The 140,307-nt window shown below is 42.4% G+C and overlaps 1 protein-coding gene across 1 annotated transcript; it reads left to right on the top strand.

The window, feature by feature from the left end:
• The first annotated feature begins 94,833 nt into the window (after positions 1-94,833).
• Positions 94,834-120,589, top strand: LY86 (lymphocyte antigen 86). The gene is made up of 5 exons (XM_035560371.1): positions 94,834-94,954; positions 109,267-109,353; positions 110,492-110,620; positions 117,270-117,322; positions 120,457-120,589. The coding sequence occupies exons 1-5, from the start codon at positions 94,834-94,836 to the stop codon at positions 120,550-120,552; spliced, it is 486 nt and encodes a 161-aa protein (XP_035416264.1). The 3' UTR covers positions 120,553-120,589.
• Positions 120,590-140,307: the final 19,718 nt, after the last annotated feature.

Here is a 140,307-nt window from a genome sequence, read left to right as displayed (position 1 = left end):
GTGAAAACACATGAATAAGAGAAGAAGGGGGTGGAAGGAGGAAAGGAAAGCCTAACACTGAAGTATTTGTCTAAGAGAAGCAAGGCATTAAAAACATTTGGGAAATTCAGGTAAAAATGTGGAAAATCATCAGTTTTCCCACCCTCCAAAACAACATTATTGTGTCCTAAATAGCGAATTATATTCCCAGGAAATACATCACACACCACCTCCCCCTAATAAAAATTACATTCTAAGTTATATTGCAATCATCCTAAACACTACAGCCCACAACAGTCTGTGGATGATTACTGGAATATTGTATTTTTGTCTCTATGCACATAAACACCCTAAAGGCTAACTTCTGCATACAGAGAATCCACTTTTGAGAAAGAGAGAGAAAAAAAAAAAAGAAAGAAAAAGAGCACTTATCCAGTTATTTCTCTCCTACTAACAACCTTAAGGGAAATCTCAGATGTAGGTTGATCAGAGACTTCTTTTTGAGCTAGTCAAAACTGCTTTCACATCTATTTCAGCGTAAGCATGTAGCAATGAAAGAGCCATGCCAGCCATCTAAGAAAATATTAATGGTTGAGAACGTAGCTTCTTCCCAAAGCTCCTGAAAACACCAATTCAAAATACAGCAATTATTTAATAGCAGTAAGCTCTTAAAGGAAGTTTCCTAGTTAGCACGGGTACCTTCTTTTCAGATAGTCTTTTTTTTTTTTTTTTGTCTTCTCCCTTGCAGATTTTCTGACGTGCAATAGAAGCCTGGAAAAAGCTGAGGGCTTTTAAGTAACCTCTGTATATCCTCCTCCCTCCTGTTGCAATAGGACAGTGCTGAAAGTGTTGCCAAGCCCTCCCCACACCACCTCCGAGGATCTGCCACCACTGCTGGCACATCTTTGCTTCCTGCCTCTCTCTCCCTGCCTATCTTACCCCAACCCCACTCATCAGGAGCATTTCAGAGCACTCGACTAAGGAAACAGCTTGGGCACTGAAGTTTCCGTTCTTAGAGAGACAGAGTAGATTTTCTCACGGCACAAGAGCATATGAAGTGTGAGACTGGAGGGGATTTTCTGAGGGACACAGACCAAGAAGCCATGCTCACCAAGTTGCCAGTCTTTAATGGTGTCTCTATCTTGGGGTGCCTGTACTGCAACTTTAGATCCTGGTTTTCAGAGTATTTCGAAGTAGACACAGTGATGGTTCCTCTGCCTGGTGCCTCACAGTAGTCCTCTCAGAGGACTCTGGGACATGGGCATGTAGAGCTCGTTGGTGGCTCAGCAGAAGGGACCTCTTCCTTGAATCCATGTGCAGCTCAGGAGAGTGAAGGCACTTGGCACCAAACAGCTCTGTCTGGGGCAGATGACCTCCTGCTCTTACACATGATAATATCACCTAACAAACTGTGTCTAGAGCAGTACCTGGTGTAAGCATTTTAGCTCTATGCCAACTTGGTTCAGTTCCACTGAACTCTAACATAACGGGGGACTGTCTGACATCCTCTGTCAGACGTAGCTCCACAAACCACTGGAATTGCATGGAATAAAAGAGGTCCACCAGGAAGAATTCAGGCCCACTGCTCTGTTAGCCATTGCTGCTTGGTAGCAGAGGCACAAGTCTACTAGGAACATGGAGGCAGAGGAGGGCCCCTCTTACACATTCATGAATAGCCATGGGCACTTATTTGCCTCAGTTACAGGTGAAGGAGTGAGGAGACGCAGCACAGGACTCCATCCTTTTTCAGCCAGCTATGGCTTCTAGACACTTAACATCAGTGAAGCCTCAAACCTCTGCTCACTTACTGCCACTGAAATCAAGCCAGGAGACAAGAGGTGAGAATTGAATGGCATTCCTGTAATGGGAAACAACAGATAAAAAAATCTGAAAGAAGACCCCATCCCAGCTCCCTGTGAATTTCCCAGCAGAGACCACAGCCACAGCAATGTAGTCCCACAAAAGCCAGCACAGCTGCATGGCACAGCACAGGGCAGAGATGTCCACAGGGGACCTGGAAGCAATGCTGCTGCACAAATACGCTGTTGCAGCCAGGCTAGTGAGCCTGCTAGGTCTGATTGCCAAGGCTCAGCACCAGACTGCAGTGGTTTTGGAGCCAGCTTTGCTATCTGCACATGAGCATTGAGCTATGCTGTCTCATAGCCAAAGGGCTCAATCTCTTCCCCCATTTCCTCCAGCAGGCTGTTAGGCACACAGCACAGAAAGCAACCTCGTCTGGAGACTCCACTTCTCCTGCTGTGCTCCTCCAAGGGTGCAGACACCCCATGGGGAGAGATCGGTCCTCTTGTCATCCTGAACTGCAGTTTCCATGGGCTCACTTCTACGCAGATGGTCCTTGCGGTAACCATCTGGTGGGCAAGCAATGCCCCCAGCACCCAGGAACAAAATGAGCTTTCTGTGGGAGAAGGCTGGTTGCTGAATTTCTTTTTTTCCAGTCTGATTTCTGTGTGGCGTGCTTGTGCCTCTCCTTCCACTTCCAGCCAGTGCTTCAGTTCCCAAAACTGCAGCTGCTGTGATGACATTACAGAAACTGATGTAAATATTGCCTTGGTGCCATGCCTGCTGGAGGTCTGGTCTGCAACACAAATAAGAAACACCATCTCCTGAGGCAGTCATGTGCTTCCCCAAGTGGCTGCAGTGCTGTCAGAGCCGGGAGGAAAACTTGCAGTCAGAGTGAGAAAGGCAGCAAGTGGATGCAGCCGAATAATCCCAGCCCAGCCGTTGTGCTTAAGCAGCCAGCAGTTGCAGATGTCTCCCTGAGCCCCTTCAGGTCTCTCTGGAGTTTTTGGAAGAAGCTGATGATCACTGGGAAAGCAGGGAGACCAAAAGTTTTGGCGGCAGCAGCAGGAGCAGGGCTCTGTGTCCAGGGAGAGTAATGTTCTATAGGCTGTAATTTATTTATTTTGTGGGGAGTGATGTAAATTCGTGCTTATGACAGCTCCAGATGGCAGGTATTTCTCATTAACTTGACTTCCTAGCATTTGCTCTCCCTTGCCTATTAGACTGCACTGGCCTTAGTTTAACTTCCATGGTTCGAAACTCCTGACATCAGGGCTGCTGCAAGAGGGGGAACGGAGAACACGAAGGCCTGTTTTTCCTGTAGGGCCTTATATTTAATGAATGATGCTCTGGAATGACCGGTGAAAGAGCACTCCTTCCTTATGAAGCTACTTCTGCACTGCAGAAGAGCTGAGTCCATGCCCATTTCTCAGAGACAGCCTTCAAACACTCGTGGCCTTTGCCAAAGACCTTTGCAGTTGTGGATGCTCTTCTCACTGACTGCAATGGACCCTGGATGATGGATGACAGAGCCCTTCTTCGTAATCACCACAGAAAAGCCCTTAAATGACTGGAAAGCTTGCACTGTGGAAGGTTATCCAAAATTCAGTTTCCTGTTATCATCAGAGTCAGCATTGCTGTTTCAAGTACCCCCATGCCAGACACAGGTTTTGGGGGAAAATCCCACAGAACAGAAGAGTCAATAAAGCTTTAGAGAAGCCAAACCAGAGAAGAGGACGTGCCAAGAACTGTCACAAGCAAACTGATCAGCCAGGTGCTCATGTAAACGGTTTGCTGTGCTGTGTGCCAATGGCTGGATAGTAGGGATATTTTGCCTACCACTATTTTAGCTACACTGAGCACTCCTCAGCAGCAGCTAAGCATTGTAATGCTCTGCAAGCGTCTTCCTTTTTTCCATTTTTGTTTTTGTTTTAATATTACCCTTGTGTCCATTTATAGTCTAGATGGGAATTCAGATGCATTGAGACATTAAACTACAGCATGTGCATAATCATCCCTGGAAAGACATCATCCTTATTTCAATAAACCAGACACTCTCTACTTTAATCTTCTACATGTAACATACCCTTACCTCTCTCCTGCCTTCTCAGAGCTTTATTTCTGATTGTGCACTTTCTTAGAAAATCAAGTCTGTCTTCCCCCTCCCTCCACATCATTACTTGTCTCCTAGAAACTGATGTCGTCCCTCTTCCTATGATGCTTTGCCTTACCAAGGCTGCAGGCAGAGTAGAGCAGACACTAGAAGAAAATATGAATAAAAATGATATTTTTAAACAGAAGCAAATGTCAGAAATGTTCATTTTGTGGTTTTGTTTGCATATTTTGCTTTCGATTTCTTAAAAACCAAAAACAGCTAATATATCTGTCTGTGTGTAACAGCTCTGGCTACCACTCACAGAGAAGTATATTTTGAGTTAATGCTGAAAAATTCAGAAGGCCCAGCTCTGAAACATGGCATGTGTATACATGACTGTATGTGTGAAAGAGGGGCAGAGGCAGGGAGAGAGAAAATGGCAGCTCTTCAGATGGTGGAACATTTGGAGCAGGGGATATAGGGCCAGTTTTCAAATGATATTGTTGCAAATGTTTCTGTTGCAGGAAAAAAATATATATATACATATATATATATTCATACACACATTCTGTTAGGAAAATTTGGCTTAGGAAATTTAACTCTACTCTGAAAAAAAAATTGTTCCAAACTGCAAGTCTAAATTCAAACTGTAGATCCATACAAGCATCTACATCTGAGCTGGCCATCTTAGGCTCCCTTTATCCTCCACAGAGATTTACTCTAGGCAATGATTCATCTCCTCCTACAGCAGACATGTAAATAGGTCAGATGAATCATGGCCTAAAAGTGCCTGTTCCTTGTATTGACTGCAAAGGGAGCCTGAGGTGATGGGTCCTACCATACGTGTCTATACTGACAGTGTCTACAGTGAGGTGAGATGAAACCTAGCCTTGACATGGAAAAAGAAAAGGATTTTATCTTGGTTTTGAGGCATGACTTTCAAGTGCTAAATTATCCTTTTGAGATACTGCTCAAAATCATTAACAGTGATACACGGTATACAGTTCAAAACACTTTTTTTTTCTCTCAGAATATGTGGTTGCCACTGCCAATTACGTAAAATATATTTCCTACAATAAGTATCAGATCACACTAAAGTACATACCAGCTCATGAGTTTAGTGTTGGGAAAAGACATTTATCTTTTTGTGCTCATCTGTGAAGGCGTCTGTCTTCCTCAGACAGAAACATAACTGTCCATGTAGTAACTGCAACAAAATAAGAAAAAGAATCACATAGTTTGTTAGGAACATGCAATACAGGTTCCAATTCCTATTCCTACTAACATCTGAATACAAAGCATTCAGTTGGTTTGGTACTAGGGCTTGCCTTAATTTCTTACAGAAAGAGCATGACAGAAGACAAGCTAGGGCAAAGAGGTCTTTCATAAGAGATGATCTTCATGGGCTCCAACTAAGTTGACTGTTTTATATTTTGCTGAAGCTGAGGCCCTAAAGGACGAAGGAACATCTCTCAAAAATGGGAGCAGACATCTTCTCTGCTGTGGCCAGTTGACACAGAAGCTAACAGAGGCACAAAGGCTGCAGCCCTTAGATTAATATTTCTGCTCCAAAGAAAAGGATAGGATATCAAAGCAAAGCCATGACTACCCATCGACTTATGGAGGGAAAGCTATTTCAGGTAAAACATCTCTGAATAAATTTCACCATACTCACCATATGTCAGGGGCAAACAAAGATACTCTTGTAAAACAACTGCCTCAGTATCACTTTGTCTTTTCAATCCCACGTTCCCAAAGAAAAGCTCTTGCACTAGGGACCAATCCTACTTGGTCTATCAGGCAATGAGACTAAGAAAAGGAACAAGAACTTGAAGACCAGGGGAAACTGATGATTTGTGTGATCCCCTTTCACAGACTGTTGGCAGGTATCTACTCTCTTTCAAACAGCTATCACATCTAGAGACAGGGAGAGCAAACAATATAATCACCAGACTTTGTCTCTCCTTTTTCTCTCAAGTCCCTGAACCTCAAGGCAGGGACTTGGGGAGCAAAGTCCCTCCCACTGTAAGTGAAGAGCAGGTTCAAGACCACCTGATGAAAGTGAACATGCATAAGTCTCTGGGGCCTAATGCCATGCATCCCAGGGGAATGAGAAAACTGGCTGATGGAGTTGCCAAGTCTCTCTCCAACACATTTGAAAAGTCATATGGCAGCCAGGTGAAGTCCCCGGTAACTGGAAAAAGAGAAACATCACTCCCATTTTCAAAAAGGGTGGAAAGGAGGATCTGTGGAACAGATCATGGAACAGATCCTCCTGGATGCAATGTCAAGGCACATGCAGGACAAGGAGGTGATTCAAGACGGCCAACTTGGCTTCTCCAAGGGCAAATCATGCTAGTTGCTTTCTATGATGATTACATCAGTGGACAAGGGAAGAGCAACCGATATCATCTACCTGGACTTTTCTAAGGCCTTTGACATGGTTCAACACAACATATTTGTTTCTAAATTGGAAAGAAATGGATTTGAGGGATGGACTCTTTGGTGGAGAAGGAACTGGCTGGACGACCACATCCAGAGAGTTGCATTCAACAGCTCAATGTCCAGGTGGAGGCTGGTGACAAGTGGCATCCCTCAAGGGTCTGTATTGGGACTGGCACTGTTTAATATCTTAACAATTTGGGATTGAGTGCACACTGAGCAAGTTTGCAGATGACACCAAGCTGAGTGGTGAAGCTGATACAATAGAAGGAAGGGATGTCATCCAGAGGGACCTGGACAGGCTTGAGAAATGGACTCGCATGAATCTCATGAAGTTCAACAAGGCCAAGTGCAAAGTCCTGGATTGGGGTAATTCCCAGTATCAGTACAGACTGGGGATGAATGGATTCAGAGCAGCCCTGCAGAGAAGGACTTGGGGTTACTGGTGGATGAAAAACTGGACATGAGCTCACAGTGTGCACTTCCAGCCCTGAAAGCCAACTGTAAACTGGACTGCATAAAAAGAAGCATAGCCAGCAGGTTGAGGAAGGTAGTTCTCCCCTTCCATTCTGCCATTGTGAGATCCCACCTAGAGTACTGCATTCAGGTCTGGAGACCCCAGCAAGAAAGACATGGACCTGTTAGAGTGGGTCCAGAGGAGAAACATGAAAATGACCAGAAGGCTGGAGCACCTCTCCTGCAAAGGAAGGCTGAGAGAGCAGGAGAAGAGAAGGCTCCAGGGAGACATTATTGCAGCCTTTCAGTACTTGAAGGGTGCTAATACAAAAGATGTAGAGAGACTCTTTACAATGGCCTGTAGTGATAGGACAAGGGGCAATGGTTTTTAAATTGAAAGAGGGTAGATTTAGATTATACGTAAGAAATACATTCTTTACTATGAGGGTAGTGAGACACTGGAACAGGTTGCCCAAAGAAATTTTGGATGCCCCATCCCTGAAAGTGTTGAAGGTCACATTGGACATGGGGCTTTGGGCAACCTGATCTAGTGAAAGATGTCTCCATCCATGGCAGGGGTGGTGGGCTAGATGATCTTTAATTGTCCCTTCCATCCTAAGTGAGTCAGTGATTCTATGATTTTCTGTGTACTACTAAAGCTGTTTGATTTTTTTCTAGCACAATAGTCTTCTTATACTAAATGCTGCTTTCACAACACTGAAATATTTAACGAAAAAATGATTATTGATTATGGAAAAACAGATTGTGAGAAATTACCAAAACCTGCTCAACTTTGATTTGGCTATTTTAATTTCTAAGTTTGCAGCCAGGCTGCAATCCCCCAGGTATTGGGTGCTATGATGTCAGGACAGGCTTGGGGAGCACAGGGAAGGGAACCTCAGAAGTCTCTGCAAAAAAACAGCTTGAGTCCAGTAGCTGCAACTCAGTTCTTTACTCATACTGGCTCCTACAGAGCTGCAGCCTCCACTCCAGAAGGGTTAATTTGTCACATACAGCACCAGATGCAAATGAAGGTCATCCATTTGTGCTATGCCCAAACTACCATGGCTCCTGGACTGCGTGGAGTCATCTTGGATACAGCCAGGCCAGAACTGAAAAGATAAAGACCCAAAGAAGCTACAGCACAAACACAGGGAATCTTGTGTCCTGTGTCCCTGGAGCACTCATGTCAAAGACCTGGTGCAAGACACTTGAAATGTCCCTACATGGAGCACTGGGGCAGAGCAGGGCTTAGCAGTTCCAGATCTGCATCATGCCTAGATGAATATCTTTGTTTGGGTACTAGCCTGAACTACAGTGTTAATGAAGCACTGCACCTCAACTAAAAAGCTAGAGCTCTTCCTGCATCCAGGGCGTGGGTTATACACAACCCAGACAATTCCGGCATGCTTGGTTGACAGTAGGTTCTCATTGATTTAGTACCACATGTGGTCATGTAATATTTCAATCTTAATGTCACAAAGCATTTCAATATTACTGAAACACAATGTTTCAAGTATGCTCAATTACAAGATTTCTAGAATTAAAGAGTTCCTAAATTTCATGTCAGGGTAAAACTTCCTGTTCCAGTTCAGAACAAAAATACATTTTAAAATGCCTGAATGTCTTGTAGAACAGCTTTTCATGTTAATACAAACACAGATGTAGTGTGTAGGCCCATACACAACAAAACACTTAAGCACATCTTAACTTCAAGCTTGTAAGTAATTCCATCTTCAGACATATGCCTAAATTCTGTGATGTGCTCAGCTCAGTCAAGGCTGTACAATATCTGTGTGTACAGAAACACTTAAGCTGCCTGTTGTTGCATTTCTGCCCACATCAGCAAGTCTCTAGTGCAACTGTTTCTTGATTTGTTTCAAAGATGGTTGCCAAACAGGGTTGTTGATTCATCTTTCAGTCCCAAGACTGACCATATCTTTGTGCAAATGAGCCGAGTAATTGCTTATTTAAGGAAGTGTGTAATGTTTTGGGAAGTACGTTCAAATGTGGATTGTAAAACATCACAACTGGTTGGTTTGTTTATGGCGGATGTTCTGGAGGGAGAAAGGAAATTGAAAGGATGAATCATTATCCAGATGAATTTCAAAAGCAATTTAAAAGTCATTTCATAATCACAGATGTGTGCCAAATATACCCGTCCAGCACAAGCTGTAGGCTTTGGTTTTTGTGAAGTCTGCAAGTTTTTTCTTTTGCTATTCCCACTGTAACCTTTTGCAGTGTGGTTTGAAAAGGAGAACGTAAGAAGAAATTAATACCTTCCAATCTCTCCACATACCTGTCTCTTTCTATAGTGCTGTGCTGCATCCACAAAATTACTGTCAACATGCACAGTGGAATACAAATAACTTTTCACTTTGTGTTCACAGTGAGCTCATGGTTGAATTTAAGATAAAAGCCTGAGTAGCTGAGAGACACTGCATCATGTAGGAAGCTCCAGCACTCACAGCAAGGTCCCTCACAGCTCAGCTGATGTTATAACACTGGAGCAAATGTGTAAGGAGTAGGTCTGTCCAGTATTTCTTTCATCTGTCCAGAAGCTCTGTAAATTCTGTCAAAGCAGTGCAAAGTCCAAGATAATAACCACAGTCAACAAGTGTGCTCTTCATTTGAGGTTTGTCCCTCCTCTCCCATGATTCCACTGCTGGTTGTGTGCCCCCACAAGATCAGCCTCCTCAAAGTTTTAAGCTGTAAGCCTGCAAGAAGGCATGCTAGGATGAAGCTCTGTAAACAGATTATCTTCTCCTTGACATTCCTTCTGTAGCTACAGAGCTTTCTCTGGCCCATCTCTCTCTCAGCTGTAATCTTCACAAACTTTTGAAGCTATCATAGCAATGGTATAATCTTTCACTCTTTACTTTTCAAGCCATTTACTTCAACTTTAGTTTTTTTTTCAACCCTTACTTTGTTTTTGATTTCCTTTCAAAACATCAATGGTTGATTGCATTTGGAGCATTTGCTTTACTAATAGATTGGAAAGTCATCTGGAAAAGAGCTGTGCAAACAAAATGGAAATTGATCTATCAGTTTTATATTAAACAATTATTTTCTCAGAAAGATACCCTAGAATTCTTAATCAACAGACCCATGAAAAATTTTACTTTGTTCAACTCACACAAGAAGATGTTGGGAAATTATGAGAAAAGTGGTGGCAATGTTAGGATGAAGCAGGAGCCAATGTATTTTCAAGAGCACAAACATGCTTCAAAGGAATCCACCAGAACACACAGATGGAAATGGATTTATTCAAAATTCTATCCCTTAAAATGGTCCGTGTCACCATTTTGTAGTCTGATTTCCCACCTCCTGTTTACAAGTGTCCTGGTTTCAGTTAGGACAGAGTTAATTTTCCTCCTAGTAGCTGGCAGGGTGCTATGTTTTGGATTAGGATGAGAAGAGCTCTGATAACATGCTGATGTTTTAATTGTTGTAGAGCAGTGCTTACACCAAGCCAAGGACTTTTCAGCTTCTCGCTCTGTCCTGCTAGCGAGCAGGCTAGGGATGCAGCAGGAGCTGGGAGGGGACAGACCCAGGACAGCTGACCCAAACTGGCCAAAGGGGTATTCCATACCATCTGACCTCATGCTGAACAATATATAGGGGTGGCTAGCCGGGGTGGGGGGGCCGGCTGCTCGGGGATAGGCTGGGCATTGGTCAACGGGTGGTGAGCAATTGCATTGTGCATCACTTATTTCGTACACATTATTACTATTAATACTATTATTATTATTATTATTATTATTATTATTATTTCCTGTCTTAATAAACTGTCTTTATCTCAACTCACAGGCTTCACTTTCCCGTTTCTCTCCCCCATCCCGGAGAGGGAGGGGGGAGGGTGAGCGAACAGCTGTGTGGTGTTTGGCTGCCAGCGGGGCTAAACCACAACAACAAGTCAGACAGCTAATCAATGAACAGAAACAATATCATGAAATCATAAAGACCAGTTACTAGTTAGGGATAGTGAGAAGCAAGTAAACTGTGTAAGTGGCTTTTGAGCAACCAATAAGCTGAATTTGTTTGCATCATTGAACAATAAATTTTAATCAAGACCATGCACTCATAAAAAAAAAAAAAGAAAAAAAAGAAAAGTTGATTTGTGGACCTTTGAAGGAAAAATTTGGGTCAAGTAGGCAAATTCTTATGAGCTGTTTGTTTAAGCTTTCCCATTGGTAGGGCCAGTGGCTGACTAATAATTCTGTTCTGTACCTGATGAGAGCTGGTGTTCAAACAGCGAATCTATGGCTCTCTGACAACACTGCTGCCAACATTTTCTGATGCATGTGATGGCAAATATAACTTTTAGTGTCTGTTACTTGAAATACCAATAGCACCTCTTTAAGAAATGTGGCCCAAAATAAAATATGTGATTGTGGGCATAAAAAATAGCAAACCCTTGGAACGTCTATAGAGACTATTGTTGCAAGTCTTATCTGATGAATACTACTTTAAGGTTTGTATTTATTCTCACAAAAGCACCGCCTTTCATGAAGAAGACTGAAATATACATGGAGACCTTCAGAAATAACGCAATTTATGATCTAAGCTCACTGTAGCTATGCTATCTTTCAGAATGAACACCCATCAGAACTCTTCATCTTCTTCACAGCTCTGAAGGCTGAAAACATTACACCTTTTCAAGACTTTAGCCATGCCAAAAAAAGAAGTGCAATCTCACTGTGATAATGTTGTCTTAATTATGTACAATACTTAGCACTAGTTTTACACCAGATGAGTCATAGTAGAAGCTTGTACTTTGCTATTTGACTAAATCCCACAGCACTTAGAACTCCTTGCAGCAAATGCTTACCAGCTTGTACTCAGTTTTCCTCCCAGACTAGATTCTTCAGAGAAGGATGGTTTGAAGGGCGCTGCAATAGGATGAGCAGACACTGTGGTTGAAAATAAGGGCACAGAGTCACTAAGAACATGCCAAAGAAATGTCTCAAAAGCTCATCAGGTGTTTATGCTTCTACCATCATGGTCATTTCAATTAATTTGGATCCTAGAAATTATAGATGTGTTTTCTTTCTTTCTTTTTAAAGGCAGTTTATCTCCTGAGCAGACAGGTGCTCATTTTTTGTAATCTTGTGCTGTTTATTGTAATTACTAAGACAATGCCAAACAAGCAATTAAAATACTTGTAGTCATTTAAGGAACACCTGTTTACTTGTCTAACACCACCTAATCTTGTCCTAATAAAATAATCCTATAGAAAGAAGAACTTTTTTTTTGTGTGGAGAATTTTTACTACTGGGATCTCTGAAGAGACAGCATGGTCTCATGGGCACTTCTTCATTTGTGCAGATTTCTCCTGCATCACATGTTTCAGTGCTTGTTGAGCTCAGAGAAATCACTGGAAAACACTGGATCTTCCCCCAGTTCCCTTCATATGCTCATCTCTCAGAGAAAACTGGCCATTCTCAAATTAAAAGTTGTTACCTTGATGATCCAGCTCTCTTATTGGCAGCATGTGATAAGAGCTACTTATCTACTGCTTTCAAACCTTCATAAATGTCATTGGAAACTCCAAGGGAAACACACTATTAGATAGATTTTTTTAAAGGCTCAAGAGCAGATGGACTTGCAGCAGAGAATACTGCAGTCTTCATTCACAGTCAGCAGGAGAAGTAGGCTCCAGCCACAACTTCTTTGATTCTCTGTCTGGAAGACCATATAAGAAATTTAAAGTTAGACACTGAAAAATGTTCCCACCTGCCTTTCTCCCTTCCATCCCTCAAATACAGAGTGCCTATGTAGCTGGCTATCACAGATCATTGAGAGGCAGTTGTTGAAGACTCTATATACACAAAAGATAAATATTCTATTCATTAAGCATCCCTGTAATGAATGCCCTATTATGACATCTTCCAAGAGACTCTAGATTAACTGAAAGAAATAAAGTACTTCATGTTGAATTAACAGCTGGTTATGATACTTACCAGTGTCAGCTGACAGTCTAGAGACATGCATTTCATCAAGAAGCTTTCACTCCTACACATCATTTAAACATAAGTTGGGTTCTGCAAACTTTTTGCCTGTAAACTAAAGTTCGTTACATTTGGATAGTACAGTCCTTTTAGGTAGCAATCAGTTTTTTCAAGCGCCATAGCTGTCCTATCAAAGCTTTACCCAGAAGAAACCACAAGGAATATTGTGCACACCACAGCATTGCACGTCTAAGTGAAAGGACAAACAAATCATTCTGCACATGGAGTAATTTCATTTCCATTTTAGCCAGGAATGCAGTAAATAATGCATCATTCCACAGCTTCCACAGGTCACCTTTTGGTCTATAAGCAGCTGCAGCAGCTGTGTTCACCCAAGTCCCTATGGCGAGCACAGAACAAAGTGTGAGAGATGAGGAGAAGCTCAGGGATGCAGGTATGGGACAGGCTTCCGGAGGCATCCCAGTAGTCCAGCTGTGAACCATTGTCAAATTGCCGCTCAATCCCAAATAGCCTCCTTCTTTTCCCTCCTCTTCCTAAGTAAATTAATGATATACAAAATATGAGAAAATAAACAGCCAACTCAGATTTTGACACCATGCAGAGAGAAGTATCCATGGAGATTAGGGACCTCCTATTCATTATTGATTTCTCATCATATTTTACAGGAAGGTACAACAGAGAGAATAAAATAGCCCCCATGAGGCTGCGTTCAGCTTAGTGGCTGCTGAGTCTCATTCCCAATCCATAATATGAGCAAGCTGACAAAAATACATACTCTGTAGAAACACCTTACCCACAGCTGGTCTAGATAAATCCCTAATATTTGAGTTTCATCTCTAGTGAAACTGGATGAAAGACACCAGTGGCTTCTTACATGTCATCTCACTATTAGGAACCCAGACATGAGGTTTGGAACTGGGAATCCATGCAGCTTTCTAGACCAGGGTGTTGGATATAATATGGTTGGACTTGGTAATCTTAAAGGTCTTTTCCAACCTAAATGATTCTATAATTCTATACAGACCTTAGTTCAGAAGGAAGGAGTTTCAAGGTGAAAGAAAATCAACATGGATTATTGTTTAGTGCAGAATCTACATTGTGAACGGGAAGTCAGGGTGGTACACAGAAGACACCCCGCCCAGACCTTGCTTCGATGGGGTGGTGGTTGAAGCAGTGTGCTATTCTTTTAAGATTTCCTCAGTGATCTTTTCCACAGACCTAATCCGGTTCCATTTTGTGAACACCTAAATCAAAATTTCCTACAACCACAATGGCTTTTGTTCCAAATTAAATCAAACAAACAAGGGGAGACATAACAACTACACAAGAGAGAAACAATCAAGTAACTCACTGTAAGGGCCATCTTGCACTGATGCATAGCAATCCCTCCTAGACACCAGCCTGGGGAGCACTTTACTTTTAAAGGTCCAGCACACAATAACAGAATCCTAGTAGACATTCATCTAAGCATCTGCACCACTCATATCTTTCCTTACTCAGAAAAACAAATGAACCTTAAAAAAAAAAAAAAAAGAAAAAAAGATAGGGAAAAATCCTAATGTGCAAGCAGCAAATTAAATATAATACAAAAAAAAAAAAATCCTTGTGCATATGTACTCCTCAGCCCATCCAGATGTGCTTTCATCTCATCCAGTCACTCACACATCAAGACTGCAGCAGGCCTCCATGAAAACACCCTGAGCTCAGGGATTCCCTTCCCTGTTCCAGGGTGATAGAGGATTCATTAACTCCAGCTGCTACTGTTAGCTTTCTCCCACTGCAAATAGTTCAGTGTCGCTGTGAGCCAGGACAAAATCCTACCCAAAAGCATGTGCCATGTGGCGAGGCTCCACAATTCAGCAGGCTGCCAGTGCTGGAGCCACAGTGGGAACAGCAAGGTGGCAGATAGCAAATGACACAGAAGAGACCAAACAGTAGATGTGTCCATAGGGTTCTTCAAATGAATTTGCAAGAAAATTTTTAAATTTGCATTTTAAAAAGAGAATATTACAGAGTAACCAACTTTGTCATAAATCACTCTTTACAACAAGCATCAGTTACAGTACCAACTGGACTCATCATTCATTAGATACTCCAAATGGTGCCAGAATACAGCTGGCATTGCTTAGCTCCTCTAGCCAAGCTCAAGTCTGCACCAGCCTGCACAAAACAGAATTAAGAAAATCAAGTCTGTTAACAGCAGGCTTAAATTTGTTCGGCAGCAGCACACACCTCCTTTGCAAAACATCTATGAGCCTGAACAGTATAAAAGGCTAAAGACAGAGACCATGCTTAGTTACACCTCATTTCTTTAAAATGTGTGGTCCTGGAAAAACTGAGGCACATTTTTAGCTAGGAACCCAAGCCAGAAAATGATGGCAGCTGCTGGCCTGTTGACAATCCAGGATTTAGTACAGGACCAGCACAGCAAAACAAATGTTCTTCCTAAGAGCAGGAGAAACAGGACATTGAAAAACCTAGCTAAACCCTTCTTGTCTGTGCTTGAAAGTCCCACACTTTCGGGTTCTCTAACATTATTTTGGAGTCTTTGATGCATCCTGAGATTGCCAAAGATCTTGGCATCACTATCATTACTCTAAGTCACATCCTTGCTCTGGCCTGACCCTGAAAAAGCCACCTGTCCTCCAGTGACCATACCTGCAGCCTGGTGAGAGGAAGCTTCCAGTTCAGCCTTCTGCACAAGGTGCTTCAAGTCTAGCAGTGACCACACTGCTCCTGCCCACCACCTTCCCATTCCTGTTCTTCCCTCCCTGGCTAATGAGATGATTTTCAGCAAACCAAACCATACCCAACACAGAAAAACAGCTGCTAGACTGGAGCAAAAATGTGTCCGTACTCCCAAATCTGTGTGAGCAAAGCAGCCTTTTCCTAGCTTCACACTGGATACAACCAAGGTAACTATTTTCTCTTGGGCTTATTTTTGGAGCTCTCCCCTTTCACAAGCATAGTTAACAGGCTGCAATCCAGTTAACACGTGCACACGCTCACAGACATACGCACACAAAGCTGATTATGTACAGCTTTCCTTAGAGTTCTGATAATCTGGATAATTTATTCAGGTTGGCAAAGTTTGAGTGTTGTTTTTTTTTTCACTTCCTCTGCAGAAGGGGAGCAATGTGATTGTTGCTGTGGTGATCCTTCCCTTATTATTTTTAGCCATGATCTGGCTTAAAGTCATGACTGGCTCCAGAAAGTGTTATTTAATTACAGCATAATATTAAAACATTGGTGAATAGCCTTTTATTTTTTGCACTGAATATATATATATATACCCCTTGAAATCCGCATTTCATTCTAAGAGCATTTACAAATGAAAACGTGCAGATATTCCTTTATTGTTAACAGAGCTGGGTCTAGCCTTTGTTCTAGAAGTGGAACCACCCCCAGCCCCATTGTCCTCCATCTCCTTGGGATCAATTTGCACAGTTGGAACTTCTGCTTGCCAGGGTTACGTTTTCAGGAAGGTGGACACTTGCACAGAAACATCGCTGCTAACATTAATAGTAGCTGTATATGTAATTCCCAAGGAACATAATTTAAAAAAGCTACCTCCTTCCCCCTTACAAAGGTTACTGACTGCCCTGCAGAATGGCAACAATGTGATTTCATCTATTTTTTTCATTTGTGAGGTTGCAGTGCCAGCATTCCTCTCTCTAAGGAGAGAACAGCAAATGTCAGCTCCCTACCTTCATTTATACCTTGACCAATGAAGCTGTTGACGGAGAAAACTGTTACACACAGTAAGAAAACAAGTACAAAACTTCTCCTACTGATGGAAATGGCTGAGGGCAAGCAATTCCCATTCGTAGCCCGAGCACATCTTTGCACAGCTCTACCAGAGTACGGGTGGCAGCACAACCATCACCGCCATCCCCAAACCTAAAGCTCTGCCATTGCATGGCAGCAGTGCACAGCACACAAGGAGGTGCTGATGGGGGGTGGAGGCCCAGCACTTGAGCATCCTGCGCTTGTCCCCTTCACTCTGTTTGAATAGCAAATGGTAGCATCCCGAGAATTGATGTGCTTTTAAGAGTTGCAAACTTACTTTCATTAGACTGCTTTCCCAAGACCTGCTTCATATTGGGTTCTCCTTTGGGATTAATCATGGTAAAAGATACCATGCAGTACAGATGAAAACAAAATAATCTGGGACAATGGACAGCTATCCTCTCATTTAGTCATGATTTTCTGAAAATGATTATGTTTGAAATGAGATTTTGTTTGTCTAGTTTAAAATCCAGGATTAATCATTCAGGAAAGCTGACAATTCCGTTTCTCCATTTTGCATATCCTACGTGTGTTTTCCAGCATTTAGAACAATTTCCAGGTTATTATTTTTTTGAGGTGGGAACAAACACGGGGCATGTTTATTTTACACTCAGACAAATAAAAAGTGACATTCCAAAGGTTTATAAATTCCATCATTGCAACCAAACGTGTTTGAAGCATCTGAATAAACCTGATTCAGATATCTGTTCTTCAGATGCACTAACAGCAGCTACCACAAAACTTCTTTTTTACAATGGGTTGCAAATACAGTGATATGAAACTATACATTCTATTCATGTTAATAAGAAAATCTCCTAAGAGCAGTAAGTAGAGAAAATGCTCAACAAACAGATGTGTATATATTTACATGTAGACTTACACACATTTACTAGGAACTGTGTCAAACATGATGACAGAATACCAATGCGTGAATGTGCCTACGTCTTCTGTTTCTGACTGCTTCTCTAGACATTTCAGGATTTTATGACTTCAAGTTTTCAGCAAGTGATAGAAACTCATGCATTCCAAAAAGCAAAAAAACAACCCTCTGTAGTCTTAGCACTCTCTGCATAGTCCCTGGTAGACCCTGCAGCCTGCTGTTGCAGCAAACTTCATTGAGGTGAGAAAAAAAAGCCAGTGACACACAGGTAGAATTAGGATACAGCTTCCTTCAACCCCTCCAATCCTTTCCCAGCATCAATAGCTTGGTGAGGGCACTCAGACTGTGTCTTCCCACTGGTCCCTACAGGCAATGGACCAAGATGATGCCAATATGTGCCTACGCCACCCTCTGCATTGCTTTTTGGGGATGCCTTGTATCTTACACTGTGGCTGAACAAAGACATGGTACTTGTGCTTGTGCAAACCTGAGGCCAGCCCCAAAAGAGCTGCATGTAGCCCTGTAACAGAAAGCAGGATCAGCAGCACTGAGGAAAGGGAAAACCATGCCACAGCTCCTTGCCATGCGATGCCAGCAGGTCTCCCACAGCTGCAGCCTCCACACCACCGCCTCATGGCAGGGCACAACCCAGCCCATTTCCTTAACCATGCCCTGGCATGCAGAGGGCAGGATTTTGCGGCAGGTTTACTTTCACCTTGGCCCTTTCCATGCCATATCCCGTAATGAGATACCACCACTACCCAGTAATCTGCAGGCATGTGTTTACGTGCATTGTGTGTATTTTTTGTATAAATAAGAGAATTCTGCAAGGAAACAAAGTGACAGCCCTGGGAGCTGAGAAAAAGCATGCTGGGTCTTCAGAAGCCCTTTCTGGGTTATGTTAAGAGTTGGATTTCACTGCCCATATTTACCCTAATTTAAAGCAAGTCCCATTGTAAGATAAACAACACCAAAGCAAGGCAGACTGTGCTGGATGGAACCCAGCCTTCCTGGAGCTACTTTGCCTTCCTCTCATTAGCTATAAATGCCAGGTCTTTCTTCTCACGCTCAGCTGAAGGTGTTGCGTTTTGGCTCACCTCCCCTTTGTGTGCACCAAGTCCAACCTAGCTGCAGCTTCACAGGACCAAACTGAGCCTTCAAATTCCCCCTCTGTCACACTCAGCTCCATTTCCAAGCAAATGCCCTACATTAAGGCAACCTTCTGACAGACTTTCCAAGCAGTTACAAGCTTCCTACCTGCTGTAATGCAGTCCTATTGTGAATATATATTATAGCATAGCTGTAGCGTGTTATTCCACACCTGCATTGCTGCCTCTGTTGCAGGGGGCTGAGCTACAGCCCCTGCAGGAGCCATGAACTGTGCATTTGCAAGCAGAATGTGGGTTTCTGTTCTACTTCTGAAGCTCTGCCATTCACTTCCTGCCTTGCACGTGGACTGGAGTTTTGCTTAGATGCAAAGCTCAGATTGAGCTGTCAGTCACAATATACTTCTCTTTTTCCCATTTTAGAAAAGGGATTTGTATCTGTAAAGGATACACTCAGTTCAAAATTGTGTAGCCTTAACTACATTGGCTCTGGAGCAAAATTTCAGAGAGAGATGAAGGTACGTGAGAGAACTAAGCCTGTACTATAAAGCAAGTGTAACTTATGTCCAAATCCCAGCCTTACTGAAGGAAGAACAGTGGTCTACTTTGGCTGTACTGGACTTTGAATCAAATCCCCACAGAGCTGGATAAGAAGCTGTCCAGGTAAAAACAAACAGAATTTTTAAACAGTGTATTTCTGAGCAATTTCAATGATTCCTGCTGACAGCTTTGTTTTAAGGACCAAATTCTCAGACACTAACTCATGACCCAGTTCTGAAGCCAAGACAACAGTTCACAGATAATTTTCCTCATACATCCCTCAGCAATTTTGGACAGAAAGGATGCTAAAAGAAGGCCATAGTAAGCACAAATGAGACAAAAACAGTTGGCCAGATATTAAAACCAGATAAACTTTAGTTAGTAATAAATATAGATTTTCAGCAGCAGTTTTTGCAAACCTGTAGACAGGAACATAGTGGCTCCTAAGTCACTGCAGGTAAGAAGTTGGAGAGACATCACTAGGTACATCTTACCACACACACATCACCTGCTCAACTCCACCCCATGTGAAATGAAAACAAAATGTAACTCACTGTTAACACTCCACTGACTGCCTTCCATTCTGATTGTTTTCCTCTCTCCTTCCCCACACTAAAAGGTATTAAGATGTTTACAGATGTTTAATCAAATCAGTATCAAAAAAGACATAGAGAGCTTAATTTTGCAAAAAAAGCACAACCAGGATATTTACCGCCTCACCTTTCCCCAGAGCTTACTTTTGAATTAGCTTTGCGACTTGGCTAATTAGCCTACACACCGATATTTTTAAATGATGATTAATTTTTCCAGCTCCTTAGAATACAGGCTTAATTCTAGTAATCACAGCTGCTCATTGCTCCAGCATGTTAATGCTTATTTAATCTTTGAGGCCCCAACTCAGAGCCTCCATCTCTGGATATCTTTAAGAAGGGGTTAGATACATCTGTCAGGGATGATGTTGATATAGTTGCACTTGCCTTCCAAAGGAAAGATGGTTCAATGCTCTCTAAAGATCCTGTTCAGGACTAATTTTCCATGGCAGAGTCCCACCATAACACAACCAAATTACCTTATTTCAAGAGAAACATACCCCATCCCAGTGCCTCCCCCTACCCTCCCACTTCTGTCATGTTTTAATAAATCAATTCTCTGCAGTGCAGTTTGGCCATAAGAGAAGCATGAAGTGTATCTTTCAGAAATTTCCCCTAGGCCAGATAAATAACTTTCAGGTGGCAGATGTGGACACATCGGCCCTATCTTCCTATTCTGTTGTCTGTTCTATGTGACATATAACTAGGATATTCAACACTGGGAGGGCTAGAATAGAGTCTCCCACCACAGCCACAGATTCCATGTCTCTCCACCACCAGACAGTACAAATTTGATCTGAATTGGATCTGGGCAGAAGACTGCATTTCTATCAAGTTTGTCATAGTACATGAGATATCTGCTCTGGCACAAAGTTTCTCATTGCCATTTTCAAACTTAGGCAGTCTTTGGACATTTGAACCGTACCTGGAGATACCTGAATGGCACCTGTGGCACCAGTGCTTTGCATTATGTGTCCACTATTTCTTTAAAACATTCCTACGGGCATTTCTATTGAGTTTCCTCTATTGCCAGATTCCAGTCTTAAAAAGAAATGAGTTTCTTGGGCCCCTGACATTTCAGGACATTTTGAGAAAGGTTCTCTAACAATTGTGAAGCAGTTCACAACCCAAGTGTGCATATTTTTAAGCGTAAAATATTGCAGGAATTCCTGGTGTATTCTCCACTATTTCTTACCTTCTATGCTGCTCCTTTTCCTTTTTTTTTTTATTTCCATTCTTTCACCACTTTCATAAAGATCAAAAGTCATTTTATTGTTCTATTTGATGGATGAAATCCCTCTAGACTCATCTCTGCAGTGGTACACAGATCTGCAGGCATATTTTTCTGGAAAAAGTTAAAAAACATTTGAGTATCATTCAGTATATTATAATATTTTGTCTGTTCATTTTTAATTGCCTCTGGAGTGAGGCTTTATGTTTTTCATTTGAAAACAAAGGGGTCTTTTATGCCTGAGATGTAAATTAGCAGTGGGCAAAGCATTCCAAAAAGAGAAAAGAGGGGCTGAACATTTCACCTCACAACAGGAAAGAATTAACCCATGCTGAGTTGTGGAGGACATATGCCCCCAGCTGAGGCCCTCTCTATCTTTTGTCTCCCTCCCGTGAATTGACGCAGACCTAAGCCTACCCACCCCACACAAAACTCCCATTCAAGTGCTCTGGCCCCAGAACATGAGAAACATACAACAATTTGGAGACCAGCACAGAAGCTTTAAAACTCTCATGCTCGAACCAAGTCTTCCCATTTACTTCTTTTCCAAAATCATCTGACAGGGTTTCAGTGGCAGTTGTCTACAGATGCTGTATTCCAAGTTGGGCTGTACGACATGGCAAGCCACACAAGCAAGCAACTGAAGGCATTTAACCTTCCGTGTTTGTCCATACAAAGGCATATGGCAGGGCAGCGGGATGGGGTGAGGAGAGACAAGATGGAGTTTGACAGCACTTAGCCTGAGAGGAATTACCAGAATTTTGGCAAAGACAGGATGAGTTGAAGGGGATGCTTAGAAAAGGCAGTTTGTAGTCTGTCAGCCAGCCCTGGGAGAGGGAGCAGTAGTTAAAGGAAGGAGGTTCCCTGGCTGCGGAGGAGAAAGAGAGCACTGGGTTATCAAAAGCATGTGGACATCAGGGAACCATCTGGATCTCTTTCTGCTGTTTTCAGCTAATTGCCAAATATTTAGTGGAACACTGCTCCCCATGGGTGCAAATGTTTGCTCATCCTTACAGTCGAAACAGTAACACATAATTAGAAGTATATTTTATAATACTGTATTGTTTACAAATGCGCTGACTAGGAAGGATGAAACTTTGTTCTAAGTGATTTTGGTATGTATTTTAGTTATATAAAATTAACCACGGTAAACTTGAGTGCATCTGACTGCCAGATATAATAAATTCCTCCACTGTCTTCAAATCCTTAATGTCTGTCTCTAAACCAAACCAAACCAAACCAAAAATAATCCTCTGAATCTGAATTTCAGTTCTCTCATTTAAAATCCTCTGGCTGCATTTGCCTCTGACTCCTTAGATTAAAAGAAAGGTCTGGTCCTCCACCATTGCCTGTATGCATCCAAGAGACACTACATTGCTGAAGACCACAGCATTTCTCCCAGTGTGTATGACCAGCCGCAAAATCTGACCAGGTGACCTCAGGAAGAGTTTTCTCAGTGGCATGTCTGTGCTGTATCTTGCTGTGGGAATCCACAAATCTCTCTACACACTTTTGGTACAGCACTCCCATAATACTGCCCCAGGCAGATGCATGTCATAATGCTGTGCTGAGACTACTTACTATAGACAAGGTGACAGAGGCAGGAAAGAGGTAGCAGACAATAACAATTTCCTTTTTTCTGATCCTCTGTCAGAGGTGCTGCCAGTACTGGGCTTTCCTTACTGAAGGAGGGGACCTGCAACTAGTATACTGCTCACCTCCCAGAAAGGTGTCCTTTGGAGAAGAGAATGGTGGGAGTCCACCCATCCCCAGCTTCCCTGCCACACTCCTGCCGATATAGTGTTTTAAACTGTAAAGTCTTATTCTTAATGTGCTTTGTAAGCAGTCCCCCCTGCAAAGGCTCAATGTTTTCTACAAGCATCATTTCACCAAGTTTTTTTTCCACATATGACACATTCCTTTAAGGAATCCCTCTGATGGGATGTATCAATACTGCTGCACTAATAAATAATCATCACAGTTTTGCATAAGATCCTTAATCTTGCCAGAACATTGTATGGTTTATGCTAAACCAATGACTTCTTCATTCATCTCTTGGGTACCACACCATTCTTCAGTTTTAAAATACTCCATGGTTTGTTTGGGTAGGGTTTTTATGCAAACATGTGCCCTTTCCTATTAGCTCTGTTCCAGCCTGAGGAGCTACATTTTTCCTGACATAGCACTGGTTGCACTACAAAAAGATCCTGCATATCCCACCCTAAAAGCTGCAGTATTTCAATGCAGTGTGAAACCATTGTTGTGTGCGTAACCCTCTCCCTCTGAGGACCTGAGGAATGGTGCTACTATATATTTTAGCTGTACACCAGCTGAAAAAATAAGACACTACAGGGGAAGTGTCATCACTGTGAACTGGATTTATAATACTGAAAGAACCAACAATTGGACTGGTGATGTGAGGTACCTACAGACCCAGATGCTTGCTTCTCATGAGATGGAGTACTTTCTCTGAGTGCTGAAAACTGAACTCAGTTATAGAAGAGCTCCTAGTTTTACTCAGGCCTGACCACATACACACTTTCATTAAACAAGAAGTTACTGGATTTGTCAAAGTTTTAAAGGAAACCAAATTCAGGAAGCTGGAGCAGATAACCTAGTGGTGAGTTTCACAGCCTAACAACTGATGAGGAATCTGCTCTACACTGTAAAAACAAGAGCAGTCTGGTCTGGTCAGACTACAGATGGTTGTCCTATTGGCCTACAGTAGAAACTGCCATTGGGGGATCTCAGTTACAACCCTCTACAAAACAAAAAGAAAGATTTAATCAAGCGCATTTGTACTGAGATGCTATGTATTTCAGTAGGGAACAAACTACAGTATGGTTCAGCTGCAAATAAAAGCTAACTGCTCTTAACAGCATTCTGCAAAGCTGCTAAGGACCTATACATGGACAGCAGGATCAATAGAAGGTAAACTTGCATTTCATAGATGGAATCAGAGCCACTTCATACTGACAAAATAATAAAACAGCAAAAGAACAATGAGACAGTCTGGCACATGTGTACATTCTCTAAAACCACACATAATGAAGGCTTTAGCAATGCAGAACTCTATCTTCCAGCTCAAAGTTTTATTGGCCATTATCTCGCTGGATTTAGAGCAACAGCTCTGAATGCAGTAAAAGGTATTCATTTTTCACAATGTTTCCCTACGTAACTGACAAATTTATTATTGTTATAAAAAAGGACACAATATTGAAATCCTCAGAGCCCCTAGAGTCCTGACTTGTAATGATGCCAAATATGTTTTTCTTTTCATTAGCATTCAGGGATCACTATATCCAAATCACCCTCATCTACTTTTTCCACTCACATAGATGCATCTGACGTTGGATCACCATCCATCTCAGTTCTGGTCTGAAGGAGTAGCTTTGGACCAGAGCAATCAGAGATACTGGGAAGCTCTTTCCAAATTAGGATGGAAACCACTAGATATCCAAAACACAGCCTTCCAATGGGCTATTTTAATATTGTATGAACTCTGAAAATCCAGTGGCTACTCCACCTCGCTGGTTGAGAATTACGGATACCTCTCCCTGTTCGTAGCATAACAAGGTAGATATATTCAGAAATAATAACAACAATAATAATAATAAATAATTAAAGGACACACAAGTGTTAGCTAACCTCTGGGATGTGTGTATTCAACAGACTTTGCACATCCTCCACCTCCAAGAAAATAAAGTGAATCAAATGGCAGCCCAGCATGTTCCAGATGACAGGTTCCAGATTTGGCATTGCCTACATCGGTTGTCTGTGCTTTCTCAGCAGTAAATGGAGACAGACAGCTCCAGAGAGCCCTTCATTCCACCATGTTCAGGGATGCCGGGGAAGTGGGAATGCATCACCTTTCAGAGAGCAGGAGACTAGACTACAAGTTCTAAGATGAGATGCCAAACGTTCAGATGACTACAGTTTGACAGAGTCACCCTTACAGCATGGGTAATAAAGAAAAACAGACCGGGACTGATCTCCAGTCCTCTAGAAGCCCGGATGTTCTCTTCTTTCCGCTATCACTTTCAAACTGAGGAGTGGCAGATGTTTTTTTCTGGTGTCAGCAGAAGGTTGTGAGGACTATAAGGGCATATTCAGCGCTGGTCTCTGGGGCTGACATCAGTTCTGTGCAGCATCATGCTCAGTGCAAGGTTATCATTTGGGTCAACAGCCCCAGATATTTTTTTTCAAACTTCTTTTCAGACTCTGCATCAAGGTTAAGCCTAGTTCTCCAGTATCCACATCAGTGTCCATTTAAGTCAAGGAAAACAAAGGAAACAGTTCCTTTGAAACTACTAATGATTGAAGCCTTTTAATTCTTTTCCTGTTTGCCATTATTTCTGTCCCCATGAGTCTCAGAGCTTGCTGCTTTATCTTCTAAGCCTTAGAAGCCTTATTTTCCTCAAGGACACCTTGGATTTATGAACATTTCTTCCTTTATTCACCATGCCCTTCCACTTTTTTTTTTTTTTTTTTTTTTTTCAAGATTCAGGAAGTCATTACAGCACCAGTTGATTCTCTCTCCCTGTCAAGTGAACCTTGAGTCTGGAAAGCCAGTGTTTTCTGTATGCAGGGAATACTTTCGTGATCATTTTCTAAGTAATATGGTATGTCTACTATAAGAAAGCAATCTCTATGCTTACAAAAACATAACATTAATAAAAAGAGATAAATCTAGACTGATCCTCAGTTTCTCCACCCCACTCTTCAAAACTGTATATTTATATATATAATCTTCATCCAGTGAAAAGATTGTCTCTTTCATAAGACAACAAATTCACCTTTTCTCAAGCTTGGTTCTTCTTAATTCTTCCTTATATTCTTCCCCCCACCCCCCTCACCCCCTTCCCTTGATTCTTCTCTCTATGCCCATTATCATTAGCAGTCCTATTTTTAACAAACATGTAAATGAGAGCCTTGAAGACTTTACTGATGCACACATCTTTAGCCTCATTTTTCCTTTATGTTCTTCCTTCTGAGTTCAACCTAAGCAACATACAGTTAAGTCAGGGACTCAATACCTTTATTGGCAGTGAGTCCTACTTACAGACACAAAAGAATTACAGCTGCTCTCATTACTTCACAAGTCTGAATAAAAGGATATTCCTTCAATTTAGGATATATCTGGATAACAAATTTAAAAGTCATTTCAGGTCTTTTAATTTCCCTTGCCAATTTTTGCAGCTTTTCAGGCAGACATTGTCCAAAACACTGTTCAAAATATTTTTCCCTGCTGTTGTGACAAACCCCATACAAATCAATAAATACCTAGCCAGCTGAGCAAACATGAAAAACAGTCAGTATGACAGACCACCAAAATATGTTGTCAGACTATCCATGCTGGCAGGGACAAAGTAAGTACTGAAATAATGAACCAATGCTAGGCTGACTTACCATACATGGTTGCTAGATAAATCATGCTTTCACTCAAAGTGAGCAAAAGGAAGGCCACCTTGTGCACCTCACCGATGTGCTGTGGAAGGCAACAGTAAAACAAAGGGCAGAACCTGGCCATATGCATAAGAATCATAGGACCAAGAACCTCTGAAAATTTTAACTGGGTATCAGTTTATGATTTCTGATTTTGTTGCACATTAGAAGTGCAATCCCTTAGGAAAGGTATCCAAAACAAAAATTTTTAAGCTGCCCCCCCCAATTTATATGCACATTCCAGATACGTAACTGGAAGAACTGTGCTAAGGAGGCTTTTCAGAGTATCATCTCTGTTTTACTGGGATGATTTCTGCAACATACTGTATATCTTACCTTCTCCACAGATCTTAGGAGCAAGAGGGCAATACACACACAAAAACAACAACAACAACAACAACAACAACAAAAAGAAAGCTAAAACAGTTCTTCATTTCAGAATCTTCTAGTGAGAAACAAAAGCTGTACAGGATGTTGTAATGTTGGTAATCTCTCCTTTTCAGCAGTATTACATTTCCATTCCTAGCTCATGCTCTGGATATTCATGGATTCTTCAGAGACTTAGCAGGTTTCAGACTGAGTAGAAATCAAGTATTTAATGGTGCAGGATAAGTGCATGTAATTACACAGCTCTGCATTTTAGTATTTCAGTATTATTAACACCTATAGAATACAAATATTTATGTATCACCATGTAGAATGACTCATTTTATCTAGAATTAAAATGCATTCAAGTCCAGGGCAAAACAACACTGCTGTTTAACTATGCATAATCTTAGGTCAAGAAGTCAAGAAAGATATCACATTCAATTAATACTTCTTACAGTCTGAAAAAGAAGGATGGAATTTTGTCACTTAGCTGGGGGGAGCACCATTATTCTAATTAAAAAAAAAAAAAGCCAGGAAATTTCCTCATTACAAGTATAGCAAATTAAAAGGTGAATTTTCCATCATGCAATAAATTCCAGGTTACCAATACTTAGATTTTGAATCAAGGAAAAATGAAACAAAAAAAACCAAAAACTTTGAAACCACTTTCAAAGTCAAAACTTAAAAATATTTCATGAAACAAAGTCCCCTGTAAATATTTCATGTGAATGATTTTCAGAAAGCCTAACTGGACTGTTTGGATAAAATCATTATCTTTTTGACTTCCACAAAATTGAATGAAATATAATAAATAGATCTGGAATGAAAATGTCAATGGAGCCGATACCTGATTCTGTGAAACATTTCAGTTTGTCAACTGACCGCTAAACAAAGTTTTCCACCAGAAAGATATACAAGCAGGCATCAGAAAAAAGAGATTTCCTGTAAGACACATGTTTGTGCCCTTCAAAAATTTCCTACTCTTGTTCCCCACCTGTGTCTCCTCCTGAGTTTTCTTTGAGGGGATGAGATGGTGCAGGAAGGTCTCAGCTTTCCTGACAAGCTAGCATCAAGCCCAAGTCCACATGGCTTATGAGAGCTGAGACTCACAGGCCAAAAAGGCTGCCCAGCAAATAACGGCCAGACACCTTGTTTTGCTCTCTCCTGGAGTTCTCATTCCAAGTCACAACATCAATATTAAGTCAAAAGTTGTGAGAGACAAATTCCGTCCTGTTTCAAAGACCTGTAGACAGAAAAGTTGTGGAAGAAAATGCTAACCCTGAAGAAGCAACAGCCTATTTGAAATTAAATTTTAGAAGGAGAGAGTGAAGCATATTGATCTGAGCTTTTCCAGAATAAAATATTAACTGTAAGACCCTTCCTTCACAACAATCACAAACATCATATTGATTTAAAAAAATAAAATAAAATAACAAAGTAATGTCGCAAAACAATAAAGAAAATAGTATTTGCCCCAAACATGTTTTCCTAAAATATTTTGCAACAGAAAAAAGGGCTTTACTTCCTTTTCTTGAGAAAACATTTGTAAATTCAAATAGGAATAAGGCCAGCAACAGTCCCTTGCAGATTTGCAGGAACCTTCCAGTTATACATTACGTGACCTGTGCTACCATGTGAAGGTGATGTCCATTGGGTTAGCTGTGATCACAACACAATAAATTGTAGGGATTCTAAATAATTGAGTCTCTCTTGCAGCTTCCTCTGTCCTCTATCTAGTCATCCATCTCTCTGCGATTTATAGGATAACACATCCCAATCCTACAGGTAATTCCAAATACCAGCAGTTTATAAATCAGCCTACCTGGTAACACTCCTCTCCTTCCTGCCCTAAATGAGCTGTCTACCCTCCAAACCAAGTCTCAGGACATTGTCATGGTTTTATCTTCTCCTGTTCTGCCAAAACCAAAATAGGAGCTCTGTAACAAAGGATATGGGGGATTACTGTTTTTTCCAGGGAACAGAAAGGACTTAGTTGAAGCCCCAGAAAGTTCCAAGACTTTGCATTTAGTGTCTTGAGGTTATTTAACTTTTTCTGTGATTTTATGGTCATCTTTTAAGTAAAAATAACCTGAGCTCTAACTAAAGCATCTGTCTTTATAAATAGATAAAAGCAGTTGCACTATATATTTCACAAATACGTCTAAAATATTTCTTGATTATTTCTACTGAGGTATGTTCTAGGAAGATTACAAGTATGATTAGCAAAGCTGCAGCCCAATTAATATGTATAAACCTATACCAACCACAGCACCATGCAGTTCCTGAGTGACTGTGAGCATGTTTTTTTGCACATACATGTGCAGGACAAAAGTACTGCAAGCATCAAAATTATTTCAATACAGATCACATGTCAACATGCTAGTGACTAACACACAGTGGCCACAACTCAGCTTCTCTTTCAGAGTCCTCCGAAGAAATGCCCATCTGATGGTGCTCAGTGTGTCTCAGGAGCGCAGGGTACACTCAACTGAGCACCCAAAGAGAGCAGACACCTTCCTACAAAAATTTCAGTTGCCTACAGCTCTTTAACCAGACCAAATCTTTTGGTTTACATTTTTACTGAACCCTCACTTATACACGTTCTCAACGACATTTCTGTGGGAGTTTTTTCCTAAACAAAAGCTGAATAAGAATCTGGCTTAGCCTAATTTGCAATTAAAAGAGCCATGAAACTACAACAGGAGAAACTGCTTTTGGAAGGATTGACAAGGAGCACTGATGCTGTTGCCAAGGTAAGAAAGATCATTCAAATATACTTGATGAAAATCAAATGTAACTCTAGCTGTTTGCATTTCAGTGTGATATGGTCCATTACTCTCAGAGGAGAAAAGTCCCTGTGAATTAATCCATGTGACTAACATCTCAAGGGTGGGACTTAGGACAAATACGTCGCATAAGCAACACACTTTCTCTATCCCCACACTGGAAACATAAATTACATTCTATTTAAAAGATGTTTTAAAAAATAAACATGAACCTGCCTCTAACTCTTAACATTAGACAGAACTTGTTCTAGAGTGCTAAGTAAGAAAAATGTTGTGGTAAGAGGAAGATTTCCTCACTGCTGAATTATTTAGGAGTTCTCCCTTCCTCTTCCCTGGGGTTCTTTGAGACACATCACAACTCTAGCACTGCAGGGCGCATGCAGAGCTCTGATTCTGATTTTGAGTATGGAAGGAGTTGAGTCACTTTATTCAGAGCAAATATCTGTGTCTCCAACACAGGACCAATAACAACAGTATCAAAAGAATAACTTCATTTAGATCATCAGTTAAGGGATTAATTTTATCCTCTGAGCTGTATGGCTACTCCTGGAGTAAAACTTTGGCTGGTGCTTTCTCTTAAAGCCATGAGGAAATCCATGGTTACCTGATCAGACCGTACAAAGTGCTGGATGCCATCAAATATGATGGAAGGAAATGGCAAGTGGGACTGTTGCTCAGATGAAATTTTCTAAGTGGAAATTCCATTAGAATTGTTCTGCTTTCTGCTTGTTTCTACTGCAAGGCTTCTTGCTCAAGGGATCAACAAATTCAGTGAGCAGACCCAGTCCAAACCTGGTTAGCCACAGCAATAACCATTATGAATCAGCTGAAATTTTCAGTGGAAATTTCTATCACATTTCCAAGATCTGTGGAAGAAGCCACAAACGTATTTATTATATTCAGATTTGCATTCAAATGATCCAGTTCACCTTGTGGATGTTCTATGTCTCCACAACTGGACTGGAGGTCATACTGATCACCTTCATTGAAGCCAGGTAGCCAGCCTGCCAGAATCAGAAATGAGAACAGGCTTCAATGATGACACAACACAACTGAATCTTGACCTCAGGGCAACAAATTTTTCTGGTACGGCTAGAGATTTGTGAAAGGAGCAATTACACAAGAGTTCTCAGAAGTCAGAGAGTTAGGAGAGTTCTCAGAAGTCAGGTTAAAGGAAAAACACAGACGCATCTTCCAGAAATACATCAACCCTGTACCCTTGCAGGGATGCCAAACAAGAACTTTGACATCAGTTAATATCCTCTCTTGTGTAGCTGGTCTGACTTTTTAATTTCTTAACCACTCACTGAGGGCTTTGCCCTTTAGGATTTGGGGGAAGGAGATCACAGGCATGTGTGAGTATGATGAAAGGGGCGGGGGAAAGATGGAGGGGATCATTTCCAAGAAAGTGTGAGATGCGTTTGTTGTTTTGAGTTTTTTTTTAACTTACAAGAAATGTCCTTTTCAACAATTACAGTTCTCTTTCCTTATTTTTGCTATATCAGTGGAGTACTGAAATATCACCGCTTTGGCACTGAAATTCTCTTTGGAATGGAAAGGTGGTAGTGAACGTCCTACCTGTGATTTCAGTTCATCCGTTTGAGTACTGGTTATTCCAAGCTCCATTGCCCATGTAGTTTTGAATATTTCTGCTTCATGCATCCCCTCCCAGCATGATTTTTTAAGTGTCTGTAAAGTAATCACCTTCAGCTGTGGCTCAGAAATGTCAAGAAAGTTGTATATAAAGCACAGGAAACTTCCTCAGGTTTTGGGGTGTCTAGATGGCAACTAAGAATAATAAAATCTGAAGTCACTTGCTGGTTTTGGAGACCAGACTCATGATTTTATCAATGTCTGTCATGGCACTAATGGGCTGAAGAGTCCAAATCTGTTTAGGTGCTGCTTGGACAGAAACGGTTTCATACCCTTGAACAGCTTGGTTTCTCTCTCCATACATTTCCTATTCCTCCCTAAATACCATTCTTGTGAGCTCTACAAGCTGCTACACAAATATTTCTCTCACTATTTCCATGAATTTTCTGGGGTAGTTTCTTGAGTCCTACATCAAAAGCACTAAGCAAATCAGAACAGCTACTGTTCAGGCAAGGACATATTCAAAGACTGTATCCCTTCAATTACACAATTTGAGAGCAGGCAGAGAAACAGTATCATACCATATAGATCCCCCATATGTAATATGATAGATTAACTGACCTGAGCTACTCTTTTTCTCAGTGTCTAGTCAAACTCTGGCTCTGCTCATTTCAACGGTCTTTTGAGCTGCAACTATCTCAAAGGATGGCACCAAAGTCCTCTCCAGTTTGTGCCTGAAGTCTGGTTCTCCACTTCCCATCATAATCTAAGAAGAGCCTTTGAATCACTTTCTCCTCTGGAGGGTTGCAGGCACATGTGAATTTCCAACTGCAAGACAATCTGAACAGAGAAATTTCAAAAGACAAACTGAAATAATAAAGTGGTGATTTACACATAGTCTACAGTAGGAAAAGCTGGAGTTTTTCTTTAGCACACTATTGAAACATCTCTTTTACTTTAGGATGAACATGTAATTTTAAATACCATCTTATGAGTCCATGTGTATGTGATAAATTCCTTCCTGATCTTCAGGGCTGAGGCCACCTGCTCACCCCTCCTCTACAAGCAACAGAATTTTCCCAGATGCTATTCATCTGTGAAAGGCCCTTTTTCTGTCTCTAATGACTGACATATAGTCCTAAACCAGCCCATGCTCTTTGTATAAAAATTCATCCTGAAAAAGTGCACTGGAGAACTGGGTACAGAGTTTTAATTTAACAAGCCTCTTTTAGGATACTCCATTAACATACATCTAATATTATGGATATCTTGCTAAAACATAACAGTAAATACATATACAACGAGCAAAACCACTGTTTTGTTTGTTTGTTTGTTTTTTAAAAAGGAACTCTTTGGTATTCACTAATCTAGATACTTTCACAGCCCTTTCTTAAAACCTGAGTAATTTTTGTTTTTCCAAGAAAGTTGAACAAATACATTTGAAATAATGGAGTTTCCCACAGAACCAACATTTCATTTCCTAAGAAACCAGGTCTTAAAGTTTTGGATATCTATTTTGCTTTTTTTTTTTTTTTTAATAAGATCAGGTAATATTTAGACGAGATATTGGATAGTAGCTAACTTGTGCCAAAATAAATAGTTAATATAACAATAGTTGAGGAATTGAAAATGATTATGAGGCCTACTGAAGGTAACTGAATTTTATACATTAATCTCCAAGAAAAGTAATAGTATAAACCCAAAGATACCACAACCCTAACTTTATCCCTTCAGCTATTCAATTTTCAGGAAATACTGTCAAATTGCTGCTACTGAATTCTATAGAATTTGCAAAAGCAAGCTTTTGCAAAGACCTCTAGACAATAAAAATATTTCCTTGCATGTTTTCATGTGCAAAAGTGGAATTAATAAAATTTCTGCCTATCCCTATCTTAATAAAAATCCTTTCAAATGGACATCATTCTGCCAAATGGGGGTGGGGGGGGGAAGGGGAATGTTGAGAAAAAATGATTTGTACTTATTTTTCTATTTATCATTTTCATATATATGTATATATATACATGTGTACGTATAAAGAGGAGTGAGCAGGAAAAAAAGGAAGAGAAAACAGGGATAGTATTTAATAGTTTTCAAATTCAAAATGAAGTTTTTAAAGAGAGACAATTTTTTAGACTGATCCTCAATGTAAATATGTGAAGATATCTAGAAAGTAAAACATTTTAAAATAACCTTTTTTCTTTTCTTTTAATCTATACTCCAACATGCTGCATGATATAGCATGAAATATTTTCAATTCACCCTGTCAAATGCTTTTTCAAATTCTCTGTAAGTCTGCCCATGTAGACCATCACTAGAAATAGCTCCTTAATATAAGGTAGGCCAACAAAAGTTCTGCCCTGTAACAGCATGTGTGTTAACGCACAAGTGCGTGGCACAACCTCAACTGGTACAAACACAGAGGCATGAGAGGGCTCTAACACGTGGCACAAAATTAGAGCCAAGGGTTTGTATTGACATGAAGGAAAGCAGTGACATATGTGAAGACGTATATGAAGCAGTGACTATATGAATAAGGATGTTCTAGGAAAAAGACCTAGAACCTGCTGACAATAAGAGCATGAGTCAAGGGAACAAATAGAGTCACCACGAACGCTAGCTTCCAGAAGCCAGATAGCACACAGTGTAGAGGGTAAAAGGAGGCAGGCATGGACATAAGGAGACTTAATTCCTGCACTAGCACTAGCCCCACATAATGTGGCTGAGGTTAAGCTTTTAACTGCTCCTGGAAGTACAGTGGCTTGTGAAAAAAGACCAGCATTTTTGTAATTGCACAGTGTTAGTAAAGTTTTGGGAAGTCTGCTGTGGTTAGTGTCACATTGTCACCAGCTGGAGCAGAAATCTGAATTGCACAGTGGTACCTTTGCTCTTGTGAGGCATGACAACATCAGTAATACATTTATCAAGTAAGTAATGGAGAGCTGCACAAGGAGATTTTGACAAATGGTACTTAAAAATTAATGTTTAAGACACAAATGTTTCCTCAGAATTCCAGAAAACCTAAGCCAGTTTGTTCACCCTCACCTTATTTTCTTTCAGCTTTTAGAGCCAAACAACTTCTCTGCCTGCGTGAGATTTTTATAAAAGGACTTATCAGTCAGAAGAGGTGGTAGAGGGTTGTTTTTTTCTTCTTTCAGCAACCCATGACACTCATTTTTCTCCAGCTGTGGAACACTGTAATATTAAGCAACGCAACCTCACTCATTGTGACAGTTGCATTTTTTGTTTAATCTTTGAAGTCTGTTATTTTCTTCACTAAAAGGCCAAGAGATGCAATTTCTTTAAAGACAATAGTTTCCATTAGCAACAGCATTTGGTCAGCCAGGGACCTAGCACTACAAGGCCAGCCTTAACAAGCACAATTTGTATGAATAATCTGGAGGCTCTCACTAACAGGTTATAACAATAAATTTACCCAATGACTGTGTATTTACAAGAGCTGTAAGAAAGAGAACTCAGATTTGACCTATTAGACATACATATCTTCCTCACGTGAACCTCAAGTGTGATTGTTATTATCATTATAGTCATCACTGTTCAAAAAGTAAAGTTTGAAGAAGCACTTCAATGGTCAGCGTTAGGATTTCGGGATATTACATTACTAACACACTAACAATTGGCCTAAGGCTGCTTTCTAACCTACATATACCACTCTGGAAAAACCATAAATGCTTTTGACTACACTTATGTAAGAAGAGGAAATTGAACGGGATATGCTCGGATATTTCAAATATACTTATTGCTGTTTATCAATTTTATATTTCTAAATTTGTCTCCTCAAAGAAAATGTCTCTATCTTAAGTCTGCTCCTCTCAAAATGATTTATAACCTTCATCTACAATAATGCCAAGATCTTTAAAAGATCTGAGACTTGAATTAAAAACCAGACATGATTGAATCATGGCTATTCCATAGGGCAATGCTGCATCATACTGTTTGAAGATACATTCAAACCGTCCATGACTTGCACTACTTACAGATATGCTGCTGTGGTAGAACAAGGGAATCAGAAGCATGGTAATTTTTACTTGTCTTCAGAGGTGAGGTAATGCTGGGATCACAAAGGTCTGCTATGGAATAAGTACAGGGTATCGCCTCTAACTTGCTCCAAAAGCATTCTGATCCACCCTTGCATTTCTAATCCCCTAGAACTGTTACTTGCATTCCAGTTATGTCCGGTGCTCTCTACAAGCTATTGGTAGCAGAGATCAACAAAAAGTTGCACAGAACAGCAACTTGTTATCTGAATGTACAAAATTGGTCACTAAAAAACAAAAACCAAACCAAACCTAACCAACAAAAAACAATATTTCATGGGAAAATGCCAATTCTGACAAAATTGTCATCCATGTTTCTCACTTGAGATTTCTTGACTTCCAGAGCAGCAGCTATTTGCTGATTTTTAGATGTCACCCAGAACATGAGAGAACAGCAGAACAGAAACTTTACCATAGCTCTCCTTCACAAGCACTTTAGTGTCACACGCCTTTCAATATTTTGTCCAGCAATAACATATCTAAACATTCAATCAGTTCTAAGTACAGATATGACTCAAAGATTGCCAACACAGTGAGTTTGTTGGAAAGGAGTCATAGAATCATTCAGGTTGGAAAAAACCTCTAAGATCATCTAGTCCAAACTTTAACCTAGTACCGAAGTCCACCACTAAACCATGCTACCAAGTTCTAAACCTACACATTTCTTGAAGACCTCTAGGGATGGTGACTCAACCACTTTCCTGGGCAGCCTATTCCAATGCTGCACAACCCTTTCAGTAAAGAAATTTCTCCTAATTCCCAACCTAAACCTCCCCTGACACAATTTGATGTCATTTCTCCTCATCACTTGGTGCCTGGGAGAAGAGCCCACTCCCCACCTCAGTACAGCCTCCTTTAAGGTAATTGAGGTAATTGTAGAACGCAACAAGGTCTCTGAGCCTCCTTTTCTCCAAGCTAAACAACCCCAGTTCCCTCAGCCACTCCTCATAAGACTTGTTTTCTAGACCCTTCACCAGCTTTGCTGCACTTCTTTGGACACACTCCAGCACCTCAATGTCTTTCTTGTGGTGAAGGGCCCAAAATTGAACACAGCATTCGAGGTGTGGCCTCAGCAGAGCTGAGTACAGGGGCCCAATCACTCCCCTGGTCCTGCTGGCCACGCTATTTCTGATACAAGCCAGGATGCTGTTGACCTTCTTAGCCACCCGAGCACACTGCTAACTCGTGTTCAGCCAGCTATCGACCAATATCCCCAGGTCCCTTTCCCATGGGCAGATTTCCAGCCACTCTTCCCTCAGCCTGTAGCATTACATGGGGTTGTTGTGCCCCAAGTGCAGGACCCGGCACTTGGTCTTGTTGAACTTCATACAGTTGGCCTCGGCCCATTGGTCCAGCCTATCCAGATCCCTCTGCAGAGCCTTCCTACCCTCGAGCAGATCAACACTCGTGCCTAACTTGGTGTCATCTACAAACTTACTGAGTCTGCACTCAATCCCATGTCCAGATCATTGGTAAAGATATTGAGGAGAACTGGCCCTGGGGGACACCACTAGTGACCGGCCTCCAGCTGGATTTAACTCCATTCACCATGACTCATTGGGCCTGGCCACACAACCAATTTTTAACCCAACAAAGCATACATCCATCCAGGCCTTGAGCAGCCAGCTTCTTCAGGAGAATGCTGTGGGAAATGTTGTCAAAAGCCTTACTGAAGTCTAGGTAGACCACATCCATAGCCTTTCCCTTATCCACTGAGTGTATCACCTTGTCATAGGAGATAAGGTTCATCAAGCAGGATCTGCCTTTGATACACCCATGCTGACTGGGCCTAATCACCTGGTTGTCCTGTAAGTGCTGTGTGATGGCACTCAAGATAATCTGCTCCATGAGCTTCACCAGCACCGAGGTCAGACTAACAGGCTTGTAGTTTCCTGGATCCTCCTGTCCCTTCTTGTAGACAGGCATCACATTTGCCAGCTACCAGTTGACTGGGACCTCCCCTGATAGCCAGGACTACTGATAAATGATGGAAAGTGGCTTGGTGAGCACTTCCACCAGCTCCCTCAGTACCCTCAGGTTGATCCCATCCGGCCCCCTAGACTTGTGTACATCTGAGTAGCAGGTCACTAACCATTTCCTCATGGATTATGAGGGCTTCATTCTGCTCCCTGTCCCTATCTACCAGCTCAGGGGACTGAGTACCCAGAGAACAACTGGTCTCACTGATAAAGACTGAGGCAAAAAAGGCATTAAGTACCTTAGCCCTTTCTTCATCTCTGGTCTCTACGTTTCCCTCCACATCCAACAAAGGATGATTCTCCTTAGTCTTCCTTTTTTTTTTAATTTATTTATAAAAAAACACGTATTATTGTCTTTAACAGCAATAGCCAGACTGAGCTCAAGTTGGGCTTTGACCCTTCTAATTTTGTCCCTGCACAGCCTCACAACATCTTCATAGTCCTCCTGAATGACTCGCCCCTTCTTCCAAAGGTCATAAACCCTCTTTTTCTACATGAGTTCAGCCAAGCCAGTCTTCTTCTGTACTGGCTCATCTTTCAGCATGTGGGGATGACCTGTTCCTGTGCCTTTAGGATTTCTTTCTCGAAGAGTGTCCAGACTTCCTGGACTTCTTTGCCCTTCAGGACTGCCTCCTAAGGGACTCCACCAATTAATCTCCTTAACATGCCAAAGTCTGCCCTCTGGAAGTCCAGGGTGGCAGTTCTGTCAATCCCCCTCCTTACTTTTCCAAGAATTGCAAACTCTACTAATTTGAGATCACTGTTCCCAAGATGGCCTCCAACCTTCAGATCACCCATAAGTCCTTCTCTATTTATAAGCAAAATGTCCATTGGGACACCGTCCCTAGCTGGCTTGCTCACCAGCTGTGTCACGAAGTCATCTTTCACACACTCTAGAAACCTCCTAGAATACAACAAAGACCTTGGCACAGGCCTCAGGTTTCAAGAAAGTTTCAGATCAAGGAAATTTACATCATTGATTTCTGGTAAGTAGACACCTTGAGAATGAGACCTGGCTTTGTGATTGGTTTGACCTCAAGTAGATTTGGATCCAAAAGAAGGAGATCCTATTATCCTGTAGGAAAGAAATTCCTCTTTTCATAACCTCTTCTATTTAAGCTTCATTTTAGTAGACTCCTCTTAAGTCTTTAAGTCATTGGCTGACTTTAGCATGACATGTGAAGGACCAATGTAGAAAAACTGATGTGTGGTCAGAATCTAGTGGACCCCAGGGACCTTATAAAATCCCCAAATGAATCACCTTTTCACAGTGCTGATCTACTCTGCTCACTTCTGTTGTCTGTAACTCTCTTCTCCATGATTTACTTGCTTTAAAAACTTGATGCACTTTCACCCAGCATTTTTCTTTTCATTCTTCCATAACATATTCATCTCAGCTAATAGTGCCAAAACATACACCAACACAGAGGTGGCAATGTGGAGCCATGAAACTGAGTCAAAACAGCAGGTTCTAAGATCACCCTTCTCCAGCAAAGAGGGTTGGTAAGAAATTCCCCCCAGAATTAAGGCATTCCCCTGCACTTCACCCACTTGTTGAAGGTATTATGAAAAGAGTTTATAATTCAGCCCTGAAGATATCAATGCCACTTACTAGGAATCATCACATTATTACAGTGCAAAGTGTCCTCCATTATGATGGCTGTAAAATAGTTTGCCTTTACTATATTTCAACATTATGCCATTTTTGTTAAGTAGGCTGGATAACCAAAATATGATTTTAAAAAGGACTTGACACTTGCCTTATTAGAGAGAGTTAGAAGACAGCCTGTGTTTCATAAAGGGAAACCTCTCCATACATCTATCATATCAACATAAACTTCACAGCAAAGGCTACAGATTCACAGTAAGACCCCAAACCCATGTTTGTTTAGAAAGAGAGTATGTCCTTCTTAAAAATTCACCTTTTATCTGTTTCTCAAAGAAATAAAGTGTTTCTGAGTGACTGCAATAGCCTCACTGCCAAAAAAAGTCCAGCACAGCAGATTAAAAGAAAAGCTGTGCAGAGGCAGCAGTGTGTTGTACCACCCAGGGAGATCTTGGGTATGCATCAAATGAGACTAACCTTCAGTGTGTGGGTGTGCTGAGGTTTTAAAGAGATTTCCAGTCAAGGAGAAATAAGAGTCTCCATTTCAAGCTACATGCAACATTCCACATGTGTTAAGCAAGATAAATTCCCCAATTTTAGGGAGCTGGCCCAGGAAGCAGCTAAAGTATTCAGACAGGTAAAAACTTCTCTCCATGCCGCATTTAAAACACAATTAACTGGGAGACTGAACTGCCACCCTGCTCCCTGTCCCTGGTACAAGCAGCACAGCAGAGAGTCGACAAGGTGGAGGAAAAAAAAAAAAAAAAAGGTAATGCAGGAAACCAGCCACTGCCCATCACAGCATAGCTGGAAAAGCAATGCTGGAAGTCATTTATTTATTTGGCCTCACTAATTAATTAGACACAGGTGTAAAACCTGGCCTACCTTCTGGCATAAACTCAGAGCCATGCCTGGGCTCCTTCTCAGCTTCCTCTACCACCTCCCAGAGAGCCCCCGCATCCACCTGCTGTACAGCACTTGGCTGTGGTTCCTCTGCATGGATAAATGAATGCACAACCTGAGAAGGGACACATACATATGAAAATCCCCAGACCTGGCTTACTGCCCCATGGCCATATGATGCTCTGCCAGCTGAGACACCACACTGCAGCAAGGCTGAGAAAATCGCCCTATGTGTATCCTCCCAGACCTCGGGGAAACTCAGCCCAGGGGGGGAAGAAATGGCAAAGCACCAGCTCTTTTTTTCTTTTTTTTTTTTCTTTTTTACTCTTGAAGCTGGGGGTGGCTTTATAGCATTACCTCACAGTAAACAAAAACAGGAACATTACTGACTTCAGATATGACAGCCATGAAGATACTTGACAAATCCTTTTTTCCCTTATCACAGCACCATGTAAAAGATAAGAAGGGTAAGTGCTTAAAAGCCCTCACTGACATACAAGGATGTGACAACTGTCTCCCATCTATCTAAGCTACCAAATTTTTGATTTGTAAAACCAAACCAAAGACCTTCTGAGCGCAATATAAAGGCTACCTAATTCAGTAAGATGAGCCAAATGAGACAGATGTTTCAGAGTTGCACAGAGCTGTACATATGTGACTTCAAAACATAGTCAAGGTGGCAGAAACCTTGGCTCTTTTCCTATAAGTACAGATATAATCTTCTAAACAATGTCTCCCAGTTCTCATTCCTGATCAACCTATGCACCTGATCCTAAATATCAATGAGAAAATACTTACGGACAAAACTATTTGTTATCTTAAGACTATTTGTTACCTATTAACATGCTTAAGACATATCACAGGTCTGGATAAAGTCAGACTTTTTGCAGTAACCTTACTTTGACTTCATTTTATCACACGGACTTTGCCCATCAGCCCTTCTCTTACCTGGGCAAGTACATGCAGCTTGTAGGTTTCTCTTTTCCTCAGAGTCAGAGGTTTCAGGCAGTAGCTGATTGCTTGTCAGGAAGATATCATTTTTCTTTGGCAACATTCAGATGGTGATCAGACTGGTAACAATGCTGACTGAATTCGTCATTCAGGCCTCCTCCTTGTCCCATAGGTTTGGCAGGATGCTGAGATCTTGGAAATACATGAGTACCAATAGGGAAGGTCCTGACCTCTGTTGCTGCTCTGCAAGAAAATACACTATGCTCTATCATCTGCTCCATTTCTCTGAGGTTTTGTTTTGTTTTGGTTTGTTTTTTTTCCCAAAGCCCAGAACTCTGGTGCCTCTATTTCCACATCCCCTGAGGTTCCTCCCCATCCACCTCAGAAATGAATCCCAGAAAAAGTCTGGATTTGGCGTTTTCTGCAGACTGAACATGGGGCAGCACCCAAGAAAGTTTCCTCCTGCACTTGCATGCTGCTCTAGCCTATGCCTGCAGTAACCAGGTGACCAAAGTCAAACAACACTACAATTTTGCAGCTTTTGCAAGAATGTGCAGAAAAAACACTCACGGAGGAAGACACTGCAAGCACATAAAAAATGTATTTTTACCTAATAACAATAAAATAAAATCCTCTGCACTAAGCCACCTGGATGAACTGTCAATTATTTCATTTTAACAACTGGAAAAAAAAAAGAAAAAAAAAGCTATTAAAAAACTTAGTCTAAATAGTTGTTAGGAGATATAGAACATGTCACAAAATAAAAGAAAAAAACAATTAACAATTACATTTGCTGCCTTGCATCTTCATTTTATACTTACTTGGAAACTTCCAAAAATTTAGATTGTAATATGAGTTTAAGCACCACTTAATGACTTGGCTCCAGCTGAACGTATTCTCATTATGTAAATGTATCTTAATTTGTCCTGATTAAGTAACAGTCATTGCAATTCATTATTGCTAAGTGAAACACAATTCCTAGACCAGTCCCCAGTAAAACAGACATTCCAGATGAACATACTGTTCTCCCCTTACTTTGAAGCCAGGATGTCTGGGCATTGGCCTTCTTTAATGTCATCAAAGTGTTTAATCTGCTACTATGATTAATTAGAAAAAGCACTAAACTGCCAACGATAACATCTCATGCCCAAAACAAGGGCCCCAGATGAAGGAAAAAAGAACTTCTCAAAACTTCTGACACGGCACTGAATAAAGGGCATTAGAGAAGATATTTTCAAGACTGAGAGGGATTTAATCCTCATAAATCCCATTAAAAAACAGCATGTAAATCCCTAGAAAGACTTCGAAAATTTTAGCCCAGACTGTATGTCTCATAGCTCTCATGGAGGATAAGCCACAGACCGCGAAGGACAGCTCACCTGCATGGACAGACACTCCTGCCAGCCCTCTGTCCTATAGGAGCTGCACTGCAGCTTCCACAATGCCATTATTTGGCACAATATTACTCAAAATGCAAGCTAAATACAGGTAATACATCATGGGATGAAGGCCCGGTATTAAACTGTCCAAGGAAGGAAACACCTCCCTCTGTGTTTCCAGAGTATCATGTAATTTACAGTCACTGCTGTGAGCTCTCTGGAAGAATATTAATGTCTCCCCTTCTCAGCCGGAAATATTAAAGAGTCATTATTAACATCTGAAAGTATAGTCTACAGGCTGAAAAGGGAGCTCTCTGCAAAGACACAGAGACGTTATTTCCTGGCCAGGAGCTGAGTGTAATACACTTTTTCTTACGCTTTTACTGAAATGGGTTTCCATGCCAGATTTAGCCTCATCCTAGTGCCTTATTCACAACTCTGAATCAAAGCACATGAATTCCCCTATTCATATTTAGAAGGGAACAAAGATGATCAGAAACGATTTCAGAAAAAGTATTTTGTATACTTATTTAAAAAATATTTTTCTATACAAAATCTAAATTTTAAGGGCACAGATTTTTACCCACTATGAAATGGGAACTTTTAAGGTGATAGAAAAGAAAACATAAATGTATTAAGGGGGAAGTAAGGCTCATGAAAATTTTGAACAGACATTTCTACAACAATATAAACCGATCATACTAATTTGAAGCGTGGGGACTGTACCAGTCCTTGTACAGAGATGTTTCACATTAGCATGTTAATTCTTGTCTTCTTTCAGCAATGGGCCAAACGGAGTCAAAAAATGCTGGTCTCACATGGAAAGATACTAAGAATCAGAGAACTCAGACCACAAACTAATTTAACATGAAAATAGGTATTTCTAGGAAGAGCTGGAAGTATAGAAGTGAGCCTGGAGTCTTGCTTGACGGAAACAACCTGAAAAACACTTCTGAGGAAGTCACTGATGGAAGTAGAAGGCTGTTCAGAGAACAGCTAAGTGCATGCATGACCAAAGACAGTTTGTACAGTATGATTCAACATGTCTTACGCAAGCTGTAATGGTCAATACAGTCTTGCATTAAGATAGTGGAATTTTCCAGAACTGCAAGAAGCTAAGGTTAAGAACAAAAGACATGTTCTAGGCAGCCAGGAGCTTCACTGGTAGAATTAGTCACTCCTGAGTGCTCGACAGCAGCTTTGCAATAGACACACGGGCTATGACATTAACTGGGAAATGCAGAAGGACTCACGTACACACTGCTGCAAACTCAAACTTCTCACTGCCCATGCTCCACGTTGGCTGGATATGAAACACTGGGAACTTGCATAGTTCTCAGTATGACAAAAGAAACTGAGGCTGCCAGCCCTTATTTATGTGGATGTACCCTCAGACATTGCTTTGTTCACCATTTTACTCAAGGCAAGGCAAGGCAAGGCAAGGCAAGGCAAGGCAAGGCAAGGCAAGGGAAGGGCATTAGAGAAATGGTGAATACTACGGTCATTTGTCCTTTAACTAAAAGTATGGTCATAAATCATTCAGCACTCTGAGATACTTGGCTCCTGATTCTTATGTATGTCAAAACCAATTGTAGCATTCTTGCAAGGCAAAGGGCCTTGTAATTTGACGATGACACATCAAGTGAATAGAAATGGGTCTATGTACAAATAAGAATCGAGTCTACAGGTTGTTATGGTCAGTCTTGGTTCCTGATCAGAGGTGAATGACCTATTTTTATTGTAGCAGTTTTGATATGAGAAAACAAATTCACAATATATGATTGTAGCTATTCTGGTCATGTACTTGGCAGCTTGGGAAGAGGATAGAGCTGTCCTAGAAGCATATAGCAATACAGAACATGAGACAAGCATTGTGAGTCTAACATACATGGGCAAAACTGTGAGCAACAGCACTGGTTCTGCACATCTGCAGGGGATGTGGTTCCAGGCTTCTAGACAGTCTGCAGTCTTGTTGGAACTACTGTAGCTCATTTCTCTGTTGCAATTGCTTTTGCTTCAACCAGGCTACAAAACCACTTGGAATCCTTGAAGAAATCTGGAGTCCTCAAATTCTGGGCACTAAAACCAACACAACTGAAAAACCTGAATGTAGGGCTACATTACCCAACGGGTACATCCAAGCATTAATCTAAAGAACTCACAACCCAGCTACATTTTTTCCTCCTCTCTGAACTAAATGACAGAACAGAAATCCCCAGTGACCTTCAAAAAGCACATCTACTTGAATGACTAAATCAAGATGCCCACCACTCGTAGTGGCTGATGGCAGGTGAAGCACATACTGAGCAAGAAATGAGAGTGTTAAAGATTTTTGGCCTCGAGTTGGCAGTATTTGTTGTTACTGTTTAGAGGAGTCCTTTGTTGTTCCTACATGGCATAAGGTACCACTCATCAAATATGTTTAAAAGGACTAAAATTCAGAAAAGCTCCACAACTAAGATTTATTGCCCTTAATGTTCCTATTTAAAGTGTTCCTGCAGTAGCAGAGGGTCACTTTGTAAACACAGAACTTTCCTGCAACGTGCATTTCCCCCTTCACTTTTATGTAAGCTTTGCTAAATTTTATAGGGCTACAATTTCAGTTAACGCCCAGCATGGCAATTTCAGTGTAGCTTACAAAATCTAATCCAAAAAAAATATATTTTTTCTTCTCAGAAGTATTCTTACCCTCTTCAGAGACCATTCTAATAGCAGAAGAGAATTCGTAATTTGATATCTAGCAATTAAACTTATTTATATACAGAACAGCAAGGAAGGGCTTAAAATGGTGATCCAAGCAGAGCAGAGGGCTGAATAAACGTGTCCAAAATTCACTCTTCAAGAGAAGGAAGCCTCCCTTGGCAATCACATTAACCTGAACACCCAAAGGGACATTTTGCCTAAGCCTCAGGCTGTGGAATTTCATTTAGTTTTTACTCACCACTTTCATCACCTGTTTTCAAGGTTGTGTTTGAAGTTACCTAACTCCACATTTGGGCACACAAATAACTGGGAGGAATGACAGAAGCACTTAACCGTGCCACACTTTCAAAAGAGCCAGCGGGGTTAGGTACAATAAAAGCTGTAATGATGGAGTCTCAGCTGAAATATTCAAATATGAATTGAGGTACTTAATGACCATCTTAATTTTTCTGTAAGTGCTGAGCAGTCGCCTTAAGTAAAGCAGGCTCTTCTGAGAGCATAAGTTGAGCAACTGATATCACAGATGGTTTTTTAGCATGTTGGTCCATAGCCTGAAAAATGCAGTTTATATTTTTTAAAGCACGGATGTAACTAATGAACTTGTTTAAATATTAGGCAACACAGCAAGCATGAGGTGGAAGTCACAGAGAAGAGCATGATAGGATACAAAATATAAACCCACGGTGGGGATGTACTCTGAGCCAACTCATACATTTTAGGCCAAAAATTAGCATTGCCTACCAACAGAGTTTTTATTTAACCCATTATAAAGATTCATAATGCTACAAGCTTCACAGTCAGATATAACCTAGGAGCAGGGCCGAAATTCCAATGAATGAAGGGGGTGGCAGAATTTAGTTTCCAACCTAGGTCTCTCATGAACAAATTACATGTATGGTAAACATACACACATTGTTACATATTCACTTTTCACAACTTTAGTTGTACCTTAAAGTAGGAGAATGCTTTAAAAATGCATTAAGCTTGACAGCTGGAGAAAAATGAGGTTGTTCTAACACATTGAAGTGCAGAAGATTTTACTTCAACTGTAGAGAGATGTTGAACTTCTGCCATGGAAGATCAAGACCATCATTGCCAAGAGATGGAAAAGCTAGTAGGCAAAAGCAGCTTGTTTTTGAAATATTGAGATTAATTAAAATCTTAACTATAATTGACCCACATGCCACACAGCTCATATTTCTACGTTCTATGCTTGCAAGAACAGTGCATTTTGCTTTAAACAGGGCTCAGTGTTACCTTTCTCTTTGGGCTGGTAAATTGACTGCACTGTTTCAGTATGAAACAACTTTTGATGAAAAAGGAGTTCGAGATTTTTGGCCTTGTTGTCACTCTTGAAATGAGAAGCTTGCTCTCCCACCCACTGTGAACTATGCCAGCCACATTACTTCTTATGCTTCCAGGGAGATTTCCGCTAGAGGTCACAGCGTTTTGTCACTCTGTGGTAGGGCGATGCAGCAATCTTTTGCTGCAGCACAATTAAGGCATATACCCAGAATGCAAGAATCTGGTGTAGCTGTGTCAACATCACAAAATAATTACTCATTCCCTGGGACAATTACCAAGAGGTCTTAACCTCAGGAGGACTAGGACCAAACACTGGCAAGTAGGTTGTTGCTTTCTTCTGCTGCACAGCAGAAAATGTGCTTAGTAGATGTGGCCTGTCCCTTAGCCACTTGTCTCAAAGGCTGCACACAAACTAGTACCGCTCGAATATTCTGCTGTTCAGACTGGTGATAAGATCAGAAGTATGGCCAAATTCAGATTGACTGGAAGAGCCTGAAAATACACTCATACAGCCTTTACCTCAGGTGCACTCACTTCCAAGCAAAATTATCAATCCCACAGGCAGCAATTTCAAAACATGCTTGAAAAGAATTCTAAATAGCTACATTACATCAATGCAACTATTCCTGGGCTGTGAGATGTTAAAAGAATTAGAAATATCACCATCAAGCCTATTCATTGAAATGCCCTTTTCCTACCTCACCACGCTGTTCCACTTGGGATTAACACAAACAGTGAGGTTGACAGGATTAGGACACTCACTGGGAACACGACTATCCTGTTAAAGCAAACACCATGAGGTGTTCATTCCCTTTATCTCATGCAGTTTCTTGGCATGTGTCTTGGATACAAGTCTGCTGTTTTTCACATCACTGTAGAGCAGGAGTAAACTCACTGAAATGCAGGCATCCCATTTTCAGTTCTCTAGCCCATATAAGACTCCCAAGACATAGGCTTTACTGCACTACTGTGGCCTGCTGATTTCATATGCTACCGTACCTGCAAGTAGCGCGTAGATGCTCTGAAGCCACAGGCTCACATAAAAGGATGAGAGTTGCTCCTGAGCTTGGTAAATGGCTTTTTATTTTTGGACTGTTCCAGTACCAAAATAAACAGCAGGAACATGCTAAAGGTGTCCCACTCTACTCCTCAGCACAGCATCCAAAACAGCACAAGTGACCAGGATTTTGCATCAGATGGGGCATGTGGCACGGTTAGTTGCTGCAGCTCCAAGGGGGAGAGCAACTGATCTGTGAAAACTCAATTCTTTTACATATTGTAAGCACACGGTCAACCTGGCTAACAGTGCCAAGAGAAGCAGTGCTGACAGCTGGGAACAGCCAAAGCCCAAAAAGACTTTGCCCTTACTCCCACAGCCAACAGCTTGTGTGATTTGGAAGCAGCGTACAGGGATGAGGTCAATATTCCCTATTCCTTCACTGTGAGGCTGGGTTGATCTTAATGAACCAGAAGGGGTGAGGAAGGCATACCATTCAGCAGAGAACTGGGTTCAATCAGGCCTTCTATAAATTAGAGAATCACTGAATCTTTATCTGTTTGTGACTAGTAATACAGACACTTTCCCTAGAAAACACCTTCTGGTGGTGAGCAGACACCTTACTGCAGTCATCTGCATGAGCTGATTTTAAAAAGTACATGGGTCCCTTCCAGTGTCACTAGGATTTTAGATCCTCGCATTTGCTATTTAACAGGTCTTCATGACACATCTTTTCTACATGTCTGTAACACATACACTCTGGTTCCACATTTCTTTTTGCTTTCAGTTGCCATCAAACAGCCCTTTCTCCACACCTCCAAAAAAAAATAAAAATAACAAAGCCAACCCCACTTACTTTAAATGGCAACTTCATGCAAGGTTTCAACCCAAGGTTATTTTTTTTCTACCAGTTGTTTCTTGAAGAACAGATGGCATTTGCAATGGTTCAGGGTATATCCTATTTTTAAGTGTCATCTGTTTTTACTCTTCTGCAGTGGACTTAGCAATCAGAGGAAAATGCCATGAGAATTTTGTTTTTTACATGCTGAACAAACCACGCTGTTTCAAGCCACTCCAGACATTATCTCCCATTGCAAATGCCCAGCAGCCACCCTGCTCTGCGTGCCTTCTGATGCAATGTTTCCTGTCAGCATACAATAAGGAACAACCTGCTTCCGGCAGTGCCGACTCAGCAGAGCACTAAAACATGGACATAACAGAAATGGCAATGAGAAAGCTCAACTTTAAGTCGCACGCAATGGAGTGATCTTTCGTACACGACTTTGCAGGGAAGGGTCCCCTGTTCCAGCACAAAATTCAGTACAATGAGAACATCACATATCTTGCTTGTTTTCCTCTTTGGTGTTTTCTCCCTACACTTCATATTCAGAAAGGGTAGCAGCTCCCCTGAACAGGAGAAGCAATGAAAAAAGGAGTCAGGAACTGACATGCTATTTAGGTTTGTTGGGTTTTATACTGCAAATTCATAAGATAAACTCAGCCTTACTTTGTAAGTAACTGCAAGCTCAGTCTGCCTCTATTTTGATCCATCTGCACAGGAACCCACTCTTATAATGGAAAGCCAGCTAGCAAAATCTGAGCTTGAGCTTTTAAACCCTGCCAGAGAGATCAGACCAGGTTTTGTACCATGCTAACATGGCTCCTGGGTCAAAGCTGGCTTCTATCCAGAGAAGCAGAGAGAGTTCCTACAGATTTCCAAAAGCCCACATAGATGTAGTGTCTAAAGTTAGCATTTGGAAGGAGTCATATGAACAGGGGAAAAAATGCTGTTGTGAATGCTTAAAAAGGGAAGATGCAGAGCCACAGTGGCTTGTTCCAAAGAGGCACCAAAGAAACACACAGCTGACATCTCTAATCCCCTGCCAAAGGCCTCTGGCTTGCCTCTTCCACCAGTACCAGGAGCACCTTCACTTTTGTTCATGCTCCGATTCATTTCCATTTTGTTTCTCTGTCACGCTAACGTGACGTGGCAGCAGCTCAAAAGTACAGTTTTTTAAGGCAGTTCTGGCTCACTCCCCCACTGTCACCCCCTCGGGGCTTAGCAAGCCCTGCAAGGAACTGAGCTGAAACGGGTTGTGTCAGCTGCTTGAGGAAGTAATACTCAATTAAATTGGGATAGGTGCACCTCAAAAAGACTTTGAACTTCAGGAAAAATTAAAACAGAATGAATCTGGAATCAGACTCCATATTCGAATCCAAGCAGGAGGAATCTGAAAATGAGAAAGGAGATGTTTTCACATGTGTGCTTCACACCACGCCAGCGGGGAGGGGTAAGTCTGTTTTCCACTAGCTCCAGCAGTGAAGGCATTCATCTGGGACACTGAAGACCCATGTCCTCCTCTTTCTAATTAAAGAAGAGCAAGATTTGATCTTCTTAAGAGAATTTCCTATATACCAAACTGTTCTGAAGGAACCTCTCATGGCTATAGCTGTTCCTCTTCTTCTAACGTAATTAAACGAGGTGTCTCTGTTCCCCCCTAAGAGCCCTAGCTGATATATCAAGTTATTCTCGGTCACCTTGGCCCCATGCATATGTATTAATTGTCAAACCCCCAAACTGATCTTCAACGCTGTTTTCATTCTGTCTCCCAGAACAATCTGAGATACTAGATGCCTGTAACATTTGGAAAAACAGAATTAAAACATTTCAGAGAAATTTACTGTTTGTTTATTTCTGAATAGTTTCTTTAAACCAATACTTCTCGTAACAGAGAATTCTCAGAAGGAATTGAAATAAGATGTATTCCTAGAAATCTGAAGCTGCTTCACCATAAATATCATAGGCAAAAATAATAAAATTGCTTGGGTAACCTTCCAACCAAGTTATACAGTCCATTCCCTTAATGCCAAGGTTTAATGTTTCTGCCATTAGGCTGAGTCCCCAGGGCACATCACAATAAGCTCGAGTAAGCGCGTATGAGAATTGCTAGCAGGATAAATGGCCTTTTGGTCTCACATACACTTATTTTCTTGCTATTTTTCTACAGCACTTTAAACAGCCAGTCTTGCAAGACACTGATCTCCATACTAGCACTGTTTTGTAGCACATTGCTTTGAACTTGTGAGGCCACTTGTCAAGGAAGATGCTACTCAGTTCAGAAATAAAGTCAGTCTTATCACATAACCACAGGGAGCAAACAACTGAACCAAAGACCCATTTTCAGGCAGTCTGCAGAGACTAGTTCTGTCCCTGTAAGATAGACCAGGCCCATAGTCCATATCCCTCAGTGCAAAGAAACCACGTCGCAAATCTAACATCTGCAAGTCAGGAGGTGCCTGTGCAAACCCTAATTCATTCCCAGAGAGTGCATATAACAGAATCCAATGCTCAGTTATACAGCATTTTCTCACACTTTCCACATTTATTCAGTATGTATGATGAACTGTACTTTAGACACAAAGGGGGCATATTACAGGGGACTCCATCCAACAGGGCTCACAATTGCAAAAGTTGGGTTACATATGCTTGTGCTTCCCTTTGATGATAAACCTGGAGGTATAGGGGCTCTATGCATGAAAAGTATCTTGGATTGCCTTCCCAAATACCCACAAAGGAGTTGAAAACTTCACAGTATAGTGGAAGAGCCCCTCTTCTTGCCCTAACTTTCCTCCTGCAAGGTCACTAAGACAGTCTGGCAGAGGAGGAAGGAAAAACTTTCCCTGTGCCAAGCCCTGAGGATGGGATCCTCTGGGGATGACTATGAAAGGCAAGTCCACATGGAAGTTATGGAAATGCTCCATGTTTTGCAGAGGACCTTCTCATGTTCAGGCCCAGGGGTCTTCATCCTCAAACTACGGAGCAGAGAGTGGATCTGAAAGCAAAAAGTGCCCTCAAGGTCATCCTCAGAGAGGGGGGCACAGCCCAGGCTACTGACTGAGGATCAGCTGTAATTTCAGCAGCAGGTTTGACTGAAAGAAGCTGAGATGTCTCCCAGATTGCCTTGACAGTGTGGGTTTGTAGTCACAGCAGTTCTGTGCCACCCTAAAAAAACAGTATTTCCACCCTTCTCTGGCACAGCTTTCCTACATCACAGTTCGCTAAGAACAGGCCCTCAGAGCCCTAAACATGCCTAGACTTCTCAGGTCCAGTTTGGGATCCATTTGATACATGGATAATTCATGAGAATCCTCAGCTTCCATTGAAGGTCAATGGGAGACATGCTTTAAATGCAAATACAAGAACAGAACAAAATGCTAAGCATCTCAGATACAGAATCCAAAAATGAGTAGACATATCAGGCAGTGATGGCTTTAACAGCTGCATCCCAGAAGCTCACATGTGAAATGGGGCTAACACTAGCTCACCTCGCTAGTGGCAAGGCAGACCTACAGCAGAAACCTACCCGTGTTCATAAAGAGCTTAGAAACTATGATCAGAGCATTTGCAGTCCCTGAGGATAGTCTGTATTCAGTGCAGGATTCAGAGATGTGTATTAAGGAGAAATGTAAAGAAGAAAAAAAAAAAGGAAATGAAAAACACCATCTATCTTGACTAAGGTGAGAAGTCCACAGTGGGGAAAAATACAGTGTGATCACCTACTTGAAGAATATGTTAATGCAAACATACACAGAGCACAGAAGGATGGGGGGACAAATAGGCATTTGAACAGCTGAATATAGATCAGGTACATCTAAAAATTTAGCTTTCGGTGCACAGACATACCAACACATGCACACCTATGTTGAAAACTGGCCCAGACACCCCCTGCTGTCACAGCAGAAATAAAATATATATTTATATGCTACCAAGCTTGCAGCCCAGGTTACTCTAACCTTAGCTTCTCTCCCCTGTGGACATAATTCATACCTGGTATACTTAAATAGCCCTAGGCAGTGAATTAAAGATACTGTTTTATTTACAATTCTGTAGCAAATTATTCACTGTAGTTCTACGTCAAGCTTTTCATTAAGTATTCATTATTCAGTGGTTTGTTCCTGCTTCTATAAGGCAATAGCAGTGTTTAAATGCCAGTGACAACTGTCTTAGAATCACTGAGTGCCCAGCTTTGCAATGAGGCAATAAATTGCAACTTATTTGCCAGGAATATGCATTTTGAAAAGCACCTGATTTTTGCTTCAAGCAGCATCCCCACTTTGACCTAATTACAGAAGCCTTTTAGCCACTACAGTCATCTAATTTGCTCCTAGGATCAGCCAGGTTTCAATCCGCAGCACTCCAAAGTGTTTGTTGGCACGGAGTACATTCACCAGCAGTACACAGACTTTTTCAGAGCAGGCATCCCTTTTCTCAAGAAGCCATTTTGGGCCAGATATTGATGCCCTACCATAAAACACTCGTACATTTAAAAATAACTATGACACTACCTTGTGTATCTTAATCCCAAATTTTGAAAAGTAACAGATCAAATATGCTCCTTTTTCTTTAAAAAAATGTGTGGATAAGAACTTACACTGCCTTACTACGTACTGAAGTACCAGTAAATGCGTACATTTCATAGAGTCTCAGTGGAAGATACTGCTTTTGTGCTGGACTTGGAGCTAACCATGTAGTTGGAGAGCCTACAAACATTTCTGCCAAGTTTTACTTATTCTACAGAGAGATTTTTTTCCCAATCTTCTCCTCTTTTTGCCTGTGGGGCATGCTCCATCATACCTAAAAATAGGGAGTTGAATTCTGTGGAGAAAAACTGAACGAATTCTTACTTAGGAGCTTGAAAACAACCAACATGAAGCAGTCATATCTGAAATCTCACCGCAATCAACAGCAGAGCTCCAGTGACTTGGATTTTTCTCCTCAGATACAAAGTGTTACACAAGGGTTATTACATGGAGGACATGCAACAGTTTATGCTAACGTGTTTTCTTTAGCAGTTGGGATAGGTTACTGTAAAGGCATGAGTTCAGCAGCCACAGCTCAGCTGACTGGTGGTGACAGCTCACTTGGTCAGCCACAATCAACTAATCATTTGCAACTGTACAGAAATACTTCTAAAAGCAAAATCAAAGCAGGGATTAATGTGAAAATAAAAGCAGATACATAAGAGGGCTAAAGACAATGCTGTCTTCAATGCTGCCTCAAAGAACAGCAAAGGTGAAACCTTCACCTTTTCTGGTTACTAGAAGAATTCACTTATAACCCTGAATTTGCCAGTCAGTGGTATGCTGCCCCCACTTTCTGTAAGTGAAATCACTGTGGTGCTGTCAAATGGCTGTTGTGGTGTTAGTGAGCAGAATCTGAATCAACACGGTTAACACATTCCCCCACCACTTCTTTAATCATGGAGGAAGAAAAAGGGGATGTGTTTAGAAAGATTAGCACCTACGCAGGCCTTACCTGGGATGTTGGTCACCTGTTGATGCCGGTCACTCTGCCCCGCACTGCTGCTCTCAGAAGAAGCGATATCCATCCTACACCCAAGTGCAAAATGATTCCTGGCTTTCAAACTCAAGGAAATACTTTCTATTCTGTTCCTGAAACCAATAAATATTGCAGTATCTACAACTGTGTCTAATGCAGCTGCCTGAACTACACCAATGTGCAGGCACTGGGAAGGATTACCAGAAAATGACATCTTTGCAGCTGGAACATAACATTTGCTGCCCAGTTCTCAGTTTAGCTCTCTGCTTCAGTCTCTGAGTACACTGCTGAGACTGTATTTCTGATTCACTAAGAGTCCTTATTGAAGAGAGAAGTCATTAAATGAGATCATGAAAGATGGACATGTCCCTTAGAAAGCCTCTCCGAACTGATGCTTATGCTCTGCAGATGGTTCTGTCTCCAGAAACCAAGAGGTTTCCCTTACTGTAGCTTGTCTTGCAGCCAAGAAGTTGTGTGGAAGACCGTGGACCCCAGAACCTCTGATTCATGTCTTCAGGTTTCAGCTTCTAATAAAGGTTTCTTCAACAACACAAATTCTATACACTGTAATAAAATTTATTTTACCTCTACTTTGAAATTCACTATAGAAGGTTGTGACAGTATCCATACCTCCATGTGCTGGAAAATACAACCACCCAGGAAAGCCAGGCACTCCTGCAAAGTACAGCTCAGAATACAGGAAAGCTTATGGCCTCCAGATGGACTATGCCACAGGCTGGTGGCAGGGACATATCAGAGAGACTACCCATTCCCATGAAGGCTGCAAATCCTGCAGGATTTGAGCAGGCCAGCATGGCTGGTAAGGAATATCTCAGTGTTCACCAGGAGAAAAAGCAGCCCCTTAAATCAAGACTGTGCATCTCATCTCAGGCAGCTCCTGCTGCCAGAAGGGAAATCACCGGGCAGGAGTAGTGACTGCTGCAAGCAGCTGGCCCCCATCTCACACATCCTGATCCCTGCCCTGGCAGCGGCAGCAAACCTGATTTCCCCGGGCACTGGCAAAGACAGAGTAAGTGATGAAGACATGACCATTTTGCTGTGCCCTTGGCAGCCTGCTGCTGCCCAAGGCAACAACCTACATCACCTATGCTCCCGGCTGACCCTGTTTTGCAGTCTGTTCTCTGTTATGTGTTCAAATGACTCTATTAGCACCTCGAAATAAGTCATTTGGGTCCCACCTAAGGTTCGGAGAGATTTCACCAGTTGCCTTGACTCAGGAATGTACGGATTAATTGCAAATACCATCCAGGAACGTCAAAGCCCACATACAATTGTGACAACTGTAATATTATTGCTGAGAACAGTGCTCACTTGAGTCACACTATAATTCAGTCATTATGATTTTCATGGAAAAAGACATATTTCCCCCCAAACCCGTTTCACAGAGTGAAAAGCACACAGGTAGGATTTGTCCCACATAAAAATGAATTGCTATTTGCATGTCAGAAAATGGCTGTAGAAAACAGGAAAACATTAATTATTTAGGGCAGCAGAAAAACTAAAAGGCAATTTTCCCAATTTTTAAAAAGAAATGTTAACTGCAAGCAATGGGTCCATTTTTTTTTCCACTCACAAAGCAATTGCTGTATCCTCCTCTGTATGTAGAATACGTATCAAGTCTGACACACTGGTTTAATTACTGCGAGAATGAGCAAAACAATGAGCTTTTACAGCCAAAGAGCCTCGACTTCTAACAGATGCCAGTTCAACCTGTAGAGATATTCCATTGTGCCTTTGAAAATTTACCACACACACACAGAGAAAAATAAAAATAAAAAGAGAAAACAGTCTTTCACAATTTTTTTTTCAAGAGTATAGAGGTTTTCCCTTTTAATCAGTGACCTAAAGAACACAGCTCCGCTCTTACACATTAATGTGCCATTAGTACACGAGTGCAACGCAATTATCTTGGTGATTGTGACCAGACACGATCTAAGACACCAGTGAAAAGGAAGCCTATAAATCTCATTGCTAAATTATTTATATTGCTGTTCCAGCCAGACGTGCCCCTTGGGCAGAGATGAGAACATTGCCATGCTGCCTGCGTGCCGGGATTGTGAACGTGGGTCAGCATCTCTACCCCTCTGTCTTCTCCAACATGTTTTCCCCACATGAGCTATGACAAATAGCCTAGCCCACAACACAGACACCCACTGATTTGCCTCTTGCACGGAGCAGGGTCCAGCCACAGTCCCCAGTCTCCACTGGGAAGAGCAAGAGTCTCCCTCCTCCTGAGCTCACTGTACATTTAGCTAATTTTTTCTTGTTCTGGCAGGTTTTAATGAGGCTGGGGAAAAAATAGTTAGCATAGATAATGAAAATGGTGTTTTGTGCGGAGAGTTAGTTCAGTATTAGTTTGACTGAGGGATGAAATAGCAGACTGCTGATGGTAGGTTTTTGTGCTTCATCATCTATTTTTCTTAAGATGGCAAACAGCTAGCAAAGTGCTCATTAATGGATAGTGACAAATAGTTTCCTGTGGTCTTAAAACAAACCATCAATTACGGAAAGTGTTTTCAGTTCTTGAGGCTAAAAAACATTCAATATCATTCAGCTGTTTGCGTGTTTTTTCAAGTGATGAGAAATCCAAGTGAGAAACATATACAAAAAGAGAAGAGAGACACTGTTGTGCTTTCTCCAGACCAGGGTGCTTCAAAATAGCCTTCAGGTGAGGCTAAGATATTCAGTGCCCCTACAAAACAAATGGCTCTCTGAAAGGCTACAGACTGATCTTCATTTGACCTGATCACATTTGTTCAGTGGATTGGTAAATGCTCAAGTCCCATAAAAGCTACATTAAAATTATATAGTTATAATTCTATAATTATATTATATTATATCTATTGCATAAAAAGCGAAGCACAGAGTAGGAAGAAAAGCAGGCTATAGTTTTAATGGATACTGACAAGAAGGTTCATTCTTACCACTTTTTCTTTCTATTCCAGCCTTTGTGCACTGACAGATCAAGAAAGAGGATACTTCAAACCAGCTGCAAAAATTCACATGTGAAAGGCAAGAACAACTTCTGCTTCTAGAGTGTCAGAGAACTCCATGCTCCTAAATCAACCATTTTTTCCTTTATTCGTGTCCAGTTTGAAGTGATCTCTTGTGAAAAAAACAGGAACAGCATTGGCAAACGTTACAAGACCAATTCTTCATCACTATACACAGAAAAGGGAATCAGTTTCACCACTGGAAACATGAGAAATAGCAACAACCTAAAGGTGTGTAACAAAACAGAGCATTGGACCTTATGGGCCTGTTTATATCATTTAAAATAAACAAAGACATTGTCTTAGATATACTTACAGGAAATGTACAGGATCTCAGAAACACATCTACTGTATTTAAAGTGGTGACAAAAATGTGTTTCTGAGCTGTGGACACAGTGTGAACCACTTTGATGTTTAAATATACATCTATACATTTTTTTACAATAGACATGAGGTTTGGAAAAAGTGGTTCTAAAAAGCACCAGGTGATATCTGAGCAAGGTCTGGAATTACAAGCTGTATGGAGCATCTCCAATGCAAGAACAAGTTCTGAGTTTCCATTCATAAGTAACTTTCAGCACATTATACAGCTGGTCAGAGAGGCCTCTGCATTAGGTGTCAGTGTCCTGTGGTTCACAAAAAAATTGACTGTATGACTGGTTTTTGTGCATCCATCCTGTAAGCCCAGTGTTAGAGTTGCCCATTAGTCACAACCCAATAGGGGACTCAGACTTTTTCAGTTTCATAGGCTTTGGATCCAGAGGTTCAGTTTAAGATCAACCTCTCATCAACTGTCTCTTCCTTAACCAACAGAGACTACGCATCAGATTTACAAAGGGTGAGCAGTATAACTGTAATCTAAACTAATATGAAGAGAGTTCAACAACAAAAACAGAAAAGCTGCAAGAAAGAAAGCTTTTTCTGCACAATCGTAATGTAGATATCTTCTTTTCAAATGTACTACATCCATCTCCAGCAGGACAACAGCTGCCAGCCCCTTGCACACACCCTGGGGGCTCAGGGATAAAAGTCCTGCCCATTTGCAGCCAAGTGCCACATGGTGATTACTCACTGTTATGCTGGCACAAAATAGTAAGGGTCCAGCCATGACTACTGTTGGCAATTCTTGTAAGAGGCAGCTCATCATTCATGAAAGCGTACACTGCTCCTGTAAGGCTACATCAAGGACTGATTTACTCTTTGCATATGTATACATGCGGAACCTACAGGAAATGTGGAAACGATTGGAACATACGGAAAGGTGGCTTTCTGCAAGTGGAAAGCTCTCTCCAGATGCCCAACTTCTTATAATGACGGAGGTGTTTGTTTGCTCGTGCTGTTGTGCATCCGCCGCATGCCAAAATGATCCCCCCGATGCCAGTTTTGTGCTCATGCCATGAGTGATAAAATAAGGCCTGACAAGCCATTTCAGATTCAGACCATTCTCTTTATTCACCCCAGCGGCTATTGTCTCAGTTAGATAGGCCAGCGGTTTCACAGGAACTGCATGGGTTATCTAGCTATAGTATAACCACTTTTCTAACCACAAAGAAAATATTTCCGTCCATATAAATATTTAATACAAGCAATATCTTCATGTAGAAGAGAGGATATCAGGGATCCCTTTGTGACCATCCTGAAGCAGGCTAACTGCAACAACTCACCAACTCACTTCAGTAGAGCCAAGAATTATCAATATAAGTTTTACAACCTTACTCAGGGTAAGTTTACTGAAGTCAGAAAAAAGATATAAGAACTCCCATTAGCATGACCTATCCACGTCTTGGGTCAGATCCCAGGAAAAAAAACCACTCGTCCTCCCTTTTCAGCCATAAATTATGTGCTTAATTATTCAAATGTCAAACTGTGCTTGCAAATAACAAGGAAGGTCAGATCAGAGTGAGTTAGATCTTTAAAAGCCAGTTTCAGGGGCCAGGCCTTTCCACAGAAGACATGCAACTGCATTACACTTAGAACTCACCATCATGTTTTGCAAGTTGCTTCCACAAGGGCCACAACCAAGGAATGAACTGCTCTTCCCACTTGGAGCAGTTAGGGGGTCTCTGATGGCATGCTAGGCACTTACAGGAAGACAGGTTTTCAATTCCAGGGTTTCCCTGTGGAAACATCGAAACCTATTGAGTCAAGAGTGTTGGACTCTATCATTATGGAGAACTGTTCGGAGTCCTCATGACCATTTACACTTAGGACAATCTCAGTCTACAGCAAACCCAACAGTATGAGATGAAGGGCACAATCATGTCCATTTTTTTTCTTTGAACTATTAGCCACAGTAGGATATTACTACTACAATATTGGATTGCTTCAGGGAGGGACTACAGGCCAAATTACCATGTCTGTAAGCAGAGAGACTCTGAATGAAATTCATTACGGGAACAAGTATTAGAGTGCAAGTCAGCTGCACCCTGAATTTGGCCCTTTGATCTTTCCAGATTTGTGGTTACCAACAGGCTAGGTCCATCTCCTCCACCTCAAAATAATCCTACCATCTTCAGCATGGTTCAGGTAGAGCCCAAGGTGTTTATAAAAAGACATTAACCAACAACAGGCAAACGCACAGGTATCCTAACTTCTTCTCCTGTTTTCATGATGAGCATGGAAGTAACTCAGAAGGGAAAATACTAGCCAGACATGTTGGTTTTGGCAGCTGGCAGGCAGCCATTACCTGAGGTAAGGCTGGGGAATTGGGACTGCTCTGTGTGTGCTGCTTGGGCACCCAGCACAGCTGACCTGTGGAGCAGCTGGGCCACTGCTAGGGCAGAGATCAGATGCACTCTACCAAAGGGCTGCCAGAAATCCCCAGGTCTTCCACGCACAGGTTTCACATTTGTTTGCTGGGTGTGCGAGACTTAAGTGAACACCATGAAGCCCATCAGGTAATAACAGAAAGGCTACAACATGCAGCTTCCTAACCCTGATACCACGGATACCTGGATATATACCACCTGATACCCGGATACCCAGACGCATTCCTTGCCTGTATTCAAACAAGCCAACCAGTCCTGCAGCAAACTGCTTTACCTCTCCAAAAAAATCAGGTGCCATCTCCTGTCTGTCCAACGCAGCTCTTACTTGGTATGCTCCTCGCCAGGAGTAGCACTCCTGGTCCTTCCAACAACATGAGTTTCTTCTGCTCTCTCCCATACAGCAGGTCATACCATGACATTTGCCACACCTCTAATGGTTTTCTCTGCAACTCTCATTCTCTCCGGGCTTTTCTTGCTCCCACTGAACTCAAACACAACCCTTTTTGACAGCAAGTGTAGCAGCATGGCCCAGCTGCCTTGGTCCAAATAATAGCTGACCCAGCACCTCTGTGTTCCTAAAATAACCATCGAGCTCTGCATGCCATCACGCAACCCCTGCCCAGGAACATGGGTTGCCTCCGCAGACCAGATTTGGTTTTGGCACGCTGAAGAGGAACTGTGTTGAGGCCAACTCTCCTCCTCTATCGGCCCCTCTCACCCCACACAGAAAGAGGAAATCGTGAGGTCTCAGTGAGCCTAAATCAAACATCCCATTTCCCAGGATGCTTTAAGGGACCACAGAATTGAAGGGATTTTCTCCCGACTAAAAGTAAGAATAACATGATTTCACTAAGGAAAAGGCACTACCTTCTAGCATTTCATGTGTAAATAGTTGCTTCCTTTGCCTCCACCAAACCTCTAAGCTAAGTACAGCTTAAATGTTAATCCATGAGAAAAATACAGAACACTGAAACGTGGCATGGAAACATTGCCGCTCTAATCCTTTATAGCATTAGCTTGTTTAAACTTGATGAGATAGAAGGGAAACCAAAGGAGACGCATGAAAAGATACCTGGTTACGTCACCTCAGCAGTTCCATGAGTGTGTTTTCTTGTACTTTTTTCTTCCACTTTTTTTTTTTAACATGTCTAGGGATCTCAAGTGAGTCAAAGTGTCCTTTACTCTCTCACGCACAAGAGAAGCTGCAAAACATGTCACAGAAGTTACATCTTTGAAGAGCCAGACAAAAAAATAAAAAATTCTGCTGCAGCATTAAACATATATTACACACAAACCCTGAGCTTTCCCCTAGAGCTAGCATCTCGCTTTTCTTTCTCCAAACATGCTAGCAACACCTGGATGGGTTTTGTGCACCCCATCATCCATTCTCCAGGTTAAAAACACAAACAAACCAACAAAAAACAAATATCAAAACCAACAAAAACCACACACACACACTTTAGGAGAAAATGTTCATTTAGCATGAGGGAGAGAAGGAACCTAGTGAGAAACATTTCTGTCAGATACAGGAAAACGAGAAACCAAAAGGGAAGTATTGTGCAAAGCACTTCGGGTATCCAGGAACAGGGGAGGAAAGTTGTGCAAGACAGCCCAAAAAGCAGGAAGAAATATGCAGTCATTTTGTGTGCATGTATTAAAAGAGGAAACAGATGATCGCAAAAGACACACATGCAAAATTTTGTCAAGAAAGACCTGAGCTACTTACTATCTTTTCATTTTTTATAGTTTCTCATTTTCCCTCCGCACCACAAGCTTTTGTACGTGTTTGACTAGGTCACCCAGACCAGAAAGCAGACCTGAGTGCTGACAGCTCACATCTAGGCACGGGTGACCTCCTTCTCATAAAAGGTGAACACAACTTGCCCCAGAAATAGGCAAAGATGCAGATGTTCACCACCTGTAAAACCATTGCTTTTCCAGTTAAACTGAATGTAGGTGCTCACCTTTGAAAATTTTACCTTTGGGCCTTCATTCCACCTCCCAACCCTGACAATAAAATGGATACAATGAAGAGTTTCTTCAGGGCAGAATGCATCAGTGAAGAGCAAAAAAGCTGAATTTATTACATCATTCTTCACTTTTTAATTAGGGGAAACATTGAAGAAAGACTCTGGAAGCAAAATCAATTTGCTGGTCTTGATTTGACTTTTTGTTTAGTGACAGTTTGACTCCTAAGACCAAATTCTCTCTGGGGAAATAATTCCACTCACTTCAAGGCAACTGCTTCAATAGGTAAGTTGCTTAACTTTCTTTCTCAGGTCTATGTGCTTTCCTCCTTTGTTCTCTGAACCTGAAAATATCCTAAAATTCAGGGCATTTCTCCACCACCCCTTCCAAAGATACCTTCAAAGTGATAAACATTTTCTCTACACAGCTAAGCCTTTCTTCATATCTACAAGTTTTACAACAAATTAGAAATTACTTTAACTGTAAAATACCAGGGGGAAGAAATTTTGGAATATTCATCATTGTGATTAGAAGAAAAAGCAAGTCAGACACACTGATGGATGTGAGGTCTGTGGGATAGGAAAAAAACAACCCCTTTTGTTAGACCCATAATTCATGAATGCAGGTCCCCCCCTCCCATCTGTAAGCTAGTCATATTGCTGAGTATACTGTGCATATTTAAGCATTGTGAATTCAAATTGTGATAGAAAAACTGCCATTTACTTCTTTTCCATGACTTTTACCTTTATTTGGAACATATAATCAAAATAAATGTTGAGGAACCTGACTGTGGGTTTAGTTGAATTTAAGCTCTTCGGAATTTATGTTCTACTTCTTGTTTTCAGCCCCAGTATTTCTTTGTAAGATATTTCACAGGGAAGTAACCAGAAAACCATTTCCTTTTTTTTTTTTTTTTTTTTTTTTTTTTTTTTTTGATCTTAAAAGTCACATAAGAAAGATGAAGTTGTAGTTCAATAGTTCCCAGGGGATGTCTGGAAATAGAGGAGATTCATGAGTAGTTCTTAATGCATTAGCTTCCCTCACACATTCTAAACCCACATGAAAATCAGAACCCACATGGTAAAAGCCCTTATGATCTTGTGCACCACTTAAAAATTTAAACAGTGTTCTAATGGAAAAAGATAACCTATTAAAGACAACAGCGCCCATCTACCAACATAATGTTCATGCTGCTAAGCCTGCTGGAGCTCTCTATTCTGCTATTAAAGCTCTTCCTGCTTTTTTCTTTTGTGTAGCACCAACCAAGATGGAAGCCTAACAAAGGTGTGTTTTCCCCAGAGGGATCTCCATTCTCCTGCATGGATTTGCTTCTTTGCTTGCTTGTACTGAGAGACTCTGGGAGTCTCTCAGTGGGAGACTCCTGGTAGGTAATGGGGATGAAATGCTGATAGCAGGGTAAGATTAATGTGATCTGATCCACTGGTGTTATCTTTCACATCTCTGCAGACTTTTGCAATTTGAATTTGTAAATCCAATCTTCCTCTTCCAACACTAGCAGTTCTCCTCTTCATTTTTTCTCTAACCAGTGTCACCTCAAGGCTAACCATGAAGCAATCACTATCCAAAACCTCAAAGTCTGTAGACAGACAAAAATATATTTTTCTTTCTCTCCTAAGACACAGTGTAAGGCCCAAATCCACATCTCTGTTTACCTGGAGAAATCTCCTAAGGGAATAAACCCATCCACGCCATGGGGATACACCATTACAAGAGAGTAATTGCTCTAAGAGTGTCCCTCATCCTGGTGAAATGCAGTTCGAGAGACAGCAGGATCATTCACCTCACCTGAGCCTTTGGAAAAGTATTTTTATGTGAATTTCTATTTCTACTTTTGATTCCTGGGACATGCTGAGAGTTCACGTATGGTGAGCTGCTACGGCTCAAGCGATGCATGACTCAGCCTGGGTGGAGAAACAGCACAGGGTGGCTGAGCCCATCCAACATCTCGCCACCAATGCTGAAAGGGGAAGTTGTACACCCCCTATCACTCTTGTACACACTCTTTTGCTTACCTTGCACCAGCTCTGGTGCTTGTCAGGAGCCTCCAAGAATGGATACAAGCCACTAATCCATCTGCAGATTATCTCAGAAAAAGAAACTGAGCTTTCTGCCAGGATAGGAGCAAAGTGGACTCAGTAAAAAGTTTTACAAGCTACAGAGCCAACAGAAGAATGCAGCACTGAGTGAGAGGGCAGGGGTAGGGAGGACAAGCTGCAATAGGATCACAGCCTTTGGCAGCTGTAAGACTCAGCCATAATGCACAACTTCACCTTTGGGACCATGCAGATGTTGCCTCCTATCACTATGAAGCATCCAAGCAGAATGGTGAGGTAGGAAAGAGTAAAAATTCTTAAGGAATAAACTCTGGCAGAAAAAAGAAAAATGCATGTGGATAGAGTCATCCGAAAATATTTTTACAGAGGAAAATCGCAGGATAAGTATTTCGATAGAGAAGATATTTTACTTTTTTTTTTTTTAACAGCTGTTTAACATCAATCACTAACAAACATTCAGCATAAAAGATATCCTTGTTAATGATTCAGTGCCTTGCTTCTTCCAGTGAGAGGAAACACTTAAATCCAACATTTAGAGGCTGGATAACAAGTTGTTAAACAGTAGCTGGGAAAATTCCTAACCTTTCTAAGGAGGAATGGGAAAGAGGAAGGGAAAGCAAGAGGGAAAGCAAAGGGGAAGGAACAGACACATATATACCACAAAAAGTAGATCACAATTTCCTATTTTCTTTCTTTTTAGTCCTTTGAAGGTTGCTTTTCAAGTAAAATATATTACTTTTAAAAAGCCTGTAACAACACCACTTCACACTTTTAATAAAGAGTTCTAAAAGCCATTAACTTCCATGTAGCCCACAATCTTTTCATATGGGAAAGACAAGAAATGGCTGTTCTGGCAGCCACTGCTGCTCTCACAGCCAAATGTCTCCTCCTTTTATCCATGCATAGCTAAGTGCTTACCCAGGAGCAGTGCAACAGTGTCCTCACTGCACGACTGCTCCTGTTAGCAGGGTTAGTGAGGCATAGACAACCAGCAGCTGCTACCACCACACCAGCAAAGCCCTCAAAAGAAGCCCCTAAGCTGGAAAACAGATCCAGACAGGTAGAAACTGCATCGTGCAAGAGTATACACCTACACATAATCAGGAAAAAAAATCAGCACAGTAACAGCTCAGAGTAATAAACAGAGAGAAGCAGCCAAAAGTTTCTTTGTGAAGACCTACTTCGTAGGTTTATGTTATTACAGGATCTCCTCCTCTCATGGACCAAAGATGAGTTCTGCAACATTGCACCAAGTGCCCACAGTGGCCTGCAGGTATTTATTATTTACTGCAGTCTCAGGAGGTCCACACTAAAAGCAGCCTGGGGAAGCAGGCTATGTTTTATCCACCACATGACCCAGTTTTCAGCAGCTCTGTCAAGCACTTCTGTCACTACTGACAGGGATGAATAATGTTCAGTGAAGTAGGTGATGAGTTACGTGAAACTAGCTTCCAGAGGAAATTAATTTCCGCAGAGAGGCTCTGGCTACTTGAACTTTGTTTTAAAAAGCTGTTTTATTGCAGTCTAAGTTAATGAAGAAAGGTAGCTGACAGGCTGCTGTGCCATCTGTGTTATCTTTCAGCCACCTTTCTTCCAGTAGCAGCAGCAGCCGAATAGGAATATCCACTGAAATAGCTTCTATTTAAACTCATTTTACTGCCTCTCTACTATCGCCATGATAAATAATCAGACTTACTTTTAATACAATGCAGTACATATGGCATCTCCACCAACACCCTTCTTGAGCAGAGCACTGATTGCAAGAAGTACTGCACACTCAAGTCTTCTTCCTGGGAAACTCTGTTGGGATAACATTTATATAACCCTCCTCCAAGCCTTAGGAGCACCTGATTTCCCAAAAATATTATTTTTCTGCTCTTAAATTGTCAGACTTACCACAGTGAGCACCCCGAAGAGTATCCACCCCTTGGTCCCGCACTTGACCTAATCTTTGTGTGTTGGAATATTTTGGGGACCCTCAACTGAGGCCCTATTTCAGATAGTAGGATAAAGGTAGTGTTAAATCCATCAATCAGAAGAATGAATTCTCCATGGATTGCTTCAGACTGTGTTTCTACACTACAAAATTTACCCTGAAATTAAGGATAAACTAGTCTGTGCAACCTGTGTACAGTACGTACCACATTCACACCCAGGTAGGTTACTGCTTCTAACAACACTTACCTCAAACATATTCAGAAGTATGGCTGTCTACATTTCAGAGAAACGTAGAAATGTGGGACAAATATAAAAGAGTCTTCTATTGTGGAGAGGCTGCTATTCCATGTTGTTAATCTTTACACAAAAAGCAGGCACATTTATCTCTGTTTGGGATCCTTTGTATGAATATTGCTGGAAAACACACTTTGATGTGATCGGATGCTTCGTAGTAGTTCCTCACCAAACATCAGGAAATAGCAAATGGGTTGAAGCAGACTTCACAAGGTGGGATTTCCTTGTGGTATTTTCTATTTGTATTTTGAAGAAAAATGATAAAAAACAAGAAAAACTTGAAGAAGCTTTAGTTTACATGCCTTTGACACTGTGTGCTTGCAAAAGTAGCAGGTAAAAGCATGTGCAAATGGTAAAAACAATTTTAAAAAGCAGCACTCAAAAATAGCAGAAACTCAGAGCTGTATAGGCATATGCCTTAGCCTAGACACAGTCCCAGGCAAGAACAAAAGGAGATGTCTCACCTCACTATTTAGCTGCCCCAAGAAATGTAGGTACAATACTAATTTCTTCTTCTCCATCTTCACCTCTCTTGTATAGTATTTCACAAGCTTGGCTAGACACTATGAAGATATCTCACGTGCTTCGCTAGCTGAAAAGATTCTCAATAGCATAGCAGGTTTTCCTACAATAAAACCTAAACGTGCAGCAGCTTTCCTTAACATTTCTAGATCTATTCTGATAGTATTAAATACATACATCACATATAAATATATATATATCATATATATATCAAATAAATATGTGTTATTCTGATCAGCATTAAACTCAGCCATGTCTGATTCATTGCAGCGCGTACCCAACCTTCTCACCAGTACTTGCCAACCACTAGCATTCAGAATTAGTGAGTCAGTTCCTCATCAGACTTAGAAACAGGACAGTTTTTTAAATCATTATGAATTCCAAGGAGATTTGTCTTCGCATTTTTGACGTTGATGAGTTTATATTCTCAAACACTGCTATGTAGCCATCAGCATTAGAATCTTAGTGTTTAAAAATAGTCATGTGAAAGTGATATGAAATAGCATGACTCCAGAAGTCAAGGATCAATCAGTCAAAATAAATGCATGAAGCTTGGTGGCTTTATTTAACTTCACAAGCTTTGTGGACAACATAGAGCAAAAGGTGAGGACCAGCCATGAGAATTCCTTGTTTTCTTTGGAGGGACATGAAGCAGCAGTGAAGTGCCGGGTCCCTACCCTCTGGGGTAGAGAAAACAACATGGAATGGTGAAAACGTGACTCTTTGCATGAACAACTCACTGAGCTGCAGGGGACAGCCTGCAACTCTTGTGACCATGGCATGAAGTCAATAAGATATACGCTTGGTCCCCAAACTTCAGTTGCAACTGCCACTGCTAGAAGTCTCTCTAAACGAGAGCCAAGATTTTGATTGTCTTCTTTAAGCATAGGAACTGGAATCTCACAGGCCTAAAATCCTGATGTCCCACAAAATGCACAGGTAATAAAACTACCACATATAAAGTATCTTCAGATCTTAGGGAACCTCAAGATGCTGTTCTTCCAAGAATATATTCACACCAAATAATTTATTCCTGTTCTAAGCTATTTTAGCTGTTAAAAAGCCAGAGGGTAGCGTGCACCAAAGCTTCTTTTATACACACACACACACACACATATATATACATACATATATATATATATATAAAAGAATTTTCTTTTTCCATTCAGCTTCTAACTAGAAATATCTGACCAGTGTTGTTCCAACTAGACTATATTTACTTCCAGGAATAAGAGCAAGTTAGGAGATTTTCACTGGCAACATAAATGGTCTCAGAAAAATGTGAGTGAAAAAATTAAAAATAAAAAGCCCAAAGGACACAAAATTAGAATGAAAATGTTTATACCACTTTGGCCTTTGAAGTTTTTCCTTTCTTTCTGCAGGTACTTCTCATTTCTCTCAGCATTTCACAATTGCCATTAAGCTGGGACCTGTTATGCAGGAAAACAGTGACATGGCAGTGATGCTTTGAGATGTGCTCTTCTCCAGCTCTAATGGGGACCAGGCTATATTCCTGCTGCCTGCCTTGTTTGTCTACAGAGCTGTGGCAAGACAGCTTGCAAGAGGCAAAGCAATTCCCACTGGGGACTGTAATCAGGTGGGCTGCCAGGACAAAATGCTGAAGCAGCATCCCAAAGAAGAGCAGTGAACAAAAACCCTGCTGCCACCTGGATAGGTCAGGAGTCTTGTCTGTTACCGGGAGGTGAAAGCCCACTGTCAGCCGGTATGTGTAACAGCCATCAGCAATCAACATATGTCCTAAAAAATAAATTCCCTCTTGTAACTAACCCAATAAATGTGCTTGCACGTGTCTGCTTGCTTATAATCTTACCTTCATCTTGGCACTGCACATTGGTTATAGTCTGCACAGCAGGGCAGGTCACATAGACAAAAGCCCTGACATCTTTCCACTCCTTATAAAAGTCATCATCCATGACAGCTGCTGGGTCGACAGCTCCACAGCAGCATGTTGCTGCAGGTCAGAGCAGCAGCACATAGTGAGCAGTGCTGTGTGGTCCCCCTGTACCAGTGGGGAGCAGAGAGGGAGTCGGACCCACAGTCGGTGCCTTTTTGGCTTCTCTGCTGCTAGGTGCCAAGTTTAATTAATTTTATGCAGGTTCTCCCCTCCAGGCAGGGCAGGATCCATGCCTTTGTGTCGCCAGCTGGTAAGCAGGCTCCGTGAATTTGTACCAACAGGCAGAAAGTTAAAAGGCAGATTGTGCTCTCCACTGCACGGGTAGAGGAGAGCCCTGCATCTGACCTGGATGCTCTCCAGCAAGCAGCTGCAGCCTGTCCCCTCTGTTTCAGGCAGTTCAGAGCCCTTTCCAAGGAGACAAACATTTTATTTGCATTTCCCTTTCCCACCTCGGATAATGGGAACATACTGCTGATGGCGGTCACAGAGGCTGTACATCACACACCACTTCAGAGATCTCCCTTTGTGCAATTCACTCCTCAGACAATAAAAATACCATGAAAATCCACAGTGGCACAGGTTATCCTTCAAGTCACAGTGTTTGCTAAATGAAGAGAAACATGCAAGGCCTCATGTCATACCCAGTGCAGCTCTGACTGCATGCTGGAAGCTTCCTCAGCACAGTAATTGGTAACACTGGAGATTTTTACTAAGTGTTTAAACCACAGTGTAAGTGAAACACAACCTCTAGCAGAGATATAATACATTTTTTAAAACAGACTATACATTACAGAATATGTCACCATTTTTCCACTACCCTTTGAAAAGCAAGTGAAAGAAAGGGCCAGCCTTCCTAATCTAGCAGGCAAGCTACATAGCAAAACCTTCATGTAGCATGTACCAGCCTCCTACTGCTCACTATGCCTCCCCCAGCCAGAGATTCACCCCCAAACACCTCTAGGTCTGATAGCCAGGATCCTTCCCCAAACCTCTCTGCATCTGAGGGCCTGGAGAGCCCCAGCCCTCCTCAGCTCTTACCCAAGGTGCTGCCAGTCCCTCCAAAAGCAGGCAGAGGAGCCAAGTTTTACTCTTGCACAAGGAAAAAGCTCCTGTGCTGTGCAGAACAGCTGAACTTCAATGACTTGCAAAACCCAGGATGCCCAGAAACAGCGCCGTGGCCGCCTCTGGGTTAGATGCCATTAAAAATAAGCATGGACTGTGCCCCCTCTTTTCTTTGCACAGGCACAGGTTTGATTCTTGATGTCTTTTCATTTGCCTCCAACTCAGAAATCACCCCATCACTTTGCAACCTAATGGAGAAACTATGTGAGAGCACAAATGTCGCATATCTCCTAATATAACCTGCTAGTTAGAAAGGAATTGGAGCAAATGAGATCTCCTGGGCCCAGGAACCTGCGCCTGGTGAACAAACCAAGAAAGCTGCTTCCCTAAGGGCCCTTTGGATATAACTTGGAAAGGATTGGGCTGAAAATCAGCATAGGCAGAGGAATCTTTTTTTTTTCAGAATAGTCCTTCGTTTGTGAAGAACTAAAGATACAATTTCAGAAGTACTGTTGTGGTTTAATCTTGCTAAATACCATTCTGCTGGAGGCCAGACACCCTGCATTTTTAAAGAGATTTTATGGACTGTTTATCTTAATATAATCTCCCACAAACATTTACGGGGAGCATTTATTTAAAGCAGTCTGTGATCGGTATAAACATCACCATGGTATTAGGCTAACCAAGCTCTGAGCCGAACTGGAAGTCGTGTGGGAGCTTTATTTGGGATATTAAAGTAGCACAGCTCAATATATGATTTTATTTGCAGTAGACTGATGGGAATTAGAGATTAGTCATGTGGGGATTTTAACAGTTGTGAAGTTATGAGAGGCTGACTCAATGGTTTTCGTCTTGTAAAATGTCACCCAACTGTCTTGTTACTTCAGATTACAAGATTAAGAAGTTAAATACTTAAATCCCCAGAGAAAGGTTTGAATTTTGGGGTGGGAGGGCAGGAGAGAAGCACAGAAGGAGGAGAGAAGTAGGAAGGTATCTGCAAGCACAGTTCCATAGTGTTCTCACAAGTGACTAGAAAAATGGCACTGGTGCTTCCAAATTTAATTTTCTCTCCATGACCCTGTGTCAGATTCATTCAGTTTACAAGTCGATTTTGTATTATTAATTGTCAGCCTTGAAAACTCCGCTTGGGATCCACAAATCAAGTTGTGTCTCTTTATGCCTCCTAAATCACCAGTAATGAAGATTCTGCCCTTTGTAGTTTACCTGTCAGTCCTTTGGAGATCCAGACTCAAATCCATCTTGCTCAGCCCTGCGGTGCCTGCATATGTAGCTCTGGATCTTTTCTGAAGCAGCACTGTTGTTTCAACGTGGAGGAGAATAAGACAGACATTCCCCAGGCCTCCTCACTTTTTTCTTCACTCTATTTGTTATACATATATTGCTGGGATGCTGAGAGGAGGCAGGAAAGATGGGTCTTAAGATACTGGAAAAAACGCACTAAGTGAAGGATCAGATAGGATTACCTGCTGCTCTGCCCTGAGCTGTATGTTGACCATCTCAGTAGCAGGATAGGCAGAGAATGAAAAGAGAAAAGAATGTGGCCCACTTGACTGCCATAGCAGAGAATTTCAATATACCCTTTGTTCGCTAGGTTTTATTTTGCACACGCAGGAATCCAGGTTTCTCTGACATCTAAATTCTTGGCCTTTTGCCACCGGTATAAGTAACTAGCATTTGTTATTAGTAAGAGAGCGCTTGTCCTATTAGAAGTCCATCCTTCTTCACATTCTGTACTTGCTATTGATTACATTTACACAATCATACAGTCTATTTAAGCTTGTACTTTGAGGAAAGTGATAGTGTTTTACATTAGGAAGTGTCACTTGCTAGATTCACATATGGCAGTTGCATGGTGAGTTGAAAAAGAAGCAATCAAGGGCTGTGTGTGGGAGTTTCTGATTTGTGCCTCGGAGTTACTGCCTCTCTGCCAGGTACAAAGGCAGAGCCAGAACAAACTCTTCTAGAAAAAAATAACACTATTTTTGCTGCTAACACATAACGACGATCAGGGATCAGATTTCTTATGTCAGTCATGTTATCTTTTTAGCCAACTCCCGACAGTGTATTGCAGGCCATCTGATTTTTGCTGCCTGCAGTCCAGCTTCTGGTAATTGCTCTGCCCCAGAATGAGCATTCAGCTGAGCAGAAACAGTCTGATCCCAGAGCCTTTGTATTTACTCCCCCAAACATGAAAACAACTCCAAAATCCATATATGAATTATAAGCTTAAAACTTTGCCTCATACCACTTCAGAGCATGGAAAATGCTGATGATCCATGATTTTCACTTCATTCATTCATCAAATTCTTGGGATAGTGCATCCAGGAAGAAGAAAATCACCATGTATGTCAGGGTAGGCATCAATCTCTGACATACTATGGCAGTTCTCATTTTCCTACAGACTTTCCAAAATTGGTACAGTTATGATGCAACTCTTCCTCTGAGAGACTAAGTGAACAAATACACCTCAGCCAGTAATGTTTTACGCTTTAGCTTAAGAACCTACGCTGTGTAAACTGCTATTTTTGCCATCACAGATAGAGTCATCTTAGTATCTAAAAGGACAAAGGACAATAATGTCTTATTTTGCCTTTAAGATGAATAATGCATCCTTTACCTCCTGATTTCTACCCACTAAACTTCTTAATCATTGCTGAGCTACTATCAAGGTTATTACCTTCATCCACATAATCTAATCCCATTTTGATGCCTTTTGGTCTTGCTCACATGCTGTAGCAATGAGCTTCACTAACTTTCCAGTCACTGCAAGATAGGTTATTCCCTGAAGACCTTTAAACCTGCTCCCCAGTGAATTTCACTGAATATTCTTGTGTTGTGGCTGCCCATGGCAGTTTCTTATACACTTTCTCCATGTTCTCCACAGCAGACTTCCATGGCACCACACGCCTGTCCCTCCACGGCCACTTTTTCCCCCCTAGACTGAAGAATGCAACTTATTCTCCTGCTGTAAAAACTACATCTATCATGCTTTTTGCCCTTTTCTGAGCTTTTTCTAATCCTACTGTGTCCTGGTTGACAGTGTGTTCAGAACTGCATAGATTTATATAGGGACATAATATTTAACCTCCATTCCTTTTCTGCTCTTGTCTAGTCTTCCATCATGAGGGAACTGAAACAACATTTATTATGCAGAGGTGGTATCTTCCATATCCTGGCTGAAACAGTTTTGGTTACTGAGGATCCAGGCTCAGATGAATGAGAGGATACAACCAACAAAAGAAAAAAAATGAATGAAATAAAATTAGGCAATCAGGTTAGAATTTAAAGGAAAGAATAGTGTGATAATAAAAAAGCAAAATGTATGCAAGTTTTCCTAGCACAGTATTTGGGACGGGGAAAAAAAAAATCATATTTTTTTGCTAAGCTGTGGTTTGAAAATGTGTCACCGAGGTAACCATACTAGAAATTTAGGGTATGTCTATGCTGCACATCGATAATTTATCCAGCTGAGCTCTGTGCTAATGCAACTACACTGCTTATAATACTTAAAAGCTAACTAGTTTAGGGCTCTCTCTGAAACCCCTTCACCAAATTGCACTGTGCAATAGAAATTAAAAAAAATACAAATAAAAAGTCTTCAGCACTGCAGGACACCTTGAAAGGGAAAGTAACACCATTATCTCCTTTATATCAATGGAATAGCAGCTATGGTGTCTTTACAGGCATGGGGTGTTGAATAAACCTTGCAGAAGACCTGCACCAGGCCAACCTATGCAGCCTTACTCTGCATAGATGAAGATGCCTGCTGACTCCAACAGAAGTGCTCCCAGGCACAAAATTAAATCCAGGCATATGGGTCTTTCGCAGCAGTAGGTCTAAAATTGGTAACCCCCCCACGCATGGAAAGCTATCTCTGCAGTAGAGCCCGTGCAAGATAATATGTTATCAGGGCAACAGGGCCTGACACACAGGGGTGCTGTACCTAAGATGCAGCATTTACTACACACTTGAACTCACCCTAACTCTACACGGGATCAAAACTTAAGAGACAGGCTGTGTCTCAGACAAAAATGCAGATGGCGCATGGGGAAGGCCTTTCTCCATTAGCTTTGGTATGTTATTTCTGCCCATAACAGAGAACACCAGTTTGTGCACAGAGGGTGGGTGATCACTGAGGGCACAGATTTCTCTCCAGAGAGGAGTCCCACACTGGTACACAATCCTTTCCGTTTCTAAAGCCCTTGGCCACAAGCAAGCCCCACCTGCCTTGCACAGGCCAATTGATGTGCCCCTAAATTCACAAGGAACAGAAAACCCTGGGTTGCCAAGCCCCCTCTGAGATTGCAGTGATGATCAGAGTCGAGGGACGCATTTGAACGTTTCCAAGGAGCTCCTCACTGAAACAGGCACAGAGTAATCATACCTTCTGGACGCAGGCATAGCTATCCCAACAGGCCAGCCTGGAAGAAATGTGGTATTAAATTAACAGCTACCCATGACACACAGAACTGACATGATGGCTGATGTATTTTTGGCCTGATTTCCTGTCTGTCAGCTCCCTTTAGTGAATTTTTTCTTTGGCTAATTTTAACCAATTTTGAAAGAAGGGCTGAAGTCTCACAGATAATTATATTTTTGTAAGTTTCAGGGATGTGGCAGCTGGAGAGAGAAGAAAGACCAAAATTAGTGCTTACCATTAAGGAAAAGGCAGGCAAAACTCAGCCACTATACATACACCAGTGAGCCTGAGACAGCTAACAAACCTGTACACATACAGCTGCAGACTAGCATCATCTGTGTTCTCTCTTGTCCAATAAAGCTGGTAAGAAGGACATGGAGATGCACTAGCAGTTTTGCACTGGTGTATGTGTCAGGACACAAACTCATAGATGTCCAGTTTTAAATAAATTCTGCTGTTCTCATAATAGTTCCTATGGTTTTGTTGAGGTAGTGGTAATAGCAGAGTATCTACCGAAATTAGGATTATTTGTGAAGATGCAGTCAAAAATATCTACCTTATTGTAGAAAAATGCAATTATCGCATCTCATTAATGACTTTTATTCGTGATCATTCTGTTTTAAACTTTCAATCCCACAGTTATTAGATCACAATATTGGACCATGAATTTTGTAATTATTAAAAAGGAATTCAAAGTTTCTCAGGCCAATTTTCTGTTGTGTCAAATTAAGGGAAATTGTGGTTTGTCTTCAGATTAAAACCAAAAAGAAAAACAATGCTTCAGAAATAAAAATGTCATTGTTCAAGGAAGAGTAATAAAGTATGAATGCTTCTTCTTCATCAGACTGTTTTATAAATGAGCAAGAACACTGAAGCCAATAAATTACCATTACCCAAGCTTCATAAATCCTCAGTGGTTGGGTTTTACCATGTAGTTTAAGTGTAGTGTAGTAAGATCTCAGAAGAGGCTAAGAAAGATTCATTTGGTGGATTTATAGGCAGAGAAGAGGTCTCTGCACTTTCTCAACAATTACTTGCAAAGTCAATATGGAAAAAGTTGCCCGTTATGAAAATTGGTGGTTCTATAAGACAGCTCTCTGTAAGTGAAACCGTAAGAAAAAGCCTACGGTTACTCAGTAGAATGAGTAGGTTTTATCTGCCCATTTTTCAAGCACAGCTTTGCTAGCAGGTTAGCTGGAACAGGGAATCAAAACAACAACAACAAAAAAATAAAAGTAAGGTCAGCATAGGTACAGATACCAAATATCACTGAAACTTGGAACACAACTTAAAAAGTGAAAAGTGGAGGAGTTGACCAAAACAGGAGGCAAAATAGGTGGCATGAATCGTACAGGGAGTTACCCAGTGACAGGGAACACAGATGGGTTCCTCCTGTACTGATTCAGCTCCTTGATGGAACAACACCCAGAACCATAAAGGATATACACCAGCACAGTTTGAAAGTGGAAAGTCAGAGAAAATAAATAAATGTCTAGTCTATAAATATGAAATGAAACCATTGCTGAAAAGGGCTTTGTGCCTTGTGGAAGGCAAGTGTAAGCTTGTCTGCACTGTCCTACAATTAGAGTGTGGGAGAAATGTCTACATTTGGGTACAGCAAAAAATTCACCAAGTCTAGGTCTCATTAACTACCAGAGAAATCTGGACTTCTAAGTACCCCAATTTCCTTAAATTTGGAGCCTGTATTACTTACATGCTTCTGATGATTTTTACCTTTGAGTGAAATTGTAAACTCAACAGGCTGGAGACTGTCTTACATTTATCTCCTTAACTGATCCCAAAATACAAATTGTAGCTCGCCGTCCATTTCTAAGAAGAACAAAACGACAGACCTCTCCAGCAATGGGCAAATGAGAGAAAGCCACCATGCCTGAGCTCAGAGCCAGACCCGGGGGGAAGAGAGAGGCTGTAGGAAAGCTGTTGATTAAACTTTGCTTCTACTAAAGTAGACTGATGGAGGGCATCATTATCAGTAGGAAACATGTACTTAAGATAAAATTAAAAAAAAAAAAAAGTTGTTTCTTGTACTCATATAACAAGGAAGCCATTTGAGTACGTCAGATTAAGAGCATTATTATATGCTGTCACGGCGCGTCCTTGAATGCAACCCATGAGATGAACAACATGCAGTATGTGATAGCATTCAGAGCACAGCTTTTACTATCCCATGCCTTTGAACAGTGCTTGGTGACCTTGAATATTCTGAGCAGGGATATGGGAGGGCTGTATTAAGAAGGAATTATTAAATATTGATTTTTTCTCTCCTGGCATTGGGCATCAAGATAAATGCCACAAATTCATCTATCCTGTTGAAGCTCACCCAGAAAAGGTGTTTCATCAAGTTCTGGTGCATAGAAAAGGAGACAGGGACAAAGAAACAAGAAACTTTTGCAGCTTTTCAAAAAAAAAAAAAAAGTCTTTGTCAGGCTTCTGAGCAGACCCTTAAAAAAGCTTCTGCAACCAGTATTAGCTCAGTTACCACACTGCTCTCCTGTTACACTCCCATCACAGATTTATTCATTCACTCATGGAAGTGATCCTAATACTAAGACCACAAAAATTTTGAGACTTGCAGAGGGAAATTTGCAAGTGCTTATGCCATGCTCAGGAACTTTGCTGAACCAAAACTTGGTAGTTGTCTCGCTTCCCCCTGAGCACAGTCCATGAACTTTCGGACCAGGGACTCCTGGGTCAAACTCAGTAAAACTTGTGGCACCTTGATGCTAAGCTAGCACATGCTGCAATGCTTATGGTTAATTTCACACTTAACATATCTTTTCAGGAGTTCTCAAGACAGAAATCCTGAACTTTATTATTTTATTAACTGCCAGCAAGGGAGTGCCTTCACTGATTCTCTCATTCACTCTAAATTAATGATAAAATAATATGTTGCCACAGAGTTCAGCTGCAGATTTTAAGGCCAGCATGACTTTGTCCAGAACTGGATGAATTCCAGGGCTGAAGGAAAGGAGTGAGCCAGAACTTGTGACTGCATCAGAGCTCAGCTGCAATTCAAACTAGGATAGTCTTTCTGGCACCTTCAATGCTACTGAATCCACTTTACATAGGGAAGGATGGAGGACATTTTAATGATTTATTCAAGCCATAGTCAGGTTGCTCACAGTTCTCTCCTGACAATGCGACATGTTCCTTTGAACCAGGGCTTCAGCTTACTGACATTTTTCCAGAAAACTGGAACAATTGACCTCTTTGGAAGAGTCACAGCTCAAAGAGGTGGTGCAATTTTTGCTCTTTGGAGTTTTAAGAACCCAGCTGGATAAAGCCCTGAGTAACCTGGTCTAACACCATTGTCTGCCCTACTTTGAGCCTGAGGTGGGACTAGAGATGTCCCAAGATCACTTCCAACCTGATTTATCCTATGATCCTGTGAAAATATTCAAGACTTGCAAACAAAGTCCTCTGTAATTTGTTTTCCCAAATAGGAGATGAGGTGTTTTTTTTCAAAAATTAAATTCATGAAAAATTCCTATTTGCTCTGTATCCTATTCAGATATGCCAGTATGGATTAAACGGCATTTGGTTGATCTCAAAGAGTGGATGCTCACTTCAATCTCTTGAGACACAAGCCAAGTTCTCTGTTTCATTTTAAATGGTGACACAGTGGTTATTTGCAGTCTGTTTAAGCCTAGTGGGCTGAAACCTTAAGAAAAAATTGAGGAGAGAGTTCATCAATAACATCTGCTGGTGAAAAGAGCGAAGAACGCTCCCTCACAAGTCCCTCAGTGAGACTTGCCAGAGCTTTCTATAAGAATCTGCTGAGGAGCACAGGGAGACACCTGGGAAGCACAGGGCTAAAGTAAGCCTAATCTTCATGTGCAGTTTATACCATTTCAAGCTCTTTATAAAAGCAGGTGTTTTCAGCTAGAGGTGAATCTAACAGCCATTTCACATATTGGAACATACAGGCAAAGACAAAGCTGAGTGTGCATGGGGTGAGGAGTGGCAGCTTGCAAAGTTTTGGCAAAGTTTTTTTGTGGTATGAAGAGTCCTGAGGGATTTTTGTTTCTGAAAGGAATGGAAAAGACTCATCTGGAAGTCATTCTGGGGCATTACAGAGGCAGTACAGACTGCATAAAACACTCTTTGAACTCTCTCACAAAGTCATGAAGCCAATTTAAGTAAAAAGGGACTTTTGGAGGTTACTTAGTCCAACTTCCAAAGCTGAATATCTCCAAACACAGAGATCCCACAGCCTTTCTGGGCAACCTCTTCCAATGCTTGACTGCCCCCCTGTGAAGATCTTCTTTCTACCTGGCTGGACTTTCTCGTGCTGTGACTTGTGTCTGTTGCCTCTCGCCCTTTTGCTGTGGATATCTGGCTACATCTTCTCTATAATTTCTCATTATTCAGTTGCAGACAGCAATTAGACTGTCCACTCCACACCTTCTCCAGGATGAAGAAAGCACCACATCCTGCCTTTCCTTGTATGTCACATGCCCCAGACCCCTACCTGTCCTAGAGGACTCGCTCCAATTTCCAATACCCCTTTTGTGCTAGGGACTCAGAACTGGGCACAGTGTAGTAGATATGGCCTAGCAAGTGCAACTCAGAGGGGAAAATCCACCTCCCTAGGCTTGATGGCGAAGATCCTGCTAACGCAGCTTAGTCTGCAGTTGAACTTCAGTGCCACCAAACACATGGCTGCTGGAGACAGGAGTAGCCAAGTGGCTCCATGTGGGCTGGTAACAGGAAGAGAAACGGAATTATTTTTTTTCTCTTTCCCTCCAGGTTCCTCCACGCTTCATACCAGCACCTCTGCCTGCCCAGTCACTAGCCTGGAAACAATTAGGAAAAGTTGTGGGGCTCAGAACATATTATACCAGGGTCCCAAACAAATTTTATGGCTCTCACAGTCCAGGCTTACATAAGAGGTAGACAAGCAAAAACATCAACCAAAAGATGGGCTGACAGAGCATGCATCATCCGTGTCTGGTGAGAAAAGTGACTAATGGAGTACAGTAAAAAACTAAAATCTGCACTATTTACTCTTTTGTGCAATATCTGAACTTAACTCATGGCTGGAGTACTGTTAAATTGTAGCATGACAAAAATTGGAAATGTCAACTATGATGCTGAGAAAACCAACCACGAATCAAAATTTGGACATCTTGCCTCAAATAGTAATTTTCATTGTAATTCCTCTCCCTTCACCAAATTTCTCTAGAATGGTATTATTCTTTCTTCTCAGAGAGTACAATGTAAGCTTGTTCATTCACTCTTAACTTTGGAAACTGTTATTAAAAACTACATTTTTTTTTCCTTCTTCAGGTACAGTTTTTATCACATGTATTTGTAGTAAGTCATGTTTTGCCCTATGACTAGTCCTGTTTATTTCTGGGATGACAGAAGTGGCAAATTTTGGCCCATAATATCTGTATGCATCAGAAAGAGTGAAAGAGAGATAGCGAGAAGTGGTTAGAGTACCATGTATTCTCAGTAACCACCCACATATGCCTGCATACCCACAGAAGTCTCTCTCTACAAAAAGTTATTAATTATATTTTAAAGATCTAGAGGTTTAATCAATCTGCTTTGGAAGAGCTGGTTACAGAATCAGTTTAATTCCCTCATTACAACTGGTCAAATAAAAAAAAAAATCCAATTATAGAGAAAAAGATCTACTAAGAAGCCTGATAAAGACTATGACGGAGTCTAAGGTGCCTTCACTTATTTTTTTTTCCCACACTGTCTGCTTTTATTTCTTTCATCAGTATTGGCATAAAGTTCCCAGACACCTAATTTCCAGGCTTCCATATTCTCCTTTTACAAGCTAGTCTGTCCTTCATTATTTTTCAGTGAGCACTTTGCATCATAGGGTACCAGCCCAAAAAAACCCTGAAGACATTAGTTAAATTTAAAAATCAAGCAAACAAAATCCCTTCAAAACCTACTTGCAACAGTAGAGATTAAGCACAGAAAGGTTAACAGGAGTCCAAAAGGTTGATTTTCCAAGAGATATGTGAAGCTTCTAGCTGGATGGAGATTAAAGTTTCCAGACACAAAACATCTATCCCAGGCTAACCCTATTTCTAGAGCAAATGTTCCCGCTGTCTTCAGTGGGTTTGGGCCCTACCTGGGGGGAGCCAGCCCCAGACCTCTCTTGGGGGTGCTTCCAGAAACTACACCAAAACACACAATAAGAAAAAACACGATACAGGTATATGCATATATATATATATACACATACAGATATGTGCGGACTTGACTAGAACAGCGGTGGACTGTCCATGCAATACAGACTTCACAGAATCTTAAAAACAAAATAACACGCTGTATTCAGACTCCATCTCCTTCCAAGCAGTTTGATGCTGAGGGCCAGTTCTTGTACCATGAGTACAAGGACAGCCCCTTTGCCTGTGGAAGACTAAATAGTGTCACCAGCATGAAACTCCTGCTCTGTCCCAGTAATGCCAGCAGGCTGGGGAAGACAACTCTAATTCCGCATCTGCCCAGTTTCCAGATCCAGTCTGTTCTGCCCAGTTCATGGCATGAGCTTCCCACAAAACAGGGTACCCAACTGTGCTTGCCACTTGGACCTTACCTACAGCGCAGCATGCGCTAGCCTGTTGCATAATGGCAAGACAAACGTCAATAGTGAGAGCTGTGAACTGCATAGTGTAGACCAGGCTAAGATGGAAAAGTGAAAAGAGCCTCTCTCATTTGTCCATACCCAGTTAAGCTCCACCACTCTTCTGCCTTCCAAACTACACCAACCTTTCTCCTCCTCATTTGAGTTAAGATCACCCACCAATTCCTACAGAGCTACCAAATTTGATATATTCACAGCTTCTTTCCTTTGCTATATCTCTGAAACAGCAGATGACCAGCCGGCAGCAGTAAATGAGAAGCCAGCACATTTTGCAGCCCATCCCTGCTGTCTGAGCAGCGGAGAAATTTCTGAGCATGCAGGCAACTGGGTGACTTCCAAGTACACGTGGCCTCCTCTCCCTTTTCCATGTTTGACACATTCACATTTACTTTTGTTACTGGCAGACCCCTGTAGCTTGACTTCAACACCACCAAGGGAGAGGGCTGGAGAAGCTTGGACCACTACAGAAGCTCTTTGGTTGGATTATTTTCTCACTAGTGAAACACAGCGTAACACAGTCGTAACACTCACCATAGCACTAGTTATCAGAGTGAGACATCATTCACCATGAAATCCATATAGCCCAGAAAATCCAGAAGAGTGTTACACAGACCATTTTACAGTGACATGCAACATTAACATGAAAATACCTTCCCACTGGCTTTTCCCATGTCAGCAGGTGAGGCATTGCCACTGGCACACCTGTACAAATCCAACACACAGCTGGGACTTTCTGCTGCTATGGTACAGCAACATCTTCCCTCCCAGCAGGTAGCTGAGAGGTAAGCTGCTTGTATAGGCCCCTGCTGTCAATCTTGGTACTCTATCCTGTTTTCTTCATCTGGCTCAGCAATAAAATACCTAATCATGCTGGTGCCTGAATCATCACTGGACTCTGGAGATAAACGGCCTGGGTCTCCCTCTGCAGAACCATTGCTCCAGGCTCTTTGCAGTCTCAAGTAGGCATTAACACCAGCACTTGTCCCCTGCATACAGTATCCCGCTTCCACTCGGGTGATTTACAGAGAGATAAATTGGTTCTACCACCTACTCTGCTGCAAGTACTCACACATCCTAGCTCTTAAGAGGGACTCTGAGTCCAGCAGAGCCTCCTTCCTGGAGGTGTGGCACTGCGGGAAGGGAAGCCAGCCTGGGTATTGGTCTTAGAGCGATCGGGAAGGGATGTCTGCTCTTGTGATTTCATTAGAAGAGCCTCTTCCCCCAGCAGCGGTGATTCCAGGAATATTTAAGTAGAATCAAGGAGTGATAATGACTATTATAATATTAATACATTTTTATTCCTTCTCCTCCCATCAACTTCCCCTCCTCAACGTCAGCAATTAGCACATCCGATGAGAGATTTAGCGAGGAAACAATTTCAGGTTAAGCACATCACGTACTGACTCACTGCCACGAAGCGCTAGCCTTCGACAGAATTCCTGGTGAAGGACAATGAAATATTCATCAGCCCATATTTGTAAACGGCCCAGCAACACACTGAGTAAATGACCTCTGATGAAGCGCCTCGCATTAAAATGGAACGGCAGCCAGCTGAAGCAAGGGAGCTACAAACTATGCATGTTTTGTCAGCACAGACAAGCAGCAAACACAAACAGAAAGGAATCTAGTTGGACTCATCATTCTGACAGGGAGAAACAAATGTGGAGCCAGCCTGTTTACTTCAGAGTGACCCACTGGTAGTGCTTGCCTGAGGCCAGAGCGGCTAAGCAACATTTTACGCCCCAGATGCTGGCCAGCATCAGTTACCCCTGGACCCTTGCACCTCCACTGAAGCATCAATGCTACCAGTCCTTAACCAAGGGACCTGGTCCCTAAGATTGCACACATAAGCCCGTGCCCTCCAGAGCAAACAGGGTGCCCAGCACTGGGCAGAAGCAGCCCCACAGTTTGCATTTCTCGCCTTACCCACACATTTCAATGTGAGCCCCTGTGAGGGGGCTGTGAGGGGGGAAGGTTGTGGGTACGGGGTGTGCCCAAGCACTGATCTTTGCCTGGGGTGCAATGGCGTGGTGATGATTTCGGGAGCAGAAGGGTGGATTTTCTGTCCTGCTTTCAGCTCTCATCGTTATTCAGGACGCGTGATTTCCAGGGAGGTTGCCAGTGCTGCACTGCACCGCTTGTGACGGTTAATCCTCGTACGGGAAAGCTCCACAATGGAAATTGTGAGGAGAATGCAAAATAAATTAGGAAAACCTAGCAAGCCATCATCAGCCTCCACAAAACGCAGAGGCATGCAGGTTCTGCCTCCCCCAGACCTTTTCCAAAGCGCTTTCTTGAAATCAAGCTTCAAAATACCCATCAGTTATTGCCCCGGGGCCTTGCAGAAAGGTGAGCTCCTACCGCCAGAGCCCGGTTGGAGACGCAGACCCGTTTTTAGCATCTATGTATTAATTAAACGTGCAGCGATGAGGCACATCCCCGTTCAGGCCCAGAGGCCCACAAGGAGCAGAGCAGGCAGCGCATCCAGGAACTCGGGCAGACAGCACCATCAGGTGGCTCGTGTGGAAAGCGATGGGCAGAGACACCCAGGGCTGCCACCATCCCCAGCAGCACCCTGCCACCCTCTTGGCCATCCCTGGCCTCTCTTCATCCCCTTCCAGGTTCTGAGAGAGCACAGAGGTCCTCCCGGAAGGATCACTGTGGGTCCAAAATTACACAGAAAGCTTCGATGGCAGTAAGGCACAGCCATGGAAAGTCTGAAGGGAAAGCTTCCCTTTCTCCCACTGTGCAGATCCGCAGATCTGTTGTCTTGTCCTTTTTATTGCTGACAAGTGTATGTATCTCAGCTTTACTACATAGTTTAACTAACATGTTAACAAACTACCTGTTCATGGCCACCAGAGTGCTGGTCTGAGCCAAGTCTCCATCCTTCCCTTCAGCCTCTTCAAATTTTGGGGGCACTGGCAAATTAAAGTTTTCACTTTGAAAACTATCCCAGTGAGCAAATCCCTGTGGAGCCACCTCCACCTGCCTCTCTAGGGAAGATGAAGGATACCCTGTTCAGCCTCAAGCAGGTGCTCTTTCACCAAAGACTGCCTTTGAAACAGCAGCTGCTTCAGCATCTTTGCTGCCTGCCCTTGTTGCTCACATATTTGGTGAGTGTAAACCGGGAGCAGGAGCATTGCCCACCTCCTGGAGTCACAGAGCAGATATGGTCCCAACACGTGTGGTGTTTAGGAGCTGGATGAGCATAAAGATAATGAACAGCAATTGAGCTCCTAGACTTCAGACCTCAAGTATGCTGCAGCCTCTGCCCTCAGCCTCACACCTGTAGTCCCTACCTGACCCCAAAAAGACAGGAGAGCACTGGATGCAAGAATCTGAAGCAAAATGAAATGCTATTTCACCTACAGTTGTGCAATGACTATAACCATACCCACCACATTTTTTGTGCTGCCAAGGGAGAGACCCATCCAGTCTTAGTCGCTTTTCTTATACATGGATGTTAAAAGATTTTTCTTATACATGGATGTTAAAAGATTTTTCTTCATAGTGTTCTCCACTCCAATGAATAATTATTTCTAATTATCTCCTAGGAGTACTTAGATAACCTAATTAGAAATATGCATAAATATATTTACTTGGTTGTGTCTTTGTTTATGAATGTATATATTTTTATAACATAAATATTACGTCTTACATTTATGTAAGATATATAAATAAATATATCAATACACATACAAATTTATGCGTTCACAAATTTAAAGGAAAACTATTCATACGTGATTACTCAGCTCCTTTAGGAAACAGCACAACTCAGAGTTTCAACCTTGAATGCACACAGTTAGATCCTATCCCAGCTGCTTGAAAATCAGGACTTTTCATAGCTACATTTGGGCTTATGCTTATAGAAGGGTTGATTTACGTACCCAATTTTGGGCCTCTAATTTTCAAAAATTTGTGGCCTGAACAGGAAGTCCTGTGTTTCCAGTTATAGTGCCCCAAGGGGCACTTCTGTGTGAAGTGCATCATCCAGTCACCTTGAAGGGACGTTAAAGCATTGAAAGTTGTTGACAGCCCATCTCAAAATCTCTGCCTCCTGTAATAAAGAGACCTCCAATTCCCAGATATGTTCAATGCAATAAAATTTCTGAACATCCCACATAAAGATGATAACGGAACACCTAACACAAAAGATGAAAAAAAGAGGAAATGAGATTGTATTTCCCATCATGGCATCCACATTAAGCTCAACAGCTGCTTATTTCTGCTATAATTGTGCCAGAGTCATTTTGAATTTCGTTTTCTTTATGCACCTTGCTCCAAAGCTGAGATATTTGGGGAAAAAAAATACACAAAGCAGCACTTAAATGCACACAGCAACGTTTCACCAGTTGCTGCTAATGATGTCAGAGGAGGTCAGGTGGGCATAGAAGTATGAATTATCCCTACTTTGGTACATTTTTGAGTGACTAAACAGTACTCAGGAGAACTAAAGCCTTCCTAGGACAGCAGGAGCAAAGAAAGCTAAGGAGGAGGAATGCCTTTTTTCCTGCCACCTTAATTCTCTTTGCTTGCAAGCCCCTCCTCAGCCCCTGCCTTTGGTTTTACTGTAAAAAGAGAACGTGGTGCTAAGGAAAGTCAGCTTGCAGCAGCATTGGTTCATGGGAAATCCTGCAGAAGCCACCTCCAGGCACTTCTGCAAGCACATTTCTATGCTGGGCTGTCAGTTGTGCTGCTCTATTCTAAGAGTAGAGCCATGGAGCAAGATGCTTGGGGTGGATTTGTTGGCAGATCAGTAGGGACTCATAATATTCCTGCCAAATTCATTTTCTCATGTGACCAGAGCTTGACTTGGAACATGGATTTCCTACAGAGACAAGTTTGAGCAGTGCCAGGAATTTGAAGGCCAGGTGGTCTGCAAAGCTTCTCCCCAGGCTCCTGCAATCTTATTTCCTCATGTCATTCTTTCCAGCCAGCACAGAGCTCGGGCTGGGGTGCTCACATCAAACTGAGTCTTAAAAACCAATGCAATCACTCCTTCCCACCACCACCTATCCTCTGGAAGAGATTGTAACAGAAGTGGGAGGAAAGAGGAGCACGTTTCTGCTAGGAAACAGATTCAGACAGGCTTTGACCAAGACTGCTAGTGAAACTTTTCTCTGCCAGAGGAAACTCTAAAGAAATCCCACTTTTTCATCTCAGCAACATCCAAATTGGGCTTAGCTAGTGCAAACTGTCATGTCCTTGCTAACTTAGAAAGCCTGTATTTACTTCCTACCTGGGAATGAAAGCTATCATGCAAAGACAGATAGATGGGCTTTTCTGAAGAAAGCTATCCACAGCCACGCTGGTCTCTTGGGACAAGATGGCCCATATATTAATTTTAGATCTCTGGCAATCCATATACTAGAAATAACTTGTGGCTCTGATCCATACTGACTTCTATTAAGGAAAGAGAAGCTAGAATGAGCTGGAAGCTCTCCCAGATGATGCTCTCTGAATATCCATTGAGAAAAAGCAGCCTATCCTAATACACTACTCTGCCCTATCCCTAAGAAACTCTTATGAGATAAAGCAAGTTTAGCTTTCTGGATAGGCTCAATGACACTGTTAGCATTATAAGGTGATACTAGGCCAGGACCTGGACCAAAGATGGTGCTTTTCTCACTATTTTGTCTCAGCAGCAACCAGGGGTAATACACAGTTTACACTTGTCTCCTTCTGGAGTTTTTAATCTTCTCATACTGCTAAGGAAGGATCCCTGCTCTCCAACCCCTGACACGGAGCAGGACTGGCAGTCTCATCCTAAAATGGCTCCTGTCATTCTTTCTGGAAATGTTAAAAGAAGTGGAAGTAGCCCTTCTCATGTATAATCCCATATCTATAATTGCCGCCTTGTTGGCAAATCCCAATCACAGATTGCACTCAGCTCTATCCCACCCTCACATCAGATGCAATCCACACCAACCTGTGCCTGTCAGAGTGCCTGGCTGAGGTAGCTGGGCAGAGGAGAGCTCACTGCGCTTGCTCCCCCAGGAGACTGAGCAAAGATTTCAGCAAGCCTGAAAAATCCCTCTGAAACCATCCCTGCACCAGCTCTGTCCTATGTTCCTGAGGAAGGGATGTAGTACCTCCTTCCTCCCAGCTAGGAGAGAGAAGATGGTACTAGACCGTACTTCCTCCTGTCAGATTTAGATTTGGTTGCAGCAGCTGAGCTCCCCCTGCACAATTACAATAATGCTCAATACAGAGGGAGGCATATCTTCCACTGAAGCAGTATTTGAAATAACAGCACAAGCCACCAAGAAACTGACCTCCATGCGTTCTCTCCACTGGCATCATGCTGAAGAAAAAGTTCAAAAATCCTGTGTTTCTGCAGTTTGAGACCTGCTGGATTAATTCAGGAATTGCTTCATGGGGAGCATCTGCAAACTGCCTTACCAGACACCACTTCTGCTGGAAGAACGTAACTGGAAGAACGTCAGCAGCAGCTATCAAATTCATTTGCATCAGAAACTTTTTGGCAGTAGGCTGACCAATCTGAAATTCAGTCCCTGAATCCATTAGAATCCAGTTTAAACTTAATCTTCCCTGAGCTCTAGTTCCTTCGCCCCCATTTTCCAGGCATTCAAACAAACCCAACTTCACCAACCATCAATCAGAAAGAATAAATATAGGATAGCGAACACTTGGGTATCAAAATGCAGCCTCTGCAAGTGGCAAAGTAGGTTGATGAAATCCAGAATTTTTGCCTAATTTAAAAGCCCTACTTTCTTGTCTGGAAGGGTTGAGCTGGTTGTTCTCAATGTCTGTTGTTGGTGAGAGACCTCTGCCTCCCTTTCACAGTGTTCTCAGAGCACACAATTCCTTCCATGCCTGCCAGCATTTGATTACAAGAACATTTTTAAAGATTTCATGTCATGCCTGTGTGGAAGTCAATTTGATCATTTTAGGAGAGAGAAACTATCCATGATAGGTGATCCAGAAGCAGAAGGTCAGCTATTTTGGACATTCTTCCCTGCTTGTGGATCATTACTCAAGCCAAAACCGTACTGAGGTTCCAAGTTCTTGTGTTACTATGAAATTCCACTGTGTACATTTTTTATTTTGATATCTATGGGTTCCAATTCCTGTCCCTGTATTTGAATCACCTATAAACACAATTCATCTGTAAGGCCAGAAACTCAAACATCAACCAGTGCCTTGCTAGGTCTGCTCTGTCAGAAGTCCCCGGGCTGTATTATGAGAGGAATGCCTGGACACCACTGAGCATTTCCTAGGCAGTGAACCGAGCTTATTCCACCAAGTCGCTTCCCCATGAACACAGGAAACTCCATTAGCCAGGATGGAGAAATGCTCGTTTTCAACAGACTTCCAAGAGCCAACACCACGCCCCAGTCCATCTGTCCCAGGCGTGGGTGGCTGCTGTTCCTTGCTGCCTAACCAGCACCAATCTGCATCAATCCAAAGTTGTGCATCAGCATTGCAGTGCTGGCAAACAAATTGACTCCATCCAGGAGGGCTAGAGGTTTTGATGCAGACCACTGGCCCCATTGCAATCCTGATTCCAACACCAAGGTAGACATAATGCCTGGCCAAACAGCTGCTCGTTAGCGCAGCCACAAAGCAGCACAGAAGAGAGTGACTTCTGATATAACGATACCTGCCAAGCTCATGCTAAGCCAGAGGCTGTTTTCTTAACTACATAAGGTTTCCCACCAGAGCAGTTCCTCACCACGTTGCTGCCACTGCCATGCACTGAGGGGCAGTCCACATTCTGGGAGACAGCACAACAGCACCAAACACCCTCTCACCCCTTTGAAGTTTGAGGTTTCAAAGCTTCTCCCATCTTGGACTTCATCTGAAAAAACAGGACATCCTGTGGTAGCTCAGAGTTTGTTAGCCCAGGATAAAAGTGGATACAAGTCCCTGCTTTGAATTCCAGCCTCACAAAATAAGTTTACCAGCCCATATAGGCTATTGTGGAACAGGAGTTCTCTGCTAACCACAATGCCTGTTGCCATCACTGAGAAAACTCCCCTTCTAGTATGCACGTTCCCACCAAATTGTAGCATAAGAAGTTTTGGATTCAGTGAAGTGGTATTTTCTGAGAGAAGTATTCACTAGAAAATTTCCACCCACCTCAAAACCTGCCTGTCACAGTAACAGCTCCACGCAGCTCCTGAGATGGGCTGGTGGAAGCGAGGAGGGGAGATGCAGAAGCAGACAAATGCTTTTCTCTTTGCACCAAAGCTGTTTCCACTGCTTCCACCCCTACTACAGTTGTAGAGACCACGTAACTCAAAGGACATAATTTCTTTTTAGCCTTTGGCTCGCGTTCATTTGCATCCAAAACAGGCAATGCAAACATGAGTAAATGTATACATGTACAATTGCTTCTGCTCTGAGCAGTGCTAAGCCTGCCTCCCTCCTTCCCATTCCCATATTCCAAGGCACACGCTGCAGGAGGAATAGGCACACTCGGCAGCACTCATCCAAGACAAATGGCACAGCCACATCATACGTATGGCTATCCTCTTCAGAGAACACCAGAACAAACTTGTCTTACATTTCTTTCCCACATGCAAATGAAGGACAGGGGGATATTACACAGGTACCACCTTCCTGCCCCAATCCTACCACGGACAAACATTTGCTGCTGCTCACACACTTTTCCCTCTGGAAGAAAGGTGAGAGAAGAGTCCAGGCAGGACACAACATAGTTCTTTGCTTGGGGTTGAGCACTGAGTTTGCATTGCTAGAAGGGCCCCTGGTACAGCGGGGCAAAAACAAGGGCAGTAAAATAATATAATGATAAATGAAAGCTGGAAGCCAGACAAGCACTCATGTCTGGGTACCACCCATTGGCTTCATAACTATGTTTCAAATGCCTCTGCTACTGACAGTAGAAGTCTACAAGCCCGAAAATCAGATTTTTTTCATCTTATCTTCCAGCACTTTAGAAAGGAGTTAAATAGAGCTTTAACAAATATTCTATGTTCTTATATGAAGACACTATATAATCACAGCACAGAAATTGCATGCATCTTTCAAATATTGGATGTTGTAAATGTAAGGATTCAAGTGTTAAAATCTAGAAGTATTCAGCATGCTTCCTTCATGACAGCAGCTTAATTTTGCCCTTTCTCTATGACTGGCCATCAATTTCTTCCTGGAAAAGCTTTGTTATTAACCAGAAGGAAGCTGTGTAAGGCTTTACTTTTACATGTACCTATTACAGCTGCATGGCCTTCACTGTAGGTTGATGCAATGTACGCCCTCTCACTTCGTAGCAGACAAACCAGTCTGTGTCTCACAGTATAGACTCCAGGTGAGTACGGAAAATTCATGACAATGTACAACCTTAATATAGTTTTCTGAACATTTAATGTAAATGATAAAAAGGAGAATGTCCTTAACTTTTCTCCATACCACTGGGTAATTCCTTCTCCTGAAAGCTTTGATTTTTAAAAAGAACAACCAAATCTAGCACGGCACCTAAGATAGTGGTCCACTACTATTTAAGGTGTCAAAGTAATTAAAACCTGACCTGTATAAAGCCACACAGGCTCACGCCATACACCAACCAGCAGCAGGTACTGCTGAGAAGCAGCCAACCCCAGACAGCCACAAAGGGCTCGTGCTGAGAGCCTGCCAGGGCTGAGCAAAGCTCAGCTTCATGGTGCCCAGAGAAAGCACACAACAGCAGCCCCATCTGAGAGCCAAGCTTGTATAAAATTTTGTCGCTGTGTTCAGCGTCTCAGCCTCCGACTCTCGCTTTGCTCCCGGAGCACTTGCGGGGACAGTGGGCACTCACAGGTGCTGCGGTGACAGCTAAGAGGGCCGGTGGGTCCCAGAAGCCTTCCCACACGTGAGCCCAGTCAGGCACACTGCTGGCAGTGCTGCAGCTCAAACACCCCCCTAGCACCATGCAGAACTCACCTCTGCTCAGGTACAGTTGGAAAGGGAGATGGGGTGGAGCATTAGCTTTTGTTGAGGACAAATGAAATACAGTTTTCACTTTTCTAAGCCATGCTGTATTTTAACTAGAATATTAGAAACCTTAGTGAAAGTGCAGTAGGAAAAGCTGACTTTTACAGTTAGTGAAGGTATCTCCTCTGAAAATCTCATCTATCTTGTCATCTTTTACTCATGGGAGACCCACACAGGGACATCTGAAGAAGAAAGCTTTTGTTCAGAGGGAATTGCAAGAGAAAATAAATCAGTGAAATTTTTAGTGCAAAGTTTTCTCTGTAGAAATGTTTCATTGTACAATACAGGAGTACCCAAAGATACCAAAGGCAAGAAGAAATAATTTTGTTTGAAAGAACAAACGTAAATGTTGTTTAGAACTCACCTTACACTGGACTTGCACATTACAGTAAAAATTCTTTAAAGAAGAGAAACTCAAGGGGAAACATGGTTGCAGAGATGAAGTGAAGTGCTATCCAGGCCTACATTTGGAAAAGTTTTGCAAACACAACTACTTGGCTAAGAGTAAATAAAAAACAACATACCCATAACTATTGTGCAAAAGTTGGAGTGCAGGTACAGTTGTATGAATGCAAGAAAGAGGCCCCACCAGACCATCGGGTCTCATGACCAGCTAAAGCCTCTGCAGGGAACCCAGAGAGTAATTAAAGCAATTCAAGGGCAAGGATGCTGTGTGAGCAAAAAACAGAGCATGAAAAATATGTAGCTTTGTTGTCCTGGTATGCAGGCTGTGCCTTGGATATGAAACTCCTTGCATTAATTGGAGGCAGGTAAAGGAATCAAGGCTACAGGAAGATAATTTGCCTTAGTGAGTGTATGAAATCTGGTGAAATAAGAAAAAAAAAAAGGCATTGTCAGTATCAACTAGATAATTGTAGGGGAGCTTTAAGAATGCAGTCTATGGATCTTAGAAGACCTACCTTTACCTAAGCAACTGTACCAGTAACACTACATAAGGCCAAGATGTGAGTAAAGGTATTGGAAACACCAAATTTGAGAATGGAAGTAGCAGAATCAGGGCCAACAATGAAAAAAAATTGAGGTGAATTGCATATTTGCAAGGAGTTTGGGTAAAGAAAGGAAAGTGGTAAAAGCAGCAAAAAAGGCAGGTTCTGCAATGTAAAAAGGGGGGAATAAGGCATAAAATCAGGCAAAGGTCAAAAGAGGGTGGGATCTTCTGACAGCAGGAGCTCTGACACCTACAAACTTTAGTGAAGCTACCTGTACACCCAAGCCCACGAGGATGCTAGAGAGAACCCCCATGGATAACTCATACAACTCTCCATCAGCAGCCCATGTCCAAAAGACTCAGTGGCGAGAATAAAGAGGGACAGGCTCACACCCTGGCACCAAGTGGGTGGAAAGAAAGGGTGACAGAATGATAATAGCATAGTTGGGTTAATCTTAAAAGATTTGAGAATGATACTTAGTAGTTTTGTAGTTATAACTGCAAAATAATACAATTGTAAATTAATGATAGCAGCGTCTCTATTCATAATATCTATCATTAGGCTACTTAATAGTATGTGGCTTAATCAATATTGCTGTCTATTAAAAGTTATGACTCAAGCTTGCAATCTAAAAGGCAAGAGGTGGACCTGAAGTAATGAGGAAGAACAAGAAAAAAGTCTCTTTATTGCTGTACTTTCTCCAAGGAGCTGCTACTGGTTATTGTTAAGAGGTTAGAGACGTGAGAGGCTACTGGTACAAGCTACTGGTAGGGGAGGATTTGCTCACATAACAATCTTGTATCACTAAAACCAAGAAGTAGTTACAGACATTGATATAACATTTACCTGCTTATTAGTCTCTCTTTGTACTTTTTTCTTTCCATTTATATTACAGATGTAATTTCCTTGTTAAGTAACGAGCATTTTCACTCCTTAGTACTGCAGAAGCACCCAAATAAGGTGAAAAGTGCTCTAGAAATACAAAGCCACTTCCTCTCTTCAAGTAAATAGCTTTCCTTACAGGCATTTTGTGCTGCTTATCTCCATGGTCAAAGCCTCCAATCAGATAAAGAAACATGCTTGTTGGCCAGCTAAGCAAGCTGCCAAAACAGAATTCCCACTGCCAGCACTGATACCACTTCATTTAGATGTAGTTTCTCATCCCACAGGCTTCGGCTGTTTGAAGGGAAAGCAGTTCTCAGAACAGATGGAGTTGGTAATAAAGCACTTTCTAGGAGATACAGGGATTACACAGGGAATGAAATGGCGAAACAGCGTCTGGAGTACATGTTGTAAACTAAAACCACCCAAAGTATAATTCCCTTCCCACTGAGAACAACATAGTGGGGCAAACTGGAAGCGGCAGCACAGCTTTCCAAAACGTTCACCATCATGGCTGCTTCCCCTCAGAAGGGCGGCTATTGAAACTACTTGAGACACGTTCCAACCTCGCACTCACAAAAAAATCTTATGATTTGTCATTTTGAGTCAGTGTCAGGAGCACTGCCAAAAAAAGGATGAAGTAGCTTTCTCAAAAGAGCAAGAGAGAGTCTATGCAACAGACGGGGAAACAGTGCAGGCACTTGTCTGTGTATAACAGCGCTTCTGGACTCATCTACAAAGTCACATTTGATTTCTGCTAGGACATCTACACCAACCGTCCTGCTTTCAGTGAAACAGGAAAACCCATATCCTGAAAGTCCACTGATGTTCTGCTCTCCCAAGCTTGTGCTTAGACTGAAATCTCTGCAAGGCACGGCCTAGACTTTTGGACATCAAGAGAACAGCCACCACAGGGCTTCCATGAAGATGAAAAGCTGCTTTGAGTCAGCACTTCAGCAGTCACTGATGCTGGAAACACAGTGCCAGCAGGATGGGGTAGAGAGAGGCAAGGAGGGTAAAGAACAAGACCAATGTCCAGGTAAACCATTTTGGTCCAGACCAAGGCTTCATTCTGCTCAGTAACCTGCCCCAGTGCTGTCTATGAACAGGCATGCAGAGAAGAGTAAGAGCAGGGCAAGCATCTATAGTATTTCTCCCACATTTTCTCCTCTTCCAATGATTTTCATCTTATAAGAGGTCTTAAGCCTAATATGGTTTATTTGTTGACACCCCCACAGTGGGTCTCTCTTTCAAGCATTTGCCCTATTATTTGGTTTTCTTTGTTCATTATTATTGAGCATCATACTGATGTTTCAAAGGAAGGACCATGATGATGTCACTCCTAAAAAAAAAAAAAAAGAAAAGAAAAAAGAAACAGAGGTTATGTTCTCAGTTCTGACTTGCAGTGCTTTGCATTTTGTAAGGAGTCACTACATCCAGTTCTCATTTTCTTCATAGACCTTAGTGGAAAGGGACTTTTACTCTACATGATTCAAGTTTAAATGCATGATAGCAATCCTGGACATTGTCTCTGCTTATGGAATTGTGCTAGCTTTCATCAGCTATCAGCTGGGTATCACCAGAAGTCCAGTCAAACCAGACAGATCTGTAACTCAAATCTTTTTTTGTATGATCTGTACACATGTGCTATGCCTAAGGACAGTTGCCTGGACTCTCACCCTGGCCCTGGACATTTAACTCACTATTATGATAGCAACCAAAAACATGAAGCAGGCCTGAAGCTCATTATTCAAAGCAAGCAAGGTCTCTTGGACTGCACTAAACTGGTTTTTCAATTTAATACATCCTGGCTGAAATATTGGCCCCCTCTTTAATCTATGGGATTACTTTTGTTACCTTCATTCAGGCTAGGATTTCACCTCAGGAACAACTCTACTGTGTAGCATTATTTTATAATTATCTTGACAGGTGATCTCCTGTTTGCTGAAGTACATAGGCTTTTCCCTCTTCAACTTTACTCAGTGACAGAGCAAATGATACTTGTAGCCTTTGGAGCAAGAAAGACTGAGATGGCCAAAGCAATCTTCTATTCGACTCTGTCACACTACAGAGCCAATTTCTCCTCGTTTCCAGCTCAGAGAACGCTGTTCCAGACTTTTGCTTTATGGTTGAGTTTAGCTTGTAGGTTTTTTCCAGTTAATACTTTGTCCAGGAAAGTCCTTTTTGGCAACTGGGTTTTGAAATTCTGTTCCAAATCCTGGATCTCAAACTGAATCAGAGAATTTTACTGGGGATGAGGCAACACTCCCTCCTTTCCTTACTGATCATTCCTTGCCATCTGCAACAGCCACCTTTTTTTTTTTTTTAAAGCTGTGCTTCATGCAAAAGCTAGCATGAATAACAAATGCAGTGTCAGTACTGGACAGTTAAACAATCAGGAAGACAGAAGGGAAAAAGTGAAGTCTGCATTTAGCTGACTGGGTTTACTATTAAGTAGTATATTCCTAAGTACCACTGAACAAAATGAATGAAAACGCACTCTGCTTGACTAGCAGAGTGAATTCCTAAAAGTTTCAAGACTTGGTTATCTGGTGTGTCAGCTGTGTCAGACAAATCTCTCTTCCCTCTAGCAGAGTGCTTTTATTTTCTTTTTAACCAAGAAAAACATAGAAACCAAACTGGCCACCTTGCAAAATTTAGTCTGACTTTGTGCGATTAAGATGGGGTGATTTGGATCAAAATATGTTGCAGCGAGGGGGGCTAAATAAGCTTGTCTGAAGTCCTGACCCAAATGCTTTGACTTCAAGGGAAGAAACTGGCAGCAAGAAGAAAAATAAACAGTTTGCTGCATTGTTCCAGCAGGCACCAAGGCAGGGCTATGCAGTGCAGTGAGTAGGTGTGATTAGCTCATTTGTCATTAGTTTAAACTAACATGAAGCAGAAAGCAGAAGTCTGAGCACACGGAAACAGCACCCTCCAATTCCGATTAGCCTCTTGTTTATACCACGTTGTGGTAAGCTGGAGGCTGCCTTGGCTCACTTAACCCTTCTGCAGGCGTGAATGTAGTAACTCCTGTCTCCCTCGGAGAAGGGAAGGAACAGCTCCCTCCACAGAGGGTTAGCAAGAGACAGAGAGAACTGATCCTGCAAACTGCCACCATCACCATGAACACATCAAATGCTCTTGTTCTCATCTTAGTCCTGCTTTCCATCAATGCCAGCACAGAATGGCCTACGCACACAGTCTGCAAAGAGGACAACTTGGAAATTCATTACAAAAGCTGTGGTGAGATTCTTAAAATTTCCATTTTCCTTTTAGCTGGGCAACAAAGTTGTTCTTAGGCAGTGAGAGAAGCCTATAAACCAGGCAGTGAATGGAAGGGTTACATTCCCAGGCCAGCACTGGGTTTTGCAGCTGGAACATTTTTAGTTTTTCAAATATAACGTGTTTGGTTCTCACACACACAAATCTAAATGATTTTAGATGGAATATAATAGAGAGGAAATAATGTAACCTAATTCAGATTGTTAAGTAGCTGCCAAAAATTCAGTTCAGCATGAAAGACGATTAGGATTTTTAACTTGAAGCTCAGTTACAGAAAACAGGAAGACCCTAAATCTTTATCCTTTTTTACCTCTGACACAGACTCTTCAACACACCAATCTGCTGTTTTCTTACCGTGTGGTTAGGCTGTGGTGATGTGCTTTCTGTCCTTCCACTTGGAGTGACAAGGGACCTGGTGTGACAGTGGGAAGGAGTTGCATTCTCAGCAGTTGCCACCATGCTTAGCAAGACCTCAGCAGCAGCATTTAACAGGGGCATTTCCCAGGGACCTCAGGGTTTGTTTGTTCTTTAAATCTGTAGAGAAGAAAAGGAGCAAGTGGCACTGGGATGACTGAAAATGAATTCACTGAATGGTGCTTGCTTTCCACCTCTTGCTTTGCTGGCCTTGTGCCTCTCCTATTGTGCTGATCTGCTTTACAACTGGGACAAAGGGAATTAGATTCACAGACGCCTCATTCATTTTCCACACGTGATGTGAAAAGTGATTCATGGCAAATGAGCACCCTAGAGTTTGTTTTTCCAATTCATCCAGATACAAAGGCTTTCCTGGGGGGCTTTTTCTCCCCTGTAGCTTTCATGCAGTTTTGCACACCCATTAAAATAAAGCCAGTGAGGGACAAGGGAAGTAAATAAATATTTGTAATGCAATTCTTCACTGGCCTGCTCCCAGGAGAACAAAGTCAGGCTTCACATATTATAAATGGGCATACTGCATTAGGAAAATATTTAATTAGATATTGAATACGAGCACTGGTACTACCTTTATTTTAAGAATTCGTTGTATAAACAAATTCTGTTCCCTCTACAGGTCTCAGTTAGCATGAGATGCCTTGACACAGGGGCACAGGCTACAGTTTGAGTTGATTCAAATGATGATGAAATTTGCTGGGCACGTGTCAGTCAGGCATTGCTTCTTACTATGCACACCACTGGACTGACAAACAAAATGCGCTTGTTTAGAATATACATATCACTTGTTTGGTTTGCCACACACAGAAAGGTAACAGGAGGAGTTCACGAGAAGTTCACAGCTTGAGAAGCACAAGCCAGAGATCTCAAGTCAGGTCCCAACACAAGAGTGATTTTCTGTTCTCCTAGGCACAGCTATGGGAGATGAGAGGATTACACAGACATGGAAGCAATGCAAGAATTAAATCAGATTCCTTGTTTGAAGCCTGATTCTTTGCCCCCTTACAGCTCAGGCAGATTCAGTTGTGGCAACACTCACAGCTGCTCTCAAAGTGTTCTGCCCTGCCTTTTTCCAGAAGCTACCTGTACCTGTAGCGTCAGACCAGGAAGCACTGTTGGCATCTTAGCTGATCTATCTCATAGTCTGCTAGCTTGCATAAAGCAAAACAAACAAAAAAGTCTTTTGGGATGAGCCCAAAAATCTATAGAAAGCCTCCTAGATGGGGAGGTTAATCAGAATACAGTAGTCTGCGTTCCCTCTCTTCAGAGAAGACAGCTCTTCATGAGCTCGCTGGCCAGCTTGCAACAGTGACAAAGGCAGTGATCAACCTTTCAGGAGGAGGGAAGCTTTGTCTGCACTTCATTTCACTCTTAACCATCATTTGATGTAAAGAACATAGCTTTTTTCTTTAGCTGTCCCAACAGCTGTTCTCACCCAGGAAAAGACATGCTAGTGCCTGGTTTTGACAAGACCCTCTCCCAGCCAACCCCCTCATGAAAACTTTGTAATGTCAGCAGGCACAGCATCAATGCTAGGCAGCTGCCCATACACTTTAGGTGTTTCAAGGGAAGGAGTACCCCAAAACCATAGGGTTGCTCATTCTTCAGGGTGTTAGTATGAGTTTAAAAAAAGTGGGAGCAGCTTCCTGGCTCACAGACCAGAGTTGGGGAAAAGGGACTATGATAACACATCCTAGCAGCTACAGAAGGCATCCCAACAAACTACTGAAGAACATTAATATGTTGCAAAACTAAACCCACAGTTATTTTAAGCTGACTCCCTACTGAGGGCACCCAATCCCCAAATAAATGTTAGCCCCCCCCAAGAAACTTTCCCTCCTGCATGTCCTCTTCATTCTGATACATCCTCAAGGTATCTCCTGATCCACTGAAGATGCCAGAGAATGACACATTTTGGGATACAATATCTACAGGGAGGTTTCTAGTATGAAATATTGGGTAAAAAATTCCCTGACGGTTTCAAGAGGGTCAGGATTTCATCACTATTACTGTTACTATAAATTCTACAATGATATCAGTACACCAGGGCTGAATCAAGTAAAATTTAAGAAGGTCAGGGGAATTTTAGCCAATTACTTTACAACTTTATTTCTCAAACTCTATCAGCAGATTAATAGAGTTCAGTCTGAGAGCTTAAAATGGAGGTGTGTGTTCATTTATGCTTTGCAGTTTATCAGATCTTCTCCTATAAGGCTTCAAAAATCTGATTAAAGCCAAAAGTAAGAGTTAGTATACCAGTAATAAGTGTAGCAGAGACGCTTAGCTGGCTAACTGAAGATAGACAGAGAAAGAATAGCAGTCTTCTATACCCAGGAGCAAGTCCCAATTCCCAGTTGAAAGCACTTGACCTAGCTGCAACCTGTCTCTATAATGGGGTAGTTTACAGGCATGCATCAAACCCCTTAGTGTCACCCCATATTCTGGATCCTACAGAAAGCATCCCCATTTACACCCAGCAATGTCAGACTAAGCATTCCAAAAACAGGACCCTAAGGCATGCATCAAAAGAAAGGGCTGGATAAGACCCCAGTGATCAGTGTCACACACTTGGGGGAAAAAAATATAAAGGAAATCAGAAGAAAATTCTCAGCATCAAGTCCATAGCAAGAAACTCAGGCTGAGAGATGGGTGGTCTAGAAGTAAATAGACAGTACACTGCCTCCTCCACATAACCGCAGGAGACATAACACCGAGACAGTCTATAAATAGCAAGACATTTCCCATCAGTGCCACTCTTCCTCCCAGGAAGAAGTGACAAAAACAAAGGAAGATCTCAAATGACCACAAATCACTTTAGAAACCTGTGCAGGGATCCTGAGATAAAAGCAACACAGGTTAACATCTCCAACTGAGAAAAGAGAACTGTAATTGGCAAGTCTATGCAGAGACGTGAAAAGAATCTGCTACACAAATGGCTGATTCCTATCCCTTTTAATTTCACAGTGATTTTTACAGCAACAATGCTTTTGATCTTTCCAGCTACATTTTAAAAGGCAATTCTGTGGGAAGGGAAAGGCAGCAAGGCAGCAGTAGCAGAGTGCCCTGAGCAGATTCCAATGGTATTTGATTGTCAGGCATCTAGCTGAAAGTGCAAAGTGCAATGCAGTCAGAAACTACAAAATGTAACTCTTCAATGCATCTACCAGCGCCTGCCTCTAGACCATTCACGTAAGCTTGTGTCAATTAGCAATGAAAACATTCTTATGAGGTACTGTTCAAATGGGACCCTCTCCACAGGGTAAAGCAGGTGACTGCTACTATAGGTGCATGAAAAGCATTTTACAAGCATTTTTACAGCTTTTTCTTAAAATTTGAGTTGGGCCTCTGTCACGAAATCAGTATTCCAGAATAGCTGTTTTTATTTCAGCCAGCATACCCAGACCAGTACTCCCAGTGATGAAAAAAGCTCTATGCGAAGGTTAGGACCTTGAAGAATTCAGAACTTCTGCTGCCTGAAAATGGAGATTTCTTGACAATGCAGAAGAGGCTACTATTAAGGTAGAAGGGTCCTAGAAAGGGTCTGGAGAACACTGACCATTAAGGACTTTGTTTCCTAAGCGCAGGAGTAAATAACACAGAATTTCAGGGAGATCTGCAGGCCAGCCAAAGCTAAGTCTTGAAGGATATTCCCCAGGCTTTATAAAACACTGTTCAGAGCATATGGGATTTTTGACTATCAGGCAGAGACAAGCAGATTTCCCAAGTCACGTTTGACTTTTTTTTTTTTTCATCTGAAGCCACTAGCTGAAGTTTTGAGAGGAGGAGGAATCAATCACCATTCATCTCAAATTCCAGAACCTAAACAGAAAACTGACTGTACCCTGTCTTTACAATTTTATCTATCTACAGATTTAAAAACAAACATGCAAACAAATAACAACACTTAGTGATATGGGCAACCATTGCTATAATTAATGCCTTCTGCTAGACATAGCAGCAGCCTCTCTCGTCCCCTTCAGGGAATTATTTTTACATGCCAATGCCTCTTCATAAAGAGAGCAGTTAGACTGAACATGTGTTGTCCACTGAGCTCCATGACTGCTTGCATAGCTCTATGTCACACTTCAAGCAGGGTTATTTTTATGAAGATTTTTCCTGCCCTACATTGATAGAGTAAAAGAGAGCAGCACTGTCCTGCCCACTTTGGTGTGAGCTTGCACTGGATTGCATTTACTGGTAGAGGAAAATCTCATTTGTATTGTTTTTTAAACTTGTGAGCTCAGATTTGGATCTTGCCAGAAAAAACCCTTGAAGTCAACAGGGTTATCCTGGTGCAGAATCTGCCCTGCTCAGATAAGCTGTTAACCCTCCTGTTAAACTCCACTTTGAGGGAACATCCCAGTGTTGGTTTTTGTTTGTTTTGGGAAGGAGGGGGGTTGTTTGTTTGTTAGTTTTAAAAGTGGAGACTGATAGACTGGTTAGATTACATTATCCTGATGATTTGTCTGTCCGTGCTAATAGTTTCGGTCTTATTGGTGTCCCCCTCACGCACTCAGGCCCATCACATCCTTTCTCCTACATACAGAGGTCAAATACACTTTCTTTTAAAAATTCTTCTTTTCCTATTTTCTTTTTCTAATAGACAACGTAACACCCATCCTGCTAAATCAACAATACCAACTTGTAAGCAATCCTGCTAAATTGTCATTGTTGCAGCACTAATTTCATAGCATATCCCTTTCTGCTTTCTACGTCAACCAAGGCTGCTGGTCCCTTCCTCCCTGGCCACAAGCACATACATCCTTTAGTTAAAGGACATCAGTAATCTGATAGCTTCAGCTGGCATAGAAATGTCTGCAAAAACTCTCACCTCATGCATCTTCAGGGCAAATGTTCTGCTAGATGCTTGGTGAAAGAAGGTTCTTTTTCCATTATTCTTTGTTTTTTTGGCAGACAGATTGAGCCAGATGCTTCCCTTGGACTTATTTATTTATTTCCCTCAAGCAGTCTCCAGCAATTGCTTCTGCTTCTAAATTATTTAACGCCACATGACACCAACTCCCCTCTGATCTTTTGTTGCATAGATTGCTAATGGGCAAACAATCAAAGAACTTAAGAATTTCACTTGAAAACATTTTTTTTATTTGCTCTGTCCAAGCCATCTTAGTGTCATAGCCTGGCTGCTGCACTCATCTGGTGTAGCTTACTTATTCCAGGGGTAAGGCCAGATGTTGACAGGCATATTTCTGGCACTGAATCCTAACAGACTGAAGCTACCATCAGAATCAAGGTAGCATGGATGTGAGTACACATGTAAATTCGCTTTAATTTTGCACATGTAAAACTTTTTAAAAAGTTTTGGTCCTTCCATGAACTGAAATTTCTGAGTCTGTTTCTTTCTCCACTTCATTAGAAAGGATTAAAACTTTCATTCCCTATGTGATATTTTAGGTGGTTCTAACTTAATTTTACCTCATTTCAGAGAGAAAAGGGTATTTTGTAAGTTTTAAAATGTAAACAGTAAGGAGGAACAGGATACAATTTCACACCTCTGTGGTACCTCAGAAAAAAAAAATAGGTTCAGCATCTAGACTTTGAACCATTTAGCAAAATCAATATTAATGCTTTCAGTGAGACTAGTTGTGGAGAAAATTAACCTCAGCTGAACTTTTGCCACCTTGCTTTAAATTTTCCCATCTAATTTAGTTCTCAGAGATTTCCTCATGGTGCTCATTTTTTTTCCCACCAAATCAATGAAGGTCCTGCATCACATACTGCAAAAGAAAGTTGTTTGTGACAGCCCATCCTGCTCATCTCCAGTTGCTAAATCTAAAATAACAGATAGATTTTCCACCTATTGACTTTTGCCATGTCTTCGGTTGTTGTAGCCACTGAGTCACTAAGCTACCACAAGCAGGAGGGGTAACAGCCCACAAAGGAAGGCACAGGAAAATGTGCTCTCCTCTTTGGAAGCAAATATGAGAGATGCACCTAAAAAAAAAAAATGTGCATTTCACTACAGTTAAAAATTACTGTGGGCAAAGCAGAACCACCATTTGCTACTGCATGCAGAATTTGAGTCTTTATGTTAACACAGCTTTGTTAGCAATGTGATAAAATTGAGATTAACTTTCTGGGTTATATAAAGTAGAAATTATCAAAAGGCATGTTCACTGCATCAAGTTAGGAACAAGAACAAGCTCATAAGTGCTCCAGGGTAAAGCTTTCTGTGTAAGTGTACGAAGCATCGCTAGGCTTTCTGGGCATGGCCACATCATCTCATCTCATCTGTCGTGAAGGCCCCAAAAAAAGCTCTGGACCCTACAATACCTACAGTTTACCAAAGAAAATAGGAGAGATGTAGGAGGTTTTGCCCAGAGAAGGTGTGGATGCCCCATCCTTGGAAGCATTTAGGGCCGGGCTGGATGGGGCCTTGGACAGGTCTGGTGGGAGGTGTCTCTGCCCATGGCAGGGGGTTGGAACTGGATCATCCTTAAGGGCCCTTCCAACCCAAACCAGTCTGTGATTCTATGATCAGCTTCTTGCAGCAATTTAACATCCACCAGCAAAAATACCTAGAATAATCCAAGAAAAATGAAAATACACCTCAAAAATGCCAAAATGACTTCTGCATTATTGTGTCGGTGTCACTGCAGCAACTTCAAGGAAGCTTATGGCAAACTAACATTTGGAAGGAACAGTAACAACAAGGGACAAGATGCCCAAATACCCTGCAAAGAACCACCACATACCAAACCCCAAACCTCTGATCTGTCATAAATGCTGCTTTCAGACTCAGGAGAGCTGCCACTTGCCAAAGCTAGGATCTTGAAAACTACCACAAGTTAATTCAATGCACCAGTTTCCTCTTCACCTGAAGATGGATGACTCCTGTCAAATGATCCAGTGGTGATCGGGCAGGTGGGAACCCTGCTAGTTTCCTTAGCAGAGGGAGCATGCCATTCTAATTATAGCTTACTGCCACACTCCTGTGGTGGATTTCAACCCATCCTGGGAAAATGGGAACATTTAGTCCATTTATATGCTGCTGATTACTGTTCTGTATAATCATCAGTGAAGCCTGCTATCCCAGAGCATGGCATGTGTCTAACAGCAGGGCAGTTGCTGGTAATGTTTGGTTCTATTTCTGACACAGGTCTGCAAGTCTGTTGTGAATCCTCAGTCCTAGAGGCAAGCCCTGATGCTCAGAGATCTGTCTCAAGCAGAACAATATAAAGACGATAAAGAAGCACGTGAAGAGAGAAGAGACAGATCTGATTAGGAATACAGGCAGTTATTGTATGCATTTTACTCATGCAGTGCATGGCATTTTCTTACCAACAGAACAGAAGAACAAAGACTTTCTCTCTAATACATTCCCTGCTGGGCCTAAATTAATGCAGTTTTTTTTTGTTTTTTTTTTTGGGGGGGGGGGTTGGTTAAACTGCTGTAGCTGAAGCCGGCCCTGCCTCCCTTTCTCTCTCAGGCTAACTAGGACAAATCAGGATTATCAAATACAAATGCAGATCTGTATGTGCTGTCTCTCAAAGCCAGCATCTTTCAGTTTTGCCTTCTTAAACAGGCTTAGACAAAGCTTGTCATACCACTCAAAGCACAGCAACATCTCCCCACCCACATCTTTCCAAATATCACCATTGGCAAAAGCAAGGAAAGCCTTCATGAACCCTGAGACACTGGGCCTCCCCTCAAGCCCTTGCAAATAGCTTTAACAAGCCTGCTGTCAAGAAAGGTGGTTTGGGCAGGAAAAAGCAGGGAAATTTGAGTTAAGTTTTTGGCAGGGCTGATTTGTGCAAGGTAATGACACTCCTATCACCAGACATAGCCCCAGGCTGCAGAGAGCCCCTCACCCACATTGCCTTTAGAGGCTTCCACCCAGCTCACCACCAGCTCTTCGGCTTGATACTGGGCACATCTCTTCCTCTCTTCGCCATCTGCCACACATCCTTGCTCATGGGCTGAGCCCTCCATCCCACATCTGGTCCTCACACCCCAAATGCTGTTACTATTGCAGTTATTGCCCCAGCAACACATTTGGAGGTTACCAGCCTTCTGAGTTAGTTTCTGAACATCTGCAAATCTGGGCATCAGTTATACTCAGCAATGAGCTGTATTTGAATTAGTAAGAGACAAAGCCTTAGCCCTTTGTTGAAATTAGTTCACGAAATGCTGGAATTACCTGGCTTCAAAACAAGGGCCATAAAAACAGGCCAGTAATGCCTTTGCCTTAATCTAACAAAACTGTAATTGCTGTTTGCATTACCACTGTTCAGTATTCTTGAGAGAGGAGTGGAAATGATTTAAATATTGCATGAACATTTTTTAACCGTATTCTACATTTCTCTCTCTAGTCTTCTAGGGGTTTTTAGCTTATAGATTGTACTGAGACTGATCTTCAGACTCCCCTCTATTGCCACATAGGTCTTATCAGAAAGGAAGCACAGTTACTGACTCTGTTAGTCACCTCCAAGAGCTTCAGGTTTAAGCAGACCTCAGAGACCACAAGTTGATAGAACTATTGGCAGTGGGGAATTCCCATGGTCTGTAGCCCTGGGATGTTACGGATACATCAACTGTGATTTTCCTATTCCTTAACCTCCATGTTGCCTAATCGTGTCAGAAACATACAGGAGATAAACCATACCATGGCTTCTGCAAAGGAAACCAGTGTGCCTGTCTGAACTAAGGAAAAGCCCGGGTTAGTGCTTTGAAATGAAGCATTCTTATGATTAAGTAGCCACAACTGACATGATTCTCAAAATTTATTCTGCTCCGCAATGAACAGAGGGTCCCTCCGCTCTTCCCAGCCATGTATGAACATGGCTGAAGCATACAGTGAAGGAAGACCTGAAGGGAAGTTCATTAAACTGAAGGTATTCAGGGAAATCTAGACATAAAACTAGAAATCTAATGCAGCTTGTGCTTCTTCCTCAGTACCTTGTAAGTAGATTCCACAGTGTCAAATATAACCTTGAGCATTTGGGTTAATTTATTTAAATAGACATTAAAGGGAAAATGTTGAGTGAATACAGAGTGAGATCCCAAACAGTTCCTCATTCTTTCCCTCCCTTTCATCACCTTGAATGTTGTAAGGACTAATGATTTAATTTTATTAAGAGCTTTGAAGGTGAGGAGTGTCGGGTAATTACTAAATGTTTCTTCCTTGTGCTCATTTCCAGCTCTTCATCAGTCTGTCCTTGTATGACCCTAACCAAGCCCAGCTATGTCATTCCACTCAATTGTACATCTTTTCTCCTAAAAGTGCAATTTCTAAAGGCCCAAAGCTTACTAATTTGGAAAGGCTTCTCACCCCTGCAAGAGTTACAGATGTGCTCTCCTGCAAGCAAAGCTTGCATGCTTGCTGCCCTTGGTTCAGTCACGCCATTTATTTTCGTACTCATATGGGAACAGTGGGATTTAAGAGCAAGTTCAGATGAGAGTAAAGCCAGTAGAGGATAGCTAATAGGATGGTGTGGAGAGAGAGAGAAGAATAAGACAGGCTGTTCTAGAACAGCCCAACAAAATTCCTGTAACAGGTGCTTCCCATCCAACCATGCAGTTTCTGTAATCCCCTGTTAGTGGTCTGCTAACAGGTCTGGTGCTGAAGGACACAGCTGTAGCAGGTTAAGACATTATCATTCCCAGCTGTCCACTTCATCTCCCTGGTGGTGATCAACTCCCAGAGAACGGGAGGCTGAACAGACGTGGGGCACATGGGCAGCGCCAGCTCACAGCCCTGTGTCCTGGTGCACACCCGTGTTCAGCAGGAGGGTGAGCTGGTGGCCCTACAGCTGCAGTAACTGAGGCACGAAAGCGTGTCCCTGTCTCTGTCGAAGGTACAATGCCTGCAGCCAGGAGGGTCATGTATATATACCACTGTAAATCTGTCTGAGCTAACTTACTTAGGACATGACCTTCTGCTAAGAACAGGAGTAGGAAAAGGAGTTCCTGAACTTTTCTTCCTAGAACCTATCTGAGCTTCTAAGCAGTACTAATTGTGTCTGCTCAGTGATCTAGAAATGCCCAGCAAACTTCACCACTGCAAGCACCTCACAATATTAAGCCATTAAGGCTGAAATCATGAACTATGGTACCACACTACAGGTTGTGCATGAGGAAAACCACATACCAAGCCAATATGGCAATCAATCTCCACCAGAGTACTCGGGAAAGAGTAAAACAGGAGGTGTGATACAGGGGTCAGCCGGCACTCCACCTTGTGACTGGTGATTAGATACATCCCAAATTTACCTCCCACAAAGCAGGATTGTACTGCAGAAAATGCTATTTAGTAAAAGCTGTACATTCAGTGTGAGATAAAGCTGAAGGCCCAGCATTAGGCATGGCATTGAGTTCAAACAGCAGGCCTAAGAGATCTTACAGTGCTTCAGATCTTCAGACTGTTTACAAAGGACAAAGACTAACATCTTTCTGAAGGCAGTTGCCTGAAAGGTTTAGAACTGTCTGTAGAGAAACTTCAGTCAAAATCCTGTTCCTGGGCACCTTCATGATAGCTGAAAATGTTATAACCCAAGCCTTTCTCACACAGATGTACAGAGAAACAAAAAATACAAAAAATATTCTTCCCCCACTCCCCAATAAGCAGATTTTTACTAATAAACCTCAACATGTTTGCAAAATTTCCAGCAACGTTTAAGTGTTGGTAATATATCAAAGCTGAACAGGAAAAGCAAAACTCCGCATTCAGTTGAAGAGTTTCTAGCTTTAATTATGGAAGAGGGAGCAGATTGAAGGGAGTGGGTGGAGGGAAGTCTGGGAACATACAGTACTAGTGCACTATGAAATGTTGCAGGGAAGTGGAAGGCTGAAGGGCAGCCCCACGTATTTTAGAGATTTAATGATAAATGTTATTGCTCTGCACATGTGAAAGACATAACTTGTATTTTTTCAGTCTAACCAGCTCACTTCAGGTTGAGGCAACAAGGAAGAGTAAGAATTAAACCTCCATAAGAGAGAGACAGTGACTCACAGTTGTGCAACAGAGAAATGGCAATGGCCTTGAGTTGCTTTTGTCACACGAGGGACTCCTCTACATTTGAAGAAAGGAGTAAGGCACACTACCTTAGTTCACAGCGCGCAGCTCAATCTACAAACATCTCTGCATATCAAGTAGTTAAAAAAAATAGTATTTCCTTTAATTTCCTTTTAGCAGCATCCTTTCTGCCTATGTTTTTTGTTTTGTTTTGTTTTTGGAATCCAGACACCCTGGCACCATAGATTTAGCAACAAAGACATCCTTTCAATTGATTTCAGCAGAAGTCTGCCATGTACACAATAGTAACCAAGATGTTGGATTGCAAAGTCATCACCTGAATTTCCACAGGGAGATGGTCAGAAAATTAATTGGAGTTTAATTCACCAGTAGAAAAGCTTGTTTCACAGCAAAATAGTACCAACACAAAATCCGAGTGCTCTAATTCACAAATTTTGCTGGACTATCTCATGTGAGTGTTTTCACACACACTTCCTCACCGGGGATCAGGCAACATGTGCCTCAACACACCAGTGTCCCTCTGTGCTGCATCACTAGTGGTAGAATAGGGGACACGGTGGTTATGTTGCACCATGAAATACTTCACCTGGCAAAAAAGCTCAACGCATGAACTAAACTAAAACAGCTCTGAGGTGGAGTTCTTTATGAGAAATACATGTTTTCCAGGGAAGCTTTGTTTCATGAACATCTTCTTCCCATCCAAACAGTTATGGAAGATAAATTTTCAGCTAAAAAAAAAAAAACTTCTAGCCTTAATACCATGATTTAATTTGTTAACTAAAGCACAGCCTCTGTCTCTTTGAAAAGAAAAGAGCATTTTATACGTTGCAGTGCCACCTTTGATCATGTTCCCCTCTGAAAATTACGGAACTGGCAATTTTGGTCGTTTGACAACCAGTACTGTTTGTAGGCAACAGTACCCAACTTGCTCAGGATCTGAACAGCTGCTTCCTGAAACTTATCCATGCACCACACACCAAAAACAGAAATGAGAGGGGCTCTTGCAAAAGTCCAGAAGAAAGCGGAAACCAAGCCCTGAGAGGTGGCAGAGACCAGAGGGGAAGCAGGCATAACAGTCCTGGAAAAAAAAAAAAAAAAAGAGAAGTTTGACACTCTTTCCATCTGGAGCAGGAAACTGCTCTCCTACCTGATTGCAACAACTTCTGAAGCTGCAATAACAAAGCAAAAACTGACAGGAACATGGAAAAAGAGGAATGACCCCCTTCTGACCCATGTCACACTTGAGTAGCCGATGAACACTCACCTGTCCCAAGCAGGTCATGTAACTGCAGAGACTGGTTTAGTGGTGTGGAAGGAAAAATACAGCATAAGGATACAGAGCTGTGGGAAATGACTGTGACTTTTACCTCCTTTTACCTATAACAAATAGTTATTTTAAATTGTCATAAGTTAGGACCTGGGAGACCCTTTTGGACCACACTGACAATCCACATGCTGCAGATTCTGGCTTGAAGATGCCAGGTCCTCCCAGTACTTTCATTCTTTTCACGCTCCCCTAATAGACAAACAGGCTTCGGTCACCCAGGCTGGTTCCCTGTCAGCTGCCACAGCTGTGGAGCACTGCTGCAAAAATAGGGTCAGACTAGGAGCAAAAAGATGACAGACACATTAGCTCAGAATCACAGAAGTCACTCATGACTCAAGTTTCACCACAGCATCAAAGTAAAATTCTCCCGACCCATAATTTTCCATTCAGTAAGATGATCACCTCAAAGCACAAACAATAATAAGTTAGAAACAGAATTCAATTCTCAAGTCTAGAATTTGTCACCAACAGCTCCGTGTAGACCGTAGAGCCTACAGCTGCTTCTGTGTGTGCTGCAGTTGTGCCTGGGTCCACCCCCACAGCTTCTTGGTTTTCCACAGAAGAGGGTGTCAGATTCATGGGCAAGGCCATGAAGCCACCATGAGGGCCAAGTATGCCTTGAGGCTCTTGTACAGCATACATCCATGGGTTAGATGACATTCAGCCAAACTGGCCACATCTTCCACCTCCAGCCACAGCTCTGGAAACCTCTTGCATGTGCCGATCATTGCAGCCGTGCCAGCAGCAACTGAGCTGTCAGTTGTTGATGCTGGCTGTCACCAGAAAGTGACACATTGGCAAGCCTTCAGACACAGCACATAGCCTGGGGAAGGAAGGAAGAAGGTGGAAGCAGGGGGAAAACAGTTGTGTTTGTTCAAGAGTTTTGGAGTCTCGTGCTGAGGAAAGGGCACCATGGAAAGTAGCAAGAAACACATCCATGTCGGTCAGCAGCTTTAGGGCTCCTTCTGCCCCCAGCTCTTCTAAGGTCTCCAAGAGAAGAAACAGGTTAGAAATATCACACAGTAATGGACCCAGCATGAACCACTGCAGGATCTCAGCAACACAATTTTGCTTTCATCTTTGGACTTTCTAATCAACTTCAGGATTCTGATTCCCAGACAATCACCAAGCGATCTTGTGATACAAATTCATTAAAAGACAGTCATCGTAATTAATTTTTTATTTGTGCTGAGGAAGGAATGGTGACACACAGAACCTGAGAAGGACAGCAGTGCTAGGACTTCAGTGTCAAATGAGTACAGACAACCCATCTCCATGGGGAATTTGCTTTCCCTGAACTTGGTTAAATTTTCCACCCAGCAGGTTGTAGCCCCATGTAGGCTATCATCTGAACGTGTTTCAGATTGAAGTGGGAGGAAGGAGAGACAGAAGTAGCTAGTAAACATGGCGTATAGGAGCTTTGAGCCCATCTTGGAACATTTCTAGGAAATCTGTAATGTTTTTTTAAAAGCACTTCTGTAGTTTTACTGCTCTTGTTACCCATTTCTTTCTACTTCCTGACAGATCCCCAGCAAGACTTTGCTTTCAGCATTGACCGTTGTTCTGATGTTGCAACCCACACCTTTAACATCAGAGCTGCCATGGTCCTAAGTAAGTGAATCGCTATTTCCTTGTGCCAAAAGCAGATAATTCACGTGTAAGTGCTGATATTAAGTAAGCAAGGGTGACAACCTCTGATAAAATAAAAATGGTCTTCGTTCCTGAGAAGTTTCAAAACCTGCTTGAGGCTAGAGAAATGGCAGTTCTGTTACCAGTTCTGCCTCAGACAGTGTATTCAGCCCTCAGCCCCTATCCCTCTCCTACCCTTCATCTGTACATATGAACAGCCAAGGTGGGGGCTGGATCTAGAGCTTGTCTTCACAGAGAATTCATCTGCGGAAAGTCTTGCTGAATGAGATGGCTACAGCACCCACAATCTCGTGTCAGCACCAGCAGCGCTTCCCAAATTGCCAAGGCTGACCCTTGCACCTTCTTGCAACCCTGTTGGCCCCAAGTTCACCTTGAACCTCTACTACTACAACAAATATGAGACTGTGCTGCTGTATACTCGTGGTCTGAACACGAGTTTGTGTGCCAAGCATCTTTTAACACTTAGGAATGCTTCCTTACATGCAAAGGTCATCCTCCTAACGGACGTGCTGCCCTTTTCCCTGAGGAGCGCCTGTTATCAGATGGCTGCAAAGTTACACAAGCCTGCACACCATATTATAGGCATTTGCAAATACCTTTCCACCAACTCAGATTACAGGGCCTCCCTCTAGATCTGGTAGCCTCACTAGCACGCCAAAAATGCCCAAACAGTCAACCTCCTAGCACTACTTATCTGCCATGCTGGTCCCTGACACAGGGCAACCATCCCAAGCCAGACATTTGGCCACGGGCTGCTCCAAGGGGCACACTGGACATGGCCACACTGCCAGGGACAGAAGGGAAAAAAGAGTTTAGGTGTATGGACACAAGCTTTCCTATGCCACTTGGTCTCAGGATCAGAGAATGGTCATGGGCATAATTTACAATAAAAATGTAAGCTATGCTCGTTGTTATATCTACCTCAAGAGACTTGGAGACTTGCTCCTGAAACATGTATTTCTAAGTATCAGGAATCTTCAGTGAAGGGAAAATGTTTAATGGTTTAAAAACTGGAGGGGAGGATGGGGTGAATGAAAAATAAATTAAAGCTGTTTACTCTTGCACTTTTTCTGAACACTCCGTCCTTCTTTCTGTGTAGGACACAGCATTAAGGAACTGTACATCAAGGTTGATCTGATCATAGGTGGGAAGACCGTCCTGAGCTACTCAGACACACTTTGCGAGCCTGGTCATTCTAAGCTTATTTTCTGTGGAAAGAAGAAAGGAGGTAATTTAGGTAGCACTCTGAAATGTTTGATGGCTACTGAATACTCCAAGCAGGATGCACCCGCTGTGCTGCTGAACGCACCAATACATTGTAACGTTCTGTTTACTTCAACAGCATGTTAATGGATGACAGAAACACAGTAGGACAGAGATGTTTTAATTTTAGAGCCTGCCTTTCCTTAACCTGTTTGCTTGCTTTTCTTTTAATCACAGAATATTGCACACACATGGGATTTCACATCCATAAAAAATAAGTTTAGTAATGAGACCACATCCAACTGCAGAGAGGTTCATAAGCCCTATTTATAGCCACATGGTTGTCATGTGAGCAAAAAGTACTACAGAACTAGCCTTTATTTTTTGTCAGAGGAAGGGTTGAGCAAACAAACAAGGCATTCTGAACACATTCTTTACTATTAAGCAAAAAACACATCCTGTCCTTAAAGGCAGTTCCTAACACACTTTAAGGACTATGCTTGAATAAGGATCTTTGGATCAAGATAGTATTTGATACCATCTCTGCTTTGTACCTTGTTTCTGCCTATTGTGTGACTATGCTGCGGTCAGATGAATACAGTTCATGCCAGTCAAGCTGCCAGCCAGCAGCTGCCAGCCTCACACTAGTTGGTTTACAGTGGCATTAGCTGGCCCCAGAAAGCAGGCATCTTTGTTCTCAGGTGAGCCTGTGCACCTCAAGGTCCTTCTGCAATGACCCAGGCCAGGTAGTGCAAAGCTAGCCACAATATGTCCAGAAAAAGCTATGGTCATGCCTCTGGACTGTAAAATTCACATATCTTAAACAGTCATTTTGAAATCCCTCTTACATCGTGATTGTCCTTTAGGTTGATTTTAAAACAAAGAGGTGGAACTGAAGTGAAGTCTGCCACAGAGCTCTTAGAGAATCAGTTAGTTTCAGGAGCTCCACTTTCCTTCCATTCACTTGCATCTCCATCATGATAATGCTGCAACAATTCATGTGCAAGGGCTATGAGTCTGACAATCAAGCACAACGCTATTGCTATGACTGCCCCTGGAAAATTACTAAAACATTTCACGCAGCATAGAAATATCACGAAGAATAATAGAGAAATGCTGCATGAGCAACCAATTATGTAAATCCTGTAAGCCAGATAGACACACACACACAAAAAAAAATTATAGGTTTCTTCAATTGTGTATTGAATTATAAGAAAAAAATAACCGCCACAGACCTCATGAAAAACTACCTTGTTTTCATGAAGTACTTATTAACATCCTTTAGAGAACACATTAAGAAGTGGAGCCAGTCCTGAGTAGAGCACAAACTGCCTTTCACATGTTAAGCTACAAAGCCAAAAGCTCCTGGGGTTTCCAATTCCCTTAATCTTAGACTGACAGGTGATTGTTTCTACTAATTGAAGCACACAATGATATAAAGCCATAGTTGATTGTTGAAATAATATTATGTATCTTTGTTTAGAAGCATCCCTAAGTTGATGTGAGGACCTCTGCACTTCTATCTTGTTCAGTAGTTATTTTTATTTAGTAATTAAATCACAGTGGGAAAGAAGCGAACTTTCTCAGACTAAGGTTCAAACTGAAAGCGTGGTATTTCTTAATTAGTTGACATCTGATTCTAACCCATGTTTTAGAAAGTGAGCTCAATACCTGTCTGAGGCAATTCAGCACAACCATATTTTGACCATATTAGTACAACTGTAAGTCTGACCACAAAAGACAATATTGTGAATGGTCAAGTATGCAGCCTAGCAAAAGTGAAGGTTAGATGACTCTTACAATGGAAGCTTTTCATGCAGAGCCCTGTTTCCACGTTGTAGGGACAGCATTTCCAACATTAGTCAAATCTGACATGAGCTTAGAGTTGTACACACAATATGCTTGCCCACCACAAGAAGGACAAAAATTACCTCTGCCTCCCTCTTCCAAAGTGACAAATAATGTAAAATAACAGCTCTACTGAAGATTTTGTTGGTCCACTGGTGTGGACAAGCAGAGAGGAAGTTACAAAGAAGAGAGATGTGTAAGAGATGGATTTGGCAAAGTTTTGGATGTTGCCTCCACCCCCAGTATAATAATTATATATCATACACACAATATATAATACCTAATATGGCTGCAGGTTTCATGTTCATCATAATCATAGTATTTACTATTTATGTTAAACAAACCTCACATCTGGCACAGCTCACTGGGAATCCCAAATAGGACTGAAGGTTTTTGTTTGAGTTATATCCCTCTTGAGAAGTTGCAAGCTCAAAGGTTGCAAGGAAATAGGCCATTGTTCACTTAAGAACAGCAATAACAAAATAAAAAAAAAAACAAAAAAAACTGCTAAATTCTTTGTGGTATAACACGAGCTCAGCTCTTCCTCTATTTTAATAGAAAGTGGTAATTCTCCACTTCCTCTAAAGAAAATAGTTACATAAGATTTAACAGATTTCTCAATGCAATCACTAAAATCAGAGAAAGAGACCTAGCATGGTAATATTTAGCAGTGTGCCAACCACAACTTGCAGGCTTCAACAAAACTTCCTGGTGAAAGATGCTAGCATACTCTGCAAGTTTGCAAGTTTTCTTTCAGCCCCAACTGAAGAAAGCACCAGAGAGCTGGCACAAGTCCTTGTGTGCGCTCTCAAAACAATACAAAAACACCCTTGACTTTAGACCTCCACTCTACAGATTATTACTTCTTTTGCTAGGTTTTACAGTGAGCATGTTTCTAAAAAAGTATTTGTGAATAGAGAACGAGGCATAAATTACAGAACTGGGTATCACTTTGGGAGTTTAGATACATTTTTCCGAGAAAGCAGCTACACCACAAAGCTAGGTCTTGCACTGATATACGATGCCGTCTTGCTTAGCCCCTTCATATCACTTTTTCCTCCCCAGTAAAGAGAGTGGATGTTTCTCATCCAGCTATGTATTTATATACATTTTTCTCACTCAACTGTATATCTATAGCTGGCAGTTATTCAGATCATTCCTGCATCCCTAAAACTCACAAAAGTTTTGTGTCAATTGCATGGATGCAAGATCGTGTCCTAGAAGAACTCCAACATGGAACATTTAAGTTCTAAAAAGATTTAAAACGTAGAAAAAGAAGAGGTGGGTGCAGATGTACAGGGCCTTTATATAGTACAAGAGTGTGAGAATGTTTAAGATTTTCAGTGCAAGAAAGATTTGAGAAAGAGAAGTGAGAATTTCATTATAGGTGTTTTGTCAGGAATGAGAAGCATCTTCATGGTAAATGGTAACTAGTAAGTTGAAGTAATTCTCAGGAAGTTCTTACACATTTGAAAGCTCTGCGTCAGACTAGAAGCTACCAGAGGCCTGTTCATTGACAGGGAAAAGGACTAAGTTACTTTTGGTAGAAATAGTAGAGGAAAGCTGATACAAATACAGTAATATCACCCTGAATCAATAGTGCATTAGAAATGTTTTCCAGGATGCTCTACAGAAATCACATTCAGTTAAGTCTTTAAGGAGAAGAGCTGAACATGGAAGGTAGGCTAAAAGCACATCACTGATGACAGCACACATTATAGGTGCTATAACTTACCGGACTAATAATGACATAGGGGACTTTTAATTAGGAAAAATGTAGTCACGATTTATGCTGTTCCCAATAATGTAAATATACAGTCATGCATTTATGCAACTACAAAAGCATCTGGGCTTGCTCTATGAAGACCACAGCATTCTTTCAATGAGCTCAGCTCAGTGTTTGTGACAGTTACAGCCACTGAAACAGATGTGTTCATTCTCTTTCAATGTAGGAATGCAAAAGTGTATATGAGCATACGAAGGACGCTGTGATAAACTACAGCTCTTAAAGCCTTGCAGATTGTTTACACTTCTGGAACTGTAGCAGAAATCTCCATGTGAGAGGAACATTGAATGGGCTGTGAGAAGCCTGATCCAGACAATGTGGGCACCAAGAAGATTGCTATAGTCAGAAATGAGTATGAACAATAAAATTCACAGATCTACAGTTCTATATTATTTCACAGCAGGCCTCAACTAGATGAAAAGTAAAGCTGATTTTGCTTTCCTATCAGAATATACATTCAAAGCAGCACAGTCCTTTTTCACAGTTACCGAAGCAAGGAGGGTCACAGGAGCTTTCTAGAGGCCTGATTACAGAACCACACAATGGTTGATGCTGGAAGGGACCTATGGATATCATCTAGTCCGATCCCCCTGCTCAAGCAGGTTGCCCATGACCACGTCCGGGCAGCTTTAGAATATCCCACAGGATGGAGACTCCACAACCTCTCTGGGCAGCCTGTGCCAGAGGTCAGTCACTTTCACAGCACGGAAGTGCTTCCTGATGTTCAGACAGCACCTCCTGTGTTTCAGGTTGTGCCCATCGCCTCTTGTCCTGTCACTGGACACCACTGGAAAGAACCTGGCTCCCTCCCATGTTTGTTACCAAACAAATGCAGAGCTACCACAAGTCAGAGCAATCAAAGAAAACAGGGAGAGGTGAGGCGGAGCCCTAAGTCTGCCTTCATCTAACTGATGTAATCATTACTTTGTCATAGCAAAGAGGGATAAAACGGCTTCCACCTGTAGTGAAGGAGAGATCAGCATAGCCATCCTTTCAGAAAGAAATATATGGCCTGATGATCCTATTTCATTTTGAAATATAGGTTTTGCAGAGCTTGGATACCGCTTCTCTACATTTAGAATCTGGACATCTTTCCAACAGCCTAGGTGAGACACTAAAGAGCTACATGACCCAAGATGAGTTTTCATATCCCAGAGGAAAAGGATTTCAGGGAAAGGCAATGGTTCACAGCCCAGTTTACTCTCTATCCTCCTCTGCTGTCATCCAAGATGTGCTAGATTCAGAGATGACTGAAGGAGGGACAGACAAGGCCCGTTTTAGGCCCTCTACTGAAAGCAAGTGCATACAAACCACAAGCCATACCAATGCAGGGTCCACACCACTCTGGGGGTGCAGCTCACAACATGCCTTAGCTCACATCCACACACGTACATCCCAAGTCCCAAGAGAGTCACTCATCACATAAGTCGTGCAGTAAGCAATGCCTTTAACTCCTATTTAGGCTCTAGTAAGTTGTGAACTGAGAAGTGGGCTGTGCAGTATTTTTAAGATTCTTGAGTCACCACTCTCTGCTGCGGAGACGTGTCAGACTCCAGGGCTTTCTTCGTGCACAGAAGCAAGCAGTGATGGCAACTGCTCTTTGAAAAAAAGATTTCTTGGTGTCCAGGTGAGGTGGCCAGGGAAGCAGAGGGGAAGGAAAACAGTCTGAGTGCTATAATACAGTTGATCAGTTTGGGAGTGAGAAGCCAGAATGTACTGTTTCTATTCAGTTTTGGTATTATTTTTTTCAGGGAGACAGTGGGAAGTCCTGCTTCTTTCTCCACCTCCCAGAATCATCAGGGCATTACATTTAACAAATTTCTCATTAATACAAAGCTGTGGGACATTGGTGATGTCTCAGGTTTCTGCTACTCATTTCCTAGTGCATATTATAGTTACGATTCTTTCATTTAAGTTTGTTAAATGAAGGCATTGACTAATATTTCATGATGTGTGGGGAAGACATTCTGTACACTTGTTTCCATTTCAGATACCTATTGCATGGTGGGATGGACCATATGACAATCATGTGACAAATCTTTTGTCCACCCTTTAACAAGGAACAGTTAAAGCAACGCAGAGATACTGGACTAAAACAACTCTCTAGGATTGACAAGCATCAAAATGCCAGCACATGCTCAAACATGATGAAACACTTACTCCTCTGTCACTGTCAAAGTAAAGAATATTTCATGACACCTACAAAAGAGAATCCTTAAACAGTTCTTAGTTTTCCATGACTTCTGTAGGGCAAGTTGTGCAAGAAATTCTGTACCAAAACATCTACGAATTTTATTTTCAGTCAAGTCTACACAGTTTGGCCCAGTAAGCTATGAAAAAGTAGGAGGAACTGCAGAACAGCTTGTGAATTCTGTCCATTAATGCTAAAGTTGCCCTTTCTTCCACAGTGAAGAGCAAGCATGTCTTGCAATTAAGGGGATGGAGATTGGAAGGTGCAACTCCTGGGCTCCATTCCAGTCACCGACACAACTCATGATGGCTTTAGCACATCATGTAACTTCTTAGTGAATGCTCTCTCAGTGAGACAGACATGTTCTTATTACTTTAAGGTCATGTTCAGCAAGCAGTCAGAACTCTACACCTACAGAAACACTCAGCTCAGATTACCATTCTGCTAATTCTAAGCAAAAAGTATAGCTCAACTGTTGAATCCCCAGGTGTTTAGCAGATCATGCTAAAGGACTCATGTCTAGCAATTTCCTGCTCCCCTTTCATTTCCCCATTTGCAGGATGCATGCTGACATACGGACACCCACCTGGCTGTGCAAAGCCAGGGCCCCCCTCCTCTATCTTCTTGAGCCCAGGCTCTGCCTTCCCCATAAGGCAGTACACGTCCTGACATTTCTTTCAAGAGGGTTGTTGCAAGACTGTGTATTGAGCACTTTGCAGTTCTGTAACACTTGTCACTGGAGCACTTTGAAGTGCTATTACAAAAAAAAAAAAAAAAAAGTGTCTATCAGGTGCTTGTTTCCTTCATGTGCTGTGTGGTATCTAACCACCCATCATTTTTGCTTTTCAGAAAACCTCTACTACGAGGGACCTGTCACACTGGGGATCAAAGAAATCCCACAGGTAAGATTGCCACAGCTGTGCTCTGAAGCAGAAGGGCATTCTGGATGAGGTGTAGTCCTCTGACCATAAGCAACAACAGCAGCATATTCCAAGCTTCCCCAGCTGGCACACTGCATCATGGATAATCTTTTGCAACATGAAATTAAGGGGCTTTGTTTAAAAAGCAACAAAGACACCATTATCCAGAGACAGACAGGCTTTCTTCAAATAGCAGATCCCTTCTACCAGCACTAACTCACACAGACATACAGTTCTTTAGTAGATGCAGCTTCAAGTGACTCCTGAGAGACCAAAGCTGCAGTTCAACTCACTCCTTAGTGGGCTTAATAATTTGGAGAGTCTCATTCATCCTCACAGACTATAAAGGCAATTTGGATAAATATTGCAATTGCATGCATTTCACTGTACATATATAGTTTGAGGTAGAGACAGATTTCTTCTAAGCTGCAAATAAAAGTACAAGTTATGAGACCGAGAACACTTTAAGGTTCCACAAGGCCAGAGAATAAGAGATGAAATTCTTAGAAGGGTGAGAAAGCAGGCAGTGCCTAGACATTGCTCTTACTGAGTTGCTTGGTTGTCCATTATAGATGCTCTTTACAAGCAGTCTTCTTCACACTCAGCTAGGTCTCCTTCCTAAACCTCAACCAAATCACATTACAAAGCTAGATAGGTTTTAAATGCTGAAAGTAACGTGGTCTGCCGTAACCAGGCACAACTTGAAGCTATATTTTATGGGTCAATAACAAATGATTTCTAGCCAGATACCTGAAAAAAATGGATTGAAGGGGAGAAGGTAAGATCGGGATTGTCAAGAGATCTGTTTAATTACATGGGGAAGAAGGGGCCACAGTCATCACTGTGAAAGCATGCAGTTCAAGTGGACAGTCAAACACCCCTTAGATTTACTGGCACAGAGAAGTACACCAGCTCTCAGTTCTTCAACAGGTGACATAAAAACTTATGCCTCAGCCTCAAAACTGAGGATCTGGGGCCTAATCAGCACTGGATTGCAGCACTGGATTGGTCCAGGCACAAGAAAAGACAACAGGATTAGAACAGGGACAGAGAACAAGGACACAAGTCCTGGAGAGCTAAGCTTGCCAGGTCCTGCACAGGTTAGAAGGATAGCTGGGTTTGGGGAGATCGAGCCTCCATAACAGCAGCTAACATCTCAGCCTTCCTCCGTTGATAGCAGCAACCACAACCTTCACTTTCCAGGCTCTCCTACAGGGAGCTGGGCTCCCTTACGCAGGCTGTTATCCCTGTTATCCCATTCTTACAAGTCTGCTTCCCTAAATGCCATGCCTAGAGATACCATGTCAAGTAATGCCTAACGTGTGTTCCCCCCATCACCACACAGAGGAATACCCAAGCTTGTATCACTCAGCATCCTGCTCCAAGAGCAGCTTTGCTAACATACAGATGACACTTCTGTAGTAAAGGCTCTAAAGAAACTGAGACACAAGTCTCCAGACAAGGAGAAAGCCTTGGAAACATCCACACAGAGCAGCAGAACTCCAATTATGGGCAAATTAGCTGAATTTGGAGCCAGAAACATTAAGACTGTTCACTATCTTGTTTTAATAACAATTTTTACCCATGAGGAAATTATTATTTTGGAGAATGAAAAAAATCTAGTCACTAATGAGCACTGGAAATGAGTTATTAAAAACTCACTTCCATGAATAAAACTATAAACTTCTGGAGAATTAACATGCTTGTGAGAAAGGGAATAGGAAGCCTTCACTGTTAATTAATTGATCAGGCAAATAATGCCATTCTTCCATGCAGCAATCAGCTTCTGCTCATTACAGAGAAGTCTAATCTGACCAGCATAAGGGACATTTAGACAATCTGTACGATGATTGCAACAAGGCTATATTCTCATGAGCATGTTGTCATTGGGCCTCTCTCTAAATTTGGATGTTACACTTAGCTTGATACTCCCTGTGAGGAAAGAGGGCAGATATTGCCTTTGAAATCCCATGGTAAAAGGAGAATGGCAAGAAGCACAATTAATTCTAGCTGTACTTCCTCCTGCTTCACAACCAGAGAAGTCCTGAGCAGGGCAAGAACTATGGTTCAAGGCCAGGAGGCCACTGATGCCAAGTTCTCCGCTTCTACTGGTTTGCCTACCACAGGTTTTGCTCCCTTACAAACTCCAGAGAAAACAGAAATGCCACAATGCTAGCAACCCAGAGTCACAGAACAGTTGAGGTTGGAAGGGGCCTCTGGACATCATATCTCAGGCTGATCCCCTGCTCAAGCAGGGTCACCTAAAGCACATTGCACAAGATCACATCCAGGTGGGTTTTGAATATCTCCAGAGAAGGAGACTCCACACACTCTCCATACAACCTGTTCCAGTGCTCTGCCACACTCACAGTAAAGAAGTTTTTTTTCAAGAGGATTAAATTTCATTCACCTCTTCTGAATCTCTTAGGTGAGCCTTGACACCTCCCTGCCCATTGCTTCTCCTTCTCCAGACACCTGGAGAGCGCAGTTATGACCAACACAAAAAAGCCATGGCACCTTTAAGGTTGAGATTTTTGCCCTTCAACAATACAAGTTCTGTCCCTAAAAAGAAGATACTAGTGTTTAACTGCACAATTTGAAGTTAAACTACCACTTGTTTTACTGTATAGGAGTTCATCACAGATTGACTCATCTATACACACATCCCCAAGATGCCATCTTTTATAGAAATTCATATGCATAAATAACAGTGTACATGGTCAACAAGATCCAAGAAAGAAGGGCCAGACAGACAACTGAGCACCTCTTCCCCTTCCAGTTACTAAACAGCACAGGTCATACTGTGCTTGCTCACAAGAAACATGAGAAGCAATACAGATTTGAAAGGAATTTTTATACATCAAAATATTTTGTTCCCCCCGTTGTTTTAATTTTGAACTTATGCTGTCAGCATTGATATTTCTGATGAGCATATTTTGGCAGAAAATATGGGCAACTCCTTTACCAGCTCTGAAACATTTGGACAGGAGAGGTTTCAGAGGAACTTGATGGGAAAAGTACTATTTTGTTTCTAGGAAGAGGACTCGCTCATAGAAACTGAAGCAATTATTTACTACTCATGGACTAATCTCTTGCTTTGTGTTTGTTTCACACAGGGAGAGTACACTATTTCAGCAAGGCTGACTAATGAAGATCATGTCACTGTTGCTTGTGCTGATTTTACTGTGAAAAATTATTTAGATTACTATTAGCAACTAAAATAATGTACCCAGACCAATTTCATTAAAGCTACAGATTACCAAAACTATTCAAGCCAATTGAATTGCTTGCATGCTGCAATGATTCTGAAGGAAATAATTCCCATATGGTGGTTCTGATGCTGTTCCTCTTTATAATTCACTGTTTTCAAGAAGTCAGTAGACCCTCTAGTGGTAATTTTATATCTAAATGCACACTGTAGCCCACTTTTTGCTTTTAATACAAACAGCTGCAAATAGAAAGTACTTGGTACCAACATTCTCATCTCAGGATGAAAATAGGATGAGGCAGAACAGGCAAGAGCCAAAACAGTTTTTGCAGTAAGCTATGGAGGTATCCATTTCTAACACAGGCTAAAGAAGATTTTCATATGTATTATGTAGTTACACCCCTCAAAGCTTTCAATCTTCCCTGAGGCCTGTCTGGAGCCTCTGGTTGTATAGATTTTGTTATAACCATGGAACAAAAACATGATGAACATGCCTCTTTTCAGCACTCCGTGTCCAGTCACAGTATTGATATTACTTCAGGCTTCAGGACTCTACCTGAATTTGTTTGTTCATTAATGTTTTTGTAATATGCAAATTGTTCTATTTCTAATCTATGTGCTTGTCTTGCTTCTTGATGAATTTGTAATAAAAGAAATCTTTTCCTCATGATTCCGGTATCATTCTGAAACTTAAAAGGGAAAAAAGTACACAAACTTGGGAGGGAAAAAGCAACCAAGGGGGAATATTGAAGGAAATAATTTGAATGAGCATGTTCCTTTATTTTATTTTTTTTAATATGAAACATGAGTTACGCTGATACACATTCCATGTCAGCAGAGGACAGACTGCCCTTTGCTTTGAGAAAAGAGCAATATGAGAAGTAAACACAACTTATGCTACCAGCTGCAGCACACCCCCAAACTTCTCATTCCAGGAGCCTTTGCAGCTGGCATAGCTGATAGGTAGGTAGATAGCCAAGCATAGGGAAAACACCTGGGCTCAGGAGCTTGGGTTGGAGATTGTGGGCCTGGAAACCTGTTTGGGGGACTGGAAGAGTAGGAGAAGGATCAGGAGTGGGTTTGAATGTTCATTTTGAGAGGCAGGGACATGAATCAGAGCCACAGGAGGGTGCTGGAGCTGAGCACAGGTTCATGAGGTAATGAGCATGGTGCTACATGCCTCACCTTGGCATGGTTCGCCAAGGGCAGCAGGGGCTGTGGCTCACAGCTGGCCACACAGGAGCTCTGACACACATGGTTTCTGTCCTACACACCCACACACTTGCGGCACAAACAAATTCCTGAGCAGCAAGAGCATCCCTGCCGCACAGATGACCAACACTGCAGAGCAGCCAACAGCTGCCAGGCAAGGGATAGTCCCTTTCTTCCCTCCTGCACAGTGAAACTCTCACCTGCCATCCTAAAGGTGAGCAAGTCCTTGAGGCCTAACTTGTGTTAGGCAGGCTTACCTCTGCTGAGCATGAACCAGCAAGCACCACAATATGGGATAAGAGAGCACAACATACTGCGGTTTCAGCCCATTTTGGTGAGGGGAAAAAATGCTGGAAGTTCTCATCACAGCTTTGGCCACCACTTCGCAGATCAGGATTCAACTCTAATACAGTGATGCTGCTTTAGAAGCAGTTTGTTCAAGTCACCACCATTGCTATGTTTTAGGTTTTCATAACTAATAAAACTGTACCACAATACAGATACAAGCTCAGTTTCTCTTCACCTCAGTAGTTTAGGTTCACCTCTCCCCATTCCCATATCAGAAGAGACAGACCTTAAGATGAAACGAACAAAGCTGCATTTAGCAGTAGTACTCGCACAAGAGTCTGCTTGCTCAGCTCCTTTCTACTGTAACTCCAGAACAAAAGTGTGAGTAAAACCCAAATGCCAGCCACCGAGCCTCTTGGTCTTTTATCTGATGAAAGACTCACCAGATGGAAAACAAACCTGCACTAGTTTAAACATTTATACTTTAAAAAAAAAAAAAAAGAAAAGAATCGATCCCATAATAGCCAAGTTCCTCTTAGTCAAATTTGCCATGTTCTGTACACTCCGGAGCAAGCCTAGCCAAACACAGCAAACAAGCCAGCTTTTGCCTCCAAATGGTGCTCCCCTGGAGCAACTGCAGCAGAAGCAGGAGATCTCAGCTGCCCAGAAACTGGTAATTTCAAGTTGGAAGCAGACTTCTGCCCTTGAGATCTTCCATCACTGACCCTTTGCTGCCTGAATTACTCAAACCTATTACAGAGCCTCACTTCTGGCACCAGCTGAACAATGTTTGCCCCTCCAGCCTCAGCTTCTTCCTTGAATTCCTGTTTCTCATCAGCAACCATTGTGCATGGTCAAGCAACAAAAAAAACAGTGCTCATCTTCCTTGATCCCAGAACAGCTAATGAACTCCTTGCTGTCCCAGCAGGCCTGTGCTGTAGTCACACCTGCATTCAAACACACTTGACAGTCACTGCAGTTACCTTTTCTGAAATAGCCTCAAAAAGCTTAATAAGGGCACTGCAGCAACATCCAGACTCTGAATATAGCTCAGCTGTGCAAGGGTGAGATGAATATCCTCCAGGGGTTTGCAGCCCAAGCAAGAAGGCAAATGAGTTTTGCAGAAACAAGCACCTGAGTACTTCTAGCCGGCTCTCCTTGAGGACACAAGGAAGGTAAAGCACAAAGCTATCTTTATTCTCATTCAATGAACTATGACAAAGGATCTGCCTGGAATATGGACCTGTCTTTTAGTGTATTCTTCTGAATTAGCCTTCCTCCCAGAACTGACAAATGCTTCAGTGAGAGGGATAGGACAGGATCCTGGGCCCCAGGAGCTCCCACAGGGCTCGGGCAAACACAATGTCAGCATGCCACAAGTATATTCAGTAATCAGCTAAAGCCTAGATGAAACAGCTACCAGTGTTTCCACAAGTCATGCACAGCCTTGTCAGAGACTTCAGCCATGCTCATACTTGCCAGAGCATCGTAGCAAGCAAAGTTCAAGGTTGTCAGACATGAATCGAGCACCCAGCACTCTAAGACAGCATACCCGTAGATGAGCGGAAAGGTCTACCCATAACTCTAGCTCTCGCCCCCCCAGTCTCATTACGTGGCTGTACACTGCAGAAACCCCCCTTCCTGCACAGCAGTAGGATGGGATTCCCCTCCAGAAAAGCCCTCTGCCAGACTTGGGGCATGTGTCAGTGTTCGACCAGCCTTGAACAGGAAAACCTCATATGATGGATGCAGCATCTTCCTCACATGACGAGAGCTGGCTGTGGAAGATAAGAGGACAGAAAGTCACATGCAGTCCCCTGGGACAAAGAGGTTTCCCTCTATGCTCTGCCAGCCTTTCAGATTGCTGTAGTATTCCCCCCCAATACCCACACCTCCAAGAAGGCCCCCCGGAATATTATTACCCTGACCTAGCTCTGGCTAGGTAACACAGAGCCATTTAAAAATAAGAATTGTATAAATGTGTATTATGAGGCAATCCTCTACAGACTAACACTTACAGGGTTAACTCTTCCCTTAGCACTCCCCTGCTCTCTTCTTTGGGACAGGGACTACATGGTTCTCCAGGGCTGCCCTGGCCCATTGAGAAAAGCCATCACATTAGCAGATATTCTCAGCCCAGCTCCCCCATTTGTCTCTCAGCACTCTCTGATTTAAACATATGAGGAGCTGGCCTTAAACTAGACCTGATTTCAAGCACATCAGTGTCTACAACAATTTCCCCAACAGCATGCAAGGAAAAAGATACAGAAGGAATAAAAATAGTGAGAAAACAAACAGCAACAAAAGTCAGAAATAAAGCTGCCTTTGTTCTGCTCTTAAACCTATACAGTGAAGCAAAATATTTGCATAGAAAGATCCTGCTTGTGAGGCCTTAAAACTTTCTCCTCCCTCTGTTTCCATACCATTACAGTGTTTTTCATCCATGTCAGCTGCTCCCAGAAGCTCATTAAATATTTCCCCAATAAGTGAGACTGAGCACCACGTTCACCCACTGAGAACCCCCCGCCTCCATGGACACAGGACTCCGACCAAGGAGCCTGAAAGGATCACAAAGGAGCAGTTAGCATCAGCCAGGAGACAAATTGCTAAGAGGGATTCAAGCATCTCCAGTTGGGGCAAAGCCTGAACAAAGAGATCGGACAGAAGAAGAGGCTCTCAAAGAGCCCTGCCTGAGGCTCTGTGGGATTTCTGCCAGCGGGGTATTTTGATGATAGGGGTTCCAGAGCTTCTCAGTCTGCCAGGAATGAGCCTGCAAGATGGTAAAGCATCCCCTATTGGCCCTATGATAATGCCTGTACTATCTAGTTATACAATAAGCCTTAGGTTGTTTTCCTAACCCAGGCAGCAGCTGGCAAAGCTAAAATGAGCTACTGTTGTCTCACACTGCAGTACAACAGCCTCACATGCAGTTTCGTTCTCCCTACCATATCTTCCCTCTTCCACTCAGCTGCACAGAGCATACTGATGCCATCAGTGCAGGAGCAAGGCACTCCCAAACCATGCAGGGAACAACTTAGGAGGTTCAAACTCCAGCCGCTTTGATCAGGAGAGTGGCTCCACCAGAGCCAAAATAAATGTTTGCTGATAATCCCATGCCCTCTGTTTGCTTGTGTGGCTCCCATTTTATTAGCTTTCTTATGGCAGGTTTTACAGCTGAGGTCAGAGTGATAAAATGCACAGATTGTTCTTCACCATGCTGATTTGTTTCTCCACAGTTTGATGCAGCCTTACCTTGAAAAATGAGATACTTTGATCCAGGGTGCTTTCTTGTCCCTTGCAAAACTTCACCTCCTTTAGCCACTTGACAAACAGAAAAGCAACAGGCTGTTCCAGGGCAGGAGGAGAGCAAGTCATAATCAGGTTTTCCTACTGAATGCTCAAGATACCCTTTACTGAAATACCCAAATCAAATGATGGTGCTTTACCTCACTCCAAGGAGCGCTCTGCCTGTTGCCCCAGAGAACCCCTTGGATAACTGCAGGACCAATGTCAGATCACAAGATGCCAATCACCACCCCATCATCTCAGAAATGTCAGAGTCTGCGCAATAGCTTTTAATTCAGCCCAGAACACAATGCTACAACTTTCATCTGTTCTCCCTACTTTATTTATTCAAATTATGCTCCCGCTAACCCATTTGGGTTTCCCATTCTGAAAGCCAAGAGAAAAATCAAAGAAGGAAAAAAGGGTTTTGTTTTTCCCTTATTTTTTCAAGTTCAAACTACTCAGGCTGGGAACTAAACCAAGCTGCATCAGTCAGCTGGAGACCAATTTACCTATTAACAGTGGCATAGCAAAAGCTGAAGAAGCCATCAGAAGCTTTCTGGTCCCAAGATGGAGTTCTTGTTGCTTTTCAACATGTTTAGAAATTACTACTCAGCCTTCACTGAATTTTATGAATGGAAAATAGTTTTGCCCCAGAGCTTGTATTTATTATTCATAGCTTGGTTTGTTCTCCCTGGATGTTAGGGAACTGTAGATCCAGATCAGGAATACACAATATTTTCCATCCCTAATTCTTTCATCAACACCTCTAAAGGTGAACACACAACAGAAGACATGTTTATAAACACATTGTTACCTTCTGGATGATGAGTACAAACAAACAAGCAGGCCTGAAGCCACTGCTAAGATGAGTTTTGCTTCTGCAGTTGCAGAACGTGGCAAGGAAACAACACTGCAGAGTTTTTCTACTCCACACCACTGCTGCTTGCTCACACAAGTCTCTCATAATCTTGTCTGAATAGCAAACCGCTCTGACACTGGCATTTGCTGGTCAGCAAGAAAGAGCAAAATGGATGCAAATCCCCGAAACCACCAAGATAAGAAGCTTTAATTCAAGTAGACTCTGAAGTACCTCAGACTTTAAATCACACCTGAATACTCTGTGGCGCGCACACACACAAAGGCACAACACATCACGTCCAGTCCTCCAGTCCATCTGTGAGGCAGTTCAGGGAAATTTTTCTGCATTGGCTTGACTGCAATCATAATCTCTTCAGGCAGACCTTCACACAACTGAGATTTCCATCAGGATTATGAAGCATATTCTCTGCAGATTTTCTGTGTTGCTTCTGCCTGGTTCTGTTTGTTTTTTGTTTTGTTTTTTTTTTTAACCTCCTACTTAAAATGAAACCCCAAACACTGATGAGACAGAGCTAACAACAGAAGAATATTAAGGTGTGAAACATCTTCTGCTCAATCTAAAATGAAGCAGCCAGACCAAGCAAAGCAGTTTGTCTGGACAGCAGTTTGCTGTCTAAAAGATGAAATAAGTGGAGAGGCCTCCTAGAAACAGACTGGTGGTCACACAGCAGAAAGGGCTGGTAGGAAGACTCAATCTAATTTGAATGAAGTCCAACACTTCAGTTGTATTCTGCTGCTATGAGTCCTTCAGCAGCAGAACTGGCTGAAGGAGCTCCTGGTCCTGTCAACGCACAAGAGCTGTGCTGTGGTTTTATTTGCTTATTTTAGGCTCAGTTAGTTCCCTGGCCTGCTTCCTACCACAAATCCTTCCGCGCAGCTGAAGGGTCAAAGTCCCAGATGCAGCATTCCTTACGATTAAAGCACTGCTGAGGTTTCCGTATCACCCCGCTGCAGGCTGAAGTGCCATTCAGGAGACTCTATCATACTACCAGGCTTTTCTGACAAAGTAATTTCAAGAAGTTTCTGTCACTCCAGGTTGCTCATTCCTGCTTCCTACATAGTGACTGCACCCACAGAAAACACTGTAGGATGGACAAAAGTGAGGAGGAAGGGAGGGAACACTGCCAAAGTGGTACAACAGAGGGAAAAATCAGACACATGCTCTGCTATATTGCATAAGTGAGAGCCTCTGCAAAGATAAACTGTCTCTTTCAAGAGGGAAGATAGGTTAGGACCCATAAGGTCCTAACCATCTCTAGGTGCTCTTGGGAGCATGCTGAAGCAGCTGGTGTACCCCAGAAAATCCACCCTGGGCCTGAACATCTGCCTTGGCTGCTCACAAACACAGCATCCATGGCAGAGCAAAGCTCCCAGACAGAGGTTTCCTCCGGAGATGGAGCCACGTCCTGCTGGCTTACCAGGGATGGCCTCTTCCTCACTGCCCCAAACCCCATCTCCTCAGTGGGAGACACAGGTGAGCTGACGCCCCTTCAAGGAGGGGCCACACTGCCCTAACACCATTCTGGCTCAGGATGAATTCATAGCAGCACTGAGCACAGGCCCTGGATTAATTGGTGTTAATAGGGAAGTTAGGAGCCTAAAGGACAAGGTTGCAGGTAACCCCTTCACACCAGTAAACCCTTACACCTTTTCCTCAGTTGTGAGCCGAACCTGTCCCTATAGCTTGTTGGGAAGAGCATATTAGAAAACAATGCTATGCTGAAAAAATCCAGAGGGTCACCTCCTTCATGAGAAATTAACAAAAAGCCTGAAATACTTTAATGTCAAAACTTCCTGGACCAGCGTTATAGGAACAGGCTTTTCATTTTAAAATAGCTTCCTACCTAGTATATTTAATTATCACTTTTTGATAATCATAAATGTTTAAATATCGGTATCAGAAAAACTGTTCTGACCTTCCCAAAGAGGACCTCCCCTGTTGCCCTCCCCATGAAACAAAATGTTTTACAATCCGAGCCCTCCATCCCTTGGAGGGAGGTGAGATCAGGGCAGAACCCCCGCAGATGAAAAAATACTGAAGTCTTGTGGATCTTTTTGCATGAAGTGGAAGTATCCTGCCTTGGCCAGTCCCCTTTGTACTCCAAAGACTGTCTCTGGCTGCTGTGCCACCTAGGTATAAGCTGCAGCTGATTTTCCCCCTGCAGCCCCACGCTGCTCAGCACTTAGCAAGATGCTGCAGGAGCCCCGAGTCGCTGTGTGGGACCCGGTGTTTTCTGCTGGTAACTCCTCGGGGTGGGACACGTCAGTGCAAAGCCTGTCGCCGGGCAAGGGACATCCCCGCCTCTCACGGCCATCCAGGAGGTGGCACTGTTAAACTACTGAGGCTTGCCACAAGTCGTCTGTTTTCCCTCCCACCTCCTGCCCAGTCTTTTTTTTTTTTCTTTCCTGCCTTGAGGACGGCGAAAGACCATCGCAAAAAGCTCGGCTGAATTAAGAATAAAGACTCCTTAAAACAGACGATGGCTTTATGATTGCATGAGTGTTTCTCTCTCACATCAGAATTGTAAAGGACTGGCTAAGATAGAGATGTTTACTCTGTATAAGGTGATGTTATACAACTTTCTGCCTCCAGCAACTACCGGAACTGTTCTGTTTTAACCCTTTGGCACCTGGCCCCAGCCCATTCAAAGTCCCTTTTAATTAATTTATTTTGAACAGCCTACACCCTCAATGCACTGTGAGGCAGAACACCTACCTGGCTCTGACCGAGCAGGCAAACAACAAGAGCGCTTTATCACGAGGGAGGCGTTATCGCAGCTCAGCGCCCCGACTCCTGCTCCCTGAGCAAACAGCAGTCATGGACAGGGACAGCCACAGTCCTCCACAGCAGCTCACCTGCCCTGTGCCAGCCACTCAGGATCCCAGGCAGGGAAATGGCACAAACCTACCTTCCCTCAGCAGTTTGCACCAAGACTTGCTGAGCTGGGGGGACATACTCACTCCTGCTGGGACCCGACGGGTCCATAATCTCCAGGGAGGAGGTAGCAGCGCTGCAAGACTTAACAAAACTCCTGTTGGCACTTTCATGTCCCAGCAGGGCCCCACAGGAACATGGCTTGTGGAGGTGACTGAACAAGCTACTGCAGTTCACAGCAGTGCTTTGACTCTCAGTGAATTTGGAATAAAGTACAAAGTGGAAAAAAACTTGGCTGAAACATCCTGAAGTTATCTCCACTCACATCAGTAATGAAGGCAACAGCTTTCCTTGTAGACCCTCCCCAGCCCCTTTGCAACACTCACTGCAGCTCAAAAACCTATCATCCAGGAATCACTGATACTCTTGCAACTATTTCATTAGTTGTTTGCGGGAGAAAGATAACCACGAGGAAACATCTGCCGGATTTTAACTTCTTAGACTTGCTCAGTAGCAGTGGAAGCAACAGGTGGAAAGAAACTAGCCAGCCATGACCTGCTAGCTCTCCCTAAGCTGCATCTGGCAGTGGTTAGAGGGAAATCAGTGGTCAGAGGCTCAGCATGGGAACCACTCACCTACACCAATTCTGCTTTCAGGACTTCAGTGAGTTCACAAATGAGTACTGCTCCCCTTGAGCAAGGAGGTCTACAACTGCTCATCAGACTGTCTCTTTCAAATAACAGCCCAGATGAGTCATAGCAAAGATTGCAGTGCCTGTGTCTTTTTTTAGTGATTTAAAAGTTCTCATGGCCATTTTTTTCTCCCTGAAACTTGGCCCTTCTCTACCACAGTTGCAGAAACTACCAGCAAATGAGGCTTTGCAAACTATGTGCTCCAGGACAGTGGCGTCCAAATTTCTAGCCAGACAGGCCACAAGTTCTTCTCACCATATGCAAGGACTACACATCTGATCCTCCCTGAACATAACACAGCATGCCGAGGTGGAAGAATTAACTTGTGTACATGCAATTTGCTCGACACCTCTCAGAAACGTTACCTGTGCTGCATGCATGCATGCTAGCCTGCACCTACCCTGCTTCCCAACAAGGCTACCAGGAAAGGGGTCCTGGGCTATGAGCAATGGCTCATGAGCAAGCCATTTTCTGCGAGTTCCTTGAATTTAGTAGAGGAGCTACCCACAAGCACTGCTTGTCTGGCAACCAGCCCAATTAGCAGTTTCCTTAAGGACCTTGCAGCTCCTCCTCTCCCATAACAAGGGCTCACACCTGGACTCTGTTACCAGAAAGGCCATCATGAAACAAAAAATGTGCCCCAGGCACTGCCTCTTCCATCACCTTCAGGGTAGGAGTGGCTGGCTCTGAAAGTCCCTCCAAAGGAAAAGAAGAAACACAAAGCAATGACCAAGCTATGAGCTTTATGAACTGTCCTGCTGGGCCTTTGCTTGTTGGTGTATCTAGGCTCACACATCAACACAATGCAAGTGGCATGAAAATAGAAAGCTTCCAGTTAAACAATCCTCTTGATTTGTACCAAAGCCACCTTCCTACACTTTAACATTTCAGTGATAAATATCTCCTCACACACTAATGACTTAGATATCATGTGTCCATAGAGGGAGACGATTTCAACCTATGTCAAGAAGACAGAGCTCTCTCCTCAGTAACTAGGACAAATGCTAACTCCAACACAGCACTGCTGTTATCCCATCTGACCTCAGCAGCCAGCCAAAAATGTAGGGAGCGGCAAGTTTCCGTTACAAGCCGTTTTGGTAGCTGAATAAGGTGTTCCCTCCATCCCTCACAAAGAATGCATAAATTCCTTCCCACAGCACCCCCCCACCCCCACCCCCCCCCCGTGAGCACAAAGATCAAACAATGCAAAGCAATGTATTTGCTCACATTCTCATGTCCCGTTTTGAAGCTCATACTCCATTTGAAAGCCTCTTCAGACCTTGACAGCAGCCCTGGCTACTCCTGCTGCAGGACTCAAGGGTGCTGCCAGCTTTGGTGACCTCCCCTGCAGAGGGTAGAGCTGACCATGGCAGGTACCTGCACCCCAGCCACCTCCATTAACAAGACGGTGTGCCAGCAAACTTGTCAACACCACACATTAATGTAGCTGCCTATACCTCACAGCAGATGCATAGCCTGTTCATTAACGGCTTCAGCTGCCAACACAAGGTTCAGCAGACTTTTTCCTGAGAATCACACTTAGAGTGGTGCCTCTTACCTTCTCACAAGCCCCATCCACAGCTGTGCTTCTCCCTCAGGCCAGCACAACCACCCCTGCCATCCCAAAGCAAGCAGGTTGAGCAAGCTGATCCTGCTAGAGGAAAAAAAAATATTACTGTTGGGGGTGTGAGAGGCACAGGGTTAATTTTTGGTTCCCTCTGGTTTGTTTCAGAGTCAGGAACAAAGAAGAGAGGCAAAAGGAGAGTTTGTGTGTTCAGCAGCAATTAAACATTAGGACAGCCTTCCTCCATCATTAAAAGTGCACTATAATTTCACTGACTCTTCTCAGCCCTTGCATATTTGAAAAGTCAATAGCCAGCAGAAGCCCATGCCGCCTGTCAGGAGCGTGTTGTTGGACCTGGGGCTCAAGTATTTGCACCTCTTGATTTCCATTGGAGACCTTTTCCTTATTCACATCATAAATGGGCAGCAGATCCCCTCTCTACCACCTGTCTCAGCAAGGTTTAGTCGATTTGCAATTCCACTCCAGTTTATTAGCATCTGCTGCAGCACTCACCAAAATCAATAGGAAAGAGCCCATTTCACTGATTAAGGCGGGAATTAAATTCCTTCTCTTTCCAAGCAGCCTTGAAGTATTGCTCTCTCTTTAACACTGCTGAGTCCTGCAAGCAGAGCCTGAAACAGCCCCTACTTCTTCAGCTCACATTCATAGAAATGAAAATGGGGGAAAATGAGTCTGATCTGAAGATTGTACTCCTAGCTGGGTCTTCCTAGATAAGGCCAAGGTGACGTTTTCAGGAGTTGAATTCTGCCATCTTTTGCTTAGCTTTTACAAGCAGCATTAAAATCGTTATCAAATTGGTTTTCTGCTCTTTTTCTGAGAGGTTTGGGAAGAATACCTAGGCTTCCTTCCCCCCCACCCCCCCCATGGGGAGGATGGGAGACAGGAGCAGGAAGAAGAAGCACACTTCCTTCCAGGGCTATTTCCCCTCCTCCCCCCAACTTTACGATTATGAATATGGCTAAACACAGCCTTCTGTTTTTGTAGAGAATTAAAAGGTTTTTTTTTTTTTTTTTTTTTTTTTAGGGCTGAGCGCTGTCATGCTTCTTGTGACAAATAAGAGTACTGAATGCTTAGAAAAGCATCTCTCCTAAACACTGGGCACCAGAATGACTTACTGCACCAGTTTCCCCATTGCCAGGATGCCTTTTTTGATGCTGGTCAAAATCCGTGTGCTAACATTTAGTAATAAGGGCCTGTTTAGTGCATCGTAACAAAAAAGTGGGGAACACCCTCTTCTTTTTCCTGTGACTGTGATACCAAAACACTTTAAAATCTTCACAGTGCTTATTTTCACACTGCACTAACAGCTGGCATAGAAGACCCTGAACTAGTTTATCAATAGACTGGAGCTCCGTGAAAGAAAGCAAACTATGTGATGAGAAGTCTGCTAGATTCCCAGATTGTTTCCATTTTAGTAAGTGCTATTGCTGGTAATAAAACCACAAAACAAATGATAGTCCCACGAATACTCCCTTAAGTAACATTCAATATTCCAGACCTGGAACTTTGTGATAGAGTAATTATTAGCCCTACTTTGTTTCCAAGGGAAACTGAGGCCAGTAACACAGCAGGGAATTTCTTACACTTCTGCATTCCCAGCCCAGCATCCCCTCCAGAAGGCAGCTGTCCCTTCCCATTGCTCACATCTGTCTGGATCCTGAAGTGAGAAGCAGCAAGCTGCCCCAGGAGCAAGTGACTCAGCTGCCCCCAGCCGAGTTTCACCCATCTCCCTTCTCCAGCAGGGAAGGAGAGGGACCGTGCCAGCTCCCCACCCATGCAGGCTGGGGCAACACGAGACCTCGAAGCTGTGCAAGCTCGTAGGACTGCTTGCAGCTGAGCCGCGGGCACACTGTCAGGGGGCTATGCCAGGAAACACCAAGCATCTTTCCCAATTGCTGCCGGAGCAGACGGCACCAGGTGTGCTATTTAACCAGCCCGGGTGCGGCTCTTATCCATTACAGCCAGTCCCCAAGATACTTTGCCTTGAGTCAGTTGCTGGCAAGGCTCCCAGGGAAGCAGTCTGCTCTGCATCTCCCATCTCTGGGCAGCCCTGGCAGCAGGGAGAGGATGGGTACACAGCTGTGCACCTCTGCATTGGGAGAGCCTCACACCTTCTTTTAGAAAATGTACACTTTCGCAGGAGGGAGTAAACTGGGTCTAGAAGCACTCGAATAAAAACAGGGTTTGAACTGCTTGGCTAAACACGCACAAGCCCATATGAATGCACTTAACGCGAGCTGACAACCGGTTTTTATCTGGTTAGCGCTCATCAATTAATTACAGACCAGCGTGTCCACACCATGGTTTCTCTGTGATTTAGCCAAGTCAATTTTCCAAAACAATTTTAACTAACCCAGTCACAGCTGAACTGTAGAAGCATATTTCAGTATCTGGGACACCAGAGCACAGTCAGGACTCTCAGGCTCTGAGCGCACATAGATGCAGTTTTCCAGACCCATTACAGAAACTTGCTGTGGCTGCCTGCAATGTCCATGCCCACCCCAGCCCTCCTGGGAGGGGATGCTGCCCTCCCACATAACGCTGGGGAAAGGGGCCCGTGCCTGTTTCTTATTTACTTCAGGTTAGAATCCAGTCCATTGAGCCTAAGCTGCTGAGGAAGGTTCATGCTAAGGCCCCAGCCTGCAAAAAGAAGGTAACAGACAGCTGAGGAGCAGTAGCATCTTAAACAGCTGCAGCTGTTTCCCCAGTGAACGTGATTCAGAGCCTCAGCGTTCGCAAGCTGAAGCTTAGAACATAGCAACAATTCTTGCAAAATATTTTGCTTCTTGTCTTTTTTTTTTTTCCCTCCTCCCCCACACAACTTTTTAACCTCTTGGTGCCTATGCCGAGTCCCTACCTAAAATAGGTTCCAGGGTGGAACATACTTGCCACTTGATCCGTGGCTTGCTAAATTTAGCCAAACACAGCCTGCCCATACAAGATGGTTCTCTTGAAATGTCAGTAGCCACACATAAGATTGCCAATGTCATCCAGGAAGTGGGACACCACGGCAGTTATATTTTTTACTTAAAATAATAGTAAAAGAAACTGTCATGCTCTGTGGAGAGGCAACCATAAATTTGATTCAAAAAAAAAAGAGGAGGAGGGAGAAGGGAGGGAAGGACAGACTTTTGCAAAGCAGCACTTGAGCCAGAAGAGAACCTTTGTATTTAACATATGTAGAATAGATTAACTCTTTGACTGGAGTCAAAGAAAGCTGAAAAAGAGAACAACCTACTTTAAATGACTTTTGGCAGTAGAGAGTTAAAGTAGAAAACAGACTTGTAATCTAGAGGAAGGGAAGACATGGAGGAAAAGAGAAGGATACACCAGCATAACATACAATTCCATCTTCTTAAGTTACTAAGCGTTTGATGTCAGCATCTGACTTTGTAAATACATGACTTCTGAAGACATATCAAATACACAACCGCTCCTCCATGCAGCAAGGCACTGTGATCCATAGAAATACCTTCCCCAGGACTGTTGCAGTGGAGACACCAGCAACTAGCAAAGAAGAAAAACAACAAACACAACACCCTCAGTTTCTCTGGTGCTCCATAGGCAACTGCTGCTCCCTGCCCTCCTTGCAGCATCACAGAGAACCACATTCTCTCATTCTGACCATCAGCTTAGCTCTGAATATTTCTGAGCAGCCTTTCTTGTGTTTTTTTGGAAGGGGAAAAAAAAAAAAAAAGCAGTTGTCTTTGAACTTAAGCCCATAGTCATAGAATTAAAAGCAAACAACATACTTTTTTACAAATTTATCTAGAAATAGTACCCTCAGGTTGAGAAAAGCAACAAGAGGATAGAAGAAGCTCCTGAAGACAAACAGTATGTGAGCTTGTCTCTCCATGAGAGAGAGAGGAGGAACCTGCACTAGGAACAGCATTTCCAGCCATCCTGTCTTCCACTTCCCCCCTTTCTAAAGGGAGGAGCAAAAGCTACCCCTGACCCCCAACTCAGAATTTGCTTCTTGCCTCCACCAGGGCCAAATGTAACGGTAATGAAAATGGTGATTTGCACCAGCTGCTTCTTCATCACTTGACTAAAAGCAGGTGAGCAAGCCAGGACAGCCCTAAAGGCAAGGGAGTGCTGGGTTAACCCCATTAGCTCCGCTTTGCAAATCCCCCCTGCCTCCCCAGTCAAACCGCCTGCCCATGTTCAGTTGTGCCCTGTAGCCTTGAAATTATGCCTCATCTCTACCAGCACGTAAAACCAGTCACCTGCTATACATTCAGGCACAGGATGAACTCAGTGCTCTGAACTCAGCCAAGCCAGGGGGAGGAGGCATCTAAAAGCAGATGCAATTAAGGGCATGTTAGCATGTAAAATCATCATGGTTCCCACCCAAAGCCGATGGCAAAGCTGAGCAGGAGCAGGACTAGGCTGGTCCAGGTTTGCTGTGGTTCTTGTCCCAGGATGTGCACAGAAATGGGGGGCCCAAAACCCAGGGGGAGGTGGCTGTGGGGCCTGGAGGGAAAGCTGGGCTGTAGGTACGTCTGGGACGGAGAATTAGCTCGCTGTGTTGGCACAAGCAGTATCTCGTGTCTGACTGATACTGCAGTCAGCAAAATGTGATACTGCGCCCTCTTATACACAGCCCCCAGCCCTAATGATGCCTCTGCGGATAACCTGTTGCATCTCAAATCTAGCTAATTGTCTGGGCAGCAAAGAGCTGTTTTCAAGGCTAAGATGCCTGAACGTTTCCTCTCAGAGAGTGAGGAAAAGGAATGAGGGATTAACTGTGAAAAATGCATGCGTATGTAGAAACAGAGCTGTTATTCAATATCGTGCAACGTCTTCCTATTTGAGGAGCTGCCTGACCGTTCAGATAGATAAGCTTTTGGCTGTGATGGGATGGCTGTGGCAAGGGATAATGCAAGGCAAGTGGGACAAGAAAGTATTCACTTTGCAACCAGCGGTACAGATGCTGCAGTGTTTTATCATCAGTATTTTGCAGAACTCTCCATAAACTAAACTGCTGTCCTACTTGCCTAAAGTCACGGGTAATTATCTTCATATCCAATATAAATTAGCAAGATGTGGGTGTCACTGATACTGGGACAGTGTAACTTGCATCATTTCTGGCATTCAGTGATCTGTAAAATAATTCTAACTACATGTAGAAAACGATTACAGCAGGAAAAGGGGAAGATGTATGATTAAAACAGATGGGTGGAGCTACCAGTATCAAAATTGTGCTGAATCATCTTCCCCACATTTTACACTTAGGCTGTTTTCCCCCCCACTGGATATCCTTGGGGTCAACTGAAGATTCCACAGGTATATAGTTTCATGTGCCACCAAGGCTGCTATATAATAACATTTACTTTTTTTTTTTCATATTACTCAGAATTTATGGAGTCCAAATTACTGTCGCACAAATCAGAAAACTCAAATGAGTCCCATGGAGTTGCTCACAAGGGTGAAAACTGCACGCAAAAAGGGAAGCGGGGCCTTTATTCTTAATTAATTCTTATTTAACTCAAATATCTAGCAATCAGTTGGACAAAAATCTCTCTTTGTTTAACATTAAACAGCTGCTGTTCCATTAATGCCTGAGTAAGCTACTAATCTAGATTCCCCAAGGAAGACCTCCAGCAAGAAAAATCTAAAATATCAGATCTTAAAATCTATGACTTTTTTCTTCTATAAGAGGTTGGAGGGAGGAGGTACGGGACTCAAGAACATTTTCCTTTGTGAAGCTTTAGGGGGGTTGCACAGTCACACGCTCTTCAAATTCAGAATTCCTGGCTGGGGGCTTCCACTTTTCACAGCCAAATGCAGCAACAAGCTGTATGGATGCACAAACTTCCCAACCAGTGTGCAGGGGTACACCCAGCATGGAGTTACTGCTCCAAGTCTTAGCTGATGCTGTCAGATCTGTGGACCTGCAAACATCCCTTCATAAGAAATGGACCTGAAGCATCATCCTGGACCAGGGCTCCCCTGGGTGTTAGCGGTCGTGAAATCTGAGGCAGAGCCTTTGACTTTAAGGCTCCTGTTCCTGGTGTAAATCTCACTGTCTGTCAAGAAGAGAGAGAACTGTCCAAGCCATGACAGCATTAGTCAGGTTACACTACTGTCTTGGCCGACAGTGGGGTAAAACAACCATCATTTAGTCCAGTGCAAATGTTATCCTCATTAAGCCTGTGCCAAGAGATTTGCTAGTTCAGCTAATCTGAATTGGCTGTGGGTATCCGAATGCAAAATAAGCACTTTCCCCTCTTTAATTATAGTCTTTATGTTTCATGATTTAGGTTGCTCCTGTCATTGTTTGCAAGAGAGGATGGGGTTGCATAACAGTGTGTAACACGATACAGCTGCAGACGGAGCTGCTCAACCAGTGCAAGCCCAAATAGAAAACAGCTTCTTCTGTTAACCAGCAGCTGAACAGCAGGGAAATCTCACCCATCCCTTTCCACTGGTAGGGGCAAGGGATGTCCCGTGGGCTGTCCCTTTGCCCTGTTTATATCCAATTTATTGCAGCCACCAGCATCTTGGCAAGATTCAACAGAATTCGCTCTGGTGGGTCCTGACTAAGAGACGAAGACAAACTGGTTCTGTTCAGAGCATTGTTTTTGATGGGAGTGTTGGCATGTTTATTTTAAGAAAATGGGAAACTTACCCCAACTATTTCACTTTTCATTCACCAAGTGTCAGACCTTGTAGGTCTCCCTCAAGCAAAAATCCAACCTGTGTCAGCAGGACTGTTGGGTTTGTCCTTTTTTTTTTTTCCTTTTTTATTTATTTATTTATTTATTTATTTAACAAGGCCTGTAGGATCCAGTCCAGCAACTCTTCAGCCATCATGTTCAGGTCCAGGATTAGTCTGTACTTGACCAGATTCTCATTCTTCTGAGGCATATTCTGTGCAAAGAAGATAAAGTGCTGCACCAAACAAGCATAAATGCTTGCTTTATACACTTCTGGGGCCTATGTGAGCTTCTGAGATCAGAGCCTGGGACCAAATTTTCTTCTTGCATTCTTCAGCGTAGTTCCTCTGAAGTCACTGCTACCAGATAAGCTAAGTAGCATAGCACAACCTTATGTGGCCACTTGGACTGAGTGGCTTATTTTTAGCTCAAACCTCTACCTTAAGAGATGCCTGCTCTAATAATGCAGTACAGCCTTCGTGGTACCAGTGTAACTTTCCCTACAGAACATGCTTGGTTGATACACAATTAAACTGAATCAATTTAAAATCACACAACCACTTTCAAGTGTCACAGACTTCTGCGGACGCTCAGATTAGTTTGTCTGGCACATTGCATCCTCAGGGATGTTTTAGGGAATGAAGCTGCATAGCTGTAACCATTTTTAAAATCAGTACAACTACTGGGGTAAAAGCTACACTGCCACTTACTGGTTTCACTGTTCTACCCAAAACAGAAACTTTAAGTATGTTGACTTATCCTGGAATATGAGGTGCGGGATTTGTCAAATGAAATGAACAGCTGCACATGCTCTTGGCTGTGCAGAAACAGACTGGGGAATGTAGAAGCTGATGAGTGCTACTAGATATAGAAAGACCACCTGAAAACCCCATGGGTGCCAATTCACAGTTACAAGAGTGTGACCTAGAAAACCTCACACATGGCTCAGTGTTGCACTGACCTGTAATGGCAGCTTACAAAAAGCAACTCGCCTAACAGAGCAGTTTTTCACCTGGTGCATGCCCAAACCTGATCCAAGCACATCCCATAGCGCCTTGGCTACCAGATGTGGATTGCTATTAAACCAACTACTGCCTACATTAGTCAGGAACATTGCTTACTAAGTATGTTCAGACTTCAGGTTGTCTTGCACCCAGCTATTATCTGATCTTAAAAAGCTACCCAGCATTCCCCTGCCATTGAAGGCAATGCAGATGGCTCCGCATCAGGATTGCAGCTTTCTGCAGATCGGGTTGATCTGCAGCAAATCATTCTCAGTTCAGGCAGTGAGAAAGAAGATGGAGAACATGAAAAAGCATCTAAAACACAGCCAGCTAAACACATGACTTCTATACCAGTTCAATTTCCTTGGGACTTTCCCAGCATTTTTACCCCAACTGTTTGCAATAGCGAAAAAAATGTTGAGATTCAAGATTTCTTTTTCTGGCCCAGGCATCTTAATAGCTCTTCAGCCTGGCTGCAAAACTACATAAACAAGGATGAAATTCTGGCCCATGCAAATCATGGAAAAACTCCCACTGATCTGAATGAAGCCAGACTTTCACCCCTACCTTCCACAATGTACAAACCCAGATTTAAAATACATTTTAAAAATAGAGCTCTAAAACTGTTCTTTCCAGAGCTAGATAGAAGAGGGAACATCAAAGAGTGCAGCCTTGCTGTTTTCATTAAACTCTCACCAAGTTTGGCTAACTATGATGAAACAACAACGGTCGTGATCCCGCGTTCTCATTGAGATTGTTATCAAAATTAGCAAAAGCAGTTAAGTCAAAAGAGTGAGAAAACTGTGAATGAAGTTCAGCTCCAGCTGCTGGAACTTTCCTCCAGTACTGCTTGTTTGTCTGCCTAACTGCAATTCATCTTTCATTTTCCCCTGTCGCTTATGGCCTCCAGTCCTCAGTAGGATGCTAGATTCCTTGGCAAAGAGATGCAGGCTGTGTTGGTACCATTCTTCATGCTCCGCTGATCATTAACTCATCTGCAAAATTCCTTCCAGATATCTTACTTCTTCCCTTCTGCTGCTGCAATACAGCAGTGTACCTCCAGACAATCTTTAAGATTTTCTTTTCATGGAGAAAACCACAGGAACTTCACAACACGTGATGAGCACCAGGCTTTCCAGAGAGCCCATGCTGTTTGAGGAAATGCTCTTGAGGGATCAGCAGGCTGTACCTTGCCCATAGATAAGCAGCAGCAAGCAGTTCAGCAGTGAACCGCATGGTCTCCACTCAGTGAGAAACATAATCCCTCTAAGTCAACA

The sequence above is a fragment of the Cygnus atratus genome, chromosome 2, assembly GCF_013377495.2.
Source record: "Cygnus atratus isolate AKBS03 ecotype Queensland, Australia chromosome 2, CAtr_DNAZoo_HiC_assembly, whole genome shotgun sequence".
In the NCBI taxonomy this organism is placed as follows: domain Eukaryota; kingdom Metazoa; phylum Chordata; class Aves; order Anseriformes; family Anatidae; genus Cygnus; species Cygnus atratus.
This window is presented reverse-complemented; position numbering and strand designations above follow the sequence as displayed.

Bases quoted from the DNA above. Each gene is read 5' to 3' on its own strand.
- LY86 (XM_035560371.1), top strand. From the start codon at position 94,834: ATGAACACATCAAATGCTCTTGTTCTCATCTTAGTCCTGCTTTCCATC. The intron at 94,955-109,266 runs GTGAGATTCTTA...ACTTCCTGACAG, and splicing joins AATTCATTACAAAAGCTGTG to ATCCCCAGCAAGACTTTGCT. The intron at 117,323-120,456 runs GTAAGATTGCCA...TGTTTCACACAG, and splicing joins GGATCAAAGAAATCCCACAG to GGAGAGTACACTATTTCAGC.